Source organism: Miscanthus floridulus, chromosome 1 (assembly GCF_019320115.1).
Source record: "Miscanthus floridulus cultivar M001 chromosome 1, ASM1932011v1, whole genome shotgun sequence".
Lineage (NCBI taxonomy): Eukaryota > Viridiplantae > Streptophyta > Magnoliopsida > Poales > Poaceae > Miscanthus > Miscanthus floridulus.
Genome location: NC_089580.1, coordinates 175,705,001 through 175,847,983, shown reverse-complemented (window position 1 = coordinate 175,847,983; position 142,983 = coordinate 175,705,001). Strand labels below are relative to the sequence as shown.

General features: G+C 45.1%; 7 protein-coding genes, 1 long non-coding RNA gene and 2 pseudogenes across 13 annotated transcripts; 7 read left to right on the top strand and 3 right to left on the bottom strand.

The window, feature by feature from the left end:
- Positions 1 to 4,610: 4,610 nt before the first annotated feature.
- LOC136503197 (anaphase-promoting complex subunit 6-like) lies at positions 4,611 to 14,250 on the top strand. Its single transcript, XM_066498351.1, has 16 exons — positions 4,611 to 5,023; positions 5,766 to 5,900; positions 5,988 to 6,061; positions 7,028 to 7,067; positions 7,627 to 7,672; positions 8,073 to 8,152; positions 8,249 to 8,424; positions 8,511 to 8,636; positions 8,987 to 9,061; positions 9,939 to 10,064; positions 10,468 to 10,537; positions 11,222 to 11,304; positions 11,850 to 11,963; positions 12,442 to 12,541; positions 13,082 to 13,117; positions 13,955 to 14,250. Exons 1-16 carry the CDS (start codon positions 4,625 to 4,627, stop codon positions 14,051 to 14,053), a joined length of 1,779 nt encoding a protein of 592 aa, XP_066354448.1. The 5' UTR covers positions 4,611 to 4,624; the 3' UTR covers positions 14,054 to 14,250.
- Positions 14,251 to 33,864: 19,614 nt separating this feature from the next.
- On the top strand, positions 33,865 to 38,190 carry LOC136549026 (transmembrane 9 superfamily member 2-like). Its single transcript, XM_066540345.1, has 7 exons — positions 33,865 to 34,232; positions 34,724 to 34,764; positions 34,867 to 35,452; positions 36,216 to 36,353; positions 36,472 to 36,628; positions 36,721 to 37,205; positions 37,657 to 38,190. The coding sequence occupies exons 1-7, from the start codon at positions 34,078 to 34,080 to the stop codon at positions 37,874 to 37,876; spliced, it is 1,782 nt and encodes a 593-aa protein (XP_066396442.1). The 5' UTR covers positions 33,865 to 34,077; the 3' UTR covers positions 37,877 to 38,190.
- A 277-nt stretch (positions 38,191 to 38,467) lies between these two features.
- LOC136503182 (uncharacterized) lies at positions 38,468 to 42,177 on the top strand. 2 transcript variants are annotated; one of them, XM_066498343.1, is made up of 6 exons: positions 38,468 to 39,040; positions 40,240 to 40,978; positions 41,064 to 41,156; positions 41,244 to 41,575; positions 41,672 to 41,810; positions 41,906 to 42,177. In XM_066498343.1, the coding sequence occupies exons 2-3, from the start codon at positions 40,240 to 40,242 to the stop codon at positions 41,117 to 41,119; spliced, it is 795 nt and encodes a 264-aa protein (XP_066354440.1). In that variant the 5' UTR covers positions 38,468 to 39,040; the 3' UTR covers positions 41,120 to 41,156; positions 41,244 to 41,575; positions 41,672 to 41,810; positions 41,906 to 42,177. The 2 variants fall into 2 exon arrangements, with proteins under 2 accessions (XP_066354440.1, XP_066354438.1); XM_066498341.1 differs by having other exon boundaries at positions 41,244 to 41,579.
- A 15,267-nt stretch (positions 42,178 to 57,444) lies between these two features.
- On the top strand, positions 57,445 to 60,065 carry LOC136503172 (deoxymugineic acid synthase 1). Its single transcript, XM_066498334.1, has 4 exons — positions 57,445 to 57,817; positions 58,981 to 59,224; positions 59,356 to 59,535; positions 59,648 to 60,065. Exons 1-4 carry the CDS (start codon positions 57,522 to 57,524, stop codon positions 59,870 to 59,872), a joined length of 945 nt encoding a protein of 314 aa, XP_066354431.1. The 5' UTR covers positions 57,445 to 57,521; the 3' UTR covers positions 59,873 to 60,065.
- A 4,483-nt stretch (positions 60,066 to 64,548) lies between these two features.
- LOC136503157 (uncharacterized) lies at positions 64,549 to 67,212 on the top strand. 4 transcript variants are annotated; one of them, XR_010770748.1, is made up of 5 exons: positions 64,549 to 65,017; positions 65,110 to 65,326; positions 65,473 to 65,546; positions 66,000 to 66,073; positions 66,231 to 66,498. It is a non-coding gene; the product is annotated as an uncharacterized lncRNA (long non-coding RNA). The 4 variants fall into 4 exon arrangements; XR_010770749.1 differs by having other exon boundaries at positions 65,473 to 65,532; positions 66,231 to 66,497; XR_010770747.1 differs by having other exon boundaries at positions 65,094 to 65,326; positions 65,473 to 66,073; positions 66,231 to 67,212.
- Positions 67,213 to 70,037: 2,825 nt separating this feature from the next.
- LOC136549018 (protein indeterminate-domain 16-like) lies at positions 70,038 to 82,107 on the bottom strand. The gene is made up of 3 exons (XM_066540336.1): positions 81,503 to 82,107; positions 80,832 to 81,318; positions 70,038 to 70,962 (listed from the first exon to the last, which is right to left on the bottom strand). Exons 1-3 carry the CDS (start codon positions 81,678 to 81,680, stop codon positions 70,281 to 70,283), a joined length of 1,347 nt encoding a protein of 448 aa, XP_066396433.1. The 5' UTR covers positions 81,681 to 82,107; the 3' UTR covers positions 70,038 to 70,280.
- On the top strand, positions 72,953 to 80,820 carry LOC136549008 (uncharacterized). The gene is made up of 2 exons (XM_066540331.1): positions 72,953 to 76,192; positions 80,085 to 80,820. Exons 1-2 carry the CDS (start codon positions 73,246 to 73,248, stop codon positions 80,138 to 80,140), a joined length of 3,003 nt encoding a protein of 1,000 aa, XP_066396428.1. The 5' UTR covers positions 72,953 to 73,245; the 3' UTR covers positions 80,141 to 80,820.
- A 28,885-nt stretch (positions 82,108 to 110,992) lies between the features above and the next one.
- On the top strand, positions 110,993 to 115,090 carry LOC136548998 (uncharacterized; annotated as a pseudogene).
- Positions 115,091 to 116,154: 1,064 nt separating this feature from the next.
- On the bottom strand, positions 116,155 to 121,540 carry LOC136548987 (65-kDa microtubule-associated protein 6-like; annotated as a pseudogene).
- An 8,099-nt stretch (positions 121,541 to 129,639) lies between these two features.
- On the bottom strand, positions 129,640 to 132,723 carry LOC136503146 (cyclin-J18-like). 2 transcript variants are annotated; one of them, XM_066498323.1, is made up of 9 exons: positions 132,585 to 132,723; positions 132,412 to 132,488; positions 132,221 to 132,338; positions 132,021 to 132,119; positions 131,909 to 131,926; positions 131,747 to 131,817; positions 130,565 to 130,691; positions 130,415 to 130,475; positions 129,660 to 130,239 (listed from the first exon to the last, which is right to left on the bottom strand). In XM_066498323.1, the coding sequence occupies exons 1-9, from the start codon at positions 132,684 to 132,686 to the stop codon at positions 130,109 to 130,111; spliced, it is 804 nt and encodes a 267-aa protein (XP_066354420.1). In that variant the 5' UTR covers positions 132,687 to 132,723; the 3' UTR covers positions 129,660 to 130,108. The 2 variants fall into 2 exon arrangements, with proteins under 2 accessions (XP_066354415.1, XP_066354420.1); XM_066498318.1 differs by having other exon boundaries at positions 129,640 to 130,239; positions 132,221 to 132,488.
- Between the last annotated feature and the right edge of the window lie 10,260 nt (positions 132,724 to 142,983).

Genomic DNA, 142,983 nt, shown 5'->3' with positions numbered 1-142,983 from the left:
GACGCTCTAGGTTAAAGTAGTAATTGTAGGTGTAAGCGTGGTGCTTAGACCAGGTTATTTGTCGATGTACCCTACATTCCAGATCGGTGGTAGCTTACGAGGGTGACTCTTATAGCCTTGCTGAATCCTCTGTAGTCCACCTCCCATTTGTAGACCTATCAGGATTTAGTTACTATAGAAAACATACTCTGCTTGTGCTTCCCTTAGTAATATCCCTAGTTGAACAATAGAATACAAAGCTTACCGAAGTTAGAACTAGAAGACCTTATGATCTTCTCCATACTCCTATTATCTTAAGCCATGTTGCTACCCCTAGTTAAGTGAGACTGTAGTTAGTCTCATACGTTTTCCTATGGATACGATACTTGGAATACTTCCAGGTGAAAGCTACAACCGTATATGTGCGCTTGTGGATTTATCTATGTGCATTTCAAATATACCAACAGTGTCTCAAGGCATCGATTAGTTAGCAGGCTATGGGGCCAGCAACATACTAGCTAGCAAAGGCCCGAACGACCAAGGCCCAGCTAAGCTAAGCAAACCAAATCGGACGCTAAGGCCAGGGTCAGCTACGACCCCTTCCTCCTGCCTTAGCCACACAATGCTCGAAGGGCGCATGACCTCTCCCCCGTCATGATCCCTAGAAGGAACGGGGAGAGGTCGAGCCCAGCCAAGCGTGCCAGCTCTAACTAGAATAAGCACGCCGCACTGACCCCGCAAGGACCGAGGGGACAATAGTCATCTCGGACCGGTCAGACACCACCCTTGTGCCATGCTGCACTAAAAAGACAACATCGCTCGATGGTGACGACCAGTACGGAGCCCACCGTTCAAATACGGACCGATAAGATGTGGGTATGATCCCACCCACTATGGGATGGGATCCACGACGAGAGCCTTGATTTAGAGGCCATCCAGACTAGCGGGAACCACAACCTCGACGATTGGGATCGTGGCTCTTAGCTCCTCAAGCAACAATGTGAACGACGACCTGGGGGTGGCTACCTACTCTCGTACGATGCCCTAGGAAACCAGGAGACAGTGACGAAGACCATGGTGGAGACCACGTCGCACAGGACGGCTGGCGAACCACCACCATGCCTACAGTGCTGTCACGGCAGGCACTATAGCACCACGCCATACCATACCACGACGTGGACACAAGACCATGACGACAACCACGTCTAGACGTGTACCTCAAGACGACATAGGTTGCAAGCCAAGAGAACCAACTGCTTTGTATATGCCCTAGCCCTGAACTCTATATAAGGGCGGCTAGGGCACCCATCTCAAGGACATGATTCATATCCTCTACCAGTTTATTCATTCTCCATCGTAGCAGGGCTCCTAGAGCTTCTCTTCAGGGAGTCCATCTCCTAGCTCTAGCTCTTCTTTCTCTTCCACCATTCTTGCACCCCGCCATTGTAAGAATTTCAGAGCATTTAAGCGAGGAACACACACTCGATCATCTCTGAGACTGGACATAGGGCTCCGACCTAAACTAGTATAAATCCTCGTGTCTTTGGATGCTACCATCATTTTCCTAGAGCAGCGCGACAATCGTATAAATTTACTAGTCCAGTTTACAAAACACCGACAAAATTGCTTATCTCTAGTCATCAAAAGTGAAATTTCTCTAGTTATGATCAAATTTGCAGAAAAATATATTAATATCTACGATAGCATATGAACTATCAAGACCTATTTATTGTGGATTTACTAAAATATATTTGATGCTATAGATGTTGTTATATTTTGTTTATAAACTTGGTCAAAAATAAATAAGTCGTACTTAAGATAAATTGTAAATAAATATAATGTCGAGGGAGTATAATTAATTAGTATGTAGTGATTGCTAAATTTTAATTGGGTTCATCCATTTTCAATTAATTAATTAATCTTAAGGCCCAAAATGCTAGATGTTTTAAAGTTTTAATTCATCATATGATTTTTGACTAAATATTGACTCAATTAAATAAATGACTTGTGTGTGCACCTATTATGAAGTCGAGAAAGGTGAAGGATGTGCCACGCACCTGGCAAGCCATGCCATATCGTACCGTGAGGGTGACGTCATGATGTGGTACGTGGTTGGTCGGATTTTGCCACTTAGACCATAAAATGTGCAATTACCGAGAGCGGTAACAGCAGAAATGTCCCGAGAACGTCACCCATCTAGGTGCATTCGTCATCTCTCTGTCAACTCCATCGCTGGAACATAAGACTATCTCCCACAACAGCACCTAAAATATAAGATCTATTTGATATTTGGGTGGAGACCCATTTTTCGTCTTCTCCAACAACATGATCCAAAAAGAGAATCTTTTCTACAAAATGAGTCTCGAGAAGAGAGGATGTTGATATTTGGGTTGTACCTCTGTTATCTAAAATGGATCGTCTTCCATATAGATGCTATGTTAAAGACCGATATTGAAGACCTATTTTAGATTTAGGTGTTCTCGTGCACCATTTGTTGGAGGATCTAAGAGAGCCCCTGAGCCTTGTACGTACATCAACACTCAACACACTAGACACCAATACACCATCTCTCTGCTCATGCTGCTCACGAGCAGTGGCGAAGCTAGAGAAAAGGAAGGGGTCCGGTCATTAAGAAGTGAGAAAATGTATTTATCAAATTGAATACCCGCTAGTATAGGCAAAGAATATATGTAAATATGTTATTTGTCTTTAAGTCTTGAATAAGGTGAGCAGGGAGTCACGATGGCTGGCGGAGTTGCAAAGAAGCAGTGACCGATCCACAAAAATATGTCGGAGGGGCTGGACTAAATAGAGAGCTAGACTAGCAAAGCTTCCATATCAGAAACTTCTAAGTGAGGCTCAAAGGAGGCTCCGTGGACACAGCAGCAGTAGGGGGGCTTGAGCCCCACCCGCCCCACCACTGTCTCCGTCCCTACAAAGAAGTCATAGAAAGTGAGGCTCAAAGAGGGCTCCGTGGACACAACAGTAGTAGGGGGCTTGAGCCCCACCCGCCCCACCACCGTCTCCGTCCTGTAAAGAAGTCATAGAGACAGATCGATCTGTGGCGTTTTTGCAGCCACAACTACAGTCGCTGGCGGTCACCTCTCTCACATTCCACTGTATGCTAGTTGTAGCCAGCCCAACAATTGATAATGTCAATCTGGGCAGACATTCAGGCTGTGGAGGTGCAACATATTAGGCTGAGGGTGTGGGTGGGTGGGGGGCATACATGCCTGAGATGCGAGGGGCACATCTGCACCTATAGCAATGTATTGGGTTTTGCCCCTGCTCCCAAGTGTTTCTCTTCGGTCTTCACGCCTCATCTGCTGGCACATAAGAAGGGGTATGAACCTTCTGCGTATGTCAACACACTAGGGCCTGATTGGTTCATAGAAATTGGGAGCCTCGCTTGTATCAGCTGCAAAAACAAGAACGCACAAATTTAAGGTTAGGGAGACAGAGAAGCCACGGGAAGGGAGCAAACTCGAGCCCTACAGGGAAGGGGGCATAGAAACAGAAGCACCGGAGAGGGAGTGTGAGCGAGGAAGGAAGCATGAAGAAGAGGCAGAGCAGGGACTCACCGGGAGGGAGTGGCGACCGAAATGAGGCGGAGAGGGCGAGGCAGTGACGGCAGGGGCGTTTATCGCGGTGGGGAAAGAAAAAACGCACGAAGTGGAGAGGTAACCCTAACCCCTTCCCACCTAATGGAGCCTGCACGCGCGCGGTAGGGAAAAGCGAGCCAGGCTCGCCAGAAACGGAATCCCATCTCGTTTCCGGAGCCCGGCTGCGGGACATCCAGGCTACCAATCAGCGCACACATGCATCGCACGGCCAGCGGTCTGTTCGTTGGGTCGTATTTGGCTTATAAGTCATGGCTTATCAGCTAACGAACATTATTTTTCTCTCACACCAAACGAGGCAATAGTACTTTCAGCCATGACTTATAAGCTAAACCAGCCCAAACGAACAGGGCGTAGATTGGCTGAAAAGCTCGCAACCAATGACGCTCCTAGACACTTCTATATCTCTATGCTACCGAGTGTTCTTCTGCACATATAGCAAGGCTCTGCAATATATGCCCATCTACGACACCCGTTACTTTACTATTACTCTGTTTCGGTAACGTTGACCATCCAGGTGCATTCTATGTCTCCTCTGCTGACGCATAGAGAGCGTACATGCTTGAGTCATGCGTATGTTAACACACTAGGCCGTCTTTATCACCGGACTAAAGTTTTAGTCCGTGGTTGAATAATAGATTAAATGTGGACCGATTAAAAAATTCTTTTTTCTAATGTGTTCTACTCATCAATTAGGCCCCGTTCGCGTGCCCTTAAACCCGGCTTGATCCGCTTCTTTTTTTTATCCGGAACAATGTTTTTCTTTTACAAATTCCTCCAGCATTACTCCAAACCATCCGAATTCCTCCAGAATTAGTCTCTTATTAGTTTTTGTTAGACCATAATTAGTTTAGTCCATCCAAACGCCTTATAGACATTTTCGTCTCTTTAAAACTAATTTTTTTCTTTATTCTTAATAACGTTGCCATAATCTATTGAATACAGGTAAACTCGTATGAAACTTTCACGAGACTGATCTCATACAGCACACACCCTGACCAGCTGAGGTGACCCACACACGAGACATGACACAATCCGTTCCTTCGAAACAATCCCGAACCCTAAATCGAATGCGGAACTCAAATTTCGGTTTCCCTCGCATCCCGCCCACATCCTCCGCAGCCGCCGAGCCGAGCCCCAAGCGGAGGAGAATAGGAGAGGCCACCGATCCGCCGCCGGAGATGAGGGAGGAGGCGCTGGAGCGGCTGCGCGGGGTGGTGCGGGACTGCGCGGGGAAGCACCTCTACAGGTCGGCTATCTTCCTCGCCGACAAGGTGGCCGCGGCCACGGGGGACCCTTGCGACGTCTACATGCTCGCGCAGGCACTCTTCCTCGGCCGCCAATTCCGCCGCGCGCTCCACCTCCTCAACAATTCCCGCCTGCTCCGCGACCTCCGGTTCAGATTCCTGGCGGCCAAGTGCCTCGTAAGGCTGCTCTGAGCGCTCCCCCCCCCCCCCCCCCCCCCCCCCCCCCCACCGGCGTCGTTTCATTCCGTCGAGCACGTCGCATGCGTGTCAGTTTGGGGCGCGCGTTCTGCTTCTCGCTGTTTGGGTCGCGGGGCTTCCTTTGGCTTCCATTCATTCATTACCAGCAACTCTCGACATTTCGTCAGGCGTTCTGGGCTAGTACTCTGGCCGAACACCTTGCGGACGTTTTCAGCTGATGTTAAAATACTGAGATTCGCTTGATTCTATTTCGGGTGATGCTGTTGAGTGTGTCTGGGCATTTGCTCAGATACATTGCGCCCCTAGTGCCATCGACTTCGTTTTTGGCCTGTAGTGGAAAGCTTCTAAATGTCCACACGCTGCCTTGATCTATGTTTGCCACTAAACAAATTGATTGTGTATTTTTGTATTCTTTTTTGATCAGTCTCCTGCTACTTAGAGCTAGTTAGAACAATGTCAGGATCTCTTAGAGGGAAAATGGTCAATAGTGCCGCATGTTTCTGATGTATTTCTCCTAATCCTGGAAATTAAAGCAACGAGAAGAGCATGTGGGCATATCAGATGGCGTGACATATTATTTATATAAATGTATTTGTCATATATGGATTTTTAGCTGAAGGCTTCAGTTTTCCACTTCTAGGTTATTCTAGATTGTTAACTTAGTGAGAGCTCTGTGCTTCTGCTACAACTTCAACTTCACAGTTTTGTTTCTTTGTATTAGGAGGAGTTGAAAGAGTGGCATCAGTGTTTGTTGATGCTTGGGGATGCAAAAGTGGACGAGCATGGAAATGTCCTTGATCAGGATGATGGCAGTGATATTTATTTTGATAAGGACGCTGAAGTTCATGAGATCAATGTGTGATGATGCTCCTTCCCTCCCTGAACACCTTCCTCCTTTCTGGTTGTTAGATGCTTGCTTACTACTGTAATACTTGCTTGACAGATCAAATCAGCTCTATGTTTCTTACGTGGTAAGGCATATGAAGCACTGGATAACCGTGATCTTGCTTGCCAATGGTAAAAATAATTAGCTTCATTTGCTTTTCTTTTGGTTAAAGTTGATATTGTATTTCAAAATAGTACCATTATCATTAATATATTCAATTATTTTTTATGCACTTTTGCTAAAATATTTTTTCCTGTCAAGTAGTGCCTAGGAAGGATACCTTTCGATATTTAGGATCAATGCTACAGAGGGACGGGGATATTGATGAAGATGTTAGCCATAGAATCAAAGCAGGGTGGATGAAGTGGCGGCAAGCGTCTGGTGTCCTATGTGACAAAAGGGTACCACAGAAGCTAAAAGGCAAGTTTTATAGGACGGCGATTAGACCTGCTATGTTGTATGGTGCAGAATGTTGGCCTACGAAAAGACGACATATTCAACAGCTAAGTGTCGCGGAAATGCGTATGTTGCGTTGGATTTGCGGTCATACAAGAAGGGATCGAGTTCGGAACGATGATATACGTGAGAGATTAGGGGTAGCGCCAATTGAAGAAAAGCTTGTCCAACACCGGTTGAGATGGTTTGGACATGTGCAACGGAGACCTCCAGATGCACCGGTGCGTAGTGGAATCCTAAGTCAGGATAGTAACGTGAAGAGAGGCAGAGGAAGACCGAAGTTGACTTGGGTAGAGGCAATAAAAGGAGACTTGAAAGGATGGAATATACCCAAAGACTTAGCCTTAGATAGGAGTGCTTGGAAGACAGCTATTCACGTGCCTGAACCTTGATTGCTTCTGTTGGGTTTCAACTCTAGCCTACCCCAACTTGTTTGGGACTTAAAGGCTTTGTTGTTGTTGTTGTTGTTGTTGTATTTTTTCCTGTACACTTTAAAGTCAAATTAGTTCTACTTTATCCCTTCAAGTTTTTACCCTTAATTTAAAGTTACATAGTAAAATAAAGTTGAAAGTTTGATTATGCTGCTTCTTGCTAGTCTTCTGTTGTACCTGACCTTTATGATTTTCTTCCCTCTTGGTCAGGTACAAGGCAGCTGTTAAAGCCGATCCTCTGTGTTATGAGGTGAGAAGAACAGTGACTCGATGACAGTACTATTCTTTTTATGAGAAAAAAGAACATGCAGTGTCATGTTATTATTATCTTAGTGTCTAACTCCGTACATGTACAGTGCACACACCTTACATGCAATATCTGAATTGTTTTATGTGTTTCTTATTTACTATGACCTGTATATTTCTCACTTGGGTAGTCACTGTATGACATGCTGAGTCTGTCTATTATGACACTCATGATGCACATGCTGTTTTTGTTGAAGGTAAACAATACTTACGACCAATTAATATGCCTAACCTTTGAATATTGTGGACAGGTGTCTTATAAGTTAGAACTATAGTGCTATTACTTGTAATGTCAAATGAACAATGTGTCACACCCTGTTTACTACTGTTGTTTCCACAAATTCTGAAAATTGAAATGAGCTCATAGCATTGCATAAAAACCATTGTTTACTGGATATTTTGGCAATTACAATTCTTGTTGACAGTTTCTCGAGTTTATGTAATGCTATATGATATTCTAACTTTGTAGCCTCGTAAATGTGATTCATTTATATATGTTTCAGGCTCTCGAATGTCTTGTTGATAATTATATGTTGACATGTGAGGAAGGTAATTTCAAATTGGGCTTTTGCTTATCTTGAGGCTTTCTTATATCTTGAATTAGTTTTAAGTGTTGCATCGCTTTTAGAGTTAGAAGTTAGAACCACATTCATTCCCAATATGATCTACTGATATAGATTGTTCGGTTAACCTATGCATTCCAAATTTCCAATCATGTTTTAAGCAGATAACTTATAACTGGAAATGGCTAGACATTCTACTACCAGCTTGATAGGATTTTGATTAATCTGAGTGCACATCTGCAAAATGTATCTGTTGAGGGCATTTCCGTAAAATATTATAAGTTCTATTTTCTTCATTTAAATAATTTGTAGCACATGTTTTAATTGGAACCTTCTGTAGTTTTGAGCATTATAGAGCCTAAGATGGTGCAATGGTATTTTTTCAGAATCTGAGTTATTGTCGTCTCTGCAATTCGGGGGAGAGGATGGGTGGCTATCAGCATTCTACTCATGTTTGATCACGAAGGTACTTGAATTAGTATCTGAACTTTGGCACATGCAAATGATGGAAGTATAATGGTACTCGTTTCCTTTTTGCTGACGGTTTCTCTTCTGCCTTTAGCATGAAAAAGAATATTTAGTTGAAGCAAAATTCAAGGAACTTGAACAAGAAGCTTGTAGTATTTCGTCCTCGAGTTCTGGTGAAACAATGAAAAATAACATTGATGTTTTGGCTTGCAAAGCTGAATACTACCACCAGAGTGGAGAGTACCAAAAATGTTTTCAACTCACATCCTCGTAAGTTGGTAGCATTCATTACTATTTCACTTTTCATTTACTTGCAAATGTTTATCACATTCACATATGTTGCAAATTTGTCTCAGGTTACTTGAGAGAGACCCTTTCCATTTAAAGAGCACATTAGTTCATTTGGCAACTGCAATGGAGCTTGGTCATTCCAATGATCTTTATCTTTTGGCATGCAACTTAGTGAAGGATTATCCTCAAAAGTGAGTATGGATCTTATTCATTGATTGATTAATTAATTCATGATTTTATCTCCATGATCCAATATGGTCAGTATTATGACTTAATTTTTGACAAAAGTTGGGAATATTCCCCCTGATTGAAAGGTTTATCTGATTCTATAAAAAGACTATTACTGCTAGATGCCCTGATTCAGTGATTCCTCACTTCATTTGCATGTCAATAATTTGAGATATAGTAAGGCTTGGTTGTACTGTGCACTATATGCAACATTTCATTGCATGAACTGGGTAGAAGTTTTTTTTTGTCCTTGATAGTTTGCGGCCAATCATGATCATTGCATAATTCTCATTTCTACTCGTTTCATTTGCAGAGCTCTTTCATGGTTTGCTGTCGGCTGCTATTACTACTGTATTAAGAAGTATGATCAAGCGCGAAGATACTTCGGGTGATCATCTTGTCCTGTTTAAATGTCACAATTCACCACATTATCATTTTCATTTCTAGCTTCATTATTCTACCATTTTTTTTTTCTCTCTTGGAGAAAATCTTCTTAGTGCAGAAACTCTGGCACTACTTGCTATTTTGTTATGGTAATTGCTATTACAATATTATTTTTTTGTCGAACTTGTACCACTACCTTTCTTTGAGCCAGTGCACGTCTTGGACGACATGTAGTTAGTAGTTACAGGTCGTGAAAAACCTATGACTTCGAAAGTATTGTGTAAGCTTGCTTCCCAAGCAATTCTGCATTTAATCTATTAATTTTGACGCCATGCTATGGCGAACAGGATATTATTAAGCAGTAGTAAGCATGTGATAACTTGAGTGAACTCCAGGTTTCCTACCATGCTCTCAAAGTTATCTTCAATTGGATTGGACACCTTGCTTATTTAAGAGAACATGCATGCATGTGCTGCAAAACACGCCACACATGCCACGCCATATATTTTTTTTGTTATACTATCTCTCCATTGCAAAATGTAAGGCACAGTTTATAAGTTTGGAGGAAGTACTATTTCCCCTTGAACCTGCGGGAAAACTCATGTATCAATCATGCAGAATTGTAGTTTTAAACATGTAAACAGAAACAACCAACATTTTATCCCAAAGTTGTGTATCAACTAACTCTAACCAGTATGAACAATATGCTGAGCGCTGTTCTAAGACATGTACCTCTGGCATAAAGGCTGAGCAAGGGCTAAATAAGGTCTCACTTGAATTTTATTTCTCTGTTCTAACTTTTATGTTTCACTGGAATTATTTTAATTGATAAAACTTGGTAGGTACTGTGGTTTAATGTACGTTAATATGTTTTCTGTCAGCAAAGCTACAGGTTTAGACGGGACGTTTCCTCCTGCTTGGATTGGTACAGGCATTGCCTATGCTGCTCAAGAGGAGGGTGACCAAGCAATGGCTGCATTTCGAACGGCAGCTCGGTTATTTCCTGGGTGAGTAATCCATTTCCTTTATTTTTCTTGATTTCTTGAAGATCCAAAGTGGTTGTTGATGTCAACTTCATTTTCATGGCTTTGGCTAGAAAAAAAAACTCTGTACGTGTACTGAATGTTGACACATTTATCTTTTATTCTTGAAATTTTGCGCCTGAACTTTGTCTGGTATACTTTGGATGTTTTCGGGAAGTTAACTATGATACCTCTGGTGTTTCTTTTCTGAAACTTTGATGAGCTCTCTTAATGTATCTATTTCACAGTAAAAATTTTGGATTTATGCCTGCTCTCTAAGTTGGGTTATAAAATTCTTTCAAATGTTCTGTTGTGGCATAAGTATCTATATATATATTGTACCTGCCCTCAAGCTATCATCTAATTATTTTCAATAATGCATTTTCAGATGTCATCTGCCAACTTTATACATGGGCATGCAATATGTGCGAATGCACAATTTCAAACTTGCAGAGCAGGTAATATTAATTGACAACTGCTTATTGGTTCTGATTTTCTTGTAAGGAACTTCATACTGATACAGGAACTGTGACTAGAGCAATCTATCTTTCTGTGCCATATCCCCCTCATTTACCTCAGTACTATATGTTTTCGGCCGAACACAGGTTTGAAAACGGCATTGGTTGTTGTCCAAATGCATCTTGCAAATGAGCAGCCTGGCAATTGCTATCCAGAAATCAGCATGTTTCTTTTGGTATTTGTTGATCTCCTTCCAGGGGAGTGCTATTTATTGTATCTCATGATTAGAGCTATGCTAACTCGCATCCTGCAGTCACCTTACCTAGTATTTATCATTGGTAAACTTCCATACATGAGAATATTTCAAATACGCTGCAGAAGATGTTTGTGAATGTGATACACAGACCAGCTCTAGTTCAGCACTTTGGCTCCTCTGAATTTTGGCTGGAGCTTGGCTTTTGATCCAAGTGAGCCAAATCTGAGCTGGGTTCTCATGCTGTTTAACTATCAGAGTGGTTAAACTGCAATAAAGTTTTGCTTGCTAACATCTCCATTGTTTAAGTATTCTTGCATCTGCAGATTGTAGCACTACTAATAACCAGTCATCCTAAGCTTGTTGCATTACAGAAAAGTTCTTTCTCACGTGGTGTTGATACAATTTGTTTTTGGTTTCTGTGATGTAGTTCTTCACACAAGCAAAATCCATCTGCCCATCTGATCCACTTATTTACAATGAGTTGGGGGTCGTTGCGTATAATATGAAGGAGTAAGAAATTTCTTTGTTCTACTTTTGGTTCTAGATGCTTTGCTTTCATGAACAGCATCATTCTTAGATCTACTAGTTGCTCTAGAAGTGCCATTTTACATATATCTTATTATCTTTTGTTTTTTTTTTTGCGCAAGGACATATATCTTATTATCTGAAAGTAAAAAAAACTGGATGTACCATACAGAGCTCTGGAAACCATGAAATATGCCTGCAAAAGAACAGTAAAAAGCATTAATCAGTGCTCACGATGTACATACACTTGACTAGGTGGTTCTGAAAATTTGAACATAATCTTTAATAGATATGTGCACTCTTCAACTTGGTGGGGCAAGTTTGTTGTCTGCTTTTGTACAATATGGTTTTGCTTACTGATACTCATCCATTTTTCTGTTCAGCATCGAATTCCTTATGACATTCCATCCAATTATATGTGATAGTTTGTTGAATAGAATATCAATTTGATCAATATCCACTGCTAAATTCATATTTAATGTTTTTTTTGGCTCTGCCACACTTGATAGAGTTGTTTGTTCAACATTTAGGTACCGAAAGGCAGTTCAGTTGTTTGAGTTAACATTGGACCGTACTTCATCCTCTCTGAATGAAATGTGGGAACCAACATTGGTGAATCTTGGGCATGCACTTCGGAAACTCAAGTAATTGATAAATTATGCCATATTGCTATGTTTAGTTTTTACTGAGTTCTTTCTTTCTTTGAGCTTCTTTATTTAATACTAACTCAACTATAGATTTGCCTTTGCTGATCCAATAGCCTTCTCAGTTGATGAATTTTATGCATGAAAATGACAAATCAGTTTGTTGAATTAAGCTATCAAAGTTATCCTAGTATGCAACTATAGTTGTTTGCTCGGTCATTGTTTTGTATATATAAATTACAAGAACACATTACACTTATTTTGGGTCCCACACTCCATTTGAATTTGTAGGATTCTTTATGTCTTGACATTCAATGTAAAGTCGCCAGTCACAATATAACTTTACTAGTATATGTGTACAATAGTTTTTGTGCTTAAGATATTCTCAGATGAAGAGCTTTTTTTCCTCCCTAATTTCTATTCTTGTTAACTCTTGTTGAACTATTGTCCATGGTTTAACTATTTATTGTTTGAACAGAGAATATCAGAAAGCAGTATCATATTATGAAAAGGCACTAACTTTACCAACCAAAAGTTTGAGTGCATTTGCTGGTCTTGCTTATACTTACCATCTTATGGTATTTTTTCTCTGATCCTCTTCCATTTATTGTTTCATACAATGTTTGCTGCTGTTTTGCTGTCTTGTCATACTATAAATGTATTTATATAGGCTGAAAGTTGTGGTATGTTAAAGATCATTTAGCTTCTGTCGATTTTAGGTCCATTGATATTCGGAAAAGTTTTAGCCATAAGCCCACAGCCATATGCATCTCTATTCTTCAGTTACGGTGGCAATTATTTTATACTGGGTCATGCTTGAGGTATCCTGTTAACTAATGGTGCCATTGTTTAGAAGTTCTCTTAAAAATAAGAACCACGTAATAATGGGTCACTGTCTTGTTGCAAGCTTGCTAATTGTAGTGGCAGTTTGTTGAAATATAAGTTGCGTACACTGACAATTAAACAGAAGAAAGTTCAACTTGCATATAAATAAGTACTACGTACTACTGTAGAACATAGAAATGATTTTTTTATGTTCTAGGTTGACTAGTTGACTGATCTTCATATATGTCCAGAATAAATCTGAATTCTATGCATGCCTTCTTTTTGTTATGCAGGATAATTTTGAGGCTGCCATAAATTATTACCATAAGGTGTGTCCTTTTGATCATTTCAAATTTATCAATTCTAATTAAGCAAATTCATAGTACTGGTTATGCAAAAATAGTACCAAGTGAGATACATCTTTCCTTGAGTTCTCTGTGCTTTGACTTTGTTGTAAATACATGCCTGCAAGTCTGCAACCCATACCCCCAAAATTGTCTCTAACCAGACGTGTTGGGTAATGGGAACCAACTCCTTTTTGTTCAGTTGTGTCCGATGCATTCAGCAACAAATGCTTTATTGGCTCAGTCTGGGCGTTCGGTTATAACCGAAACCGATCGGTTCGGTTCTTCGGTTCTTTAGCTAATTCGGTTACCTGAGAAGAAGGGACCGATCGGTTACTTTGAAAATGCGGAACCGAGGAATTTCGGTTTCGGGTAATTCGGTTCGGTTTCGGTTCTAACCGATGGAACCGAAATTTTCAGGAACCAAGAAACAACCCATTCAATTGCAAATTTCGGCAGCATTTTGCCTGATTTTCATGCAGTCAAAAGGGACAATTTAAACAGCAATGCAGCATAAAACAACAGTACAACACATATATGTTACTGTTCTCTCAAATATTCAAGCATAGAGCAATATTCGAGCCTGCAGTAAAAAAATAAGAGGTCCAACAGCATAGCCTTTACATAGTTCGGTTATTTCAGGTCAATTTGGTTAACCAAGTGCTGGAACTGAATTAACCGTAATAATTTCAGTTCCTAGGAACCTGGAACCGAACCTGTGACCGAATATTTCGGTTTCGGTTACTTCGGTTCGGTTCTCAGTTTTTTGTGCCCAGATTGATTATTGGCCAGTGGTTTTCTCATGTGTCCTTTTTTGGCCAGGCTCTATGGTTGAAACCAGACGACCAGTTCTGCACAGACATGCTAACATATGCTCTTGAGTCCATCTGCCAAAGCACTGCTCGTAGAAGAATAGTTTAGGCCTAGTCGAGGTTTACTAATCGCAACAGGTGCTGTCACATGCTTAGGGTATTCTTTTCCTTACACACATAGTAGTAGCCAATTATATGTAAATTGTTGTTGTGCAATATGTAATTGCTCAAGTTCATTTCAGCCACTTGAGGCTGATCGCAGTGTAAAGCTAAAGTTTTTGACCTTTTAATTTATATATATTCCGATTCCATCATGGCAAGCAATTTTACTTTACTCTAAGGACCGGTTTGATCCTTGGAATTGAATTTATTTTAATAATTATAATTTAGACATAGATTAATTAAGCTAATATGGTTATATATGAAATATATTTGTATATTTATGGTTAGGCATATAAGAGACATACTTATATGTTGCACTTCTATTTTAGGGAAGTATAGAATTATAACATAATGATTTATAGAATCCATTTCTATCTCCCACCCTATGAATTTGAGATAGGTTTATTTGTGAGCTTGGGAAAGTTATGGAATGTCAAATTCTAAGTCAAATAGTCTAATTTATTAAGTAGAATTCAATTCCTCTAAAATAAGGGGATCCAAACGGGTTTGGCTACTACCGTTTGTATGGAGGGGTTTATCGAGAGGTTAAAGGTCTTGACATAACTATGAGTCTGATGGATTGCATGCTTAGCTTGAGTTTGTGCACAGTAGTTTGTACACATTTAGTTGCCTGTAAAGCTTCTTATGCAGGTTTGTACTGTGCTCAAAGCTGGCCAATGCAACATTAGCTAAGCAATTTTACTTTACTCTAAGAGTTTGGCTACTACTGTTTGTAGGGAGGGGTTTATCGAGAGGTTAAAGGTCTCGACATAACTACAAGTCTGATTGATTGCCTGCTTAGCTTGAGTTTGTGCACTGTAGTTTGTACACATTTAATTGCCTGTAAAGCTTCTTATGCAGGCATGTACAGTGCTCAATGCTGGCCAATGCAACATTAGCTAGTAAGGCACAATCCCACCGTGCACCTGCTTTGCAGCCCAAGGCACAATCTCGCACTTATGTAGGCAACTAATCACATGTATAACCGTGTATAGTATGCTATCCAAGCGATCAAACACCAATAAATTGTATAGCTTTGTCTAGTTTAAAACTGTATCCAAGTGGTGTAAAGGGTACTGATATTTTTTTGACTGACCAACCGACAAGCTTCAATATCCGTATGAAATGTACCATATCCGAATTCATAGATTTAGTATCCGTTTCTAAATCCTCAAATTTGAAATGTACCATACCTGAATTCATAGATTTAGTATCCGTATGTATATATATATATATATATATATATATATATATATATATATATATATATATATATATATATATATATATATAACCTCATATTTGGATTTAGTTACGGATATTTCAGAGATAAGTTATGAATAGATATTGGTATCATATATATATATATATAGATAGATAGATAGATATTGGTATCATATATATATATATAACTTATATGAAATATCCGTAACTAAATCCAAAACTGAGGTTTACTATTCGTAGTAGGCATCCTATCTGTTTCACCCCTTTGGTTCAATTTATAAGGCATAGTCTAATATGACGTAGTCTTATATATTATACTTTAACTATTCATTTATTTTTTATCATATTATTTATGGTTATGAACTTACGATTATTGGATATTGGATAATATATCTTATTACAAATCTAATAGTATCAAATTACTTCCTCCATCTCAAATTATAAGACGTTTTGGCATTTCTAGATTCATAGCTTTTATTATGTACGTAGATATAATATGTATCGAGGTGCGTAGCAAAAGTTATGAATCTAGAAAAGCCTTTAGAATGGAGGAAGTATACTACAATAGGTAAAAAATATTAGATAAATTATTGATCAAAGATTATAAAGTTTGACTCTTTAACATCAACAAAATAACATAAGAACTGGAGGGAGTATTATATAACCCCTAATACAAGGAACCAAACATATCTTATATAGGCTTGATTTGATTTTTCGTTGGTTGGTCTCAGATAATAAAATAGGATAATACTCCGCTGATTTAAATTATAATAAATTATTTGACTTTTCTAGGTACATAGTTTTTGCTACTTATAATTTGGACTAAAGAGGGAGTAACTAAGAGCAGTGTTGTCGTCAGGTTAGAATTCTACTCAGAGCTTACATGCTGAAGTGCTCACCCTAATGCAATACTCAGATCTTAGCATCTTATTACTGGTCTGGGAGTGGACCTTAGCTCAAATCTCAATGTACATTAACTCTGTTATTAATGGATCTAGAACTCCCAGTAAGGTAGCAAACCAGCCTTCTGATTAGACGACCTTCCGGGAATCATGACCAGAAATCTATGAATTCAGTTAAAATTTGCAAAAGTTTGACTTAAGATACGTACAGTAAGTGTAGCTTTTTTCGGCAATAATGGATGTGTGTCTGATTTTTTTTGTTCATCTCAGGACAACTAGCATCCATAGGATCTGAAACGGGAAAAAAGGCGCGCCGAATTTTTTATTATTTAGCTTTTTTTTAAAGATATTCACATTTAGATTTTTAGAGATTTTTTTTTTCATTTTCTAGATCCTGAGCTTGGCGCCATATCAATTGGCGCCGAGATTAAAAGTCTCAGCGCCAAGACATTGGTGTCGAGGTCCAAAGTTATTTTCTGCGTGACGTTAATGTGGCTGCTTGCGTGGCATCGACGTGGCACTCGGTGCAGTGGATATTGATGCCTCAGCGCCCTGCCAACTGCATGCATGATATGGCAAGATGGCGGACATACCCGTGTGACTATCTATTCAAAGGTGCGGAGTGTAAAAGAGGTTTTTTTTTAATTTTAACACTTTTTGAAAACTAATTTTAAATCTAACACGATCGGTTTTTTTTAAAAAAAACTAACAATTTTGGCCGCCCCTATTGCCATGGCGCGGCCCCTGGTGGCGTGGCAGAGGGTTGACGTGGCGGCGACCAGAATCGTTGACCGCTGACGGGGTAGGGCCTACCGCGCCACCGATCTAGGTGCGGTAGTGTCGCGCCTTGATGCATGGGGCGGCAGAGCCAAATAAATATCGCGAGCGAGCCCCCCGCCCGCACACACCCATGCCCGTCGCCAACCGCCGCGCATCGCCCGTCCCCCGCCGCACGCGCCCCGCCGCCGCGCATCACCCGCCGCCAGCGCCCGCACGCGGCCACGCCCGCCCGCGCCCGCGCTAGCCGCGCCACGAACGCCGGCGCATCAAGGCCGCCTGCTCCTAAGGTATCTCCCTCTTGATTTCATGTTATTTTGATTATTATTGTTTTAGAATAATTAGTGATTTAGGATAATTAGTAATATAGGATAGTTAAGGTTTTATGATTATTATTGATTTATGATAATCAGTGATTTATGATAGTTAGTGATTTAGAATAGTTAGGTTAGTGAATTTGTTTATGATTTATGTAGATAGTTTTTAGGTTTGAGGTTAGGATTTTGGGTTTAGGGATTGATTAGGTATTTATTATTTAGTTTATAGTTAGTTATTTAGTTAGAGATTTTAGATATAGATACTAGTTTACAAATGTCGGTACTTACTAGGGCGTGATATGTCGATTTTGATGACTTCATGAAGTTTCGTCAAATGCTTATATTCCTAATGAAGTTGTTTATGTTACTAGTGCGTGATATATCTATTAATTTTACTTTGAATATATACATGTGCTTTTATATTGCATAATAAGTAGTTCAAATTTTATAATACTACATAATATTAATTTGAATTTTGTTAATTTGAATACTCTAACGCTTTGTTTATCAATTTATAACAGGATGGCTCCTCCCACGCAGTACCCATTGCACCACATTCTTGAGGTGGAGTACGATGACCAGCACCGAGCACACATCTTGAGTGACAACGGCACAAATGTGGCCTTACCTACTTTGAGGCCCCGGACGCACACCAGGGCGCACCAGTAGGACGAGCGTTATGCGTCGTACATATGGCGTGCCGGCTTCCTCGAGCTTGTTCATGTTGTCAACCACGATCTTCTGCCGCTTGACCCAGCACTACTTACTACAGCTGTAGACAGGTGCGAGTGCATTCTTTGTATATAAACTTTCTTGTAACAAATTTAAAGCAACTAACAGTCGTTCTATTTTTATAACAGGTGGAGGCCTAAGACCCACACATTCTACCTATCTTGTGATGAGATGACCTTGACCATGTAGGACATGAATGCTATTTTAGGCCTTCGGTTGGGGGGACTTCCAGTGACAGAGATAGTTGACAACGATCACTGGAGGGATCTAGTGGCTTAGTTTACTGGCTTTTTTTCACCGGACAACGAGGCTTTTAAGAAAAATAAGTGAGTAATTCAAGTCTATTTAATATTTGCATTGCTTTTCTGCAGCCATCGGGTCTTATTTTCTTTGGTTAATTTTAGGAAAACTTCTGGTGTTTCATCGTCCTAGATCACGGAGCGCTTTGATTATTTGGACCAATGGGCTGAGGAGGCTCAGATCGATAGGTTCGCTCGAGTGTGGCTCTGGCACTTTCTTAGTGTTTTCCTCTTCCCAGACGCCTCGAGCAACACCATCAGCTAGATTTTTCTTGACATACTACGCCAGCCGTGAGAGAATATAGCGGCGTACAGCTGGGCAATGCAGTCCTGGTATGGATGTATTAACAACTATGCGTTGTCTGCCGTCGCACCTTAGGATATGCGAACCTTGGGGTTGCTCCTACCTACTCCAGGTTTGGTGTTGGGAACGATGGCTCATTGGGAGGCCTCTTAATAATAGTTTACTAGTAAGTACTTCGGTTCACTATATTCTTCGAGGCAGTTACATATGATGAGATTATTAATGGCTAATTCATTATCGTGTTCAATGTAGCGATAGAACGGGCAGGATATACTCCCTACAACTCTGTATATTTGGACGGAAGTAGAGTTAGTTAGAGGAAATGCGAGGTGTAAGTACAGGGAGTACACGAACGGTCTCGACGTCCTGACACAGCACCAGGTTACACTCTCTTTACTATCATACATGTGTCTTATTTGATATACACTATATCACAACCTAACTTAATTACGAATTTTTAGGTGCGTTGGTGTCCTTGGGATGCTCTAGAGCTCTAGTACTATCTCAGTCCTATCACTAGGGACGAGTCAGACGAGTATCATTGCGACGTCCCTCTTATTTTCTTCCATATGGTCGAGATTCACTTGCCCATCAGGGTCTATAGACAGTTTGGAAGAATGACAGGTTGTCCACCACCGCTTTACTCCACCAACCAAGAACTGCACGGGTGTGTTATCGATTAATAACAAAGCTATAATTTAGAGATGTGTGTTGTACAACTAACATCATTTTGTTGCAGGTATGACCGTAGGAAGAGGTACAAGATTAAGGATTGGTGCGTGGCACCGACAGCGCACACATCCATTTGTGGCAGAACAGGGTACGACATTCGGTCCATGCGGGTCCTCCACACGACCAGCACACCTTCGACGAGTACCTGTGATGGCTTCATAGGTCTACGAGGACACATATCAAGCCTCATACACTGATGAGGCGATTGATGAGGACTCGGAGGAAGATGTCATCGAAGATGTGTATGATATTACCACTAGGGAGGACACACAGCTACAGACAACCCCGCTTCAAAGATACGTGGTAAGATACTTGAATGGTACAATTTGTTATCCCTTTGGTATTAAGTATATGTACTAAAACTATCCAATCGCATTTCTGTACCCAAGCGATACAATTGTCAAGGCTGTCCAACGAAGCAGCGTTTTAGCTTCACGAGTCTAGAAGGCAGGGGCCAGATGTTCTCACGGCTTTTGTGGAGGTAAACATAAACTTGTCCGTTCCAAAAATGTTTCTTTAGTGTATATGCATTTGGGAAATGCACTAACTTTAACGTCTATTTATGTAGAAGGTAAAGAAGAGTTGTAGGAAGCTAGCTTAGAAGCTGAGCTGCATGAACACTACTTATGAGGAACCGCCACTCCCAGTGCGGTCGAGTTGCACGTCTTTGAAAGCTCTAGTTTAATTTTGGTGAATTGATGAAACCCTAAGTGCTAACCTAGTTTATCAAGTGATCATGAGATAGGTAGCACACTTCAAGTAAGAGAAGCCAATGAAGATCATAACATGACAATGGTGATGACATGGCGATGATCAAGAGCTTAAACTTGAAAAGAAGAAAGAGAAAAATAAAAAGCTCAAGGCAAAGGTATAATTTGTAGAAGCTATTTTATTTTGGTGATCAAGACACTTAGAGAGTATGATCACATTTAGGTTTGATAGCCGTACTATTAAGAGGGGTGAAACTCATGTCGAAATACGGTTATCAAAGTGCCACTAGATGCTCTAACTCATTGCAAATGCATTTAGGATCTAGTGGAGTGCTAACACCCTTGAAAATATTTGTGAAAATATGCTAACACATGTGCACAAGGCGATACACTTGGTGGTTGGCACATTGGAGCAAGGGTGAAGAAGTTAGAAGTGAAAACAGAGCTGATGCCAGCGTCGGTCAAGTGACTGGACGCTAGATCCAAAAGCGCCGGACGCTGACCTGCTGCGTCCGATCGCGTTGACTAGCGGTACAGAGGCTAGGGTTAACCATCGGACGCTGGGCTATGTCCGGTCAAGGTGGACTGGATGCATCCAGTCGAGGAAAACCAGGTTTCGACCCTTACTGTACTCGACCGGACGCTGAGGCTCCAGCGTCCGATCAGTTTCACCGGAGTGTCCGGTCAGCTTTATAGCCGTTGAAAACTGATGAACATCGTTTGAAGCTGGTAACACGTGGTGTCCATCAGTGGACCAGATGCTAAGTCTAGGGTTCGGTCAAGTGGACTGGAGCGTCCGGTCAGAGCATAGTGTGTCCAGTGAAGGGATATAACGACTCTATTTCATGCGGGCTTCTATTTAAGCCCCATGGCCGGCTGTGGCTCATATCTTTGGCCATTTTCATTGATATAGCAACCTTGTGAGCCTAGCCAAAGCCCTCCCACTCATCTCCATCATTGATTCATCATCATAGTGAGATTGAGAGTGATCCAAGTGCATTGCTTGAGTGATTGCATCTAGAGGCACTTGGTGTTCATGTTTCACTGCAGATTTCGCTTGTTACTCTTGGTGGTTGCCGCCACCTAGATGGCTTGGAGCAGCGAGGATCGTCGAGCGGAGGCGGTGATTGTCTCTGACTCCGATCGTGGCGATTGTGAGGGGTTCTTGACCTTTCCCCGGCGGAGCGCCAAAAGGTACTCTAGTGAATTGCTTGTGGCTTGTGTGGTCCTCATCTTGTGTTGGTTGTGCGGCACCCTATTGAGGGTTTGGCGTGTGAAGCCAATTAGCGCGTAAACCTCCAAGTGAGTGAATCGCCATAACAAGAAGTAGCTTGTCGGTAAGCAAGTGAACCTCGGTAAAAATCATTGTGTCCATCCTTTGATTCCGAGGTGATTGATCTTTATTATTATTCATCCTTGTGATTGATTGGTTCACTCCTCTATACGGTGGTATAACTATCTTGATCACTCTCTTTACATTATCGCAAACTAGTTGACAAGCTCTTTAGTGTAACTAGTTGTGAGAGCTTGCTTGCTTGGTTGGTGTGGCTCTTTAGTTAGTCTTTGAGAGCACACTAACATAGAGTAGTGTCATACCTCTTGTGTGAATCGACACTATCTAAACTAGAATTATGGGAGGTGGCTTGCATTTTTGAGTAGGCTAGCGCAATACTTACTTCGCCTCATAATTATCTAACCTTTTGTTAAGTGATGTTGTAGAAATTTTTATTAGGCTATTCACCCCCTCTCTAGCCATTAGGACCTTTCAAGTGGTATCGGAGCTGAGGTCACCGTTATTTGAGGCTTAACAACCTTCGGTGTTAAAATGGCTCAAATCAACAACACCAAGAAGCCACCCCAATTTGATGGCACAAATTATCCTTATTGGAAGTCAAAGATGACCACACACATCAAGTCAATCAATAGAAAGGTGTGGAAGGTGGTAGAAACCAAAATTGAAATAGGTGATCTGGAGAATCCCACCGCCGCCGAAGAAGTGCTTCTCCAAAATAATAACATTGCTCTAAGTGCTATTTATGATGCAATTGATGAAAGAACATTTAAGCAAATCAAGAATATTGAGATGGCATATGAAGCTTGGAAGAAGTTGAAAGAATCATTTGAGGGCACTCAAGCCATGAAGGGTGCAAAAGCATACATTCTCAAAGAGAAATTTGCAAGCTTCAAGATAAAGGATGATGAGAGTGTGCCGGATATATTCCATAGGCTTCAAGTGCTTATCAATGATCTCAAAGCACTTGGAGAAAAGGTGAAGGACAAGGACTTCTCCCATAAGTTCTTGAGATGCTTGCCTTCAAGATTTGGTACATTGATCACCATTCTAGTAAGAAGCGGTTTGGACACCATGACACCAAACCAAGTATTGGGAGATATAATAACCGATGATACCTATAGAGATGATGATGAGAAGGAAAAAAAGAAGGAGAAGAAAGATGAGAAGAAGAAGAGCGTAGCATTCAAAGCCACATCATCCAAGGGCAAAGCTAAGCAAGAAACATCAAGTGAAGAAGATGAATCATGGGATGATGATGATAATGAGAAGATGGCTCTATTTGTTAAGAGATTTGGCAAGTTCATGGTGAAGATGGGCTATTGTGCAAGAAGAAAGAAATCTTCATTCAAGAACAAAGAAGAGTCAAGAAGGTGCTTCAAGTGTGGAAGCAAAGATCATCTTGTTGCTCAATGCCCATACAATAGTGAAAATGATGATGACAACAAGAAGAACAAGAAGAAGGACAAGAAGGAAAAGAGAGAAAAGAAGGACAAGATGGCCTTCAAGAAGAAGAAGGGTGGTTCATTTGTAGTCACTTGGAATAGTGATGCTTTCTCAAGTGATGATGATGATGATGATAGTGATGATCACGAGACCACCAAGAAGAAGGTTCTTGCAAGCATTGCCATCAATGAGAAGCCTTCTCTCTTCGAATCTTCATCATGCTTCATGGCTAAGGCTACTAAGGTACAATCTTGCGATGATGAAAGTGATGAAGAACATGATGATGATAATGAACATAAAATTGAAAATGATAGATATAGTGATGATGATGAACCTACTAAAGATGAATTATTTGATATGCTAGAAGATGCTAGAGAACACTTTGATATCAAGAGAAGGGAATGCAAAAGCTTGCGTAAGGAACTAAAAGACCTTAAGCAAGCCTTTGATGAGCTCAATGCATCTCATGAGAGGCTAAAGGAAGCCAATGAGAAGCTTGGCAAAGCTCATAAAAAGCTTGAAAAGGCTCATTCCTCTTTGCTTGATGAGCAAAATAAAAAGAAGCATATTGAAACTTGCAATGTAGGTTTGACTTGTGATATAATTGATGAATCACTATCTATGCCTATCATTATTGCTTCTACTAACCCTTCTTGTAGCACTTCCATGTCTACATCATCTAGTAGTGAAGGTCTCACTTATGATGCCTCACTAGTGGTTGAGAATGAGAACCTCAAGAAGGAGGTCACTAAGCTCACTCACAACCTAGCTAAGGCTTATGGTGGTGAGGACCGCTTGCTTATGGCCTTGGGTAGCCAAAGAGCTTCTCTCTACAAAGAGGGATTGGGCTATACCCCCAAGAAAGACAAAGCGGCCTTTGCTCCTCACAAGACTAGTTTTGTGAAGAACAATGGTTGATTTTGTACTAGTTGCAAGCGAGTGGGTCACAAAGAGCAAGAATGCAAAAATAAGAACAAAAATGCTAATATATCCTTTATTAAGCTTGATTCATGATATATGCTTACTAAGGGTACAAATGGTGTAAAGGCTAAGTTCATTGGCAAACCATGGATGGGCTCAAAGAAGAAAGCCATTTAAGTGCCAAAGAGCCTAGTGACTAACCTTCAAGGACCCAAGCAAGCTTGGGTACCTAAAAAGAATTGATCTTCTTTTGTAGGTCAATTACAAAGCCAGAGGAAGGCATTAGGTTCTTGATAGTAGGTGCACTCAACATATGACTGGTGATGCAAGAATGTTCAACTCAATCAACACCAATGACAATGATGGTTATGATAGTATCACATTTGGTGACAATGGGAAAGGCAAGGTCAAAGGACTTGGTAAGATTGCAATATCTAATGACATGAGCATTTTCAATGTGTTGCTAGTAGAGAGCTTGAACTTTAATTTGCTATCTGTAGCTCAATTATGTGATCTTGGATTCAAATGCATATTTGGAATAGAGTATGTAAAGATCATAAGTGTAGATGGCTCTAACTTGATCTTCAAAGGTTTTAGATATGAGAATCTATACTTGGTTGATTTCAATGCTAGTGAAGCTAAATTATCTACATGCTTGTTCACTAAGTTTAGCATGGGTTGGTTATGGCATAGAAGGCTTGGTCATATTGGAATGAAACAATTGAATAGATTGATTAAGCATAACTTAGTTAAAGGCTTGAAAGATGTTGTGTTTGAAAAGGATAAGCTTTGTAGCTCTTGTCAAGCCAGCAAACAAGTTGGAAACACCCATCCTAAGAAAAGCTTGATGAGCACTAGTAAAGCATTTGAGTTATTGTACATAGATTTGTTTAGGCCAACACAATACACTAGTATCGATGGAAATAAATATGGATTTGTGATAGTGGATGACTACACTAGATACACATGGGTATTCTTTCTAGTGGACAAAAGTGATGTATTTGCAATATTCAAATCATTTATCAAAGGCATTCACAATAAGTTTAAAACAACCATCAAGAGAGTTAGAAGTGACAATGGTAGTGAGTTCAAGAATACTAGAATTGATGAGTTATGTGATGAATTTGGAGTTAGACATCAATTCTTGGCCAAATATACTCCACAATCAAATGGCCTTTTTGAGAGAAAGAATAGAACACTTATTGATATGGCAAGGTCTATGCTTAGTAAGTACAATGTGAGTCAATTCTTTTGGGCCGAAGCTATCAACATGGCTTGCTATTGTAGCAACCGCCTCTATTGTCACCGATTGAAAGAGAAGACACCATATAAACTCTTGAATGGTAGAAAGCCCAACATTGCATATTTTTGGGTCTTTGGTTGCAAATGCTATATCTTGAAGAAAGGCACAAGATTGGACAAGTTTGATAAGAAATGTGATAAAGGATTCCTACTTGGCTATTCTACCACAAGCAAAGGATATAGAGTTTGGAATTTGGATAGTGGTACTCTTGAGGAAGTCCATGATGTTGAATTTGATAAAACCAAGGGTTCACAAGAAGAGAATGAGAACTTGGAAGATGTTAGAGGCATTCAACTTTCAAATGCCATGAAGAATACGGATATTGGTGAATTGAGGCCTAGGCAAGTGAATGATGATGAAGATGATCAAGAGCAAGTGCTCTCCAACTCAAATGTGCAAGAAGATACAAGTCAAGCTAGTGCAAGTGAATTTCATGATATTGATCAAGATCAAGTGGCTAGTACATCATCTCAACCCAATGATCAAGCTAGTGCAAGCAATCAAGTTCCATTGCTCCAACCAACAAGTATTGCAAGAGATCATCCATTAGACACTATCATTGGTGATATTTCAAGAGGTGTACAAATAAGATTAAGATTGGTATCATTTTGTGAACACTTCTCATTTGTATCATCTATTAAACCGAAGAAGATAGATGAAGCTTTGAGGGATGTTGATTGGGTGAATGCTATGCATGAAGAATTGAATAACTTCACAAGAAATCAAGTATGGAAGTTGGTAGAAAGACCAAAGGGACACAATGTGATTGGAACCAAATGGGTCTTTAGAAATAAGCAAGATCAAGATGGGACAGTAGTAAGGAACAAAGCAAGATTGGTAGCACAAGGCTATACACAAGTTGAAGGTCTTGACTTTGGAGAAACATATGCCCTGATTATTAGATTGGAAGCAATAAGAATCTTGCTAGCCTATGCTTGTGCTCACAACATCAAGCTCTATCAAATGGATGTCAAGAGTGTATTTCTCAATGGCTATATCAATGAAGAAGTATATGTTGAGCAACCTCCAGATTTTAAAGATAATAAGAAGCCCAACCATGTGTATAAGTTGAAGAAGGCATTGTATGGCCTAAAACAAGCACCTAGAGCATGGTATAAGAGATTGAGAGACTTCCTACTTTCTAAAGAGTTCATAATGGGCAAAGTTGACACCACTCTTTTCATCAAGAAGATTGGAAAAGATCTATTTGTATTGCAAATCTATGTTGATGATATTATATTTGGATCAACAAATCAAGAATTTTGTGATGAATTTGGAAAGATAATGGCTAATGAGTTTGAAATGTCCATGATTGAAGAATTGAGTTACTTCCTTGGTCTTCAAATCAAGCAATTGAAGAATGGTACATTTATAAGTCAAGGCAAGTACATCAAGGACATGATCAAGAAGTTTGGAATGGTTGATAGCAAAGTCATTAGCACACCAATGCGAACCAATGGCAACTTGGATAGTGATGTAAGTGGAAATATGGAGGATCAAAAGTTATATCGGTCTATGATTAGAAGCCTACTCTATGTGACCGCATCAAGGCCGGATGTCATGTTTAGTGTATGCATATGTGCAAGATTTCAAGCCTCACCAAGAGAAAGTCATTTGAAGGCTACAAAGAGGATATTGAGGTACTTGAAGCATACACCAAATATTAGTTTGTGGTATCCCAAAGGAGTAAAGTTTAAGCTAGTTGGTTACTCCGACTCGGATTATGCGGGATGCAAGGTAGAAAAGAAGAGCACCTCAGGCATATATCAATTTTTGGGAAGATCACTTGTTTTATGGTCATCAAAGAAGCAAAATAGTGTTGCATTATCAATCGCCGAAGCTGAATACATATCCGCCGGTAGTTGTTGTGCACAAGTACTTTGGATGAAGGCCACTTTGAGTGACTTTGGAATCAAGTTCAAGAAAGTGCCATTGCTATATGACAATAAGAGTGCAATCAAGTTAACTAACAATACGGTGCAACATGCAAGAACAAAGCACATTGATGTCCGCCACCATTTCATAAGAGATCACCAACAAAAGGAGACATTTGCATTGAGAGTGTAGGCACCGAAGATCAACTTGCCGACATATTCACCAAGTCATTGGATGAGAAAAGGTTTTGCAAGCTAAGGAATGAGTTGAACATATTGGATTTTTCAAATATGTGTTGATGCACCCCCCATTCATATGACATGCCTCTCCTTCGAGCAATCCAAGGTAAAAGTTGATTGGCATGGCATACATCCTTGCTAAGGACATGTTTAGTGCATCTAGTCGTATTTTCAATCTTATTAGGACCGTTCAAATGGCTCTATTTTATTAGGCTCATTCATGAAAATCAAATAAATTTGATGTCTATATGATATCACTATTGCTTCTATGCTTGATTTGATCTAGTGATAGCATATGACATGTTTATGGGCTTGTAAATCTAGTGTTTAATCTAGAAAATAAACTATAAGTGTTTAACTCAACATGGTACAAGATAACCCTTATTTAGAGGTGTAAAAAAGCTTGTCCTTGGATCAAACTGAATTAAATATCTTTGGTAAATGATCTAGACTAGACCAAATTTGGGAAAATGATTCTCACTCTATTGATTGGCATTGATAATCTCGACCCTACAAGTAATTCTATTTAGAACCTTTTATGGTCATTGATGACAAAGGGGGAGAGAAACAAAGATAAGGGGGAGAGACAAACAAAGATAAGAGGAAAAGATAAGAGGGAGAGACAAACAAAGATAAGAGGGAAAGATAAGAGGGCGAGAAACAAACATAAATATATCTAGATATATGACACAGGGGGAGAGATATACCAAAGGAAAAGGGATCAACTAAAATTTTGAGCACACAAGTAGGGGGGAGCAAGCTCATGAACTTGTATGGTGCATTTGTATATGCATTTTATATGTTTGCTTGCATGGCATAAGTATTAAACTTATACATCCATGCTTGTGTGATAAATGTTAGTTGCAAGATTGAATGATGAAATAAAATCACTAGATAACTTTCATCTCCAAGTAAGTCTTTACAAGTGATATCTTTTCAAAGTATGTTTCCAAGTGATATTGAGCTAACTATGGTGCTAAGGATGGTATATTGGTGCACTCCGATTGGTATCACGCTTCAAAGGTCCATCTTTTGTACCTTATCATCATTTGGTAGATATTGTCTCCTATATTTCCTATCTAAGCATATGTGCAAGCTACAATCCAAATTCATAGCACATATGTAGGGGGAACAATTGCTACCACTTAGGGTTCATGAAACTTATCCATATCCTTTTACACATGGTAAATATGCTTGGGCAAGCAACATGGATTCAATTAAATTTTAATTCATATCTTTGTATAAGGGTTGTCATCAATTACCAAAAAGGGAGAGATTGAAAGCTCTAGTTTGGTTTTGGTGAATTGATAAAACCCTAAGTGCTAACCTAGTTTATCAAGTGATCATGAGATAGGTAGCACACTTCAAGTAAGAGAAGCCAATGAAGATCATAACATGACAATGGTGATGACATGGCGATGATAAAGGGCTTAAACTTGAAAAGAAGAAAGAGAAAAATAAAAAGCTCAAGACAAAGGTATAATTTGTAGGAGCTATTTTGTTTTGGTGATCAAGACACCTAAAGAGTGTGATCACATTTAGATTTGATAGCCGTACTATTAAGAGGGGTAAAACTCATGTCGAAATACGGTTATCAAAGTGCCACTAGATGCTCTAACTCATTGCATATGCATTTAGGATCTAGTGGAGTGCTAACACCCTTGAAAATATTTGTGAAAATATGCTAACACATGTGCACAAGGTGATACACTTGGTGGTTGGCACATTGGAGCAAGGGTGAAGAAGTTAGAAGTGAAAACAGAGCTGATGCCAGCGTCGGTCAAGTGACCGGACGCTGGATCCAAAAGCACCGGACGCTGACTGGCTATGTCCGGTCACGTTGATTAGCGGTACAGAGGCTAGGGTTAACCACTGGACGCTGGGCTATGTCCAGTCGAGGTGGACCGAACGTGTCCGGTCGAGGAAAACCAGGTTTCGACCCTTACTGTACTCGATCAGACGCTGAGGCTCCAGCGTCCGGTCAGTTTCACCGGAGTGTCCGGTCAGCTTTATAGCCGTTGAAAACTAACGAACAACGTTTGAAGCTAGTGACACGTGGCGTCCATCAGTGGACCGGACGCTGAGTCCAGGGTCCGGTCAAGTGGACCGGAGCGTTCGATCAGAGCGTAGTGTGCCCAATAAAGGGGTACAACGGCTCTATTTCGTGGGGGCTTCTATTTAAGCCCCATGGCCGGCTATGGCTCATATCTTTGGCCATTTTTATTGACATAGCAACCTTGTGAGCCTAGCCAAAGCCCTCCCACTCATCTCCATCATTGATTCATTATCATAGTGAGATTGGGAGTGATCCAAGTGCATTGCTTGAGTGATTGCATCTAGAGGCACTTGGTGTTCGTGTTTTGCTGTGGATTTTGCTTGTTACTCTTGGTGGTTGCCGCCACCTAGATGGCTTGGAGCAGCGAGGATCGTCGAGCGGAGGTGGTGATTGTCTCCGACTCCGATCGTGGTGATTGTGAGGGGTTCTTGACCTTTCCCTAACGGAGCACCAAAAGGTACTCTAGTGAATTGCTCGTGGCTTGTGTGGTCCTTATCTTGTATTGGTTGTGCGGCACCCTATTGAGGGTTTGGCGTGTGAACCTCCAAGTGAGTGAATCGCCACAACGAGGAGTAGCTTGCCGGCAAGCAAGTGAACCTCGGTAAAAATCATTGTATTCATCCTTTGATTCCGATGTGATTGGTCTTCATTGTTATTCATCCTTGTGATTGATTGGTTCACTCCTCTACACGACGGTATAACTATCTTGATCACTCTCTTTATATTATCGCAAACTAGTTGACAAGCTCTTTAATGTAACTAGTTGTGAGAGCTTGTTTGCTTGGTTGGTGTGGCTCTTTAGTTAGTCTTTGAGAGCACATTAACATAGAGTAGTGTCATACCTCTTGTGTGAATCGACACTATCTAAACTAGAATTGTGGGAGGTGGCTTGTATTTTTGAGTAGGCTAGCGCAATATTTGCTTCGCCTCATAATTGTCTAACCTTTTGTTAAGTGGTGTTGTAGAAATTTTTATTAGGCTATTCACTCCCTCTAACCATTAGGACCTTTTAGTCTTCAGCCTCTTTGAGGACACCAGCCGGCTCTTCTCTATCGATGACAGGTGCCACTTCCGCGGTGCGTATACCACCACATCATAGCGCTGGGAAGGACCCTGCAACCGAGGACGACGATGACGACGACGACGACCCCCCGGACTTCTGCAGACAGCACGACCAGTGGGACGATTAGGCGCAGGACGAGATCGACATATCTCAGCTAGGTGGTGCCCCGCTTGGTACCTAAGGAGCCTCACAGATACTAACAAAGGTAGTTTCTTTAAATACGTATGCTCCATGAACTAATGATCATAAAGAATTATAAGTAATCGTGGGTATCATATACTTGTAGGGTACGAGCCGTACGCACTGTCGACACGACCATACCGACGTTGGCTACACTCCCAATGTATTGCCAACAAATCCAAAAAGACAGAGGCGTCCGAGGGATCCTTACACTCATGGATCTTAGTTTGTTAGGTCAAACGAATATTTACGTCCGAAACTTGCGGGGTTATTTGGTTATGTTATGTCAAACTTATGTCAAACCAGTGAAAATGTTATGTGGCAGCTTGTCAACTTGCGCACGGACTTCATTTATTTGCTTCATATTCGTTGCTATGCATCGCGGCAGCACTGTCGACGAGATTAAGTAGCAACTAGTTTGGGAACCGGCAGTCCCGCCGTATCTCGACGCCGGTGGCCGGCGTCTTGTGCGAGAGGTCGAGGAAGCCGGGGTCCATGATCGCGTCGTCGCCGATCCTACAATATAGGGCCAAAAAACCCAAGAAATAAGTTCCCTTAAAAAAATATTCGTTTCAATACGATCTAATTTTTCGTAATCGATTAGTTAACATAGTGGTTAACCGTATTATAAAAGACGGAAAAAATCATTGCCTTATCAAATTCTCTATTCGTCCGTGAAACTAATTCAACGAAAGACAAACAAATCCGCTATTGATTTTACGTCAAGCAATACTTAGAATAACCCCCTATCGATGGGACGCGTTCCGATTAAACCGTCCAAGTACCGCTGGGCGGGTGGCGGGCACGGCGGCCAGGCGGGCTTGCTGCTCGGGCAGGTGGGACTAGCCGCGGGGTTTTATTCAGCTCTGCCGCGCCAAGGATCATGCTGTGGCACTGCCGCATCAAGATCGGTGGCGCGGCAGGCCCTGCCCCATCAGCGGTTAGTGATTCCGGTCGCCACCACGTCAGTCCTCTGCCACGCCACTATGCATAGCGTGGCACAGGCATTTGACCATGCCAGGACAATAGACGCGGCCAAAATTGTTAGTTTAAAACCCTAACCATATTAGATTTAAAATTAGTTTTTAAAAAATATTAAAATTAAAAAAAAATTCGAGAGCACGGCTTCACGAGCATGCATGCATGTAGCTAGTCCTGCTGCACAGGCACGTCTGAAGAGTGAAAGAGCATAGGAGTTTGTGCTTGCACGAGCCTCGAAAAAATAACATGCGGTGGAGTGGAAAATTTTGGGATGTTTGGATACAACTATTAAAATTTAGGAGATATGTATAGAAAATGTTGCAGGAAGTGTTTAGATACTAATAAAAAAATAAATTAGATAATCCGTCAGTACTCTACGAGACGAATTTTATAAGCCTAATTAATCTGTCATTAGCACATATTTACGGTAGCAAACATTGTCAAATCATAGACTAATTAGGCTCAAAAAAATTCATCTCGCAAGTTAGTTGCAAACTATGTAATCAATTTCATAATTAATCTATATTTAATACTCAATTTACGTGTGCAAACGTCCAAACACCCCATTCCTCTGGTGCACGCATATCGATGAGAGCTTACTGTTGTGCATGGTGGACCGCGCAGGCACGGCAGCCCCTGCCCACCTCCGGCTGTGAGCGTGAGCAGAGTTGAGCTGTCAGCACTTGACTAAAGTTTAATGAATATACGGCCGTTGTATGTGTTAAGTTAAATGGTTTGTATTTGTCTAAGTTTTTAGTGGATCGTATTTAAATTTATGATTCAAAATTAATTTATTATAAAAATATATTTAATAATAAATCTAATGATATTTATTCGAATCCACCATGGACAACTAGACCTTATCGACTAGAACATATCAAGACATAAATCAAAGAGTGCTACATGCACGAGCGAATGACGGCGGCCACCAAGACGCGGATACGGTGCAGCACGCGGAAAAATCAAGCTTGAGCCACCGTTGGGCGGCCGCGCGCAGAAAGTTACTGGGACAACCTGCTCCAGACAGGCGTGGGCGCGGTTACCGGTCGTAGAGAAGGAGCTGGAAAGACGGACGTGGGTGTGGCTGCCGGTTGCAGAGAAAGAGCCATCGGGGGTCACGTGCAGCCGCGTCCGTCGATGTCGGTTACGGAGAAGGAGCCGTGGGAAAAATCTTTCATTCTTTCTGGACCTTTCATTTTTTTAATTATGAGAAAAAAATTGTTTTACCAAATGTTTTTAAAAATATTGTGGTCATATATAATGTATATGAGCATTGCCCACGGAGCTTAGCATGAATTAAAATACGGCACATTGTTAGATAAATCTCCAATCTTTTGATATTTATACGAGTTAGAGCAAGATTTGAAGACGAATTGAAACACATGTCATTTTAGTTAAATATATAAATTTTGAGCCAAAATTTGTGTAAGTGACCATTCAATAAATTGTGTGTCCCATTGCAACGGACGGTAATTTTTATAGTAAAATACTAAAATATGACAATGTGCTAGAATTGCACTCTTTCTACTATGGAGGGAGTATTTAAGTATTTAAGTTAAACCATTCTATAGATCATTGAACCTACTTTATGAGAAACTTATTTAGAGATATAAATGATATTAATATTTTTCTTTAAACCTACTCAAATCCCTTTTTTTCAAGTTTTGCTTTCATATATTTTTTTATATAAAGTTGATTTAACTTAACATACTTTAATATAACACTGCTCTAAATTATGCATGTACATTATTGTTGGTAGAAACTAACAGAAAAATTGAAGTAAGCAGTAGAAAGGCCGAAGCATAACATGCATACCACATACCATCGTGCACAACGCACACAACACACAGGAACGGTGAAAAAGTTCTCCTTGATACACGTGCACGGGTGACACACGTGCACGAGAGGAAATTTTCCACACGTTTGCCGCAGATAAATGCATGTTTGTTTTTTTTTATGCTCGTGCTAGGACTCCTCTGTCGTCTCTCTCTGCAGTTGTTAGACGGCTGCACCTGTAAATCAGATTGGCCCCAACAGAATTGACGCCGAGCTCGGCCTCAAGATCCACGACGTCGAGCTGGCGTACGTCTACGCCATGCAAGCAGCCACATCAACGCCACGTAAAAATTAACTTTGGACCTCGGCGCGGCCCGACGTCAATTGCTATGGCGCCAAGCTCAGGGTACAGAGAATAATAATAAAAAAATCTCCGAGAGCCTAAACGTGAATATCTTCCGAAAAGAGGACTAAAAAAATAAAAAAAAATCGGAAAGGCGCGCAGAAACTTGAGTTGGACTCAACCGGCCGCTTGATGGTGTCAAAACCGACAGACGCACCCAGACGTGGGTTAGCTCGCGGACCAATACGCTCCGTTGCCACCTTCCACCACCCGACCTGAAAACGCCACTCGAGGAGTCCAGGCCAACCCGCCCCGACCCAGGCCAGTCCTCCAGATCTCCCCTCCCTCCTTCTCCCTGTCCGTCTCTATTAAGCAGCAAGCAAAGCGCCACTCGCAATCCACCCTCAGGCCTCGCTCAGATCTCTCCGCCCGCGTCCGCGTCCCTCCTCCCACCCCAAATCCTCGCCCGCCTCTCTCGCCAACGCCGCCCGACGAGAGCGATGTCGGCCTCGCCGGCCGCGGCCGCAGCGCTCCTCGTCCTCGTCGCCCTCGCGGCGGCCGGCGGCGTGGCGGCCGACGGCTCCGACCACCGGTACCAGATGAACGAGCCAGTCCCGCTCTACGCCAACAAGGTCGGCCCCTTTCACAATCCCAGGTGAGGCCTCGCCCTTCAGATCCCTGTCGTGACGAATGGTTCGTGGGTGCTGGGGAGGGATCGGATCCATTGGATTCGTGGGATGTGCGGATTGTTCCTGCCCGATCTCTTCGGGTGGGGTTTGTGCCACTTCGGTCAACGCCGACAGGTTTCCGAGATCTAGGAGACAAAACCGGAAACTATAATAGGGAGCGAGTGGAATTGCAATTGATTCAGTAAACTGTAATAGGGAGCGAGTGGAATTGCAATTGATTCAGTAACCTTATTAGGACCTTCTCGTAGGGTTTAATTTGCTTCTTATTGGGCCTGTATAGGTATAGTGCCAACTTATGAATTTTACAGCCTGTCTACATCGAATATAATTTCTCGAACTGTGAATCTGTTACTGTTAGGCGTTGGATCTGTGATAAAGGAGAACAATACTCGTACAGGCTAATATAGGTTATACAGTTGATGGGTTGCTGTTCTTACATTGTTGCTTTTCCTTGCAGTGAGACATATCGTTACTTCGACCTGCCTTTCTGCTCTCCTGGTCAGTTTGTGTTAATTTCAAGTCTTTTGCTCATTATTACCGAGCTAGCAATGATTAGTTTCTCAAAACCTGTAGTATGCTAATCAACTGTATCCACTGCAGAGAAAGTGAGGGAGAAGAGTGAGGCCCTTGGCGAGGTCCTCAATGGGGATCGGTTAGTTGATGCACCTTACAAGCTTGATTTCCGTTTTGAAGTTGAGTCCAAGGCGGTTTGCTCAAAGAAGCTTACCGTAGAGGATGTAGTGAAGTTCCGGAATGCAGTAGCCAAGGACTACTACTTCCAGATGTACTATGATGATCTCCCACTGTGGGGGTTCATTGGTAAAGTTGAGAAGGGAGGCAAGGCCGATCCGAGTGAGTGGAAATACTACCTGTACAGGCACATCATCTTCGATATCCTATACAACAACGATCGGGTGATCGAAATCAATGTGCACACTGATCAGAGTGCATTGGTCGACCTGACGGAGGATAAGGAAACCAATGTGGAATTCCTGTACTCAGTCAAGTGGAAGGAGACACCAACACCATTCGAGAAGAGGATGGAGAAGTATTCCAGCTCCTCCAACATGCCACACCACCTGGAGGTTCATTGGTTCTCAATTATAAACTCTTGTGTTACTGTCCTCCTCCTCACAGGGTTCCTTGCAACAATCCTCATGCGAGTATTGAAGAATGATTTTGTCAAGTAAGGGCCTCCCATATTCATTTGTCTGTGAATTACCATTTCTATCATAAACAGTGACACTAAAAATTTCCATTTCCGTTCAATCGTTGCCTTAAATAGAAAAAAAAACACAATTGCTCTATGATTTGTTTTCTCTTACCGGAAGTCAGGTCCAAGGGGTTCATGTTTTTGTGATATATTTGAATTACTACAGTATTTTTCGACATCTATTTCTTTCAATATATTCTGCTAACTTTATGGATAGCACATCCAACCAAATAATATTTCTACTCTATATGTTTTGGACTGGAGAAATTGTTTTCGATATATTATAGGCAATAAAAATTCCTTAATGCCTGTACTCATGTGTCTGTATATATGTTGGTGATTTATATTATGCATTAAGTAATTAGTAGTTTTTTTTGGGTGGAACTGATTTCATCTTAGTTCAACATTCTTCAACGAACTGGTATCTCCCATTTATCTTAATGAAGCGTTGTCCTAATTTAAGTTACTCTTAGGTCTTTTTGAATGATGTCCTCTAATCATGTCAATTCATATTACAATAAGAAAATGCTTGGTTTGAAACAAATGATGACCCACTAATAAAGCATGTTGAACCTATCCCTTGTGTCCTGTTTAAATCATGTTATTCAGCGATAGTGCACAAATGTGTTAGCAACTTAGCATGATATAATTCAGTTGCATATACATCTGTATGTTTATTTAAAGTCAGTTGCATATACATCTGTATGTTTACTTTAGACTACATTTGCACTTGAAGGTATGCTCATGATGAGGAAGCAGCTGATGACCAGGAAGAGTCTGGATGGAAGTATATCCATGGTGATGTCTTCCGGTTCCCAAAGAATAAGTCGCTATTTTCTGCTGCTCTTGGCACAGGAACTCAACTATTTGTCCTGTAAGTTACTTTGGCTATTTTTTCTCCCTTTATAATATTGGCAGGGCTGAAATTATTCCTCCAGCTCATTGTTTTGATAAGAAGATATCTAACAATCTTTTCTGTGGCACCTCTGCAGCACAACCTTTATATTCCTTCTTGCACTTGTCGGAGTATTCTACCCTTACAACCGTGGTGCACTATTTACTGCATTGGTTGTCATCTATGCACTCACTTCAGGAATTGCTGGATACATTGCTACCTCTTTCTATTGTCAGCTGGAGGGGACAAACTGGGTATGTACTGCCTTTACCTTATATGTATGTCACCAAATTGAAATACTATTTTCTTTAATGGTAGTAATGTTGCATTTTGCCTCTATCTTCAGGTGAGGAACTTGCTATTGACAGGATGCCTGTTCTGTGGACCTCTCTTCCTGACATTTTGCTTCTTGAACACTGTTGCTATTGCTTATAGTGCAACAGCAGCATTGCCCTTTGGCACTATCTGTGTCATTGTGCTCATCTGGACCTTGGTCACATTTCCTTTGCTTGTTTTGGGCGGTATAGCTGGTAAAAACAGCAAAAGTGAATTCCAAGCCCCTTGCCGTACCACAAAATACCCCAGGGAGATTCCTCCACTTCCCTGGTACCGGAGAACTATTCCACAGATGGCAATGGCTGGGTTTTTGCCTTTCAGTGCCATATACATCGAGCTATACTACATCTTTGCTAGTGTTTGGGGCCACAGGATTTACACAATCTACAGCATTCTGTTTATTGTCTTTATCATCCTCCTTATTGTCACTGCATTCATCACTGTTGCACTGACATACTTCCAGCTTGCTGCTGAAGACCATGAGTGGTGGTGGAGGTACACTATTTTCCTCTAAATCTTGCTTTCGAATGAATACTTACGTGAGTTTGCTGATGCTCTTAAAAAAAATAGTAACATGGAAAGGAATATTTATCAATTGAGTACCAAGTCTATTATATCACTAACCTACTTCAACTTGTTGAGAGCCTAGAAGCAATTCTTGTGGTCGGTTTATCTTTTTGCCACACTAATAGGCTTTCCTGATTAGTTCTCCCTTTAACAAATTTGTCACTGGAGGTAGTTAAGCAAAATGTCTCGCAGAGCATCTATTATCTGAATGACATAAGAAGTCAGCTGCTGAAATCTATTGTAGCATTGAATTTAATTGTGTGATATTATGTGTGTAGAGTGTAGACTGCTTTTAAAACGCAAAATGGTTGATCAAACAAGTATCCTGCCCCTTTTAGCATTGTGGGTCAAATGCAGCGCTGATTTGTTTGTGCTGCAGGTCATTCCTATGCGGAGGATCAACTGGATTTTTCGTGTACGGCTACTGCCTCTACTACTATTATGCGCGATCGGATATGTCTGGCTTCATGCAGACATCTTTCTTCTTTGGCTACATGGCCTGCATCTGCTATGCATTCTTCTTGATGCTTGGGATGGTGGGCTTCCGTGCGGCCTTGTTCTTTGTCCGCCACATATACAAATCTATCAAGTGTGAGTGAGCTGTTGTTGGAAGATGAAGAGCAGCAGAGTTGTACCCGTTTTTGGTGCCCACTGAGAAGTCTCAAATATAGAAAAGGTTAGCTCTCGCGTGCATCAGGAGCAGCTAGAGATTGCCATGTTTCAGATTAGGCCATTATTTATAGGAACAGGTAATGAACCTATAAATTTGTTCTGTTTTTGTGACTGCCGTGATAAAAATTGTCTTTTTCTTCGTGCTATGTATTATCTCCTAGCGACGTCAGACATTACTATAACTTTGTTGGAACCTTGACATGCCTGAATATCTGTGGAATACCCGTGTTATGTTGTGATATATATATTCTCTAAAGCATATAATAATAGAAGTGTAGAGACGATGCCTGAGGCAGGTTCATTTGTACCGTGTATCATTTTCTTTCTTGTTCATTGTGGAGTGTTGGAATTATACACCCCCATAGACTTTTGGTACTCCTGTCGCGTATTTGCATTATTATTACTTTCAGCGATGCTTGCTTAGGATTGTGGATCAAAGACCATATAAACGTTTTAAATGGTTCCCTTTTTTTTTACATGGTACCTACCGCCCGCTCATCCTCATCGTCTTCCATAAGCCGGCCCCTAAAAGCGAGAACCTGAGCGCGCAGTGGCCGATTCGCTTGGCTCGACTGAGCACGCTTTGGTCTGTGCTTACACACGTGAGAGGCTCGCGATTAAGGAGCTGAAATGATATGGCTCGGCGGTCAAGAAAATGGTGCAGCCCACACCGCAACCTTGCAAGTTGTAATGCAACTCTCGTTGGGGCTTCGCTAGTCGCTACTCGGTACTACGGAGTATGTACTACCGCTGAGGCTATGACAGGCTTGTAGCTTGTTTGTCCCTCTGTTGGACCCTCCAAGCCAGCAATTCAGGGGCTGTTTGATTGCAGCTCACCGAGAACGCACCCTGACAGACAGCTCGCCAACCAGGCAACAATCACAGCACAACCAAGGTTCCTATCGGATAGGGATGCCGGAGTGGCGAGTGTATGTCGCATGCGGTGCGGCGTGCTTACGAGATGCTGATATAGCCCTGACGCAGCGCGGGGGCGCGGGGACGGACGGCATGAACGTGCCCACTGTCCCTAGTCTCAGGTCTCAGCGATACAACAAAACCGCATGGTGGCATGATCTGCGCCTCTCCCGGTGGTGAGTGCTTGAGTGGTGACCATCGTTAATTTTTTTTAACATTTTTTTAAACTATTTTTAAATTTGTTATTTTTTTTTTCAAAACTAACACTTTTGGCCGCGCCTACTGTCAAACAACGCTGTCGCGCCATGCATGGCGGCGCGGCAAAGACGATGACGTGGCAGGGGCACGGCCCATGGCGCGCCAAGCCTAGTTACAGGCCCCTGACGCAGCTTCCTCTTCCCTCTCTCTCTCCATTCGTTTCCTTTCACCCGTGCCCGCCAGACGCCGCAGCCAGTTGCCCGCCCGCGCCTATCGTCCGTGCTCGCCGCCGGCCGCCGTCGTCGCGGGCCTACCTTGGCCGACTGACTTGGCAGGCGCTGCCGCGCCGCACATATTGGCGCAGCACTGCCGCGCCATCGCCCACGGCACAGCAGGCCCAGTTACAGGCCCGCGACGCGGCTTCCTCTTCCCTCTCTCTCCATTCATTTTCTTTCACCCGTGCCCACCAAACATCATCGCTAGTTGCCCGTGCTCGCCGCCACCATCGCCCCCTCCCTTGGCTCCTCCACCATCGGCCGCCTCTCCCTACCTGCCTCTCTCCCCATTCCCCTGCTGATTGGGTGGGGGTCAGCCCTTGGGTCGCCCGCGCCGCCTCTCTCGATGGCCGGTCGTTCGGCCACCGCCGCTGTCGGCGGCGGCCCTCTCCGTCGTCGGGGCTGACCCCCAGGAGGTCTCCTCCTTGTTGCTAAGATATTCCCCCCCTCCAAGACCCTCATTGGCCCTCTCCGTCGTTGGGGCTGACCCCTAGGAGGTCTCCCCCTTGTTGCTAAGGTATTCCCCCCTCCAAGACCCTCATTTTAGGGATTAATTTTTAAATCAATTGATTAGTATTAGTGACATGGTATAGTTAAGTAGTTAGGATTTAGGGTATGGTTAGGTAGTTAGCCTTTAGGTTTTTGTTAGTTAGGATATTGGGTTTAGGGTTTGGTTAGTAATTTAGGGTTCATGTTTTTGTTAGTTAGGATTAGGGGTTTAGGGTTTAGGCTATTGTTAGTTAGGACTTTGGGTTTAGGGATTGGTTAGGTAGTTATGGTTTAGTTAGTTTGTAGTAGTAATGGTAGTTAGTATAGATACTAGTTTTCATGTGTTGGTACTTAGTAGTGCGTGATACGACGATTTCAACGACTTGATGAAGTTTCCTCAAATGCTTTTGTAGATGGATTGTTGTCTCCGAGTTTTTTATGGAGGAAGTGTTAGGAAAGAAGATGATATGTTTGAGGATATGGAAGAAGAATTGGAATGGTTTGATAAACATCCTAGCTTCGATGGTCTTTGTGTCCGTTTGAATACAAAGTTTGGTGGTGATTTCATAGTGAATGGGAGGTTTGATAGTGGGAAGACTAGGGCACATTATGTCCTGATGCCCTTGTGCGACCTTGCTCACTGGTCCCGCTACAATAGGGTGCTCCAAGGTTCTAATGTGCCCATGGCTAAGGTGGTGGTGGAGAATGGGTACATGATGCAGAGTCTCCAGGATGGGCCGTCCAATGACGGTGTTGGAGGCAATGAACAAGAATTGGGGATCGAAGGGGAAGCAACTCAGGGTAACATGGATTTAGACGGTCAGTTGACGCATGGGCTGTTTCATTCAACTCCAGTAGGCTATATAAGCAATGACTTCGATGTGAACGAGTTCGAACGAGAAGATGAGGAGGAGGAGGAGGATAGGATCGGTGATGCAGTTAGCAGTGATTCAGACGATTCTGATAATGACCAAGGAGGTAGAGATGCTATGCCAACACTAATTGATACCATGCCAGTACCGGTTCATGCTATGTCATTATCAGTACCAACTGAGGTACTTCATACTATGCCAGCTCAGGGTAGACTAGTCACAGATTTGCTAGAGGATGATACGCCCTATGATTCATGGGGTAGAATTAGCGACTCGAATGGTAAGATACTCTAATGCTACAAAATGTTATTCATTTGCCATTTACTAAGTGTACTAAAATGGTTCAACCTTGTTTCTGTACCCAGGCCACACAATTGTCAAGGTTGTTCAACGAAGCAGCGTTTTGACTTCACGAGTCTAGAGGGCAGGGGCCAGGCGTTCTACAGGCTTTTGTGGAGGTACACAGAAAGTTGTCCATTATGAAAATGTTCATTTAGTCTCTACGCGCTTGGTGAATAATTTTTCTTTAACCTATGTTGATGCAGAAAGTGAAGAAGAGTTGCAGGAAGTTAGCTCAAAAGTTGAGCTACATGGATACTCCGTCGGAGGAACCCCACTACTCGGCGCGGTCGGGTGGCACGGCTTAGGCTTCTTTAAGGACACCAGCCGGTTCTTCTGAGCCGATGACAGGTGCGACTTTCGCTGTGCGTACACCACCCCACCATAGCGCTGCGAAGGGCCCTGCAGAAGAGGACAACGAAGATGACGACTACGCCCCGGGCTTCTACATACACCACCACCAGTGGAACCCTTGACACACGGATGAGATTAGCATGTCTCAACTAGGTGGTGCTCCGCTTGGTACCCAAGGAGACGAGTAGGTACTAACAAAGCTACATTTTTTGAATACCTAGCGTGTATGAACTAACAATGCTAAAGATTGTAACTAATCTTGCATGTCTTATAATTGTAGGGTCCTAGTGACGCGCAACAGTTACACCGATAGCCCCGCCAACACGACTGCACGGACATTGGATACACTCCTAATGTGTTGCCTACAAATCAGAAGAGACCGAGGCGTCCGAGGCAGCCGTTCACTCCTAGGACGTAAGGTCTAGCTTACCAAAGTCCATGTTTTTTTATAAGTTTCCTGAATTACAAAACTTGTTGTCTTGTCTCCTTACTTAACCTTGTGATGATAATGTAGGTATACCGGCAACAAGGCATTCAAATGCTCAAGATCTTGAAGAATCATTGTTGGTTTTTATTAACTTGTTACTTGTTTTAGTAGCCACCTATTAATTACCTACATCTCCTAACATTACTTTACTAGGTCGTCATCCCTAGTGATGGTGCCATAGATGCTTGTTGGTACTGCCTAGCATCACTACTAGAACGAAACTAAGTAGTTCTTTATTATTTTGTGACTAGAAAAAAATATAAAGATATATGAATGAAAAGGGATATGCAAGCGCACAGATAATTATACCATTGTAGCACTTCACCCGAGAGTATTCTAGGTATCGTTATTTATATTTTACCACAGGAAAGGTCTAGCATGGACATGTATTGATAACTTATACTATTGATGGAGAAATAAACCATAACCAATATTCTACTCATAACAGGGATAAGTCATAGGATAATATATATATATATATATATATATATATATATATATATATATATATATATATATATATATATATATATATATATATATATATATATATATATGATAAATATTGATCATCAATAATGATAAATTACTCAGAGTACTCCTTTCTATGGCATTAGCATGGTCAGGTAGAATATTGGAGGAATAATTCCTAAGTCATTCTTAATTACAAGTCAAAGCATACATTGATTAGTGTAATTACACCTAGTAATCATGGCTAAGATCATCATCATATCTACACATAACGGATATTACTAAGAAAGATTAAGGGCAAAGCTCATTCTACCTTCATAATCGGACCCTACGTGCACCTATATTCGGGGAGTGGACTATAAAGGACCCAACGAAAGTGTCACATCCGTGATCTACCACATGACCCAGAATATAGGGTGTATCCGCAGGTAAACAATGTATAAGCACCACGCTTACACAATATCAACCCCCACCCCGTGTACTTTGGAGCGAGCGCTTTGCGAACTTATGCATAAACATAATGATAAACTAGCTATAATAAGTATATAATCAAAGTAGACGATGAACATTATAACAAAGAACATGAATAAGATAAACAATGAGATTGTCATAACAATTGTAACTAGCGTATACAAATAATGGAGAAACAAGAGAGAGGGGGGGTACAAAGTTTATACCGAACCACACTCTTGATAAGATCGGGAATCCAAGCGAAGCCCTGCTTGCCTTCCTCTAGATCTATCCTAACTAGCTATGCTATGGAGGAGGAGCTCTAAGGAGATTAGGGTTTCTATCTTCTCAAATGACTTGATGACTTCTAATTCCTAGGGGAAACAGGGGCTAGATTATATAGCCCTGAGGGTCCAACGTGAGACCTTAGATCAAACCGACTTAAGCAACAGCCTAGATGCATCCTCAAAGGTGGTGGAAGACCACCATACGAAGCTGGCTGATAGGTGGGCCTAGAAGGGGTCGGGTGGCCCCACCTATCAGGGGGTGGCCCCCCTCTTCGGTGATGTGGCTTCTAGACCCTTCTACAGTCTTTCCACGTAGGTACCATGGTGGAACTCTGTATTTTTCTTTGACGATTAGGTCCTCCTTGGTGGTTTTCTGATTAATCTCTGCTAGAAACACAGATTCACCAAAACTTATGAAATTTATTAGTTTAAACCCCTAAACCTTTATTGGTGATTATATTTATGCCCTTATACATGTTTAATTGATACTTTATAATGGTTGTTAACTACCGTCAACAATCATGTCAGCAAGACGTTCATCTTTCATGCCTTTGCCTTATTTTGGAGTAACCCAAATTATGTACTAGTTGCACTTGTGGTTCAAGACTCCAAACCAATTTGTAACCTTAATTAAGTCGTTAACTTAATATATCGATGAACTTATGTATGCAAATCATGTCGAACTTATGTCAAACGCAGCTTATCATGTGCAAATCCATTGACTTTATGTATTCATCGATGAACTTAGTCCACTAAGTTGCCTCATGTCCAAATCTATTTAAACTGCATTGAGCTAGGCGCAGCTGCGTCAACTATGTATCGACCAAACAGTTCGAGGCTATTGCTCGGGCAAGTTCTACTCGAAAAGGCATCCAGGTGTTGCCACGCCGTGCCTGATGGCGCGTCAACTTGCCACGCCATAGCCCATGGCGCGCTAGCCTTGACACGCCATTGAAAGCATCTAGGCCCCTAGTTGGGTTTTGGTGATTAATGACAATAAATGATTACTGTGACTAACGTGTGTTTTGCAGAGACAATTAAGTTAGGTCACCGTAATGGAGATCGATTGGGCTATCATGGTGGTCATACCCCTACGATGGAAATCATTTTGGTTTTCAAAGGATGGACGACAAGGTTAAGGAGGACTAGTTCTAAGTGTCATTTGGTGTTGAAGAGACACTTAGAGTAGTTTAGAACTTTATTTTTCCTTTAGCCATACTATTAAGGGGGGTATGAATGGGTAACTTGACCTAGGTGAGTCTAGTGAGTTAGGTGTGGTGCACACTTGCTAAATCTAGCACTATGTAGCTCTAAAATAGCCCTTAGATCTATTGGAGTAAACTTCATTCACGTATGATCAAGAGTTGGAAGTGAATGGAGGGTCAAATACTGACCGGGCGCTGGCTTCGGTGTTACCAGACACTAGCGCAGAGTCCGGTTAGTTCATTTGATCAAGGAGAAGTCGTCTGGAAGTGACTGGACATTGAGAGGTGAGTGATCGGATGCTGAGGGCCAGCGTCCGGTCGACTCCAGTAAGGTTCCAGAGAGGGAAAATCACGACCGGACGCGTCCGGTCACCATTTGATCACTGGAATTTGGGGTGAACTGACCGGAGCGTCCGGTCACCCCGCAGAGGCACATAACGGTTCGTTTTTTAGCCGGTGTTATAAATACTTCCTCCATTCGTGTGTGGGGGTACTTTTGCTCATTCCAACAGCTGAAAAACACCTTTGTGAGTGCCAAGAAGAGCAAGGTCCTAGTGAAGTGATTGAGATTTGAGAATCCCAAAGAGAGCCCTTATTAGTGAGATCAAGAGTAGTAAAGTGTACATCCACCCTTCTCATTAGGCATCGTGGTCAAGTGAGAGTTCATGCTTGTTACTCTTGGTTATCGCCATCACCTAGATGGCTTGGTGGTGATTGGGAGCTTGGTGATCATCCGGCGGAGCTTGTGGATGACCCAACTCAAGTTGTGAGCAGTTGTGGGTGATTCACCACGACGGAGTGTCGAAGAATCAACCCGTAGAGAGCACTTGATCCTTGTGCGGATCAAGGGAGAGCTACACCCTTGCGTGGGTGCTCCAACGAGGACTAGTGGGGAGTGGCGACTCTTTGATACCTCAGCAAAACATCGCCGCGTTCCTCTTTCTTATTTTACTTTGAGCAATTCAATTCTTGTCTTTTACATTCATAGAATTGTCATGCTAGAGTAGGATTGGAACTTAGGTTGCTAAACTTTTGTGCGGTAGATCAATAGAAACACTTTCTAGGCACAAGGGGTTAATTGGGCTAACCATAGGACTTAATTATTACAAAGAAATTTAGAATTAGTCCAAGTCACCCCTACTCTTGGGCATCTTGATCCTTTCAGCCGTCCTCCGTGGCGCTGTAGAAGCGGGTACAAAACCGCAGCAAATGAGTAACTACAAGTCATCGTTTCTTTTTAACAAAGAACATATTATATAAAAACAAAGCTTATACAACTTGGTGTGGTCTTCAAGAATATATTTTGACCTATATTTTCTCTTACATTATATAATTTGTACGAATAAAAGTTTGATCATTAGAAATTATTCCTAAAAACAAATATAGGTTAACTACTTTCATAATTCAAACTTTTGATATAATTAGACTAATTATTAGTCAAACATAATAAAATTTGAATTTTAAAATACGTGCATGCCTTATTTTCAGGGACGAAGGAAGTAGCTATGTAAGGTTCAGCAAGGAACACCTTTACACCATATTTTTTTATGGCGAATGACAACACAAGACAACACAACAAAAATTACATGGGTATAATGTCCGTTATATGGGTACAATACATCAATAGTTCAAGTGAAACACAAGACATCACAATGAAAGTTCTAGTACAATGCAATATTGTTCATTACTAAGGCATGGAAATCCTCAGTCAGAAACATACTAAGTAAGCAACTCGTCGTCCCAGTACCAATCCTCTACCATAACCTTGTTGTTGTGGCTTGGATCACCTGCATTGCCCTAATCTGCCTGTCGCCTATAGTAAGCAGCCTCAGCTTCATTTAGCAACCTCTGCGGCTTGAGAGAAGAACGCGTCCTCATCCTCCTCTGCCTGTAAACCCGTCTTTGTTAGAGTGATGAGCTTGTTCAGTCTACCAGTGTCGTTCTCATCCTTCTCTACATGCAAGCCTGCCTCTGTTAGAGCGATGAGATCACTCAACGTGGCAGTGTCGTCCTCATCCTCGCCCCCTCATTGTCCAACACAATCGGAGATAGAACGCTACGACCAACTTGCTTTTCTATGCTCATGTAACTTCTTTTCCACATACCTTGTATGGGCCACCTCTACGGCATGCTCCCCACTGCATCTAATCCCTTCATGTATAAAATGCAACAAGTTAGCAACACGATTATATTACATATAAAAGCAGGCAACGAAAATAACAAGGTTTCCAATGACTCACTTGCACACAATGCAGCAACATGGTCGTTCAAGACCTACATATACACTCTTTCCTCCTCCATTGCAGCCTTCCTTGCCCTCTCCTCCTCTAACGCCCTCCGTCTCTCCAACCCCCATTTGTCAAGCTTGACACCTATTGGGTTACGAATACCGCTCTGTCTAGTAAACTCACGCTTGTCCTTCTTCCGCCGTTTAACGAACAGGTCAACGTAGTCAGGTCCATATCCCCTCTTTCGTGCAATTACTTGCCTCCCCTTCAACTCATCTAAGTCACTCTAGGCGCTTTTTCATCGAAAACTGAACACCAAACCGAATAGTCGGTAGTTCGGTTTTTCGGTTCGGTTTCGGTTTCCAGTTCTATGAAGTTCGGTGTTTGGTTTCGGTTTTGGTTTCTATGCCATACCAAACCGAAGTACCAAGAAACCGAACCGAACCTTGTTTTTTTTCCTGTTGTTTATCAAAACTGATGGAGTATTGTGGTTTATTATCAAGAATGAACTGCAAATTTGTAATATTTGATTTGAGCATTGAATTGTTAAGTTTGTAACAGTCTTGAGTCTTCAAATAATATACTATGATGTGCAAGTTTGTACTGTGTTGTACTGTCAGTTCTAAATCTTGTCTGATGTTTTCTTGCATCGGTTTATTCGGTTTTAACCGAAAAACTGAACTAAAAAACCAAACCGAAATTGGTCGGTTTTTGGAATTTTAGCAAACCGATCGGGGGTCATTTTCTGGAAACCGAAATTTTGGAAAACCGAAGTAACCGAACCGAACCATCGGTTAAAACCAAACGCCCAGGCTGACATCCAAGAACCTAGCTTGACCATCATAAGATTTCCACTTGCATTTCCTAGTTCTCCGTTGAAAACAAAAAAAATAGATCATAAGTCTTAGCAAAAGAAAAAAAATACGATTTCATGTTTTCCACAACAATAACCAACCTCATCATAGTTAACCATATGGCCGTAATAATGGCCTTTTCCAAGCTCCGAAGGGACTAGACCGTAGTTGAATTTAACACCACATTCGCACATGATAGGTGGTGCTTTGAAAATTCCTCTTTCTTTCTTCTTTTCCTTTTCCTTTTCCTTTGGCGGCTCCGGTCATTGATTCTTAGGACCATAGAGCCACTCCTTGAAACGACACTTCGCAAATGCAAACACCTAAAAGAGGTGACATTAGTACATGAACACCGATAGCTCAACATTTCAACAGATACACTGTCCACTTACTTCATGCTTGTTTGGACACACAAACTCTAATGTATTCTCAGGGTTTATCATAGCTCAATCTCCGCAATAGCACAGAGGAGGTTCCTTGAGTCGTCTAACTGTGGCTAAGTGCTTCTCCTTAGCCGTCATTGGCGGAGGTTTAGAGGGAGGTGGAACCCATCTCTCGAAGTTCTCACGTGGATGTCTCCCTCTCCAACAATTGTCGAAAAGGAGGTACCTTGGGTCAAACTTATCTGCACCGTTGATCCACTGAAAGAAAAAGCACCTCTCATGGGCCTACACAACAAGATTCTAATAAAATATTAGAACCTAGTGTCGGGTTCATAAACCCGGGGTCCCTCGGGGACCGGCTTCCACGCCAGGGCTCGGCCTAGGAAAATGGCCTTTCTTTCTTCTGGACCGGCCCGAAAGTCTAAAACCAACAGACCAGAGCACTCGCTTCAGGCCTAGGCCACCTTCGCCTCATCTCTCCGACCGGAGCACTAGCTTAGGCTTAGGCCAGCTCCGAATGGCCTCTTCGATCGGAGCGCCAGCATCAGGCATTGGCTGCCTTCGGCTCATCTCTTCGACCGGAGCACTAGCTTAGGCTCAGGCCAGCTCCGAATGGCCTCTCTGATTGGAGCGCTAGCGTCAGGCCTCGGCTACCTCCGCATGGCCTCCACTCGGAAAGCCTGACTCGAGGATCGCCACTGACTCCAACCCCGTGTCTCCGACCGAGATTCATGAAAAAACACCACCATCACTATTCTTCGACTGGCGTGCTAGAACCGACTGGGGACCATCTGACCGAGGACGCCCGCTCAGAAAAAACCAGAAGGCATGCAGAGAAAGGCAAGGCATGGCTCACAAGTCAACACCACTGTACCAGGGACCATACCCTACACGAGGCAGTGCTTTGTAGCCACCCTGACACAAAGTATTGTAGGGGCCGCTAGAAACTCCCATATGGTAAGCCCCCCACGTGTCTCTAGACATCGATTGCGGTATGGGCTCTAGGATTTTCCATACCGGGTGAACATAGCTCAGCTCCTCACATGCCACTAGGCATCTAGAAGTATTTTGCAGGTACCGGCGTCATCCTTCCTAAAGAAGATAGCTTGACCTTCCGTACACATCTGACATCCTACAACGACATCGATAGTATCGGGGGGCTTCCACCATTATTTAGTTTTCATCACCGTAGGCAGCAAGACTTAGAAATATCTGTACTCTCCTCTTACCTGTAAAGCCATCCCCTTCATCTATAAAAGGGGATGCGCCCCCTCTGATGAGGGGAGATCGACTTCTTCAAGCTCAGACTCACTAGATCGACACCAACCCCTTACAACCGTAGTACCACCGAGTTCCGACCGCAACCCTTCCGGTCGGAGCCTTCTGAACCTCTTGTATACCCCCTCCTTTCACCTTCTCGTTTGTAACCCCACTACAAACTTCGAGCACCTGGGCTCAGGAATAAAGTCGCCGATCGACCCCGACTAGACGTAGGGCATATTGCCTGAACCAGTATAAATCATGTGTCATTGAGTGCTAGGCCACCTCCGATCACAACGTACAGCAAAACTACAAATATTTACTAGTTGGTCACTTTCTGCACCGATAGTTGGCGCCGTCCGTGGGGAAGACATTGTACATTCAACACTCTTAGTCATCGGATGGCCCATTTTTCTGCCACCCCCACCGTGATGGGCTCGGGCGATACAATTCATTTCGGCTCGCTAAAGTTCCCCGCACTCTCGCCCGCCGGGATGCGGGTTCCACCTATCTTCGAGCCATTCTAGGTCTTCCGCTTTGGGAGCCTGGACTTCGTCATCGATCGGCTCGGCGTACTCCACCTCCACGAGGAGGCTTGTGACCTGGCACCCGTCGGAGGGACGTCCTCCATCGACTTCGGGACGCGCGACTTCGATGGCGCGGCATCTACGCTTCATTCCGAGCAAACTCTCTGCTCAAACCCCGTTGTGAGTAATATACATGCTGTTATTTAATTACTGCACTCTATTTTCCGCCAAATACCCGGTGGGTTACCGTTGTCCCCATCGCAGCCGCCATACGGCTGGTTCCCCTATGGCCTTGCGTCTTCTGCGGACGCATATGCCCGGGGACTCCAAAAGGTGCTGGCACCGCACCCCCTCACGTCTAAGTTCGTGGGGATGGTGAGCTATGCTCCCACCTGTTTCCTCGACATCATGGACGATGACATCAGGAGTGATGGCTTCAGCATCGGTGACGTGGTGCCTAGCCACCGTCGGTCCCAAGAGTATGCTACGGCGGACACCCCAAAACGTCCGCTAGGGGTAACGGAGTCCTTCTGGACCCCCACCCCGCTAGGTCCTCATGTGGAGACCCTCGTGCTCATGTGCGGAGACCCTCGAGCTCACACGTGAGCACGGGAAGGCTCTACGATGACAGTGGCTGCATTAGCCACCAACTGCACCAATGCGCCCAGCGCACCATGCTATGCCCTATGCGCACGGACCGGTGGGTGGTGATTAGGGTCACGCCCGTCAGCCCTAGCACAATGCTCTGGTTCGGGGGACCAACCCCCCATAGTTCGCTCGAGCCATCCAGAATGTTGCCGCCGCGACAATGCTCCTGCGTGACCTACCCAAGCCGAACGACCCTCGTGGATGAGCAATCCACCAGAACCTCCGGGCACTATTGGAGACCGCCGCCGTTCAGCAAGCGGAGTGCTCTGTATCACGACGCCGACCCACGACCTTGCTCCCCGTCCAGGGAATAGGGATGCAGCAGACGGGGCACTACACCCTGTCATCACCACAACCACCGATTACGACACAAGAAGCCGCAACCGCTCCTTGTCTTGACTTGACGACCGCCCCGTGCCAACCTCCCATCTACGCGTAGCTCAGGCCGAACCAAGACACACGCAGCATCGACCGGAGTCTCAGCTCTGAGAGCCTGGAACCACGGACCTTTGTCCAACACCCCCAGCAAGCGCCTTTTCCGCCGTGCTTCAACGGGGGCCATGACAAAGGTAAGGCTAGGCGCCAGGATCAAGACGAGAGCCCCTCCACGTAGAGGGGAAAAAAGAACAGAAATGATCGCCACTAACCGGCCAACTCCGCATTGGCCGCCATAGCAGATTACGCGGGCACTCAGCCCCAGCAAGACCCTTCGGGCCACTTCCACGATCTCATGGAGAGCGTGTGCACCAACCACAACTATCCCATCAACCATCTCTACAAGGACTGCCAGCTCCTCAGGCGCCTGCTGAGGTAGGCTGGTAGGCCAAGGGAAGAAAAAGGCAAGGAGGCAGCGACTGAAGAAGGGAGCGCAGTGGACAAGGATCTAGATGACTAGAGCATGAAGGGATCTGACCAGAAGCCTACCAACTAAAGGACAACGACGATGACGCTCTCTTCGATGACCTTGGAACAACTATGTCTCTTCTTCTCTTCCTAAGTTTCAGTCTTACCTTTACTTAGCGAACGCTCCCGTAAGAGCACCCCGGCCCGAACACTTTTTGGCTCGGGCGCTCGGGGGCTCCACTAGGGGGCTCTACTACCCCTTTGTTTTTGTTTTTACCTTAAGAACTCTTTTAATTTTGTATGAAGAAACTCCTTCCTACCTAAACAAAAGGGTAGTTTGTTCCTTTGTTTTACCTTACGTAACTTTGCTTTAGAACATTCTGACTGATCGCACCCCGCCTTTTCCTACGGTTACGACCGACTAAGCCTCGTGGGCCATGCCCTGGGCTCGCAAAGTTGTGACCTACGAAACAAATGGGTAGGTACGAGATAGAAGGAAATTTAAAAAAAATTATGCTAAGGGAAAACTAAGGAACGAAAGAGAACAAGCTTCCCCGAACGGAGCGACTCCATCACAAGAACAAAAACCGATTGTAGTCATTAAAACACACACGAAATGTCTTACACGGGGGCTTCCCCACGAACTTAAAACTTCCTACATTTGCTAACTACTATTATATTTTTATATGCTACTAGGCTGACCCGACGACATCCGACGATGGTGCAACAGACGAAGGCTCGAGATGCTCACTTCCCGACGACGCGACATCTGGCTCGGCCAAGACTAGGGCGACATTCACCTCCAATCCGACATCACGCTCTGGGTTTGCAAAAGGATCCATAAGTCCTCCCCCTCGCTCACTATTCCTCTCACTAAGGAACCGCCGCAGCGTACAGGCACTCTCGGTGAGAAAGAAGAAGGAAGGAAGAGCGAGGAATCTCCACTAGAAGAGACCACCAGACCTCCCTAAGTCAATCGAGTCACCCAGGAGAGATCAACTAGCCTCCTGAGTCGATCGATTCACTCAGGATAAGCACCTGAGATACAGGTAGGAAGCGAAGGGGCGCCCCATACGGGCCATGCCAACTCCATCTCGAACGATGAGCATGGGTCCCGGTCGGATATTTCTGACTGAAGCCCTCTTAACCCTATCTCTCATGTCATCAAGGTAAGCTTGTGTTCATTAAATATAAAACTGTTCACACGAGAGCTAACCCACGATTGACAAGCGCAGGTCTCAGACGGGCGTTTTCGACTAGAGCTCTTCGAACCCTGTCGCTCCAGTCTTCAAGGTAAAATACCATCAAAGCCCCTCTATTTCATTACAAATCATTCATACATCCATACACGCATTCATCTCATACGCCTGAACCCCCTCGGACGGTTAGGGCATGAACCGCCCCGGGGCTCGGGAACTAAGCATCGCACGTGCAGCGAAATGCACCAAAACGCTCCGTGTTGCACCACGAAGCGATGGCTTGCCTCATTCGACATGAGCAACCAAACAGAGCTAGGGGAGAAAACCATAGATGAGCACCATGCGGCCTTCGCCCGGTCTAGCAAACCAGGTCATCTCAACCTTCTCGTTCAATCCTGAACCTCTCGCCGAGCCCACAGAATCTCCATCGAGGGGAGGCCATTAGGCCACATGGGTCGATCTATGGAACAACCTAGGCATCTATCAGCCTGTAGGTAAAGGAGTAGTGGAATGTCACAAGAGGGCTATGCTAACCCCATCATGAACGATGGACCCGGATTCCACTCGATCACACCCGTTAGCGAGCTCACCGAGCTAGTCTTTGAGCCCGAGCAATCGGGATAGGCGATGAAACTCAGCCCCTCTGGTTGTAAGGAACCAGATGGGGTAGCGCAAAAATGACTCACAGCCCCCACGAAGGCCCGACAGGGCTCGAGGGTTTAAACGCCATGGGACCGCAACTCCAAATTCGCGTCGATGGGATAGGCAACATCCGACTATGGCTTGGGACCATGACTCCTTAACTCGCATCGATGGGATAGGCGACATCCGGCTACGGCTTGGGTCCATGACTCCTTAATTCTCATCGATGGGATAGGCGACATTCGGCTATGGCTTGGGACCGTGACTCCTTAACTCGCGTAACGGCTTCAGACGGCTTCACTAACTAAAACTAACTCTTTCGATCCACGGCGAGCACCGACGCCTGGGTCTACTCGCCACTCCACCTTACCCAATCCCACGGCGCGCACTGACACCAAAGATCGAACTCTGTTGCATCCAAAACTAAGTTATTTCCATTCACAGCATGCACCGACGCTAGGGCTTGTTTCAAAAACTAAAAACTTCCTCGTCCGATCCCCGGCGCGCACTGAGACCAGGATCATTAAGTTCTGTCTCAATCCAATCCCCGCGCTTAAAAACACCTCGGCTGCACAACGACGCTATAGTTAAATAAAATTCCGTCTCAAACTAAAAAACATGCGTACATGCCTGTTGAGACAACACCCCCAACCGGTTCGGCCCAAACCGCCTGGGGCTCGGGGGCTACACCCGCAGGTGCGCTCGTGCGCACCCGCCAGCAAGACAAAAATCCCCCGGATGATCCTGCCCGAATCGCTCGAGGGCTCGGGGGCTCCTGTTAGGTTCATAAACTTGGGATCCCTTGGGGACCAGCTTCCACGCCAGGGCTCGGCCCAGCAAAATGGCCTTTGTTTCTTCTGGACCGGCCCGAAAGTCTAAAACCAACAGACTGGAGCACTTGCTTTAGGCCCAGGCCGCCTTCGGCTCATCTCTCTGATCGGAGCACTAGCTCAGGCTCAGGTCAGCTCCGAACGACCTCTCCGATCGGAGCGCTAGCGTTAGGCCCCGGCTACCTTCGGCTCATCTCTCCGACCGGAGCACTAGCTTAGGCTCAGGCCAGCTCCAAACGGCCTCTCCAATTAGAGCGCTAGTGTCAGGCCCTGGCTGCCTCCGCACGGCCTCCACTTAGAAAGCCTGACCCGAGGACCGCCTCCGACTCCAACCCTGTGTCTCCGATCGGGATTCATGGAAAACACCGCCATCACTATTCTCCAACTGGCACGCCAGAATCGACTGGGGACCATCCGACTGGGGACGCCCGCTCAGAAAGAACCAGAAGGCATGCGGAGAAAGGAAAGGCATGGCTCACAAGTCAACACCACTGTACCAGGGACCATACCCTACACGAGGCAGTGCCCTGCAGCCACCTTGACACAAAGTATTGTAGGGGCCGCTAGAAACTCCCATATGGTAAGCCCCCCGCGTGTCTTTGGACATCGATTGCGGTATGGGCTCCAGGATTTGCCATACCGGGTGAACATAACACAGCTCCTCACATGCCACTAGGCATCCAGAAGTATTTTGTAGGTACCGATGTCATTCTTCCTGAAGAAGATAGCTCGACCTTTCGTACACATCTGACATCCTACAGCGACATCGACAGTATCGGGGGGCTTCCACCATTATTAAGTTTTCATCACCGTAGGAAGCAAGACTTAGAAATATTTGTACTCTCCTCCTCTCACCTATAAAGCCATCCCCTTCATCTATAAAAGGAGATGCGCCCCCTCCGACGAGGGGAGATCGACTTCTTCAAGCTCAGACTCACTAGATCGACACCAACCCCTTACAACCGTAGTACCACCGAGTTCCGACCGCAACCCTTCTGATCGGAGCCTTCCGAACCTCTTGTATACCCCCTCCTTTCTCTTTCTCGTTTGTAACCCCACTATAGACTTCGAGCACCTAGGCTCAGGAATAAAGTCGTTGACCGACCCCGACTGGACGTAGGGCACGTTGCCTGAATCAGTATAAATCCTGTGTCATTGGGTGCTAGGCCACCTCCGATCACAACGTATAGCAAAACTACAAATATTTACTAGTTGGTCACTTTCTGCACCGACAGCTAGTAACACAAATGAAGAAAAAACATATGGAAAGAATTACTTACATTAAAACGACTGTATGTGTAGAAATAACGAGCCGCTGTATCCGTATGTCTCGATTGAAACACGTCGACCGGACGACCACATTCACAGTTAGGATAGGGAGGTCAGGAGGGATGGAGACATCTTTGCTAGACGCGTCGGGGTACAATTCTCTAGGACGACCCCGTTTTCACCACAACTGCTCCCGATACATGTCTTGCATCTAATAAAACGGTTGTAATTTAACATCAATCAAAACATCACAAATTAATATAAAGGAGAACCATTTGCATTACAACTAAAATAATACCTCACACTAAACATGGTAACATGCTTCTAACTAACTAATTAACCTTAAGAATGACAAAATTGAACTAATATTTTCCTCCAAACCCTAGCCTAAATATACTTATCCTCCAAACCCTAGCTACCATTCATAATCTTTGAATCCACCATTCAAACAACAAATAAGAGCATCGTTACCATGACCGAGGCTGAGGAGAAGCTTGGGGAAGGGAGGGAGGGCCGGGCGGCGACAGGCTTCTATGAGGTGGGAGGGGGCGGTGCGGGCGCCCTCACCTTTGTTCGACGTAAGGCAGAGAGAGGGAGGGAGGCTCGCGGCGCGACATTAAGTCAGCCCTACCGCGTCATGGGCGATGGCGCGCTAAGATGGGCGGCGCGACAGTGTCGGTGTTTCGAGTAAACACCAACGAGTAAATTTGTATTATTGCGCGTCTGGCTCAGATGGTGTGCTAAAAGGACACGAAGTTTATACTAGTTCGGACGGAATGTCCCTACGTCTAATTCGTTGCTGCTACTCGTGTTACTAGCACTGAAAAGTTCGTAGTAGATGTTATAAACGGGCGAGAGAGGGACAGGTCCCAAGTCTCTGGTGAAAAGAATGAATGGGTACCGATAGCTCGGTCGTTGCTCAGCTGTGTTTGAAGTTTGATGCTAGTGGTCTTGATCTGATGCGATGCGATATGCGATGCCCTTTAATGGGACGCCCTGCTTTCCCTTTTATAGGCTCAGAGAAAGCACGGGTTACAATGGAAGAAAAGAGAAGAACAAGAGGTAGAGAAAATCCTTCAGGGTCGCCGGGCCTTTCTTTTCCTCTGTGCAGGCCTCGCTGACACAGCAGGTGGTGACAGGGATAGCTCCATGCCGGAGGCCTGTCCACTGACAATGCCATGCCCTAGCATTGTCAGCAGGTCGTCACGTCCCGCTTCGCCTCGACGGGCGGCGCGACGAACCAACATGCTGATCATCGGCCGTGCATGGAGTAGGCAGCATAGTGATCACGCGTCCATCACTATGAGCGATGTGAGTTCCCTAGAATAAAATGTCGTAGGGACGGGTCGTGTTTAAATGTGACCGCTCCCTACACGATCCCAGAAGTTTAACCTAGGGTTGTACTTTCTGGCCCGTAGTGGTTGGCGGCGGCGTGAGCTTCCGTTAGGAACCGTGTCTGAGGGATCAGGCGAAGCGGAGCTAGCCCTCAGACGTCGGACCAGGCGGAGCCAACCCTCATGGGTCGGCCGAGGCGGAGCCTACCCTCGGGGGTCAGCCGAAGTAGAGCCAGCCTTCGGACGTCGAACGAGGCGGAGCTAGCCCTCAGACGTCGGCTGAGGCGGAGCCAACCCTCGGGGGTCGGCCGAGGCGGAGCCAGCCCTTGGACGTCGGGCGAGGCGGAACCAGCCCTCAGACGTCGAGCGAGGCGGAGCCAACCCTCGGGAGTCAACCGAGGCGGAGCCAACCCTCGGAGGTCGGGCGAGACAAAGCCCGCGGCCTCAGTGTCCATCGAGGCGGAGCCAACCCTCGGGGGTTGGACGAGACGGAGCCCATGGCCTCGGTGGTTGGACGAGGCGAGGCCCAACAAGAGGTGTAGTCGCGCTCTTGACCGTTCGGATGAATCAACGTTGATGGTTATTAGCTCCTCCTATTCGGGTACCCTAGTATTGACCCCCGACAGGCAGCTCCTGCCACGTCAACCGGTCAGGGCCCGTGCCCCTGCCACGTCATCGTCTTTGCCGCGCCGCCATACATGACGTGGCAGGTTGTTTGGCCACGCCGTGGTAATAGACGTGGCCAAAAGTGTTAGATTTAAAAATAAAAAAATAGTGTTAAATTTAGAAATAATTTAAAAAAATATTAAAAATAAATAAAATCACCATCGCGGTCTCTTTTCCCTTCTGCACCCAACTTGCGAGGAGTTTTTTTTGTACTGATCCGTCATGGCTTCCATGAAGGTCCAGCGAGGTGGACGGAGGTCGCGTGACCGAGTGGCCGTTGTCGGCGACGCCAGCTCAAAACCACCGGCTTCGCTGGAAAAAACGAGCCGAAATACTGTTCCTACTAATTTATTATTTATTTATGAGAGAAAAACGCTAAAAAAAAAACGGATTGGCCCCCAAGTCCCCACTCCCCAGCCGTGTCCCTGAGTATATAGCTGCCGTGCCCGCATATGTGGTAGCCCAACACAACAGAAGTCAAGTCCGAGCCCGTCGGTGTCGACACCGCGCCGTGCGCCGCGAGGGTGGTGGACGGGAACTGGGGACCATGAGCGCGGGCGGGCGAGCCCCGTGCGGCCTGCCGCGCATCGGCCTGGGCACGGCGGTGCAGGGCCCGCGGCCGGACCCCGTCCGCGCCGCGGTGCTCCGCGCCATCCAGCTCGGCTACCGCCACTTCGACACGGCCGCGCACTACGCCACCGAGGCGCCCATCGGGGAGGCCGCCGCCGAGGCCGTGCGGACGGGCGCCGTCGCCTCCCGCGAGGAGCTCTTCATCACGTCCAAGGTCTGGTGCGCCGACGCGCACCCGGACAGGGTGCTCCCGGCCCTCCGCCGGACGCTCAGGTGCGTGCGCTGGTTCCTCTTTCTTACTCTGCCGCGGCTTGGGTTTCGCTGCCGCGATTGCTGCGTCTGAGATTTACACGCTCTTTGATTCGTGCACGGATGGACATGGATCGTGGATGGTATGCTTGGTTTGATTCAGATTTGGGATAGGAAGTGGGACTCTCTTTCAAGTTTAGACGTTGTCCTCGATAACTCGTTTACACTAAACTAGCACTCCTACACTACATCATACACTAGTACACTACATCATACGCGACAGTCCTTTATTTATCATAGGGACAAGACGGGGATACTATTTTTTGAGAAGTGTAGTTGGTGATTTTTAAGTGCAGTCAGTGATTAGGCCCTGTTTAGATCCCCAAATCCAAAATTTTTTAAGATTTCACGTCACATCAAATCTTGGAGCATTAAATGTGGGTAAAATGAATAACTAATTGTACAATTTGTCCGTAATTAGTGAGACGAATCTTTTAAGCCTAAATAGTCCATAATTGGACAGTTTTGTTAAATACAAACGAAAGTGCTACAGTAACCAAAAGCTAAAAATTTTCGTATCTAAACGGGGCCTTAGTACTCCCAAAAATTTGTAAGGAAAATACTACTAGTATAATACATACTCCCAGTTCAAATTAAGGTTCTAGTGTCGATGTGTACTTTCAGGCTTTCAGCGCACAACACAGAATCAAATTAGTCGGCTGCCTGACATGAATCTCTACTGGTTGTAGTTGGTAGTGGTTCCTTTGCTTGCTGCTTTTAGTGCCTTCCTGCTTGAACTGTAGTACTATGTTAGCAGTAACCCAAGAATTGATTTCAGTACAGTTGGGTGGAACAGTTAGATTGTAAACGTGTCTGCCAGCCTATATTGTGATACTCGATGGTGCAGCATCATCGGCTAATTGCGCCAAAATAAAATTTGGAGGATCTGACATTCTGACTGAGGTCGCAACCATCAATAATTGGGCGTGTTCGGCTGGCTGGATCGCTGGCTGGGGCGGGCTTTGACACTCACGTGGGCACTGTTCATATGAGCGGTGTCTTTTAGCCGGAACAGTATTTTCTTTTGCAATAAACCAGCCAGAACAATTTTTTTTTTCTTGTTTTTCAGTCCTGCCGAACTATGCCGATTGGGCTAATTGCGCCAAACTGCAACCATCCATATGCAGCAATCTCCAGATGGAGTACGTGGACCTGTACATGGTCCACTGGCCCGTGACCATGAAGGCCGGGAGGTTCACGGCCCCCTTCACGCCCGAGGACTTCGAGCCGTTCGACATGCGGGCCGTGTGGGAGGCCATGGAGGAGTGCCACCGCCTGGGCCTCGCCAAGGCCATCGGCGTCTGCAACTTCTCCTGCAAGAAGCTCGAGACCCTGCTCTCCTTCGCCACCATCCCTCCCCTTGTCAATCAGGTCCGCCTGGTCCTCCACTTACTTTCAGCCAACTCTCTCGCCATCTATTTTCGTTGTAAATTAAACATGGATCGATGGAGACCATTGGCAAGTTTATCTTTGGGGTAATAATATATAAATATATAATGCAGGTTGAGATCAACCCATTGTGGCAGCAGCATAAGCTGAGGGAGTTCTGCAGGGAGAAGGGCATCCAGCTATGTGCCTACTCGCCCCTGGGCGCCAAGGGCACGCACTGGGGCAGCGACTCGGTGATGGACTCCGGTGTCCTGCACGAGATCGCCAAGTCCAAGGGCAAAACCGTGGCACAGGCACGCATATATAGCATCCTCTCGCCAACCTAATATGTACGCACTGAAAGAAATGCCTGCCCTGGACACTCTCTAACTGATGCTTGCGCGATGGATGGATGGATGCAAACAGGTGTGCCTGAGGTGGGTGTACGAGCAGGGCGACTGCCTGATCGTGAAGAGCTTCGACGAGGGGCGGATGAAGGAGAACCTGGACATCGTGGACTGGGAGCTGACGGAGGAGGAGAGGCAGCGCATCAGCAAGATCCCCCAGCGGAAGATCAACCAGGGCCGCCGCTACGTCTCCGACCAGGGGCCGTACAAGTCCCTCGAGGAGCTCTGGGACGGCGAGATATAAAGTAAACGTCCGCCCTGCCAGGCTGCCGCCATGCATGACGGATCGATCGACAAGCTCCCCGTCGTGACAAGGAGTGGCTCGTTCGTGCTCAACAATGGTTCTTTTTATGTTGTTTCCATCTGCGACAAAAATGATGATGCTTTAGTGTGCAGCTGTGCGTGAAATAAATTAAAGGATTTACCGGTTAGTATAATCACCGTGACATTTATGGTACCGATCCGACGGAGATGCTGGATTATGTACGTGTACGTCCTTGCGCGGCAGAAGCGACGAGTGCATCAGACCTAGGCGCCAGCAAAACCGGCCGAAGTAGCAATAGCTAAGCACAAGGCACACGAAAACCGCGACCATTTGCGCGCATGGCACCTAGCGCCAGCATAATTAAACCGACCGAACTAGCAATAGCTAGCATAAGGCCGGCACACGAAAACATGTAGTCCCTCTCGAAGAACCGAATGTAGAAGAAGTACACGCGGCATCAGGGGGCGGAGCTAGAGAAATAGGGAGGGGTGCGGCCAGAGAGGAAGCCAGAAAAAAACTTAGGAGCTAAATAAAAAAATAGAGGTTTTTTTATCTTCTCTTAACCTTAGCTCCTTCTACCTAATACATATATGCATAAAATTTGAAGGGAAAGCTTAGAGGGGCTCCACGTGCCCAGAATCGGTAGAAGGGGCTAGAGCCCCCCAGCCTCACCGCTGGCTCAATTGTCGGGTGCGGCCTGTATCTTAATAGCGCCACGGACAAGATTTTAGCTCAATAATTGACACCAGCAATATTGATATATACCAACACTGAAATAGCAGTAATAGTGCTTAACGGTTACCAAAATATAGTTAGAGAATGCCACAATTATTAAAAAGAAAGCTTGTTGGCATATTGAATTAAAAAAAGAACGAATCAAAGAGTTAATAGAATGATGAGTTAATAGAATGATTCGTTGAAAAAATAAGATCACATCTGAAATGTAGAGGGAAAATTGGTGGCTAGAATCTCTCAAATCTCTAGAGCTAGACTGTCTTCCTAGAATTTTTGGAGCAATATATATCCATCTTCCGTTTCTAACCATGCAATACCTTTGCACTAAGACTGTATGATGCTTTCCTTCGGAAAACCTTTGCATATTTTTCCTAACATTCACAAAAATATCTATATTTCAGTTGATTTAGTTGCTTTCATATCAATTACCAAATATGAGAGAAAGAATAAAAAAGCATGACCCTAGAATCTGGACAAACTACCAACAAGAAGCTAGGAACTACAAAATTGCCGATTGCTGGAAGTTGAAAAAAATAAAGAATCAAGTTTGCGGTCAAGATTGAATAGAAAATAGTGCAGGAGGTGGGCGCACTGCATTCCTGGACTCCTGGTGCCCGTGCTCAGAGCCCCGCGGCCTGTTCGCTGGTTGGTTTCTGGGCTGGTTTGGGCTGGCTGGTACTGGTTTATTGTGAGAGGAAAACGCTGTTGGTTGGCTGTTTTGGATTAGCTGAAACCAACAAACGAACCGGGAGAGAATAGAGGCCTGGCGAGTAGCCGCCTGGCCAGCTGTGCAGCAGCGCCGCTGCCGTCGTCCAGCCGATCATCTGCCACCGGACTTCGCGCCACTAAGCCTCAAGGGGAGAGAATAGAGGCGGGACTGCGGGAGGGGAGACGACGCGTGACGGCGTGAGTCGAAGCGCCGCCCGATGGTTCCGTGCGGAGGTGTGGCGGCTGATATTTGGCTGCATATTGGGCCATTGTTGGGCAGCTGTGGGCTCCATCTCTCTGGCTGGGCTGGGCTGTGGGTGCAGATGATTGTGCGAGAGGGTGCGAATACGGTAGGAACCTGTATCGTACAGCATATTTTGCGTATTGGTCTGGGTGCGGCCGCACCCAGTCGAACCTATATGGATCCGCCCGTGCGCGGCATATCGAACAAGGCAACAACCACATGCTGCAAAAACGCGCGCTCGCACTTTGACCTGCGGCCACTCGGCCTCCCCGTTGACGGCCCCGCTTTCCCGGCGTCTCCGCGACCCGCTCGATCCTCTCGCAAGCACTGATCAGTCACGTCTCATCACGATTCAAAAAAAAAGAAGAAGCCATGGCTCATCTACCATATATACTTCCTTAATGCTGTATACCAAACCAGCAAACTCCTGCTTCCACGTCACACACAATTTCTGTCCATCCGATCAGCTCGCCTCTTCTCTACTCCAACCGTCCGATCAGCATGCCCATTTGACCTCTCCGTCACCCTCCTCTCGATCCTTCCCAGTAACACATGCGTCGCCCCGCTCGGCCCTTCCCAGACCTTCGCGACCCTTCCACACCGCACCCACCAAAAAAATTGAGGCTTTTCTTTTGTACCATTAAAAAAGATGACCTTTTTTCTACGGGCCACTAAAAAGTTCGGACTTACCTAGATGCCATGACACTTTATTTCTTTACCCCTCAAGCCATTTCGTCCATTTTCACTGGTAACGGTGTGTAACGGCGAGGAGAAAAGACCGAAGTGCCCTCAGTCAAGGGAGGATGAGTGAAATTGCCGTTTGCCCTGTGTGCCACTCCCTGACCACGCAGCGTCAAATTTCCTTATATCATGAAATATACCTTTATAATAAAGTTATTTAAAGCTATAAATATCTATATAACTAGTCAAATTTAAAAGAGTTTAACTATTTGATGCACATAATGTGAATTTATCTTCAATGAGCGGGAAAACAAAAACAAAGGATGGAAGTATTTAAAAATTTTGTTGAAAAAAATTATTGGCGGGATCTGTTTTCCTCAAAAAAAATATATGTTTCTACCAATACGAAAATATATAACAAGGTTTTTGGAGTTCCTCGAACATCATGAAACGTCTGTTTAGACCTGATCAAACGCCAGGTAAGGTCGACTTGAGTTAAAATATTTGATGTAAGCCCGACCTAACCTATGGGTAGGTCTAGTGGTATCAGGCTATTTCTCAGGTTTTTAGGGCAGTCCCAACAAAAGCAACTAGTAGTTTTTATAATATAGGATATCGCACAAAAAAGTACTGTTTTTCAACTCATAGTTTCTATGAGTAATAACTATTTTCTCTTTCTCTCTCCAACTCTATCTTTTGCTCCAATGGGAGTGCGACACGAGCTCCCTAGAAACTGGTGATTTCTCCCCAATGGCGATTTCATGGTTTCTTGGTGCATTGGGTCAAGAGTAGACCTGGTTTCTTCGTGAAGAAACCATTTCTATGATTTTTGCTCTCTTTCTTCATTAATTACGTTGTCATGTCAGCATTTTGCATACGTGGCAAGTCATTTAATGAGGATAAAAACCATCATCAATACATCATTGGGATTGCCCTTATACTTTATAGGTTGAGGTTTTTTAGTTGGATTGGTAAATTGGTTGAAAATAATGACCTGAACTCAACTCGATGTACCGGCAAATCGGATTGGGTCGAGTTTTTATCCGACAAGTTGGGTTGGCCGGATTGATTCGAGTTTTTATGAGATGGGTTGAGTTGACCGGTCGAGTGACCCATAACCAGGTCTAATTTCATTGGTTGTAGGTACGGTAATGTGGTACCTGTTGCACGGGAAGGCAAACCGAGATTTGTTTGGTTCAGTTTTTTAGTGCCTTGCAGCCGGGCGGGAAGCGATAACGTCGTGATCGGTTACAGGCCGTCATCTGATAACGTCGTGATCGGTTACAGGCCGAAGCAACCAAACAAGAAGCAACGAGACCCATTACCGTTGTTAACTGATTACAGGCCATGAAGGCCGAACCAAACAGCACCTTAAATCAAATGATCGTGTAACAGTGTTCATGAGAAGCGTGACCTGTTTCCCGAATGTACTAGTGTTTTTCTATATATTTAAATAAATTTAAAAATATTTGACTCATGAACGAGTGAGATACTACTCCGCAGTGGCGGATGCACGATGCGGGATAAGGGGGGCTAAAACAATGAAGATGTTGATTTGCATGAAGATTTAATGATGAAATCAAGTTTTCGCTAAAAAAACAAGTCGAAATACTGTTCCGGCTGATTTGTTGGAAGAGAAAAACATTGTTTCGGCTGAAAAAGATGGATTAGAAGAGAAGCGAACATGGCCTATATAGAAAGTAAGTGATCTATTTTCAATTTTACTCTAAGCTATAAGATGTTTTTATAAATGGTACTGTATATTTATTTATTTAGGTTTCTTTCGGTATCAAGATGGCAAGACCCATCGTTCCCTGAATCCCCTGTATGGCTGTACTCTCACACTCATCATCACAGGGAAAAAGAAAGAAAAGGCAGAATAGAAGAGAAAGAAAACCATCCGGTTTGTCTTCTCCAGCTTCCACTGTCCACTCCACTGCAGTGCAGCACTTCTACAAAAAAAACACTGTCAAGCATAGGGCTGCACAGCATATTCCCCCAGCCGGCCAGCCCCCACACGGCCCCAGCATCAGATATCAGATTAAAAAAAGCGTCTTGACCTGCGTGATCAGGGAGCGGCACTTCACTCATCCTGCCTTGACCGAGGACACTTCGGTCTTTTCTCCTCGCTGTTACACATCGTTACCAGTGAAAATGGACGGAATGGCTTTGGGACAAAGAAATAAAGTGTCATGGCACCTAGGTAAGTCCGAATTTTTTAGTGACCTATAGGAAAAGGCCATCTTTTTTAATGGTTCAAAGGGAAAAGCCTAAAAAAAAAAAAAAAAATTCTTCGTCTCCCGCCTTCTCCTCCCACCTCCACCGCTCCCACCTCCCCCGACCGCCACCCCTGTCTCCGACACCGCCACCAGCGAGTCCGCGCTGCCGAGCGTCGTCCGCGCCCTCCTCCTCCCTCCACTCTCCCCGGAGTCGCGCCGCCGCCGGACGCCGAGTCCACGCCGTCGCAGCGATGGCGCAGGTCCGCCCTCTCCGCCTGGCCTTCGCGACGCCCTCCTCCTCTCCCAGCAACGACGCTCCACTCCTCTCTGGCGGCCCGACGTTGCGCCACGACAGCACAGGAGCCCCGGCGCGGCCAAACCCTAGCGGCGCAGCCCGGCTCCGTCACGCCGCCTCCGCTGCCGCCCACCTCGATGCCGCACCTCGACGAACCGCACGGCTTCCCTCCCCACCCCTGCTGCCAAACTCTGCACCCCAACAAACTCTGCAGCATTGTTGGCGGACTCCAGTTAAAGAAGGTACATGAATTCCTGATACGCACATCAGCTGTTTGTCAAAATGTTGTACTAATTCATCTCATCCTAATTTTTTGAGGGTGCCATAAATTTAGGTGGAGGCCATATCAGTGCCAGCAGGAATGCAGTCTTCAGATTTTTCCAGGAACATAATCCTACTAATAATGTAAGTGATGAAACATCTCGGACCGCGGTTGTGACTCTAATCAGACCTCTCCTACATGAAGGTAATGACGGTATGCTCCAACGACAATGGGGGGCTGGCAGTGTGCTCCAACGAATTAACGAAGCTTAATGTGCCATTAACAAAGGGTAAGGCTTCCTGATGCTTAACCAAATGCAATGCTGCACCGGCTTTGGACTAACCTTATATGTTGATCATTGGATTTTCCCGTATTGAACATGTGAACTAAGGACTTCACTTCTTTCCTTCCATGTCTAAATTTTTCGCCTTTCAGTACACATTTGGAGCCTTGGCTGCACCATTCTTCGTATGGCAACAGCAAAGCCTCCTTGGAGTAAGTATGAAGGGGTGGGTTATTCACTGAATGGATGCAATTACTTTGACATACTTATCAATTATATGATGCAGATTCTTCCATCTGGTAAAGGCTCCCTTTGAAGGATTTCATACATATGCTGATATATATGTAAATATAACAGATTATTGATTAAAAGTATAAGATAAGACAGGCAGTCGAGTATAAAATTATGAGATGCTTCATAGAGTTTACCACTTGCATGCTTGCCTTCCTGTCGCCATTACCATCAACAAGTGTGCTTGCCCCTTTGATATCCCTGTCAGAAAAGCAAATTTTCATTAATAATTAAAGACACTAAGACTGACATGCAGTTCTACAAAGAGTAAAAGACAACCATATCTTATATATTGATTCTTTGATTCTCCCATCGTGAACATATTAACTAAAGGCTTTAATTCTTTCTTTTCATTCCAAAATTAATAGCAATGCTCGCATCCTTTCAGTAGACAATTGAAGTCTTGGCTACACCATTCTACTTATGGCAACAGCAAACTCTCCTTGGAGTCGGTATGAAGGGGTGAGTTATTGACCGAATGGATGCGACTACTTTTACATGCTTATCAATTATATAATGCAGATTCTTCCATTCTGCATCTCCTATACAATATGACACACCGATCATATTTCAAGGTATCCTTCATGATTTCTTAATGGTATGTCTTTTTTTTGGCCAGGTGAAGACTGCAATTTCATCATACAGAAGCTCCAATGTTGGCATGAACATTTCCCTGCCTGTCTCTCCCTTCTGCAGCCCGCTACGGCAGTACAGGCAGTCCAACTGAAGTTACTTGCCATCCCCTCCCCACCCAACCCATTCAGCTGAGTACACCCCTCTCATCGTCTCTACATCTATTGTTTTCTGTATGTGTTGTCAGCTTCAAATTTATTTTCAGAGGATCGTGTTAGCAATTGCATGTTGTACATCATGCCATTTTGTTTGTTTCTGAAGCAGTGTAAAGACATAGAATACCCACTGTTATGGTACTCATGAAATTGGGAAAAAATACACCTGCCGACCTACATGCGAACCATGGCTATGCATGTGTCTTACTTCTGAATTTCAGATTTCATGCCAATAGGTCTGTCTCGGTTGTATAATTATCACAATGGTGCCGGAAAGACTCTTGGGGCCTTGGTTGAAAAAAATGCATAATTTAGAATTCTAAGATTTGTTATTGTTATTATATATACATGTTTCCATATGTCTCTTTTCAAGAATAAAATTTCCTCTAATACATGTTTCTATTCATTAATGCTGCCATATTCTTCTAAATGGGCAGAACTGGTGAGTCCCAGTTGGTGCCTATGTCTCCTCCGCCTACGTTGCTTACCTCCTCATACCATTTCAAGATCACTTACTCTTGAATCTGGATCACTTATAGACTCAATGTACTCAGGTACTGCACTATTTAGACTGTACGTGCTGCTATTTTGGCAAATGGAAGTACCTTAGTCTGTGAAGCTTTTGGAAGACTCGAAGTGGATGTCTCAGTGGCTACGACACTGAATACTTAGAGTGAACGTCTTTGTATAGGCTGTAGCATGCCAGTCTATCCATCTCTGCCTAAGGTGTGCTTAATACATGTTTGCTATATGCTTATCTCTAAACGTTTGCCATACCTTAAAATGACAACGCTTCCCAGGGAGATATATTTTCCTTCTATGAAACTTGCCAAAATTACAATTGAATGATACCAGATGAGAAAGGTCTAATCATGAGAAAGGTAGACAATGTGATCGAATCTCACGGGTGCCGGTATTTATGCCTAAAGTCTTCAAATATATTGTTATAGTGTCACAAACACCAAATATCTAGAACAAAATCGTGTGCTCAACCAGTCACTACCTTTGCTTGACCCGCGGCAACGCCCGGGGTACTGGCTAGTCATGATTCATGAGTAGCGACCTCACGGCCGGGAAGCCGCCGTGGGCCGGCCCAGGACAGAGGACACAGGGCCGAGCTTTCATCGTTGGCTCGCCAAGCAAGGAGCCGGGGTCGCTGCTCCTGCTCGTTGCAGGACCAGATGTCTGTTCTTCAGGGTTCAGACTTGCGTGCCTGCTTACGTTGGTGCAACCAAAGGAACAACATAAAAAAAAATCCGAGAAAAACAAAAGCAAGTTTGCAAGGCCGCGACGGTATCATTGCGCCATCACAGCTTTATGGAGTTGCTACTATATATCCCCGAGCATCGCCAAGCATGTCTAGATGCCTGCCGTGGTAGGACGTTGTCTAGCGAAGAATATTTGCTTTCTAGCTTGGTCAAACAGCATTGTCAATCTTATCAGGGTAACATCATTTTCCCTGGATTATGATCAAGGAGAAAAATGCTGCCATTTTAATTTGTTTATTATGGCAAGGGAAAAACGTAAGTATGCGAATTTGTGTTGTGGTAACCATGGTAGTAAAGCTTAAGCGAGCAGGTCCCCAGGCGAGAAAGAGAGAGCATATTCTCTGCAGTAAAAAGGGTCATGGCCAGTGTGTTTTTTCACAGAGCATTCAGCGCCGGATGAAATGGATGGCCCTGGCAATGCGGGCGTGACCGTGCGGTAAAAGCTGTCACACGTGAAGAACGCAGGCCAGGAGTAAAGGCGTTTTTTGGTTCCTTTTGCTAAAGGGAGGCGGGAGCGGGAGCCATCCTGCTGTTGCAATGCCCACTTTTGCAGGGTCGGAAGCACAAGCATTGATGCCTCATGCCAAGCCGACGAGTACCAAGCAGTGCAACCTGCTTACCGTATCGGGGGCCTAGCTATCCAATCTGAGGTTCTTTTCTCCTCGCATAGTAGTACTTCTAATTCTCGAAAATTCTAGGTAGATTATTCTCTGAGCTTTGCCATAAAACAATGCATGTCATTTCATCTAACAAAACTACAAAAGTTTAGATTATTATTCTGTGAAATCATTCGTTTTTTGGTCTCTTCTTTCTCGAGAACAAATCCTGGGACATTGGACCATTATACTTACAAATAGCTAGTTTGTTCTTTATAAAAAGATCGATTCCGGAAGGGAACAAACAACAACATGGGACGGCTTGGAAGAGTGGTCAACAAGGTCTAACATACACATGGATGTATAGGCAACAAGATCTAATGATGATTGTATAACTTTAAGAGTAAAATCATGGGTAGTAAATTACATTTTTTAGGTCCTTGAAATGTCCTAGAATATCATCCAGCAGGTCCCAAACATTAAAAATGCCAATTTTGGGCCTTGACTTACTTTGTGCCTTGATGTATCAAGTCACGTTGGATGCCCCATGACTCGACTTTGACCAGTGAGTCCACATGCGGGTTGGGGTAGAGCCCACATGTAGATCTCGCCGAGAATCTGGATTTCAGGACGGCATCGTTATTACCTTCATTATCCTCCACCTTGAAAGCTATGACATCCCTAGTTGTGGAGGTAGCGAGCCTGAAACTAGTGCTCCCTAGGCGAAAGAGGAAGGTGGATGACTACTTTGCTCAGGAGTTCCTGCCCAAGTCAAGAATGACTCATGTATTAGACCACCTCCAAGCATATCTCGCAATCAAGAACCTTCCAGCCAGGTATTGCTCTATCGTCGTGAGTGGGGTCTTGTAAGTTCACACGTTCTATCCAAGTGACATTTTACAATGAATCAACTCTAGTAGTCACATATGAACTATGACTCGGCGATGATCTCCCACGATGGTTTGACGGGGAAGTCCATGTTGTCGACCTACTCGGAGTAGGAGGAGAGAGTGGTAGCAGGTCACATAGACATGGAGCGTAGAGGCTGATATGTGGTCCTACCCTTGCGTGGGACCCATTGGTCAAGATCACAACCATTAGAAATCTACCATGGTATACAATTAACAATGTCGAGGAACATAGAAGATTAGGACACTAGTCCCGAATGACACCCTATGTCATGTTTGGGGACCTGGAAGACATGTTGGGACAAGTCTACAATTTGAAATTGGTCTATTTGAGAGTTTTGGGACCTGGATGATATACAAGACAAGTTTGGTAACTTAAAAATGCAATTTGAGAGTTTGCAGACCTAAATATCAGGTCATAATAAGTTCAGAGACCGCTCATGTATTGTACTCTAAATTCACTGCGATGTGTGATGTACTCCCTCCATTCCAAATTATCAATCAATTTGGATTTTCTAGATGCATAGTTGTTTACTCACTCATTTTAAACTGTAAGTCGTTCTACCCTTTCTAGGTAATACATAACTTTTTGCTATGCAACTATATATATGCTATGTTTTAGGTCCCTCCGTGCCAAATTTTATGTTGAGGGAAACCCTGCTATGGTGGGATCAGTTTAGTGCTTAAGTCACCGGAATCCTCGAGCATATAGCCGACCGACGGTGGTGTAGTGTGGGGAGGCAAAGAAGTGCAATGGATGGCAATTGGCAACAACATGCAAGGAAGTGTTGTCAAAAAAAAAAAAACATGCAAGGAAGAGATGTAATGAAGCCCTTGCTTTCTCAAGATGACAAATTGGAGTGGAATCTCGTAGACACTTGAGTCTTTGACGTGCATGATCTCATTCATACCTTTTACGAGGCCAAAGTTGCAAGTTGTAGCACCCTAAAAACCAAGCGGGTGCGTGGTTGCATTCCATGCAGTAATATAATCGCCACACGACCCGATCGACAAGGCCGGTCTACATACGAATTAGCTTAGCTAGCTCTACATACACAAACTCCAGCTAGCTGCGTGCTGCCTGTGCATGGCATGCACGAGTGGTGGAGCTAGATGCCAGCAGCTCCAAAGCCGCCACCACCTCTGATCGAGTCACAGGCCACCGCGGGGCCGGCGTGTCCCTCGCCGCCGCCCCTGGAGACGGCCACGGCGAGCGAGCTCTGGCGGCACGCGTGGCAGGTGACCTGCGCGAGCAGGCGCGCGGCGTGGTCCCGCAGCGCGCACGCCTTCTCGAGGTCGGCCCGGGCGCGCTGCCTGGCGCGGCGGGCCTCGTCCAGCGCGCGCTCCGCCGCCGCAGCCTCCCCGCGCGCCCGCTCCCGCGCCGCGTCCGCCGCGGCCTTCTCCTCCATCGCGCGCCGCAGCTCCTCCGCCTCGGAGTGGTCCTCCTCCTTCTCCTCGCCGACGGCGGCCACAGCCGCAGCAGCGTCGGCGCCCGCCGCCGTGAGGATGGGGCCGATGGAGAGCTGCAGCTTCGTCGTCGCCGCCGCCGCCGCGTGGGGTTCTTGCCGCAGGGACGCGGTTGTGGTGGTGGTGCTAGTCAGCGGCGCTGATGCCGCCGCGGAAGCCGGGAGGAGCTGGAGCTCCGGCGGCGGCGGCGGTGGCACCTTGGGCGGATGCCGCGGCACGGCGGGACGGATGACGGGGAGCGCCGACGGCGGTACGGCCACCACCTCCTCGCCGCGCATCCGGCTGGAGTTGCACGCGTCCTGGTGCTCGATGAAGCTCTCCACCCTGCAAGAAAACACAATTGATCCATCGTTCATTATCAGTTCCTCACTAACCACCCTCTTAATCTCTCCCGCAGGCCGCAGACGGTGATCAGATCAGTAGAGGCTGCATGTCGCTGCCACGAGCAGGCAGGGATCGGCACATGCGTGCGTGCGCGAGATGGCAACAAAGCCCCTTTGCACCGCCACCGCGACACTAGGTGCCTTCCTGGGCGGGCGCCGGGCGGGAGGGCGCGCGTGAGAGGAAAGAGACCGCACGGCGTGCATGCATAATTGGCTGATCTCGCATGCATGCTGACTCGCGCGAGCGAGCCTACACGCCCGGGAAAGCAACAAATGATCAATCGAAGGACCACTAATATGTATACTTAGGGCTCGTTCGTTTGGTTCGGTTCGGTTCGTGTCCCTGAACCGTGTTCCAGGCCAGGATATAAGTGGTTCCAGGTATGTCACACCAACCTGATTGGTTGCATGCGGTTTGGTTCCGGAGGTAGAGGATAAGTCTCCATTTCGGGCCGTGGAAGGAGGAACACATCTTCGTTCCGGCCATTTTTCATTCCAGGACGCATGCAACCAAACACGCATTTAGTCCAATCTGACTTCAAACCAGACCGTATCAATCTGGGTGGAACAGGCCATGTTCCGGCCGAAACGAACGAGCCCTTGGGTGGATATGTTGTAATGGAAGCCACATAATAAGGATGATATCAGCTAGATGAGCGATATATATGGAGACATGCATGTATGAGGTCCCATATGCATCGAGATCGAAAGAGGCATGTCCGGGTGTGGTATATCTATGCGCTGGTCAGTGACAAGAGAGTGTGGCTGCCATGCCAATTATTAAAGGTGTTAGGCCATGCCGGTGTTGTTGTTGTTGTTTTGTAGGAAAAAGGAGGTGGACGGAGCAGAGCACATGGGCGCAGCGCGGCGCGGCACGGCGGCCGTGGTGCGCGGTGCGTGTGTGTGGGTGTGGCGCCTGTACTTTGGTGGATCAGGCCCAGGGGGTCCGAGGAATGGAGCAGCTTGTCTCTACCTAGAGAGTAGAGAGGCTTTGACGACCACTCGCTGAATGCTCAGCTGGTGGCTAGTCTGGTCAGTTCCTAACCCCATCAGAAGCTAGTAACATGCTCACATGCAGCATGGTCAAACCGTCAAAGTCTCTGCATGCTAGCTACTTCTCACTTCATTTCAAATTATAAGTGATTTTTATATATATATATTTTATTATATATCTAAACATATATTATATATAGATACATAACAAAAAATAATATATCAAAAAAATAAAAACGACTTATAATTTAGAACGGAGGGCATAGCTTCTCATACATGCATATTTATGTATGTACACGGTACATGTAAGTTTGCATCTATACAACCTATAATGAGCAAATATATTGTTACCTGGTTTTGTTTGCAAAGTTACCAACAGTAATATAGCATTAGTACTACTACTATTAAGGACGACACAGTGAAACTAAATAGCATGCATGGATTGATGGATGCATGTCAGATTCTCTCTTGAGTTTCCGTGAGCACAGCACAGTGGGGAGAAGGAAAAACGCATGCGCCAAGACAGTTGCTGGTGGATGCGGCATCGCTGTCGCCCGTCGCGTTGGAATTTTCGGTCCTACCGCAACCCGCCACCGAAACGATCATATCCCACTGCACTGTGTGCATGTGCCACCATCGATATGATATGATCTGCCTTTTTTTTTGTTCTTGGCAAAAGAAAAAATAAAGATGTCATTTCTTCCCTCCTCACTAATAGTAGTGGATATTTAGATTCTCATACTGTTCGCTGGTTGGTTTCTGGGCTGATAAGTTCGGCTGGTGCTGGTTTGTTGTGAGAGGAAAATACTATTGGCTGGCTGATAAGTTCTGGCTGAAACCAACAAGCGATGGTTTGGTGTGAGAGGAAAACACTGTTGACTGGCTGATAAGTCCTGGCTAAAACCAAGGTTTCGCTTGTTGGTTTCAGCCAGGACTTATCAGCCAGTCAACAATATTTTCCTCTCACAATAAACCAGCACCAACCGAACTTATCAACCCAGAAACCAACCAACGGCCTACTGCGCATCGTCATCAGCTATATATTCGGTAGCTGAGCTCGATAGATGGATAGGTATCATGATTATGATTAGCTAGCAATAGCATGAAAGAAAACAATTTGTGCTAGCCATATGTGCAACCTTCCTGGCGCTCCGCCGGAGGGTCTTCTCCAGTGATCACCGGCACCTTGCCGGTAGGTCCTCTCCATCGATCACCTGCGAATCCATGGAGGATGACCTTCAAAGTTGCTCCGACGACCCGTCAAGCGCTGCTGCGTGTCACGGCGCGGGAGCCGCCCAACCGTGACCCTCCCTGCTTCGGCAAATTTTGGGTGGCCGGCGACGAAGACTCGGACTCCGACTGTGAGGATCTGGGCGTTGTGGAACCTTACTCACGCCCTACTCACCCAATTTTGGCGTCGGCCTCGGTGGTGCCAGAGCAAGCTCCGGCGACCTCTTCATCTACGAAGGCTATTCCAGCTACGTCGTCCACTTCACAGCGACGCCCACGTGCGCCGAACCCATGGAAGGGACCGCTCCCTCGCCCACGCATCACGCCGGCGACCACCCTGGGAGACTTCCTCCGTCCAGCGATGAGAAGAGGACAACGGAGGTACGACGGCGGCGAAATCTCATCGGATCGGAGGATTCAAATTTTGAATCGCGATCTGGATCGCGTGCCGATCGCTGAGCCAGTCCGACTCGGTCCGCTACCGATCGCTGAGCCGAACCAGACTGGACCGGTCCCATCTCATCTTACCGGGCAAGGACAACTACGCCTGGAGACCGAGAATTCCTCTCGCTTGCGAGGCCCGACTCGACGCCTGGTTCGACCCCTACTCACCGCCGCCACCGCGCGACTCAGCACCGCCACCGCGCGTCTCACCTATCGGGAGGTGCTCATGGCGGGAAGGGGAGGCGACATCGGGAGAAGGTGGAGTAGGGGAGTCCCCTATCGCGGCGCGGCTTCTGACCGTCGTGGACGCGGTCGCGGGGATGTCGCCGGCAGGAACGCAGACGCTGGTCGTGGAGATCAGGGACGGCGCGACAGAGGGAACCGTGGTGGCCATGCAGCGACTGGACAACCGGGAGGACCACCACTGCGCGGAGGGCGTGGTCGCGGAACTGAAACCCGGGGGCGAGGCCAAAACCCTAGGACGGCCACCGGGGCTACTGCTGGGTCCAAGGTAACTGGTGGAGGAACTACATCAGGTACCGGAGGAGGATCTACTTCTGGTACAGGAGGTGATGTCGAGCCTACTCAGCCTCCTACTGAACAGATCAATGCTGATGATGGTGTGGGCAATAAGCGAAAGCGAAATTTGAAGAGGGAATGCACCATTTGTTTGGAAGAACATTTCACTAACCAATGCCCACTCCTCCGAGGTCCAAAACCTGCTGTGGCCTTCTGTGGTGCCGCGGAGGATGGGTGTGGTTTCTTCCAGATACAGACTGCCAAGAACAGCCAGATTGTGGAGTGTACTCAGTCTACTGCTACAGCTCTGGTAAAGGTGGAGGTTGGTGTTGTTTCAGCCCAGTTACTGCAGTCTGAACTTGCAAGGCTTGTCCCAGTCAAGTGGAAGTGGGAAGTTCAGCAGGAAGGGGAAAGGTCTTATGTTGTTCCCTTTCCAAACACAGAGGAACTTGACCGCATGATCAACATTCGCTACATCAACACAAAGAATAAAGAGGGCACTTTACTCTTCGAGAAGTTTGTTGATGATGTGCAACCGACCCGGATGCTTGATCAGGTTTGGGTGACAGTGACAAAGGTCCCCAGAGCACTCCGTGCTTTTATTCCTTTGTGGGCAGTAGGATCTATCATTGGGACCACTCAAAAGGTGGATATGATCCATCTCCGTGCTACAGGACAGGTCCGCATCTTGGTGGCGGTGCTTGATGCAAAAAAGATTCCGGAACTGGCAGATGTGTGTGTAGGTGCGGCCATCTACCGCCTTTTTTTTAAACCAGATGATACACCACAGGTTGTCGCCTCTGATCCGGATGATGATGACCTTTTGAGTGATCAAGATAAGCAGCCTGAGGGAGATAAAGAGATGGAGGACGCAGATGATAATGTCCATCCAAACCCGCAACAAAATTCGAATGCTCCAGAGAATTCTCAGCAACCCCCTCAGCAACCTCTCCACAAGCATGCGGCTTTGGTGAACGAGGTACTAGATCTAGCATGTGAAGAACTTTTGCAAGAAATCAGTTTGAAAGCAATGCTAGATAATGACAGTGACCTCACATGGAAGAAGTACTCACCACCGAAGGAAGTGGCTGATTTTGTTTCTCATAAAAACATTCACGACTCTTCTTCTTTGTTGACCGGGGTGAACGGGACAACGGCCGTTGCTGTCCCCAACGCCATTCACGGTGGGGGCAAGGAGTTGGGGGGCTCTACTTCACCAATGCCCCCTAGCTCGGTACCTTCCACGCCACCATACCATTCCAGGAGCGCAGGACCGGTTCCTACACCGGTAACGGCAGCAAGGGTGGAGGACGCTGAAGCAATGATGGAGGGCGCCGATACGACGGAGGAGGGTGGCGCTGCAGCTGGGGACGGTGTGAGCTGCACCCCGCACTCTCAGCGTCTCCCGCCTTTGAGCTCCACATCGACATCTTCACCCCCTGCCCCGACAAACATTGAGCCTGTTGGAGTGGAGGGAAGCGGCCTCTCTGTGCTGCCCTCCGCTGTGTACGTTGAAGCACTGGTGGAGAGCGTAGCCACGGTGAAAGCGGGGCCAGCAGCTGACACTAATACTGGTGGGTGTGTGGAATGCACCACGCCCAACACGACGACGACTTCACCTCCTGTCCCGGCAGCCACTGAGCTTCCTGTCGGGGTGGGGGGAGTTGACACGGCCCCGACGACCGAGGTGAAAGGTACCAGGGCCAACACGCCGCTTGCTGCAGAACCGGAGGGAGGCTCTCCTACCTCTCCACCGGTGTCTCCTGCAGAACCGGTGCTCACACAGGTGACTGAGCCGCCGGCGTCCAGCACTACTGTAGCATGCGCTACTATTACTGCTACCCCTACAGCGGTTCGGCAACCTACAGCACCGACAGCACCAAAGAAAGAACTCCGCCGGAGTACCAGAAACGCAGCGGGAGCGGATATCAACACCCTACAAAAGGCCGAGTGGTTAGCGGCAAAGAAAAACCTTGAGTTTCCAGGTAATTCCTTTACTAGCTTTACAGATTCCAAAATTACTTCAAACCTTGGTAGGGTAGGCATCAACCTAGAACCTTTAGCTGTTCTTTCTCTTAAAAACATAGAGGTTGATAGGTTAAGTCTTTGTGCTATTAAAAAAAAAAAGAGTAATCCTAATTCTAAATACTCTAGTTTGCACATAGATGATGAGCAGGAGAACCGACTTGACTCAATTCTCAGCCACGCTTGTGGTGATTCAAGAGAGGATATTTTAGAGTCAGAGAAGGATCAAATCATAGATCTTTCTCCGATACGTCGGAAAGACAAATATCATAATGTCAAAAATACCAAAAAAGGTAGACTGCTCAAAAAACCAAAGACTCCCTCCAAACTTACTGTAAAATGAAAGGAGTCTTTTGGAATAGCAGAGGTCTAGCGGACTTGGCTAAACATAGATTTTTGGCGGAACTAGTTAAGGAAGAGCAAATTAATTTTATCGCTCTTTCCGAGACTGGACGAGACTCCTTCCCAGATCATTTTCTTAAAAATATTTGTGGAGGAAATGATTTTATTTGGCACACCATGGCACCACATGGTAGGTCAGGGGGTATTCTATTAGGGGTTGACCTAAAGGTTTTTGACATTGGAGCCATTGATGAGGGAGATTTTTATGTTAAGTTCACCCTTAGATGCAAAGCAAATGATTTCAAATTTGCACTTTACACAGTCTATGGTCCAGCACAATTAATTAACAAGAGTGCTTTCCTAGCAGAGCTTGCGAATACATGCTCCAAAGAAACTCTTCCATATATAATAGGAGGGGATTTTAATATTATGCGAAGGCCTGAGGATAAAAGCTCGGGAGACTTTGACCATAAGTGGCCTAACCTTTTTAATGCTGTCATTGAATCTCTGGATCTTAAAGAGATTGAAATGTCAGGTCGACAATTCACATGGGCAGGGCCAGGAGAGAATCCGACCTTCGAAAAGTTGGATAGAGTTCTAGTAACCACTGAATGGGAGAATCAATTCCCATTAACTACAATTGAATCTAGAGATAGGAACATTTCTGATCATGCTCTCCTTTTGCTAAATACTGGATCTTCTACCCATCACGCTAGTATCCGTCCCTTTAAATTTGAGAGGGGATGGTTATTACGTGATGGTTTCCATGACATGGTAGCACATATCTGGCAAGCTCCATGTTTGGAAACGACCCCGCTTGAACGCTGGCAGTTCAAGATCCGTAGACTAAGACAATACTTAAGGGGTTGGGCTAAACATACAGCAGGGTCTTATAAAAAAGAGAAGAAGACCCTCCTAGCTCAGTTAGATACTCTCGATAAGAAAGCTGAGAGTGTCCAGCTAACTGATCAAGAAATTGATCTAAAGCACTATCTAAAAGATCGTTTGGTCAGCCTACTGAGAGAAGAAGAACAAAAATGGTATGAGCGTGCTAAAGTTAAGATGCTCATGGAGGGTGATGCTAATACCCGGTTCTTCCACCTCGTGGCAAACGGTAAACACCGTAACCAACACATATACAAACTTGAGGATGATCAAGGTACTATAGTTGGTGACGATCGTCTTAAAAGCCACATCACGAATTATTATAAAGGACTCTTTGGGCAACCGGAAAATACTGAAATCACATTGGCGGAAGATCATATCATTGATATTCCACAAGTATCTCCGGAGGAAAATGATATACTAATTAGTCCATTCACCGAATCTGAGGTGAGAGATGCGGTTTTTCAAATGGAGCACAACAAAGCTCCAGGTCCGGATGGTTTTCCGGCTGAATTCTATCAAGTGTTTTGGGGAATAATCAAAGAGGACCTTTTGCTACTCTTTGAAGATCTACACAGAGAAGCACTTGATCTTTACAGTTTGAACTTTGGCATTATTACCCTAATCCCAAAAGTAAATAATGCCTTAAGCATTCAACAATACCGTCCAATCTGTGTCCTCAATGTGAGTTTCAAAATATTCACGAAGGTAGGCACAAATAGACTCAACCTAGTGGCAAAGACTGTTGTCAGCCCAACACAAACTGCTTTTATGCAAGGCAGAAATATAATGGAAGGGGTCGTGATCCTACATGAAACTATCCATGAGTTACACACCAAGAAAAGAGATGGAATCATTTTCAAGATTGACTTCGAAAAGGCTTATGATAAAGTCAAGTGGTCCTTTCTACAACAAACCTTACGTATGAAAGGTTTTTCACCTAAATGGTGTAGGTGGATTCAAAGCATGGTTTCAGGGGGAAGTGTGGGGATCAAAGTCAATGATGATGTTGGTCCATATTTCCAAACCAAACGCGGTCTCAGGCAGGGGGATCCTATGTCACCCATCTTATTCAACATCGTTGCTGATATGCTAGCTCTTTTAATTAATAGAGCAAAAGACGATGGACAAATAAGAGGAGTTATCCCCCACCTAATTGATAATGGTCTCTCTATACTACAATATGCAGATGACACCATTATCTTCTTAGATCACGACCCAGAGCAGGCGAAAAATCTAAAGCTATTATTATGTGCTTTCGAACAATTGTCTGGGCTGAAGATCAATTTCCACAAGAGTGAAATCTTCTGTTATGGGGCAGCCAAAGAGATGGATCAATATTATACAGACCTCTTTGGTTGTAACATAGGTGAATACCCATTCAGATATTTAGGAATCCCTATGCACCACAGACAACTCCTAAACTCTGAGTGGAAAAAAGTGGAAGAACGGTTTCAGCAAAAACTTTCATGCTGGAAAGCGAAACACCTATCTTATGGTGGTCGTTTGGTTCTGCTAAACTCTGTTTTAAGCAGCCTACCCATGTTTATGATGTCCTTCTTTGAGATTCCAAAAGGGGTCCTTAAGAACCTAGATCAGTTTAGATCTAGATTTTTCTGGCAAGGTTCTACTGGAAAACACAAATATAGACTTGCCAAATGGGATATCTTATGTCGCCCCAGGGACCAAGGAGGATTAGGTATCCTAGATTTACAAATTCAAAATAAATGTTTATTAGCAAAGTGGTTGATAAACCTTATGAACACAGAGGGTATTTGGCAAACACTTTTATCGAACAAGTATCTTAGTTCGAAAACACTTACCCAAGTAACTGCCAAACCTAATGACTCACACTTTTGGAGAGGCCTCATGCGTATTAAAGATGAGGTACTCGGGAAAGGTTCTTTTCATATCAAAGATGGAAACAAACCGAGATTCTGGGAAGACACATGGGTAGGAGATAAGCCTCTAAACGTGATTTACCCTTCTCTTTATAATATAGTAAGAGATCGTCATGCGACAGTAGCAAAGGTGATGAATGCTACACCACTGAATATCTCATTCAGAAGAGCTTTGGTGGGTAACAAGCATTTAGAGTGGCTTAATTTAGTAGCAAGAGTGTCAAATGTCGATCTGGTGGCTGGTTCAGATTATTTTAAATGGAACCTAACCAAGTCAGGGCTCTTTTCGGTCCGCTCAATGTATCTTGATCTGATAGATACTGAACCACCTTTTCGACATAAGAAACTTTGGAAAATTAGAATCCCACTTAAGATAAAAATTTTCCTTTGGTTCCTCCAGAAAGGTGTTGTACTAACAAAAGACAACTTAGCCAAAAGAAACTGGAAAGGAAGTCATAAATGTATCTGCTGTAACATGAACGAGACTATTCAACACTTGTTCATTGACTGTCCTTTGGCCAAAACAATCTGGAGAGTAATTTTCTTTGCTACTAACCTATCCCCACCTAAGTCTATCTCACACATGTTCGGTACTTGGTTAATGAATCAAAACAAGGACCTGAAAGGGCTGATATGGGTTGGGGTAGCAGCCGTCTGTTGGGCTATTTGGAGATGCCGGAATGATGTTATTTTTAACAAACTCAAAACTAATTCGCTTATGCAGATGATTTTCAGAGGCGCATTCTGGCTTCGCTCCTGGGCGCAACTGCAGCGGGGTGAACATGCTAAAGACATCCTCTCAGGAATCAGCAAGAAATTAGAAATGATTGCTTTAGAAATTTCGAATAAAGGATGGAAACACTTATACTATTTGCTTTAGCATGTTTTGTTTGTTTTTTGGACTTTCCTGGAGATTTTTTACTCCAGCACTTTGTAACAATTGGCTGTGTACATCTTCGGATGTAGAGGCCGGATTTTATATCCTTTATCTAAAAAAAAAAAAGCAATAGCATGAAAGCAGCGCCAAATGCAAGGAAAGCATAGCCCCACCCCCATGTCCGTACGCATGGACGCATGCAACTGCTAGTATATGATGTGGTCAGCTTGCTATCGCTAATTAAACAAGGGATCAGACCCTAATTAATTGGTGTCGGCTGCTGCCCTGCTCATCACACAGGCAGCCAGGCAGGGCCCTACTCGCGCGCAAGCCGGCCGGCCGGCACCAAGCTTTTGTCTTATCTCCATGCAAGCCTGTCCATCTCCGATCCCACCGGAACGACCAACCGATCGAAGCGGCAGGTCATTTGGACCACGTACCGGGTGGCCGGATCGCGCGTGTGTGTTCATGCGTGCGTGGTTTCGTACGTGCGCATGCACTTATGTATACGCGTGTGCGCGATCGAGTACTAATCTTCTGCTACATACTAGCTAGGAGTATATACGTAGATGTGGCATGTGGGGGTGGGGGTACCGTGAGAAGACGCGGCCGCAGTCGCAGGAGTGGCCGCGGGTGCCGCAGGTCTTGAGGTGGGCCTTGTAGTCGGACTGCACGGCGTAGCCCTTGGCGCAGCGGGCGCACACCCACTGCCGCCGCCCGCCGTGCTTGCGCCGGAAGTGCTTCTTGATGCCCACTAGGTCGCCCAGCGCGTGGGCGGGGTCGTGGTGGAGGCAGCTCGGCTCGGGGCACACGAACACGCGCTTCCGGGGCGCGCCGCCGCCGCCCGCCGTGCTGCTGCTGTTAGCACCGCCACCACCTGTACTGTTATTAGCACCGCCGTCCTCGCCGCCAGCAGCAGGCGGCGGCGCCCGCTTCACGAGCCGCCACGGCACCTTGTGCCGGCGCCGGTGCATCTGCAGGTTCTGCTCGCGCTGGAACCCCTGCCCGCAGATCTCGCACACGTACCGGTCCGACTCCAGCAGCGTCCGCGGCGACAGCGCCACCACCTCCGCATCGGGGTCTGCACGTCGTATACATAGCAAACAGCACAGGGGTACACACATATATATCTCATCAGCCATACGTACATGGGGGCACACGGTGCACGCATTAGCAAAGTGCGCCTTGATGATAGATACATCATGCATGCAAGATCGATCAACAAACGCGTCTATATCTAATAGCGAACGAACGAACGTACGTACCCGGCGTGCCGGGAGGGCGCCTCTTGCGCTTGGCGGGGGACGGCTGCTGGTCGGTGAGGCAGGAGGAGGAGGGAGGAGGTGGCGGCGGCTGCCGCTGCTGCTGGGACGCCGAACGGGACGACGAGGAGGTGGAGGAGGAGACCAACATTTGGTGGTGGCTCTTGACCAGTAGTGCCATGAGCGTTAGGGAGTTTGCCTTCTTTTATGGGGGTGCTAGCTGATGAGATGGTGAAGAATGCCCTGGCCAAGCAAGCCAAGGTCACACACACTTGACACTACCAGGCCTTGCTTGGCTCCTTTCCCTCTCTGCTTCTCTTTTTGCTCCTTAGTGGGATAGAGGTGCCAAGGGAGGCTTTATGGGGTGGAAAGCTCAAGGTGCGTATATCGTTGTGTTTGTGTGGAAAGGCTTTGGGGGCATGGGGGGATCATATATAGCTAGCTTGAGATAGAGGGGTGGTGAAAGAGAGAAAGAAAGGCCTTTGTCTATATCTCTTTGCTTTTGTGCCCTGCTGCATCGGTGTGTGGGTGTGCCCCCTTTTTTGAAGGGGGAATGTGTCTCATATACTCATTGGATGGGCAGCTTTTATCAAGCCTTTGTTTGCTTGTTTTAATGAGGGCTTCTTTGCTCTGAGATCATATCGATGGATGGGATCATGAGATCGAGTACTATTCTCCCTATCTCGTCACACCAATTGATTATGGTGGTTAGCTTAATCTACTAGTAGAACATTTTGTTTTCCCCTTTTTAGTTTCCTTCTTTCTTCTTGGGCAGACATGATTTAGGCACTGAGATAATGCAAACTTCTCTTCATGCTTGCATTGCATGTGGTCTTTATTTAGTGTTGTGTCGTTATATATACATATATGCAGATAATGCAAAAAGGTTATGTTTTAAATATGTATGCTACATAATAGGAAAAATAATGAATATATATATATATATATATATATATATATATATATAGGGAGAGGCTATTCAGTAGCCGGCTACAAAATAAGTTATTCTGTAGCCACCTCCATTTACTATAATTTTATATACTAATTTACTATAATGTCAATACATATTTACGATAGTTGGGTTACTATAACACATGGAGATATTTACCATAACGTTATATTAAACCACTTAGTAAGGAGTTACTATAATCTCGTAAATTAACATAGTAATTATCATAACTCAAAGTGGCTACAGAATAAGTTATTCTGTAGCCAGCTACAGGATAGTAGTTCTATATATATATATATATATATATATATATATATATATATATATATATATATATATGTGTGTGTGTGTGTGTGTGTGTGTGTGTGTGTGTGTGTGTGTGTGTGTGTGTGTTCAACCTTTATTTGATTGCCTTGACCAAATGGTAGAAAGCTAATTTTGCTAATGGATCACATGCATACTGTATAAACTATGCGCACGAACAGCTCAACCCTTACGACTTGTAGTGATTGCTTTGCTGAAAAAACATGGCAGACTATATACTAGTAGTAGTGACGAAGGAAGATTCTTCACACATGCATGCGATCATTTCGCCCAAGTGCCGGCCCCTCGTTAGCTTGATCCCTAACCCTTTTCCCTTCACGACTAAACAAAGGCACAATGCAATGAGATGGCATTGACATCTTTCTATACTCCCTACATCGCACAAATGAAAGTTTATTTGCCGATCTCTTGGCTTTTCGTTCCTCGCTCCTTTCGACTTTCTGCTAAGATGGCTGCATGTGTGTAGCTCATTAATCAACAACTTGGAATAAGTTGCTCACACATGTCTTTTCTAATCGATCCGGCTAGCTGGGTCTTTACAATATTCATAAGCAGATGCCCTTTTGGAGAAGCTGTGTATAGTACGCATAGATTCGAAGAGGGGAAAAGTGAGCTTCTTTTCCCGGAGGTACTAAACCATGGGGCGCCGGCGAACAGTCCATCTTCTTTTGAGCAGAATTTTACTTGCTTTTAGACTTTGAACTGATCCTTCTCATCACAAAAGAGTGATATTTTGGACATTAAAACGATTCCTCCAAGACACAAGTTTGATCAATAACTTCTAGAAATATAATACGTTGGCAAATCATATATATAACAAAATTCCACTATTATGATAATGCTACGTGACAACCTAGCTTGGAAAAATTGTAGGGCAGCAGGGCTAGCTTACGCTTTCTATTGTAAGCCGGAAACAATTCATCATCGGTTTTTGAATGTCATTATGCTTCTTTGGCGTGCCATTATTTTTAGTATTCCGCCACATTTAAATATAGGACAGAAGGGGATTATATTAAAGCTCGGCACAACACATCACCAAATTATACATGAAAAATCTAAAATAAAAAAATACATAATATGCTATCCAAATTCTTCCATCGTCTTCTTCCTCGATGGCTTCCCTCGAATGTTGGAGCTAAAGTGTAGTCCTTATGACGAATCCAACGACCAACCAAAAACATTGGACATACCACAAGATCCACACTTTGAAACCAGTCTAAAACACATCTGAATCGATGAAAGAATATCGGCATTTACAGCGTCGGGTACAACATAGGGTGATGCAGATTCATCATCGCTAAACATTGATTTCCTCTCTACGACCATCGACGATGAGATCGATGACACGGAGTAGCTGTCCTCGTTGGGGGCGCCCAGAAGCACCCCTCACCTTGTAGATAAAGGCCATAAAGACTGATGCTTGCAATGGCGATCTCGTCGTGAGAATTATCAAAGTCATCGTAGGAAATACGACCCCGACCAAAAATCATCTGATTTCACTGGAAGATTTATTTAAACTAGACCCTAAGCAAATAGATATAAAAACTACGAAAAAAGGATGGGTCCCTCCTAATAAGGTCGAACTAACTGAGTGACGACTCTCTAACTAACGAACTATTGCTAGTGCAGAAATGCATATAACGCTTCCTGCTACCGCCTTATTAGATGGCTGACCTAGTGTCCGAAGGTGAAACAATTGGCCCAAACTTGTATCTTTTATTCTTTCCAACAGGGTACAATCAAATTTGCACATGTTACTTTATTTTCTAAAAATTGTATTTATTTCTCTTTCATTTATTTTTTGTCTACCTTTTTGAGAAGTATCTATAGAACCAATCATGGCTAGGACTTGGCTGATGGCTGAATAGGAAAGGAGGGATTAAGGGAGAAGTTTAGTAGATTGGTTTTATTATGGAAGTGCACTTGGACTATAAAGGGGCACCTTAGGAGATTGTAATAGGCATCGAAGAAGGAATAAACCTCCTTGTGCATCGAGGTGGGGTTTTACCCTTCGACGGTAGCGTCTGGCGTTTCAGCCGCCGTCACCGGAGAAGCTCCCACCGTCGAGGTTCCTCGCCACCCTCTGCGTTCCAATTGTCAGTCCAGCCTCCTCCTCCACTCTCCTCGTCGCTCACCTCACCGTCGGCGCCGTAACAACCAAGCAGAACTATCTCTTGATTTGCCGACCCTTTGAGTTAAATGTTCTCCTTATCGAGCTGCATATAAATCCTTTTCACTAAACAGCCTTTCACTAAACTCATTTGTAAAACATGATAATATATAGCTTTGTTTGCCTTGATAGAATTGCAAGCGCCAAGTGTTTGCCTTGATCTAATGCAAGGTAATGTTTTTTAGCAAAGTATTTAGTGCAGACCCCTCTTGGTTTAAACATGAAATCCCTCTAGAAAAACATATCTTGGTGTTTCAAAAAATGGAATTCATGTGTGCTCCAGGATCACCCTTATTCACCGTTTGCACATGTCACTTTTCTAAGAACTGTATTTATCTTTTTTTAAAAGGACGGCAAAAGCTTTGCCGCTATTTATATTAGACGACGAAAATAAAAACAAGTGTTGGCCTAGTTTTTTGAGTGGAAACCAGGCCCAAAAACCACACAACCAAGCCCTGTTTGCACATGTTACTTTTCTAAGAACTGTATTTATCTCTCTTTCATTTATTTTTCGTCTACCTTTTTGAGAAGTTCTCTACGTAACAAAGCAGAACTATCTCTTGATTTGCCGACCCTCCAAGTTGAAATGTTTTACTATACATTCTTTTCCCTTATTGAGCTGCATATAAAGCGTTTCATTAAGCAGCCTTTCACTAGACTCATTTGTAAAGCATGATATAATATATAGCTTTGTTTGCCTTGATAGACTTGAAAGCAGAGTGTTTGCCTTGATCTGATGCATGAGAGTGTTTTTTGGCAAAATATTCAGTGCAAACCCCTCTTCGATGGAAACGTGAAAGCCCTCTAGAAAAATATATTTGTGTTTTAAAAGATTTGAAAAGGATACACATACATTCGTATGAAAATGATAAATTTTTTGTGCGTATACTTGTTACTTGCATTGGTTAGTACTACCTCTGGTCCTGTGTTTAGGCATTTCGTGTATGGGCGAACTTTATAAACTTACCAATAATTTAACCAATATTTTTTTAACTATTATAAAACAAACTTTATATTATTAGATTTGTAATCAAACATACTATCCAAAAACAGTAAGTTTATAATCAATATAATATAACATAAATAACTGGCCCAAGTATAATTTAGAAAATCGTGTCATATCGGACCTATGCCTTATAAACTGGTCCCGAGGGAGTAATTGGTAGGAGTAGGTACTTAGGTTTATCATATCCACTCGCTAAAAGTGCATCTTTTTTGGTCAATGCTAAGATGCTGATGTACTAGTAGTCTACTATTATTCTTTTTTTTCTAAAGTAAATGGCCCCGTTTGCTTGGCTGAAAAACACTGTTCCTGCTGAATTGTTGTGGGAGAAAAATATTGTTTCGGCTGAAAAAAGAAGCCGAATAAGTCGGAATATAAGGTAAGCCGAACGGGGCCAGACATTTACTATTATATTATCCCACATGCAAAACAAAATTGTCGAAAGATAAAGAAGGCTATAATTTCATTAATTATGTGGCTGCCTTATTAATATTATCTCATTATTTCTCTTCTGATGAACACATGACCAAATAAAACAACTGTACACGCATGATGATGATGGCATGTAGCTTGTCCTGTCAATGGTTAATCAGAACTATGATGAATTGTCAAGCATACCATCATCGATTAGTACTCAATACCATATATTTAACACGGTACTTCTTCATGCCGTACAGGGGAGAAGGTGCAGCACACTTCACCATCTTCCACACACACAAAAAATAGGCAACTATTGACACACACACATAAATATATATATATATATATATATATATATATATATATATATATATATATATATATATATATATATATATATATATGAGTATATATATTTTTTGAGAGCAGACCCTTTCTCCCTCCTCGTTCTCCTGTTTCATCATTTGGGTCTATACAAACGCAGCACGCACGCCAAACCAAAGTATGCAAAGGCCAGCAAGTACTTTTATCTCTGGGTACGTTGCTCCCAGCAGTTCTCGCACCATCATCATGCCATGGAGTTGTTGCAAGCTCGTGCCAGCAGAGAGCAGACGTATGCAGATCGATGCATGGATGATGCTGTATGTACATGCCTCGTGCTCTCGAATCCCAACCAGCTCAGGTTGGCATCCAACATGAACTAGTGCCTACGGCCATGTGTGTCGACCTATTATTACTCTTTACCCGTGTGCTTTACGCCGCCGTACACATTGGCAGGCGTATATGCATAGACCAGCTGAAACTAAAGATGAATGGATGGATTTCACTGTAATTGCAGAGAAACACACTTGTTCATTGGAAAAATTTGTTAGCTCATTTCATATCATAAGTGAGTTTATCTTCCGTTGAGCAATCATTTCAGTGTTTCTTTCGGCCAAGGAACTCAAGACGAAGATGCTTACGTGGAAAGCCGGGAGACAAGCTTACTAATTGAGGAATGCTCTACGATGTTTCATAGGCCGGTCGCATGAGAACACTCATATAAAACTGAAGTGGTTGCCTGTTGTCGTCTGAATAACAAGGCTCCATCCATAACCAGCTTAACAACCGACGTTCCTGACGACGGTCTATCCTTTTGGAAAGGGATCTTTTTTGAGAGAGAAAACCAGAAAAATGATTCCTTTTCTCCCTTTTGGCTACAACAAACTACTCCTAATTGTAGGAACATTCCGGTTACGAATTGGGGTGATATTTACCGCACGGTCAGCGGCAGCATGATTTGGTAAAACTCAAATCGAAACGAAAGCCCAGCCTCCATCAAGCACAATTAGTCTTGCAGGCGGGCTCGCTCGCGGCCGGCCGCTAATCCGCATCGCTCGCCGCAAAAGTTTATTAGCGGGTTTGTGGCTAGCCACTAAGCTGCGGACCTTGTGGACAAACGCTCCGCGGACACAACAAACTTGACTGCAAAACCCGCAAGATCTGCAACAGCTCTCTGCAAATACGTTCTTCCTGGGTAAACAAGAATTTTTTTAGCCACTGCAAAATTATACCAGACTAATTGAGTGTTCTTAACTTCTGTTTTGTCCTTGCCAATTGGCCGCGCCCACGCAGGCACCGCGGCAGGCTGCTGCTGTCTTCCGTTAGTGTAGTTTATGTTTCTCCCACACAAAAAAAACTGTTTCTCCCACTTGGTCCTCGTCCTGTATGAAATGAACACAAGGATAGCGGTCTCAAGCAGAGTTCCGAGTGTCATGCCCAACCAAATCCCCTCCAGATTTCATTTGATCAGAATGTCATGTAATTATGTACAGAGGTTACACACATTGATCAGAATGAACTTTCGAATTCCATTTCTTTTTTTGTTTTTATCATTGCATCCATGCTTACTAGCTTGAAGCCGAAGAGCGCTGCCAGCGGGATGCCGACGAAGCAGTAGCTGCCTATGTTAACGAAGGCGACGAGCGCCTGCCAGCTGGCTCCGATGGCCACGCCTGAGAGCACCGGCTGGATGCTGTTGAGGAAGATAGAGCCGGCGAGGAGGCAGCCTAGCCTGCAGGCCTCCCTCAGCACGTCGTCGTCAATAACGACAGGTTTCAGGAGAGGAGCATGACATCGATAGCCGCGGAGACGGTACTTGCAGATTTTTGCGGGTCTGTAGCAGTCTTTCGCTTTGGTTGCGGGCTCGGCAGGCTCCAAGGATAATAGTCCACGAACAATTAGCAGCTTAACCGCAACAGCCACAAACAATTCTTTTGCGGAGCGAGCAGGCGGGTAATGTTAAGAACCCGCCCCGCCTGCATTTCTAAGCACAATTTTGAACCTCTTGATCATATCATATCCACTGGTACCTACGTACAGTACGTACTCCATGCCATGGCAATATGGCATGCCAGCAGTTTGACCTTTTTTATCTGACGCCGCTGTAACTTTTCTTTTTTCTCTCCTGTGCCTGTGAGTATTCAGAGTTTCAGAGGGAGCAGCAGCTGCGCAGACGAGACGACCATCCCTCTCTCCGTCTTTCTCCCGGAGGGCGATGTGGAGCCGGCCACGCACATTTTCACTCAGTCTGCCACCACTCGCCTTTCACTCTGGCCGATGCAATCATCCAGCTCCCTTGAAATGGCCCATCAGCCCGGCGCGCGATGCTCCACAGGGAAAAACATCAGGCCTGCTCCCCCTCTGAAAAACATTCTCCACTCTGCGGGCTGCTGCTGCTCGGTATCCTCCCCTCCCTGCGCATTTCTCGGGCGCCGGAGCCAATTGAAACCCCCTAGCTAGCTTGTTCTCGATCAGTTAGCAATGGAGATCGACACCGAGAGGGAGGCAGGGAGCTGGCGGTGGGCAATAAAAAGCCGACTGGAAGGACGCAATGCAATGCGGTTGCAATCAGGCGGGCCTGCGCGGCTACACCACCTCTGATCTCTGCGCGGAGCAAGGCTGCCGCTGCCTGTGGGACGGAGGCGGAAGAAAGGAAAAAGATGCGTGTCATGCATGCCAGTGAGTCCTAGGTAATGTGTATCGCCGCTGCCGGATGCGGAGAGGAGACGAGACGAAGGCCAGCTTTTGGTCAGGGACGGAAATGCGGGAGGGCGAGCCTTGCCACGCTCGTGATGATTATACCAGCTAGGAGCGAGCACTCGCCTGGTGCAGGTGCAGTGACCGGAGGAAAAAAGAGAGACGAGCTGCTGGCCTGCTCATCCATCAGAACCGGTGGTGCCGGCCGGGCAGAGAGAGGGCCAGCGAGCTCCACTCCACACACGTTACGTTTCGTTGCTGCGGCACGTACTCCATGATTCTGCCTTTCGGATCTTTTTCATTGTTGTAGTAGCTCTATCTTTTCATGCTGCCCTGTTGCTTTTTTCAGGTGTGGGACTGTGGGAGTCGATCGAGCTAGTAGTACCCCTACATATGGTCAAAGCCTCAAAGGCACTCTTTGAGCCGTGCTTGCTACTATTGATAGGTGGAAAAAGAGAAGGGCAATTGGTATCTGTGTAGCTGGAAACTGCAGCTCCCATGGTGAGGAACAGTCCCCTGATGCAGTGATGCAGCTGCATGGTTGCCGTCGCTGTTGCCGCTGTCTTTTCCAAGGAGAAATTACGCAGCTCCACAGTGCCGCCATTGCCACGCGACGGTCACCGCACGTCAGTCTTCACACCCATCACCTGAATGAGCGCCATCACTCCACATCGACTGCTATTCCATAGCCGCTCGTGTTCTTCGCCCCCGCATCTTTCTTCTTCCTTTTATTTTTTCACTCGTCGACCTCGATGCATGATAGGACTACCTGCACTTACTGTGCACATCTCCTGTCATGGCATTCAGCATCACCAGTAACTTCCATGCTACTGTACTGCCCTCTCCGTCACTAATCTAATCTTTGTTTAATAACAGCACTAAAAAACAGTGGTAACTTCAACTTCACTGCTCTAGTACCAACGTGTCCTGTCATCTGTGGAGTGTGAGCAGTGGGACTGGGACGGTGGCAGCGTCAGCCGTCAAGTATGCCAAGGCACTATTGGGCCCTGGCCTACAGGGGCTGTCTTTTCGGCCCGTTTGAACTTGGCGGAGACGGGGTCCACGAATCCGATAGTTGAGATCTGGGGACGGCACGACGGGCCCGCGCTGGCTGCGCTCTCCCCGTGGAAACGTACATGGGCCTTTTTGCCCATGGGCCCTCCAGTGCCGAGCTGCGTAATCCTCTCTCCCTCAATGATGGCTACGCGGCACGAATACGTGGCCCGCCAAACCCATCATCATGTCCCGCGCCTAATCATGGCTGGCGCCTCTCCCTTCTCTTTCACTGCCTGCACTGCACTCTCTGCTACTGCACTCAACAGGTGCGACCGTTTCCTATCAGTTTGTATCTGTACTTGTGTTTGTGGACTTTATATTTGAGATTGGAAGAAGAAATTGATAACAAAATTGAAGTTGATTTACACACACAGTTTTACTTTCAGCGAGCCCACCTGACCTTGCATTGGTGTAAGTAAACTGATGCAAGGCAGCAGGCCACCACACTGTGGCGCATAAACAACATCGGTCATGACAAGCACTTAAGCTAGTTTTCCAGCGAGCCAACGTCCCTGTCTGCCGGGTGGCCACTTTGTTTAAGATAAGATCGATATTATAATTAATGCAGCTTTAGTTGCTGATCCAGCCTACCGCTAGACCAGTTGGTCAAGCCTCCGAGTGACGTCTGCCGTGACCAGTGTGCGAATCCTTGGTCAGACGAATTTCTAGTCGGCAGTGTAGAAAAAAAAAACTCTCATCTTTCCCGCGTTCTCAAAGCACAGGCAAAATAGATCGACCCTCTCTCACCGGGTAAGGGACCCTTTATGGGGGTGGAATATGAGGTTCGGAGGTTTTCTCGGACTTGATGATAAACTTTCTACCTTAAGCTAAAATAGCTCGGAGTGGCTATCCCGCAGCTTGAGTTTTTTTTTTTTGTTGCTGATCCACGTATATGCGCTTAGACTCATATGCATGATTGGTTGTACAAGAGCTAATATATGGTTTGCTTGGGACCTTTGACGACTAGTCATTCATGCACGCTGGACGCAGGTTGGGTTGCGGCTAGCGATCGATCGCGGGAGTAATCATGCACCTAGTTGTCGGTACGACTGACTAGAAGAATGTATATGTTCATCTGTCAAGACAAACAGCTGGGACGATAGCTACGTGTGCACACTCCTCTCCAGTCATTGCACACTGCTGCAACCTGTAGAGATTATTTGATAATAAATTATAAATATGAGTTCCAATCAAATTCTAGCAACTGTTATTGACGTTATCACTATTACAACTATGATTTCTAGAGACGGCTCCTCTTTGAATAGAGACAGGTCAATCAACAACCACAGCTAAAAATCATCTAGCCGTCTTTAGAAATGCATTTGTAGGGATAGTTGTTATTTTTAGTCGTCTCTACAAATGCCTCTATCTTCAGAGGCCGCTTTAGATGTACCCGTCTATCAGGTTCATAAACCGGGGGTCCCTCATAGACCGGCTTCCCAACACAGGCTCGGCCCAAACAGACAACGTTGCGAGCAACGCGCAACTCATGGGCCGGCCTAAAATACCTAGACGACAGGCCAGAAGGACGATCCAATCTTCGCTCGGAAGGCCTGGTCGAGGAGGAACGACGTCCGCTTCCGACTCCGGCCCGCCTTCGACTGGAGCGTTCGCTTCGGTCTCCAGCCTGCCTTCGGACGGACTCTCCGACCGAAAGGCCTGGCCAAACACCGCTTTCTGGCTCCGACCCACGTCTCCGACCAGGGATACGCCGAACCCCTGCTTACAGCTCATCTCCGACTGGTGCAATCCGAGCCGACTGGAACCAACCGACTAGGGACGCCCGCTCGGTAAGGACCAGGAAACAAGCGAAGAAAGTAAGGCAGGGCACACAAGTCAAACCGTAATACCAGGGACCGTACCCTATGCACCTGCCAGACAGTACCCTGCGACCTGCCTGGCATGGCAGAACCAAAGCAGTATTATAGGCACCGACATTTTCCCCTACAGTGTTGTGGGCGCCATCAACTCCCATACCAGACAAATACGGTAAGGCTCCCACCACGTGCCTCTGGGGCATCAACAGTGTTGTGGGTGCCGGCATTTACCGTGCCAGGCGAACATGGTAAGACCCTTGTATGCCTTTGGGTATCGACAGTGTGACAGGCACCGACATCTGCCATACCTGAAGAAGACGACGCAACCTCCCACATGCATCTGACATTCAACAGTGACATCCGATCACAACGTACGGCAAAACTATAAATATTTATGTGTTGGTCACTTTCTGCACCGACAGTTGGCGCCGTCCGTGGGGAGGAAGTTGTATGTTCAACACCTTTTGGTCATTGGATGACCCATTTTTCTGCCACCTTCGCCATGGCAGGATCAAGCGATACGACTCGCTTCGGCTCACTGGAGTTTTCCGCACTCCCACCTGTTGGGATGTGGATTCCACCAGTCTTCGATCCATCCTAGGCCTTCCTCTTCAGAAGCCTAGACTTCATCGCCGACCGGTTCAGCGTACTACACCTCCGCGAGGAGGCACTTGTTCTGGCGCCCATCGGAGGGGCGCTCTCCATCGGCTCCGGAACGCATGACGACTTCAACGACGAGGCGCCTGTGCTTCATTCCGAGCAAACTCTCTGCTCAAACCCCGTTGTGAGTAATATGCATATTGTTATTTACTCTCTTTTCACTATTTTCCGCCGATTATCCAGGGGGACCCCGTTGTCCCCGCCGCGACCGCCATGCGACCGGTTCCCCTACGATCTCGCGTCCCCCGTGGATGCGTACCCCCGGGGGCTCCGAAGGATGCTGGCGCCGCCCCCTCTCATGTCCGAATTCGTGGGGATGGCGAGCTATGCTCCTACCTATTTCCTCGACCTCATGGACGACGATTTTGAGAGTGATGGCTCCAACATCGGCGATGTGGCACCTAGCCACCGTCCGTCCCGGGAGTGCGCTATGGCGGACGCTCTAGGACAGCAACCGATGGAAGTGGAGTCCTTGCAGACTCGCACCCCTCTGGACCCTCATGCGGGAACCCTCGTGCTCACACGAGAGCACGGCGAGGAGCTACAACAACGGTGGCAAAACCAGCCACCACCTGCGTCGGCACGCTCGGCGCACCACGCTGCGCCCCGTGCGCATAAACCGGCGAGCGGCGTCCGAGGTCACGCCCGCCAGGTCCAGCGCAACGTCATGGACGGGGGGAATGATCCCCCACAGTTTGCTCGGGCTGACCAGAACATCACCGCTGCGGCGATACTTCTGCGTGGCCTTCCTGAGCCGAACGACCCTCAGGAACAGGCGATCCACCGGAACCTCCGGGGACTAGTGGAAATTGCCGCCATTCAACAGGCGGAGAGCTTTGCATTGCGACACCGACTCGTGGCCTCTCTCCCCACTAGGGGAGTGGGGACGCACCGGATGAATCGCTCCACCCGCTCACCGCTACAGCTGCCGAGTGTGGCACAGGAGGCCGCATCTACGCCTCGGCTTGACTTGGCGCCCGCTACGCACCGACCGCCTGTATGTGAGCGGCTCGAGCCAAACCAAGACACTCGCTTCAACGGAGGCCAAGGCAAAGGTAAGGCCAAGCGCGAGGATCAGGACGAGGGCCCCTCCATGTAGAGGGGCAAAAAGAACAGAAAAGATCGTCGTCGATCGGCCAACTCTGTGTTGGTCGCCACGGCTAATCACACAGACAAGCAGCCCCAACAGGGCCTTCCGGACCACTTCCACGAGCTCATGGAGAGCCCATGCACCAACCACGCCTGCCCTGTCAAACACCTCTACAAGGACTGCGAGCTCTTCAAGCGCCTTCTGCGACAGGCCGACGGGCCGAAGGAAGAAAAAGGCGAAGAAGCAGCGGCCAAGAAAGGGGGCGTAGCGGTCAAGGATCTGGACGACTGAAAGTTGAGGTGTTCCGACCGGACGCCTACTGACTGAGGGACGACAATGACAATGCTCTCACCAACGCTTGGAATAGCTATGTCGTCTCTTCCTCTAAAATTCGGTCTTATCATTTTTTACTTAAATGTTCGCTCCTGTAAAAGCGTCCTGACCTAAACACTTTTGGCCCGGGTCGCTTGGGGGCCCCATGGGGATGCAATGTCACCCCTCTTTTTACTTTCACATGATAAATGCATTTTCCCTGAATGAAAGGGTAGTCCATTCCTTCAATTTCCTTATGTAACTTTGCTTATAATATTCCGACCGATCGCGCCCCGCCTTTACCTACGGTTATGAGCGACTTAGCCTCGTGGGCCACGCCTGGGCTCTTAAGGTTGCAGCCTACGGTGCGAATGGGCAGGTGCGAAAAAGAAGAGAATAAAAAACAAAGTTATGCTAAGGTAAGAATAAGGAACGGACGGAACAAGCTTCCCTGAATGGAGTAGTTCCATCACAAAACAAAGTTACTATATTCATAAATACACAAAAATGCTTTACACAGGGGGCTCCCCCACGGCATTATCTTCTAACAATTGCTAAAGTATTTCTACTACTTCTACTATGGCTCCACGGTGGCATCGATCATCGGCTCGACTGGCAAGGGAAGGGGCTGCTCGTCCACCGACTGGGCAACATTCAGCTCAGATGAAGGGGGGCGACGTCCACTTTCGACCCAGGCTCCACACCATCCACAGGCTGGGCGACGTCCTCCTGACGCACGCTTCCGGCCATGTCCTCACGGCGAGCATCCATCACCCACTGCGCAGAGACTTGCTCGGCCAACAACCTTGCATGTGGCAGCAAGCTCTCTCCGAGTGACTAGATGTCCTCCGTGCTACAGCCGTCGACATACCCACTACAGATGGTGGCGAAGTCCAGGTCCGGGTGGAACGTCACCACCGAAGTCAACACCCTCGACGCTCTGTAGAAAAGCCTATGGGTGATGAGGGCCCGAACCTCATCCGGAACCTCCCCTAGAAGGATGGCGGGCACGCTGGTACTTGGCACCGATCCGAAGACCTCCGAGATGACAAGTTAGGCAATGTTGCGGATCTAGTCAAGTTCCCCCTCGAGAGCACGTCGCTATTCAAGGGACTTGGCCAGCGCCTCCGCATTTTGGCCAAATGTCGCCTTGGCCGTCTCTAGGTCCCACTCCAATGACTCCACCTTTCTGCCCAGCTCTAGAAGAAGGGCGACAAGCTTAGAAGCAAGCTAAAGGAAGAAACCAACACGACAAAAAATAGAAAAGGTACGTACCGAGGTGGGAGCTCTTGAGGACGGAGAGTCTCTCCACCTACCAGGTCACCTACTCACGCAGCCGGCGTTCGCCTCCTCCATCCCCATCACTTGGCCCTGAAGCGCGAGCACTTCCTAGTTAGCCTCCGACCGGGCCTTCCGCTCTGACGCCAGGGCACTCTGCTCCACCTCCAAGGTCTCTAGGGTACCTCAGAGTGTTGCCTCGGTGTCCACCAAGGACTTCCATAGCATCGCCTTGGTCTCCGCCTAGCGGGCCTTCGCCGCCTGAAGCCCCCGCTCAACGGCAGTCGCCCGCTCTACCGCGCGCTGCTCCTCCGCCCGCACCGCGGTCACCTCAGCCGCCTGGTCTTGGGACTCACGGTGGGCGAACTCCAGCTCGCGCTCGAGCTCGGCCATCTAGGCGTGCTTCATCCGAAGGAAATGGGACTTGCGGCATGACATCTCCTCCAGACCCTGCAAAAAACGAGAAGCAAGTATGCTGAGGCAACCGACGAAAAACCAACGGGTCAAGGTCAAGCGCGAGAAACTCACCACCACAGCACGGCGTAGGTCAACCTTGACCAACCGCTTAATGGACTCAACCCGCTCATGGGCCTCCTCAAGCTTCATCGATAGCTTGGTGAGATCGGACTCCATGGCAACTCCTCTCCCCCAAGGATGTCCCAGAGCAGACACTCATGCGAATCCCGAAGGATGAACCGAACCTTGGTCGGGTCCTCGGGGCAGGGCCACTCCAGGTTAGTCTCCTCCAGCCTGCTGGTGGGGCCCAGCCTCCGACCGGACCACTGCCAGCTCCCGCGACAGCACCGGTGGCTCCACCTCGTTGTCTGCTTCGTCGTCGGAGGGGATCTCCACCACCTCGGTTTCATGGGCCACCGACAGACGTTATGACTCTGTCCCGGCCACATCTCCCTCCGGTGCCTTCAGCACTGACCAGGAAGGTGAGCCGTGTAGCCCTCCGCCTGGCGAGGCAGGAAGCCCGGTCTCCCTCTCTTCCTCCGCCACAGCCGGTGGAGGAGGGGCCGTGAGGGACACCTCCGACGTAGCCTCCGCCATCGCCACCGGGATCGCCGCTAGCACCATCATCGCCGCTGCCGCCATACTAGTAACCGACCCAAGGAGCACCACCCCCGGAAGGGAAGGACTCGCCGCCACCACCATGCTCTCCCCGTCGCTCGCCGCGGCGCACAGCAAGGTGGGCCTCCAAACCTCCTGCATGGGAGTTGGGGCGATGCTCAACCCCATCAGCATCCGGCTGCTGTGAAAAAGTCTAGGCAGTCATACTCCAAAAAGACTTAACAACAAGATTGAAAAGAAACAAAGAAAGACATACTAGGATGTAAGCGGTATGACTCTAAAACCAAGACCCGGCGTCGACGGGCCCACAAGGAGAGGATTGCTCCCGGGCAACGACCTGCGCCCCCTCACTTTAGTCAGGGGTGGAGTCGATCCTACCGGCTCATGCCCGCCCCATGAGTCACCACGACCTTTGGCTCAGGGCATGCCGACCGGAGTAGCAGGTGGGGCATCCTCCCACTGTGAGTCATGCCCTGGCACTGGCCCCGATGACGCGTGGGTGCAAGCCCGCTCCTCCGACCGCTGGGCTTGTCCCGTCGCATCCACAGCAGGTAGGGACGAGGCCAACGATGCCGACAAAGGGACCACGTCCGCTTCGCCTCCCGTTCACCAACAGCGTCCGCGCTCGCACCATGCTTCCTTGGCATGGGGACATCATTGTGCCTCTCTGCCTCCTGCTCACCGCTAGTAGACACGGCCACGGGATCACAACGCTCCGCCAAGGTCGCAATGACCTCCTGGCTTTCCTCCTCCTCAGAGAAAATCAAGTCATCCCCCACATCTGTGGGGTCCTTCGACTCAAGCTCTGACTCAATGTCGCTCCTATTTTCCTCGGTCTTCACGCGCCGAGTGATCTCCTTCTCCTTCTCATGCTTCCTCCGAGCCTCCTCGACTTTCTTCTTCTTCCTGGCATCCACCACCTCCTTCTGGGTGGCCTGCCAAGCCGCACCCTCTGGCCCCTTCGGAAGGTGCAACCGGGACTTGTAAGCTTCAAGTCCCTACAAAGCAGGCGACTCAAAATCAAAAAAGCAAGAAAGCAAAGGGGAAAAGAACATGGAGTAAAGAGAGGGGAGCATACCAGTTTGGACACCACTGAGGCATTGAGAGGTCCGGGCATTCCATCGACCTTCTCTTTGGGCTTCAGCTGCAACACCCGGTCGAGGCGACTCTAGACCTCGTCGTTCGGTAGCTCCTCTGGTGATGCACAATCAGGGTCTGTCGAGCCACTGTACTTTGACATCGGCCGCGCCCTCTCTGCCAATGGGGCAACCCGACGGCGGTAGAGGGTGTGGAACACCTGCACCCCGTCGAGGCCACGCCGCACGAGCTTCTAGAGCTCCGCCTAGATGATCTCCACCTTCTTCTTCTCCCAACGAGAAGGGCCCCATGACCAACTTTCCCGCCTCTCTGGCCTTCTACCGGTGAACACCGGGAACGATGCCTCCACCGGGTTCCTGATATAGAACCACTCCCTGTGCCACCCCCATTGGAGTCACAGGGGATGTACGTGGGATACGAGCCTCTGTGCTCGATTTCTTCTATAGGGCGAAGCCCCACACCGGTGCGGCCTTGGGCGGATCCCCCACCGACAAAGTTTGCCTAGAGAACAGTCGTCGGAAGAAATCCGCGTGCAGCTCCATCCCGCGTAAGGCCTCATAGACGGTGACAAAGCCAGTGATATGTAGCACCCTAGTCGGATTAAGGTGCTACAGCTCTAGACCCTACTCATTGAGAAGCCCGTGCGGGACCAGTGCGCGGGGTATCCTAGCCCGCGCTCATGGAAAGCGAGAAGGAAACCACCTCGCCGGGCCATGGTTGTGGAAAATCCTCCCTCCCGAGAGCCCTCCAGCGCGCCACCTCCTTCGATGGAAGAAACCCCTTCATGGTGAAGGCCTCCAGCACCGACTCCCTCACAGTGGACGACCTCCAGCCTAACATTTCGCTCTGGGTTCGCGGATGGATTTATGAGTTTTCTCCTCTCCCTCACTCTCCCCCTTTTCTTTTCTCTCCTAGGAACCGCCGCGGCACTCAGATGCTCTTGGCGAGAAGGAAGAAAGAGAAGAGACGATAGATGAGGAATAGGTGAAGGAACAGGGCGAAAGCCCTCTCCCTTCTCCTACTTAAAGAAAAGGGCACAACAGTTGGGGAAGGCGCGGCGATCAGGGAAAGGTGAAACGATGGGGGCGAAAAACCCTCTCCCTTCCCCATTTAATGCAGATGGGATACAATGGGACGTGCCCTGATCGATTTAACACACCCTGCCCGATGGAACGGCGCTTGATCAGACGGGACATGGCCTAGGTCTGGCCCACCACTACCGCATGATCGGGCGTGAAAAACAAAGCGACACCACGCGCAAGCAGCTCTCCGCCTCCCCAGGTGGGACTTTGAAAAACCTAAACAAATGGGATCTCCACCAGGAGAGACCATCGGGCTTCCTAAATCAATCGAACGGCTCAGGAAAACATCGAGAGACAGGTAAGGAGCAAAGGGACGCCCCATGTAGGCCATGCTGACTCTGTCACGAATGTCGAGCGCGGGTCCTGGTCAGACATTTTCCGATTGGAGCTCTCCAAACCCCGTCACTCGAGTGATCAAGGTAACATTACCAACCCCCGCTATTTCTTTATATATATAATCATTCATACATTCATACACGCATTCATTCTATACGCCCATGCCCCCCAGACGATTCAGGCCCGAATCGCCTAGGAGCTCGGGAACTAAGGCATAGCACATGTGGCTAAATGCATCACAACGCTCCGTGTTGCGTCATGAAGCGGCAGTTGCCTCAATCGACATGAGCAACGACCGACCAGGGTTTGAAGGCTGGCCCATGAAGGGCTCGAGGCCGCCTCGCGTCAAATAGAGCCAGGGGAGAAAACGCAGATGAGCCCCGTGCGGCCCTAGCCCAGTCTACCCCAAAGCGGACAGGGTCATCTCAACCTTCTCATTTGATCCTAAGCCTCTGCTAAACCCACAAAATCTCCATCGAGGGGAGGCCAGCAGGCCACCCGGGTCGGTCTCTGGAATGACCCAGACAACTGCCGGGTTGCAGGTAAAGGAGTAGTGGAATGTTACAAGAGGGCTATGCCGACCCCATCATGAATGATGGACCCAAATTCCACTCGATCATACCCGTTAGCGAGCTCACCGAGCGCGTCACTCAAGCCCGAGCGATCGAGGCAAGCGACAAAACTCAGCCCTTCCGATTGTGAGAAACCGAGGATGGGGTAACGCACAAAACTCAAACCGACCCCTACCAAGCCCAACAAGGCTCGAGGGGCTCAAGACACACCAATGCCTGGGTCTGCGACGCCGAACTCGCCCTATCCCTCGGCTACGCCTCGACTGCACACCAACGCCTGGGTCTGTGACCCCAAACTCGCCCCATCCGTCGGCTATGCCTCGACTACACACCAATGGCTAGGTCTACGACCTCAAACTCGCCCCATCAGGATCCGCGAGCTCCGTCCGATCCCTAAACTAACTGCCTCGGCTACGCGGGCTACACCGACGCCAGGATCCATGACTCTGACTCGCTTGATCCCTCAACGCGCACCGACGTCAGGATCCACAAGCTCCGTCTCGCCTGATCCCTAAAAATAACTACCTCGGCTACGCGGGCTGCACCGACGCCAGGATCCGCGAGCTCCGTCTCGCCCAATCCATAAACTAACCGCCTCGGCTGCGCTACGACGCCTTGGTTAAACAACTCCGTCTCGACTAAAAACACGCACACACGCACGCTGACAAAAAAACCCCTAGACGATTCTACCCGAATCGTCCAAGGGCTACACCCGTAGGTGCGCTCACGTGCACCCACTGACGAAACGAAACTTCCCCCGCTGGCAAACACGAAAAAACCCCAGACAATTCTGCCCGAATCACCCGGGAGCTCGGGGGCTACACCCGAGGGTGCGCTTGCGCGCACCCGCCGTCGAGACAAAAATCCCTCAAATGATTCTACCCAAATCGCCCGGGGGCTCGAGGGCTCCTATTGGGTTCATAAACCCGGGGTCCCTCATGGATCGGCTTCCCAACACAGGCTCAGCCCAAACAGACAACGTTGTGAGCAACGCGCAACTCATGGGCCAGCCCAAAATACCTAGACGACAGGCCAGAAGGACGATCCAATCTTCAACCGGAAGGCCTGGCCGAGGAGGAACGGCGCCCGCTTCTGACTTCGGCCCGCCTCTGACTGGAGCGTTCGCTTTGGTCTCCAACCCGCCTCCGGACGGACTCTCCGACCAGAAGGCCTAGCCAAACACCGCTTTTCGGCTCTGACCAGCGTCTCCGACCAGGGGTACGTCGAACCCCTGGTTACAGCTCCTCTCCGAGTGATGCAATCCGAATCGACTGGGACCAATCGACCGGGGACGTCCGCTCGGTAAGGACCAGGAAACGGGCGGAGAAAGTAAGGCAGGGCACACAAGTCAAACCGCAATACCAGGGACTGTACCCTGTGCACCTGCCAGACAATACCCTGCGACCTGCCTGGCATGGCAAAACCAAAGCAGTGTTGTAGGCGCCGACATTTTCCCCTACAGTGTTGTGGGCGCCATCAACTCCCATACCAGACGAATACGGTAAGGCTACCACCATGTGCCTCTGGGGCATCAACAGTGTTGTTGGTGCCGGCATTTATCGTGACAGGCGAATATGGTAAGACCCCTTGTATGCCTCTGGGTATCGACAGTGTGACAGGCACTGACATCTACCATACTTGAAGAAGACGACGCAACCTCCCACATGCATCTGACATTCAACAGTGACATCAACAGTATTGTGGGCGTCTACCATCATCTTGTACCCGCCGGCATGGGCCACAAGGCTTAGTAGCACACGCACTCTCTCCCTCTCACTTGTAAGGTCATCCCCTTCATCTAGAAAAGGGGATGCGCTCTCTCCAACAAGGATAAGTTCATTTAGATCGACCAGTTCACTAGGACACAACAACAGAACCACCAGGTTTAAACCACGAGCACACACTCGAACACTTAGCACATAGCGGATCTCCTGTCACTTTTGTCCTCTCTGACCAGAGCCCGACTAGACCTCTTGTATCCCCATCTTTTTCCTTCTAGTTTGTAACCCCATTGCAAACTTCGAGCACCTGGGCTCAGGAATAAAGTCACCGACCGACTCAAACTGGACGTAGGGCACGTTGTCTGAACCAGTATAAACCCTGTGTCATTGAGTGCTAGGCCACATCCGATCACAACGTACGGTAAAACTACAAATATTTATGTGTTGGTCACTTTCTGCACCGACAACGCCTCTGCATTTTCTTTGCTATTTTAAGCCCGAATTTATAATTTCTGGACAATGATTTGCAGAGGTGGTTGTATTTCGAGCCGTCTCTCTACAAACTCGATTTCTAGGGGCGGCTTCTATTCTTAGCCGTCCCTAGAAATTTGATTTTTAGAGACAGTTGAAAAACCACTTCTACATATCGATGATTTGTAGGAACACAAAAGTATACACTAAGTATTATTGTATAGCTTTATTAATTTGTTTGTCATGTGGTGACTAGCTTCGTCAATCTCATTTCGAGGATTTACCGACCTAGTCTTCGAAGGTGTTCATAGGGGTAGGATTTGTGTGCATACGTTTATAGTGTGAGAGTGCGTGCGTTGTGAGCGTCTGCATTGTGTAGTTTAGCTGTATTACTCTCATTGTATATTACCTGGAGAACTCGATTAGCAATTCTTCTTGATCATTGATATCACACAGGCCGGCATCAATTTTAAGTTGAACCGATTGTTAGTGTGACCTTTTGTATGGATAAAATAATAATAGTCGGAAGATTAGCTAGATAAGATGCTAGTGGCGGGTAATGCTAGCGGCTAGCGCTAATAGCTACTCTGCAAAAGTACCAGCGCAGCCTGCGCACAACGGAGTCAAGAATAAGCACGCAAGCGTTACCATCGAGTCGCACGGAGCTTGGATTGCTCCATGCATGGCCGGTGTCGGTCCGATCCAGCTACCAATGTGTACGTGCCTGAGAGAAAGATGATATTATAATATAAAACGGGCGAAAACGCATGGACAGAGATGCCCGAAGCCCTCAACGTTCAAAGAGAGTCCGCCAAAAGCAAAATAGGAGAGAGAGAGAGAGAGGGTGCTCATTGCATATTTCTCGGGTTGCACACTTGCACGTACGCACATTATTCAGTTTAATTTGCATGCATAAGTTATAAGCTTGGCGAAACGATGATATCGGTACGCTAGTTCTTGTAGTCGCGTCGGCAAGGCAAGCACCTGGATGTAGCTAGATCCATGCAAAGTGCATGCATGAGCAGCCCTGCGTACGTTACCGTTTGTCATTGCACCAATTGGCAGCGCAGGGCTTCCTATCAGCAGGGTTGTACCGGTGTCGGACGTCGCGCAAAATCCGTCACTTGAAGCACACACGATCGATACGATCGAAAAGGCTCTGCATGCTATAGAGATTAGCTAGCAGCTAGCTAGCTTGGTTGAGACGACACCATCTATCCATGCACCTGTACGTGCTTCGGTCCGTGCATGCTTGCGGTAGCATGCACCGCGAGCATCCGCATGCATATGTATGTGGGATGCTGATCGGGCTGGCCGGCCGGGCCGGGGGAATAAGACGGTGGCGGGTGGCGTACAAACGCAACGGAACGCGAGGTCGACCCCTCCGCTGCCCCGGCCGTGCCCGGCGACAAGGGGATGCGCCCAGCGCCCGCGCCCGCCCGACGCGCGCCCCTGTCCGCCGCGCCGGAAACGTCGCGCACCCACGCGCTCGCACGTGGGCCTGGCAGGTCGTGGGCAACCAAGTGTTGTTGTAGGAGCAGTCATCGTCATCGTCCCACTCCGATCCCACATGCATGCCGGCTCGATCGATCGGGCCGCATGCGTGTAGAGGAGAGGACAGGACAGAGACAGACAGACAGACAGATCGATCGCGACGGTACGTACACGTACTTGCACTGACGTCGTACTGTGCTTTTCGTGGATAGGAACGACCGTGGAGTCGATCGACGCGCATCGCACATGCACACTGCCGATTTTGATCGACCGGCGACTCTAGAACCGGATCGAGAGAGACGTGTACGACGGACGCGGTAGCTACGCATGCCTCTCAGGGGAGCCTCGATCGCATGCAGTTCGATCACGCCGCCATGGCGCCATAGCTGCATTCCACCTCGGCGTACATCGTCGTATAGACATGCTGTATATAGTAATACGACTTGTGCGACGATCGAGCTATCGAGAGAGTGGCCATGTGGTACGGTGGCCAGGTGTCTCGGCCTAGCTCGATCGATCGCCAAGTTGCACGCACACTTGCACTAGAAACACCGCAGTACCTGCAGAACGGACGACGGGGATATGGATCGTTCGTTGTCACGGCACACAGTACAGGGGGCCGGCCGGCCGGGACGACGCATCATTGCGCACGAGACATACCAAAGGTGTACAAACAAAAAGCGTCCATGAAGGCTAACCAGCACGAGTCACACCCAACCGGAGAAGGGTTTGGATGCAGGGGCTTGTCAGCTAGTAGCCACAGCCGTGAGGCAGCAGGGGGTGAGCGATAGGGACAAACTCGATCAGTTTGTACCGCCCAGAGCGCCTTCGGGGAGCCGGGTGCCAAGTGCCATCCAATCCCCGGCCGGACATGGCTAATCCGAATCATTGAGCCGCCCTGGAGCTCAACAGAGGAATAAAACATCACCCCGCTTGCAAAGCCTATGTGTGGGAATAGTATGCAAACACGCAGTGTGGAATTAATTGGCATTTGCGTATGGTCGTCATGTATGTGACACACACGGGTAACTACTGCCAAAAGAATTTTCTACGGAAACTCTACTACGCGATGGCGACCCGTCACCCTCCTCGCGCTCGCCTCCTCCCCGTGTCCTTATCCTCCCCCGAGCTCCTCTCCCTCCCTCCCCTCCTCCAGCGGCGGCGGCGGCGGCGGCACCGGTGAGGTAGGCCTCCTCCTCCTCCTCCACGCGACCACGCCCACGCCCTAGCCTTCTTCCCCAACTCCGGCTAGGGTCTAGGGTTCCGGTGGCCACGGCCCACCCTTCTTCCCCAAATCCAACGAGCTTAGAAGGAGGTTGGGGGGCTTAGGAACCCTGGTGGTGGCAGTGGTGTCCGGGCCAGGGAGGGGCGGGCCCGCCATGGCCGGAGGGGAAGGGGAAGAAGGCGACCGCCGTAGACGTTAGGGTTTGCCGGAGCTCCGACGAACCCTAGCGCCCGTGGCAGGGCGGTGGTCGGCGACGGGGGCGAGGAAGATGAGGAGGGCGGGGTCAGGAGGTGGGCGGCGTATCCGCTGGCTGGGAATGGCGGGTGAGGAAAGCGGAGACGGGGGTAGGAGATGAACAGGGGTCGCAGGGTTGTGCGATCTACGAGTGCACAACGGGTCACGCTTTAACCTCCCCCAATTTTCTAAGGCACGGGTATTGGATTTCAAGAGGGAGCTAACCCGTCTATCTCTATGAAGCGGTCTATGTTATATTAATTGGCCATTTTCAAAGGGTACTCGGGCATATCCCGCCTCGCCATTTCTTTAGGCAGCACCCTAATTAAGTGTCTGTCTTTGTTAATAATCCAGGGGTTCTCTCTTAAAATCTTTTTTGTCATAATGGTTATTAATGACATATTCTGTGCAGTGAAAGCTGAGGTGTCTACCTATGCTATATATGGGCTATGGAAATAACCAATTCCGAATGAGTGAATGACACACTCGCTTAGGAACAGTAGATCGTGTGCATTCGAGATTGTGTCCAGGTAGACAAGCAAATCAGATTGGGAACAATAACGCAGAACTAACGAAATGCATGACCCACCCTGCACGCGTCCTGTTTGTTTGTTTGTTTGTTTGTTTGTTTTGATAAGCGTCCTGTTAATTCACAAGCCGAAGCTAACATGATTACTCGATCGCATTGTTAGCTACAGTACATAAGTTCCATGCAAGAGATGAATCGAATGGTCTATGTGCTGTTCACCCCTTGATTATTACCAAAAATCAAGCATGCATTCCCAATGTCGTTCCCATCGTTTGTTCCATCATCGATCGTGGGTCGTCCCTCTCACAGGATGCTCAAACATCGGTCGAGGGGAAATGGCAAATGGCAATCTACCGGAGACTTGATCGTGATTCGTGACAAGGATGCCTGCTTACGAGTTACGAGGTTCCCTGTTCCTCTTCATCAAACTCTGCTTCCTCTCCTCTCCTTTTCGCCGTTTTCCCCGCGCTTCGGTCAGTGACTGGGGGTGAGGGCTTGATGGCTGCGGGTGAGGTGAGGTCCAATCTTGAGGCCTGACCATCCACCAACCCTGAATTCTGAACTCTCGCCAAAGGCCTAAGAGTTCCAATCTGGTTCTTGGCGCTTGGCAGTGCAGTTCTGAATGATCGTGAGGCTGGAAAAACAATACTACTAAGATGTTGTGTCGGTTTTGATTGTTTTTTCATTTATGTAATACCGAAACTAGAGGTCCTTTTCTAGGATGGTCTAGCTACGGCTATTTTAGGTTGACCTCCTTCGGCGCTCGATAGAAACGCATTGTCTGTATGTTTAAACTCTTTTTCTTAATACAATGATACGCAAAAGGTTTGCTTATTCGAGAAGAAGAAAAAAACGCAGCCGAACCGTCGTCTATTTTCTGCTAGGGGATGGCAAAATTTAGGTATCCTCTACCTCTAGTATCTAGTCCTTGATCTCAGAATCCGACCTCGTTTAGCACGGCTCTGGTTTTCATCGGCTATGTGTAAATTGTAACTAAAAATACTGATTTCATCAGCTCGTTTTAGTAGGGAAAAGGAAAATAGCTCATGAACCAATCCCCTCGCAGTATAAGCTGCAAAGCGGTGTCCAGGAATCAGGAAACCTCCGACTCAGACAACGGCCCACGCTCTGTTTTGGCCAGTAGGCAGCAGCCAAGCGCCTAGCCTCCCGCTTGTTGCAGTTTTCTAGCTAGGAGTGTTGGTGTCCAAAGTGATCCGGGGGCCTTTTCTTTCGGCGCCGCCCGCCGCATGCATGCAGCGCCAAATCTAATTCCGCTAGACCCGTGGCTTTCTGCTCAAACGCAACCGGCTGACCCTGTAGATTTCTCTACGGATCCATTGTCCACATGCATATGCAGCAGATCAATGCTGGCTGAGGAGATCAATGCTGGGCTACCGAGGCCCAGCTAAACAAGTCTAGGAAAAAACACCGACTCGGCTCCCAAATTGAGCACTTCGTTGGCAGTTGGCACACAGGAACTAGAATCGCAAACTTGGCGGGGCCAAGAACAAAATTTAGGTATTTGGTGCACAAAAGGAAAACGATAATAGGTTCAGGGCGTCTGATGAATGGATGGACCGACCCCACGTGGCACGTGCATGACGCCCAGCAAAAAAAAAGAGGGCGTGCAATTACAGTACGGGGCAGCACATGAGAGCGTGCGTGGCCACTCGGGGTGCATGTGGCGCTTGGTGAACCGTGCATATATGTGACCATGGAGAGAGTCTCTCTGCTGCGTCCGCTGCTGGCTGGACAGCTGGCTAGGCCCTTAGCCACACACGCCTAGGGCCGCAGGCCACCCTGTGGTGTCTGCCCTCTGCTGCTTAGCGCCTAGGCTTGCTGTAGCATGTTGTCCTACTCTTTTCTCTCTATGTCTTGTCTGCGCCTAGCTACCTCCAGCGTTGCTGCTTTGGCCAACCAGACTAGCTGATTGTAGGGCCGGCCAGGCCGCTTGCCTGTGAAAGCATCTAGGCCCCAAGTTGGGTTTCGGTGATTAATAACGACACGAGATTACTATGACTAACGTGTGTTTTACAGAGACAATTTGAGTTAGGTCATGGTAATGAAAATTGATTAGGCAATCATGGTTGTCATGCCCCTGTCGATAGAAATCGTTTTGGTTTTCAAAGGATGGAGGACAATGTTAAGGACAGACTAGTTCTAAGTGTCGTTTGGTGTTGGAGAGACACTTAGAGTAGTTTAGGATTTTATTTTTCCTTTGGTTATACTATTAAGGAGGGTATGAACTAGTAGCTTAACCTAGGTGAGTCTAATGGATTAGGTGTGGTGCACACTTATCAAACTTAGCACTAGGTAGCTCAGGAATAGCCCTAAGATCGATAGAAGTCAACTTCATTCATAAAGAATTTTGAATTGGAAGTGAATGGAGAGTCAAATGACTGACTGGACGCTGGTTTGGTTGTGACCGGACGTATCTTGGAGAGTCCGGTCAGTTCATTTGATCGGCAACAGCTGTCAGAGTGCGACCAGACGCTGGACACCAGTGCTCATCGGACGCGACGCTAGCCGTATCTGTAGCAGCGTGGACAGGCTGTTGACCACGGACCGGACGCTGAACAGAGAAGTGACTGGACTCTGGGTGCCAGCGTCCGGTCAACATCAGTAAGATTCCAGAGAGGGTTTTTGATGATCGGACGTGTCTAGTGGGTGCTGACCGGACGCAGGCTAGAGTCCGGTCAGAGCAAACGGCTCTTTCTGACACGCTGACGTATTACACTGACCGGTGCATCCGGTCACCTTTACCGGAGCGTCCGGTCATCCCGATATTTGCTGAGTTGGACATCAACCATTATGTTTTGAATGGAGGTATAAATACATATCCCACTCGTCCATTTGAGGTCTCTTGCCCATTTGTTCAGCTTAGAAACACATTTGGAGTGCAAGGGAGAGCAAGAGCCTAGTGGAGTGATTGAGATTTTATAATACAAGATTAAGGACCTCATTAGTGCATAGGGAGTAGCAAGTGCGTATCCACTTTACTCATTAGGCTTGTCTTGGTCAAGTAAGAGTTTGTGCTTGTTACTCTTGGTGATCGCCATCACCTAGACAGCTTAGTGGTGATTGGGAGTTTGGTGATCATCCGACGGAGCGTGTGGATGACCCAAGTCACTTTGTGAGTGGTTGTGGGCGATTTACTACGACGAAGTACCAAAAAATCTGCCCGTAGAGAGCACTTGATCCTTGCGTGGATCAAGGAGGAGCTACACCCTTGCGCGGGTGCTCCAACGAGGACTAGTGGGGAGTGACGACTCTCCGATACCTCGGAAAAACATCGCCGTGTTTCTTTCTCTCTCTCTACTTTGAGCATTTATATTTTAGCAATTCATTTCATGTCTTTACATTCTTAGAATTGCCATTGGAACCTAGAGTGCAAAACTTTTGTACGGGAGAACAATAAAAACACATTTTAGATACAAGAGGTGAAATGGGCTAAGTGTAGGTTTTAATTATTGCAAAAATTTAGAATTAACCTAATTCACCATCCTCTTGGGCATATTGATCCTTTCAGCCTATTTGTGAGAGGAGCGCGGGCCCACATCCACATGCGCCGTTTGCTGCTTCCGTGACGGTTGACCGTTGGCAGCTGAGTGTTGGCCTAAAAATTTTCATCACTCCATGGTATCGAGCTCCATATGTTTTCAAGCATTTCAAATGAATGTTTTATCTGGTTTTGCATGTGTTTTATCTGGATATCGCATATGTTGCATTGGCTATAAATGTATATTGTAAGTGTATGTTTCAAATATTTTATCTGTTTTAGACGTATGTTGCAAGTGTTTTATCTATATGTTTTATATGTTGCAATGACTATACACGTATGTTGCAAATGTGTGTTTCATCTGTTTCAAACGTATTCCCTCCGTCCCTAAAAAAGAGTCGCTATGGGAATTGTACTAGTCAAAGTTTCTCAACTTTGACTAGGATTATAGAAAATACGTGCAACGTTTATATCTCCAAATAAGTTTATTATGAAAGTATATTTAACGATCTACCTGATGATACTAAGTATGTACCATAAATATTAATATTTTGTTAAATATATTTGGTCAAAGTTAAAAGTTATTGACTTTTTTTGAAGCGAGGATGACTCTTTTTCAGGGACAGAGAGAGTATGTTGCAAGTGTTTTATTTGGATGTTGCATATGTTGTAGTGGCTATACACATATGTTGCACCGTATGTTTCAAATGTTTACATGTTTCAGACGTATGCTGCAGCAAGTGCTTCAATGTTGCCAAGTGTTTTCATTAGCAGTCGGCAATATTTCATGCTGTTTTTCAGCTGTATGTTCCATACATTTTCATCTGAATGTTTGCTTGTGTGTTTTTATCTGAATGTTGCAAAGTAAATCCGGTATTCCAAATATAGACCTGGTCCCCACCTGCATGCATGTCCACAGGCGCGCAACATAGAAGTGAAGCGAGGAGGGCAACAACATGCGGCGGCGCGGGCGTGTGTAGTCCCCACCTGCATGCGGAGTGGGTGCACAGCAGGCGGGGTAGGCATGCAGAGTAGGCGCAACAGGCGGGGCATGCGCGAACGTCCAGACAGAGGCTAGCGTTGGAAAGTGCTAGCCACGCTCAAAGCAAAAGCACAGCAAGCGACCATCACCCCAGGTTACTGCAATCACCGAGAGGCTGTGTGTTTGTACCGAGAGTGGCATCTTTGAACTGTAACACACTTTGGTGATTAAATGGTTCTGAATAAAAATGATGGATAAGGGTACCATCTCTGGGAAAAGAGTAAAATTTACCGTCGGTCCCTAAATTTGGCGGCGATGTCATCTCGGTCCTGAACTTTTAAAGTGATATACGTGGGTCTCTAAATTTGGCCAACCGTATCATCTTAGTTCATGAACTTTCAAGATAATTATCACCGGTCCTTAAACTTGGACAATGGTGTCATTTCAGACTCTAAACTTTTTCATATAAATTCGGATTAGGATAAACTTTATATCAAAATTGTAGCCCTCGACACGATCTATAACTTTGTAGTTGAAAAGTTTTTGAATTGAAATTGTTTAGGGTCCCAAAATATTATCGTAAATTTATAATAAATTTTGAAATTTGAAATTTAAAATCATAAAAAAAAAATCTCTGGAAACTAAACGGAGCCTTACTATGAAAATTTATTTTATTATTTTTTTTTAATTTCACCAATGAAGTTGCTCTTAATAAAATCAAAGAAAAAGAATTAGGGCCTGATTGATTTACGATCAAAATTTGTCATGCCAAAAATTTGACAAGCCAAAGCTAGATAAAAAATTATCATAGATTTGGCAAGCTAAATATGAGAGGGTTGGCAAGTTTTGGTAACCAACCAAATGATTGCCAAAACCATGGCTCACCAAATTTTTGGTTTGACAAATTTTAGAAGCCAACCAATCGAGCTCTTAATGGCTGTCAAAAATTTGGCATGCCTAAGTTTTGGTAAGATTTTTTTTTTTTTTTTTTTTTTTTTTTTTTTTTTTTTTCTATCGACCGAATCTCGATCCATCCAGCGAACCTCTGTAACCTTCTAGAACCCTTCCCCATGTCCCTTCCCTCCATGTCCCCAGGACTGAGCCGAAGGTCCCTTCCCCTCCATGTCCGATGCCCCTCATCACCAGACAAAGAGCTTCCCGGTACGACGCCACCGCGCCACGGAACTAACGCGAGTACCTTAGCGGCATCAGAGAATCTGCAAGACCGCCCGTCAGCCGCCACCGCCATGTTCGGTATCGTCTTCCCGGACCACACCTTCCCCCTCGACGCCACCGCTTTCGCGCAGGTGGCGCCCAATTCCTGGCTCCTCGATCTCTCCACTCTCGCACTCGCCACCAGCGCCGCGCTCCGCAGTCGTCTTCCTGCTCCCCGCCGCCGTGGCAGCGCTGCCGCCCGGCAAGGCCGTCGCCGTCTACTTCCAGGCCGCCACCAACCGCCCCTTCGCATTCTTAGGCGCGCTCGGGCCCACGCGCCCCTCGGCCAGCTTCCCGCTTCCGGAGGCCGGCGACGAGCCGGAGCCTGCTGTGGGCCCCGCTAAGCTGGGCGTCGCCGTGGAGGACGCGGCCGCGTTGCCGCCGCCCCCTGACGAGCAGCGCGCCGAGCGTGTCGCGCTCCGTGTCGGCGAGAACCTGTTCAACTTCATGCAATCGTTCTGCGGTGCCGACGGCGGCAAGCTGGTAGTGCCCACGGACATCCTGGACCGGTGGTTCCGCAAGTTCCAGGAGCGAGCAAAGAAAGATCCAGCATACCTCAAGAGCTTCGACTTTTGAGAGCAAAGGTACTACCGTCCTGGGATGCACTGATTATCTGCACTATTGGGTTCTGGATGGGAACCAAGAAGTCATCTTGTTGTGTTATCCTGAATTCCCTGATAGACTATACAGTGCAGTCTCGTTTCACGGCAGTAGGATTCAGAAAGCTGTCACCTAGCAGTTTCAGATGGTGATCTCACAGGTTTTTTTTGGTGAAGGTGATAAATACTAGTGTATGTAATTGTGAACATGGTTTACCTGTATCAGCAACAAACCAACTAGATTCAACCTGGTCTATTGATTATTAAATGGCAATGGCCTGTTATCTTGGATTCTTAGTCTGCCAGCACATATGATCCAATGTGAATGTTAGGATCAATGCGAGTTGATGTTGTTTGGAGCATTACATGAACCTGTTGTAGTGTTGTACTGAGAGCAAGCACACTTACGATTTCGTCACATGGAAGGTTATAACTTGTTCTCATTATAAACATCAAGTGCTTTATGTATGAAGTTGGATCTACCATTATTTCTAGCCCTGAGTAATCATTTTGAAGTCACTTAGAGCAATATATATTGGGGCAATGTGTTCAATGTTCATGCATTTGCAGACTTCTTGGACTATGCATTTTTTACTTCTTTTATTTGGTTATAATACCAATGTCCAGATATAATTCCCTTCATCACTGCTAGCCTTACCAGCAAGTTATTCACCTTTCATGGCCTTTGCTATGTTCTTGGATTTTTTAGTAGCGGTACTTTGATCTGATCTTTGTTAGATCTTTTACTTACCAGGCTTACCTTCATCACCGGTTCACCACTAGCCTTCCCAGCATGTTATTAACCTATTCAGAGTCTTTGCTAAGTTCCAGATTTGTTCAGATGTAGAATTTTGCCTCAACTTATGTGCAGTGGACCAGTACTGTGATGAAGTTTCTTTTTTCTATAAGTAAAATAGAACTTGTCTTGTCTTAATAATAAGGGACCATTTACTGAATGCTGCAAAAGCCAGATTGGTTGAGAATCTAAAGTTTGCTGGTTGAGCTAGAAAGGCATCATAGCCAAAAAAAAAAAAAAGAGTATATTATCCTCACGTAGGTAATCTATAGGGTATTCACACCCCATTTGAAATGAAGAATTCTAACTAACTGAGAGTCTGGGACACATATGGATTTATTAATTAATACGATGAATCTAAAATTACTTTGGTATATTAATTAATATGATGATTCTAGAATTACTTCGGTACTTTAGGGCTCATTTGGCTTTTGACCCTGAAGTGCCGAGCCAAACTTTGGCCTTGCCCCGGTAATCTGGCCAGCACTTGGATCGAAGCCAAAATTTAGCAAGGCCAATGAAATTTTGGCTGGCGAATCTACAGCTAACAGGGAAGCACAGACCATGCCGGGCTGGCAAATTTGGCAGCCGGAATTTGGCAGGGCATCAATGAAGAAAAGTAGCTGATGCATCAACTAAGTGTGGTTGTAGTAAATGTGTTTCTTTTGTTATTGCTGAGCTTCAAAGCGTAATATTTGCTAAACTCTCTGTCTTTTTTTGCGATTATGCTAAACTCTCTGTCTGATTACAAATCCTTTTTATGTTTTCAAAAAAAGATTACAAATCCTTTTATAACTTTGCATTCCTCATCACAATTAAATCTACAAACCAAGACCCATATTAACTCTATTTGATACTTTTAGAAATAATGATATATGGTTTCTACATGTAACTATAATATATTTTGTCATGTTTTATAATTTTGGCTTGACCACTATCCAAACACATGTAACCTGACCAAATTTTGGTCATGACCTGATTTGGCAATGGCCAAAATTTGGCTTGGCCAGCTAGTGTCAAAATCCAAACATGCCCTTAGTGTGGTTCTCACCACTAGCATGACCTAAAATGAAACAGCTGGAGTTCTGAACCGTTCATGGATATTGGTGTTCCTGATATATGCTTGCCATACAGTTTGTCATCCTAATGGCTTGGAGCATCTGCACTGTTTGTAATGGCTGCATCTTTACTGATGTGGACCTTGATACATGCAAAGCAAGGTTCTGCCATGAGTTCACCATGATTGTCCTTACGGAAAGGCATAGTATTTCCCTAGAATTGAGGAATGGCTAGACTAAAGTTCTGTTTCTTCTTTTCTTTTTGATTTTTTTATCTGTTGTTTGTAGTCAAACTTCTTTCTTTAATATATAGTCAATAGGGGCTTGCCCCTCCTGTTGTTCTTTTAAAAAAAAAAAATATGCCTGCCATAGCTGTCAGTTGTAAACAGAGTATTATGGTGTTGTACTATGATATAATACTCGTCTTTATTTTTTTAGTAATGCAAGACCACAATAAAATTGGGGCTCTTTGCAAACTAACAGATTCTTAGCAATTCTTGTGATGAGTACTATAGTGGTTCGCTGGTTTGTTACAAGCGGTGCTTGTCTTTGGAACAACTATTTTCTTAGTAATTCTTGTTTAGAAAATTTCATAAAGAAAGGATAGAAATTTGACTAGCTCAATCATAAAACTCCCATTGTGAATTATCATGGCACACACCAGTCCATACCTCCTTTCTACTTAATTGATTATGAATTACTATTTGTTTTAGTATCGCGTACTGAATGATTGACTTCTTTATCGGCTATCGCTGGTTGTTTTGCAGATACCATGTGGGAAGAATGTGTTGGATAGCAGTGTTTGGGGCTTCAGCTAGTCTCCAATGTTGCACCGAAAGCGACCATATAGATTAGATGGTGGTGCTTTAAGTCCTTACACCCGAATGAGAAGTCTTCTTATCAACTTCTACAAAAATACTTCGGATGGTTCTGCTTCGAATGTCAGTAGTTTGGATAATATCTGGGAACCTCAGGACAAGGTGAATGCGAGAAGCATACTTTCTTGGGTAAAGTCCAATTTACAACCTTGAACTCTCGCCAAAGTCTGGATTTCAACCTCGAACTCCAAAACCGGATAACTTTGGCCCTCAAACTCTTGAAATCGTTCAACTTTCAACCCTGGGCTGGCTTCTGGGCGGTTTTGGCGTATGAACAGTAACTTTTGGTATTTTTGGGAGGCGTCGAAATTTTATATTATTTTTTGAGCATCTTAACGTCCTCAAATGAAAAAACTCAAAACTACAAAGTTGTAGATCTTATTGAGCTACAACTTTGGTATAAAAAGTATTTCCATTTAACTCCATACAAATAATATATTAGTGCTCTAATACGGCCAGCGCTAGTAGGCGATTATTATGGTGCTGAAATTTTATATTATTTTTTCGAGCATCTTACTGTTCTCAAATAAAAAAAATTAAAACTATAAAGTTGTAGATCTCATCGAGGTCTACAATTTACATATAAAAATTATCTTCATCCGACATCGTATTGAAGGGTTTTCTATTTTGTCGCGAGACTCAAAAAATAGAAAAACCCTTCAATACGATGTCGGATGAAGATAATTTTTATATGTAAATTGTAGACCTCGATGAGATCTACAACTTTATAGTTTTAATTTTTTCATTTGAGGACAGTAAGATGCTCGAAAAAATAATATAAAATTTCAGCACCATAATAATCGCCTACTAGCGCTTGCCGCATTAGAGCACTAATATATTATTTGTATGGAGTTAAATGAAAATACTTGTTATACCAAAGTTGTAGCTCTCAACGAGATCTACAACTTTGTAGTTTTGAGTTTTTTATTTGAGGACGTTAAGATGCTCAAAAAAATAATATAAAATTTCGGCGCCTCCCGAAAATATCAAAAGTTACTGTTCATACGCCAAAACCGCCCATAAACCTGCCCAGGGTTTGAAAGTTAACGGTTTCAAGAGTTTGAGGGCCAAAGTTATCCGGTTTTGGAGTTCGATGTTGAAATCCGGACTTTGACGAGAGTTCAAAATTGTAAATTGGACTTTATCCTACTTTCTTTCCCTTGGGTCTCTCTTTTTTTTTTACCCCGAAGCCATGCACTTCTCTCGCCATTGGTACTGACTGATGTTGATCGTAACAAAATGCCGGATAGTAATCTCTTCTGAACTCTAATTGCAGCAACTCATCCTGCTACTGAAGATCTTGGCACTCAAGTATCAGATGAAATTTAAAGAGTAGCCTGGACTGGATATCCCTTCTTTTGCGATTGGTATTGACCAATGTTGGTTATAACAAAATGCTGACTGTTACGGATAGTAATATCATTTGAACTCCAATTGCAGCAACCAGCAACTCATCATGCTACTGAAGACCTGGGCACTAAGTGTCAAATGAAGAGTAACCTGGATATCCATGTGACGCTTTCAAAGCATCTCGATTGACAGCATGTGTGAACTGAGATCCAACATGCAAAGACTCTTTGCTCTGACAAAAGATGGGTGTTAGATTCCCATATAGCACACGCTAGCTGTGATCCAAACGACAAGTACAAGACAAGATGCTGTAGCTGTAGCCTTTAAGGCTGAGCTGCTACATCATTGACAAAAATCACCCTTTCTTCACATGCAAAACATACACGGCCTGTAGTACAGAACCCCGAAAAGGGGAAAGGAAGAAAGAGTACACACTTAGCACGAAACAAATACATTGCACACTTAGGCATTGCATGCTTCCTAACCAAACGGCTTACGACTTAAATTTGGAAGTACAGCAGAACCATGAATGTCCCTAGATATTATATCTACAAGCAATCTCATCTAAATTTGTCACAACCTGTTGTTACCCATCAGCAATGTTAATAGCTACCACACAATGGTCCAATCTTGAGGCTATCCATCCTTCTCACCCGAAAGTCTCCTCCCTAACCAACCTGAAACAGTCACAGTTGAAAACCAGGATCAGCAGAGCTTCAAGCAACAAACTCTGAGATCTTGGAAACCACTGCAACGAAACTCTTGGAAATCTCACACTTAGTGCAAAAACAATGGCGAATCAGGTTCCGAGCCACTAATGGATGCAAAGGATGACATGCTATCCTCCTTGGAGCCGACTGAGAAGTTTAGCGGTGCGGTTGTCAGACGCCTGTTCTCCTTGAAGTAGTTTGTACCGGCCAGAATATGAGCGTGGGGTTAGAAGCTCTGGGGTGGCACTGCCAGCTGAAACTCGGCGTGGCACCGGAGTCATGAATCCAGCGCCATTTGAATTTGGATGGTGGTTGCTTGTCCTCTTATTGAAGTTGCTTGTCTTTTTAGGACTAGGTTTGGACCCAAAAATCAACTCCTTCTCCTTAAGCAATAAACTCTGCAGCTTCTTCTGGTCCTGTAATGAAGATTTAGTCAGTAATTATAGGTGCAAGGGATCTTTTCTTGAGGTTGCAGTACCAAAAAGAGTACTGGTATTAATTTATACCCGGTAGCGTCTCTTGTCTTCCTCCCTTTGTGCCCTTCTGAGTTTTTGCTCTTCCAAAATGGCAACCAAACGGACCTTCACAAGCAAATTCAATATTCCTCATTATATAGAACAGAACTACTCAGCCTGATTTATGATAAATATGGTCAATTAGCTCTGCGACTTACTCCATCATATAAAAATGGCACATTTCTTTCATCCTCCCATGCAAAAGTTTTGGCTATCAAGTTGTCAATCATAGCTGCAAAAAAGGAGTTTATATTGCAAAAGGCAAGCAGGCTGAGTTAGGAGTACATCAGCTGATTTACACTAATAACGTTATATGTCAATTTGCTAGATTTGGATCCCATTGGCACTGATTAGTAGCACCAGCATGCTCAACTGAAGTTGATATTGTTAGCATCTGGGGAAATGAAGACTCACTTGGAATCTTTTGGACAGTTATCCTTGCCTTTTCTGCACGCTTGAGATTCAAGTGGGCACCCCTGCCAGCACTGTACCTATTATCATCCTGCAGAAGGATCCAAGTAAACATTTAAGATGTCATTAACAATATAAATTACGAGATGCACATTATATGCTGTTAGGCAGTATGAATGCTCAATACTAACATGCCAATGAAGGAAAAGGCTGGAACCATATTCAATCAATGCACCCTGAGATATAATCTTTTAGTGAAGGAAAGAATATTACTTGGTTATATTCCTCAAGCCAAGTCTCTTCATCACAAGCTGATAGCCATTTATCCACTCTCTCCATGATATCTTTCCTCGTTAAGGACTCTTCATTTGCTTTTGTTATTTGTACTTCAATGCTGGAAAGGAGTTCGCAAGGATCCACTAAACCTGAATGTGGAGTATTCTTAGATTACTCAAAAAATGACCCATTAGCAATTTTCAATTTTATGTCATCTCAACACACATACCGGAATCAATCAGCACAATGATCTTCTCTGGTGCTGTGCTCATATCAGGCTCCATGTGTGCATTTTTGCAGATGTCTTCTAGTTCTAACCTTTTCTTGAGAACAAGCTCCTTCATTCTACTAGCTTTTTGTATAGTTAGCCTTTCGACTTCCTCTTCAGTCTGAAGAATTCAATACATATAATGCTACTGAGAATTAAATCATCTTGTCAATAGACAATTAAAGTAACAAATAGTTGCCGTACCTCCTGAATTGTCTCCAATAACAGAATGCCTGGAGAATTGATCTCTTCCTCAGTAGATCCAAGAACAGCAGCTACTTCAGAGAAGTTAATCCTCTCTTGTTCAGTTGACTCCATCAGATTCCATAACTTGTGAAGTTTTTCTACAATCTCTTGCAACTGAACACATTCACCAAATTGTTAGAGAAGCTAACAAAACAAAAATGAGCTACCAACGCCAGTTCTAGTACAAGGAATCACCTTTAAAACTCTTGTCTTCTTTTCTGCTTTGAGCTTCAGGATAGTCTGAGTAAGACCTTCAAGAGTTCTATCACTAATATTTGTTGAATTTTCAGAGTTGGCTCCATGCAAACTTGGGTGGACCTCTTTTACAGTCTTTGCAAAATCCATCCCAAGCACTGCACATAGGCAGTGCACTTCATCCACATATATAAAAACCTTTTGAAGACGATCAGACTGAAAAAAAGGAAAGGAGAGAATTATTTTTCTTTGACGAATATAGCATAGCAAGAAATATATTGGCTACAGTTGAACAATTTTGATGGTTCAACCTATATCTATCTGAAATATTGAATCAAAGCAAGTTCCACAAATAAACATTTTAAGCTAAGATCATCATTACCTTCTCCTTCTGTAGATTACGCAGTTGCATTTGAAGATCAGAAATTCTTCTGGTAGACAAGTCATGATCATCATTAAGTTGTTTGATGGAACCATCACTGTCCTGATAATTGTGATCAGAAATTTGTGCTTTTATCTTCTCGATTTGAGATTGCACATTTGAGATTTGTTTGATTCTGTCTTGTTTCTTTACTCTAAGATCTTCCAAGAGAGGTGTCACTGCAGCAAGTTGATCTTTCAACGATGTGTGCTTTTCATCCACCTACAAATGAATATCTCATGAAAAAAAAAGAAAATGGAACATGCTGATTTACTTTAGTCTATACAATGATCTCAGCTGCCTGATTTTTGACTCGGGCACTTACATATATTACATTAGTAACTAGGATACATAAAAACGTAATAATATTTTAGCTTCTTTAGTATATTTTATAATGGTATTGTTATGCTAACATTCCATAAGAAAATTACTTCTTTTAGCAGTATCTAATGCATGTGGCAGTTGTGAGTCAGAAGATCCCACAGCATTGTTTCATAGTACACCTTTTGGGCCCGAATGAAATAATCCACATGCACCATCTAGGTAGGTTTAAATTATACGAAAACATCATGTTCAGTAATTCTTCAACTGACAGCACGCTTTACAATTGTAATCTACAAAAAATTGGTTCCACGAGCCAATTTTCGTACTATTTTCTACTGTACCCATCTGACATGACTATGCAACAACTGAATGATTCAGCTGCGGATGTTACTACTCACTATGCTGTCTATTCATCATTAACTAAAAAAGACAGCCGACCAGCAGAATATCAAATATTCTACACAAGGTGCTGCATGACATCAACGAATGATTTCATTACTCGGTGTAAACAACGCACCTTCCAATATACCCAGCTTGATAGGCAAACCAAAACTGAGAATTACATGATACACGATAACATATTAAGGTCGAAAGGCTAAATATAAATTATGACAAAATATACCGTAAATCGTGGGCCATTTTCCCCGATAGAAGCAACTAGAGCTTTAAGTTCTGCTTCTTTGGCCATCAATGACTGACGGAGGTTGGCTTTCTCAGCATTGGCACTATCAACCTTCGACGGTACACACGCATGCACTCTGTTTCCAGTTCAAGGAACATGCGATCTTTATCTTGTTCACGCTCCCCAATCTCTGTCCATATTTGCTGAAACAAAGTTCACTTGTCAGATGATCACATGACAAAGAAATGTACAAAATTAAGTTACAAACTTTACTAACTAGAAAATCTTTGTAAACACCTGAACACTATTTTTAATCACTACATGCAACTAAAAGAAAGATGAACATGTCTAAACTCATATGGAATGTATTCATCTGATCAATACAAACTAGGGTGATTGTTCATGGGAAAGTCGTGGCTTATTGTTAGAAACAATATTAGCAAGTAACTCAAGAAATGGGACACAGCAAGCAAGCAAGCAAATGACGTGCCTACTTGTGGATCAATGAACAAACAGACTGATCACATGCACCCAAAAGAGAATAATTGAAGCAGTTAAGGCTAGAGTATACAACAAACATCCACGAGACAACATGAAAATGTGACTTGGCATACTCTAACAAGCCCCTCTTCTCTGGATAGCATTGCTTTAATAAAACTAGTTTGTAAAGAGAGAGGGTAAATATTCAGTTCCCCCGAACTTCCGAAAAAGGGGAACATTACATTATTTCCCCCTCATTATGAGGCACCAGAGAGCTACATTATCAGAACTACTAGCTGGTTCGTTACAAATCCAATTTTGAGCATGCTGCTATGTTATTTATGAAAATAAACATCAGCATAATATCGTATATTCTTCTTTCTCGTGCTATGTGAGCCAGTGCATACTACCTAACGCTCCTAATTATACCATTAAAGGGTTACAGCATTGATGCTATTTCAAGCCTTCTTGTCCTCCAAATCCATTCGTCCTTCGAACAATTATAATCAGCAGGAAGAAGTAAACACATGTATCCCTTTGCTTCTTTAAAAAAGATAGAAATCAAGACGACAGTCAATCGAAGGTTGTGCCATTAAAGCTCAAATGATGAAAGCTGCAAGCAGCAGAATCAACAGATTTCCAACTGTCCCTTCAAAAACCGTAGCATCCCTTCGAAGGCACGTGTCTTGAAAAATGATGAAGATGTCAGAATCTCGAAATGACGGAAAAAATCTGCAACTTTGTTCGTTTTTTTGAAAGAAAAAAGAAGCCGCAAATTCCTCTGAAACAAGGAAGCACCTCATTCCTGAATCCTTTGATTCAGACCACTGCCAAATGATTCGAAGGAACAAGAAAATCAAGGCCGCGGCGAACAAACAACCAAAAGTACATTCGCTTCTCGGGGAGAAACGCACCTCAAGCTCGCGCAGCAGCGCACCGCATGGCGTGTCGAAGCTGACGCTGGCCCGCAGAGCCTTGTCCATGCCATACCCGGCCACGACCATCTCGCCCATCTACTCTCCCGCTTCTCTCTCCCCAGCCCAAGGAGAGAGAAGAAGCGACTGGAAGCAAAGCAAGCACCTTTCTAGTGCCCCTCGCTCCCCTCTTTCTTCATCCTCTCTCCCCTCCTTGTCCTTGCTTCTTGCACTTGTACCAATGGCAAGGATTCCCAACTCCAACACCGCTTGACAACCACCCTGGTTCTAGAGAGAGAAGGGAAGAGAGAGGCAGAGAGACCGGCAGCGGTGGTTGCCTGGTTATATATGGATCTCACTAGAGTGAGTACTGAGTAAAATTGGGCAACGGAAGTGGGGAGAAAACGGGGAGGTGGAAAGGGCGAGAGGTAGGAGATGAGGAGAGGACCTGTCTGTGAATAGCGAACAATTACGAGGCTTTTACATGTATGTCATTAAAAAAATTTATGATTACATATAAGTCATTAAAAAAATTGGAGTGTCATCGTTCTGAACTTCTTTGCTCTCCAAGCCCTTCCGTCTGCTTTTCTACTTAACGGTGTCAAACAGACAGGTGAAATGACCATTTTACCCTATGATGGGCTTCGTTTGTTAGCCACGCGCTCGGACGAGGTGCAGCTGCGCCTCCCGTGCCGCCGCGGCCAAGAAGAAGGAGATGGCGGGGAGCTACAGTGGCGGCACGAGCCCCGACAGCGACGTCGAGGGCCCCAGCGTGCAGGGAGGCGGCCTCGTCCCCAACGGCGGCGGCGAGAGCCAGGAGGCGGCGCACGTGGAGCTGCCGCAGCCGGTCCTCGCCGTGGATCTGACGCAGCGCGCGTGGAGGTCCGCCCCGGCCATCTCGGCCCCGGACAACCGGTCCTCGGGCGCGCGTGGGCGAGCTCGGCCCCGGACAGCCGCCGCGGGCGCGGGCGAGCTCCGCCCCGGGCGCCGCCTCTGGCCAGCCGCCCGCATCCGCATCAGAACACTTGAGCCGCCGAAGCCGCCCAGCTCTGCGCGCTCTCGCACTTTCCATCCCCGAATGGCGCATCCTGCTCTACTCCGCCCTGCAACTCAGTCAGCTCCCCGCCGGCGCCGAGGCTGCCGCACGCCACCGCCACCCGTCGTCTCGCTGTTGCTCCCCAACGCCCTCTGCGCGCTCTCTCTCTCCTTTGCTGGTACGCGAATGACGAGGAAAAGCCGAAGATGCCGACTCCGTGCCAAATGCCATCGAGGACGCACGAGGTACGACCTAGCCCTCGCCCCAAAGCCACGGACGCGCCGGTGCCCCTCCGTCTCCTCCTCGCCTGCCCCCTCGTCATCCCGTTCGCCCTCGCCGCCGCCGCGGACGCGAGGAGCGAGGACGCTCCGGTGCCCGCATCTCCTCCTCCTCGCCTGCTCCCTCACCCTCCTGCTCGCTGCCGCAGCCACGGATGCGAGGAACGAGGACGCGCGTCCCTGCCCCTCCCACACAGCGACGCCCCGCCGCTGCCCCGCCACGGGCGCGGGCGAGCTCCGCCGGGGGCGCGCACGGAGCAGAGAGATGAGGTCGAGTTTGATAGAGAGAGGGGATAGGGATGAGAGGGGTATTATGGACGTTTTAACTGACTGGACCCACTTGTCAGAACTCTCAAACGGTGAAAAACGAACAGAACACCGACGGAAAATGGCTTGGAGAGCAAAGAAGTTTAGAACGATGGCACTCGTGTGCGGTCAATTTTTTTAATGACTTGTGTATAATTATAAACTTTTTTAATGGTATACATGTAAAAGCCTCAACAATTATTGGGTTGCTTTTGGCTGCAATGAGAGGTACGGACGGAGTGGCCAACAAAACTGGTTGTTCTCTTGATGCGGTTTTGGAACTGGTTGCCACAAGATTTGCCTTTTTCTGCTTGGGTTTTCAGAAGTGTTTTGTCATCAGGATGTGGTGATAAGATCTGAAGTTTTGTGAGTATATATATAGGCGGGGCACTGTACTATGTTTTTTTTGTGCTTTTACCGCTCACCGCTCTACTGTCTAGCATATACGGTGTACTCACGTAGTTAAGATTCTGTTTGGCAGATCTGTAGCTCTAAAAAAATTATAGATTTTCTAGGGGTGGTCTCATATAGCTCTAAAACAATATCCGTTTTAAATTATAAGTCGCTTTGACTTTTTTTTTTTAGCAAAATGGATGTACCAAAAAAGACAAAGCGACTTATAATTTAGAACGGAGTGAGTATAAATCTAGAACTGATATGTTAAAGATTTTGTTCGGCAAAGCTCTGGCTCTAGGAAATCTATGGATTTATTAGAGCTGGTCACTCGTAGCTCAAGAAAATTAGAGATCAAATAATTCATTTTATTTATATTCTAGATTAAATACAAATATTTAAATCACTTTAATTTAATCTATAAACTATAGATCCAATATAGTTCTTGGAGCTAGAGTTGTGCCATACAGGTTATAAGTGTAGTTACATGACTTATTTTATATATATATATTTTAGATTAAATAAAAATAGTTAAATCACTTTAATTAATCTAAAAACTAGATAACCAGCATAGATCTCGAAGTTACAGATGTGCCAAACGGATCATAAGGTTTCACAAATTTTGAAGTAATTCGAGCTAGAGATAAGACCCATCCTTCCTTCGATTAGTCATCCAAACTTAAAATCCATTTGGAATGAGGGAATTTCTTCCGCTTCTTGCTAGCGTTGATTGTTTCCTGTAAAATATCCACGCTTCAAATGGACAAATAAATTCCAAAATTTATGTAGAAATGAATTATAGTTTTGGAAGAATATCGATAGGTAGATAAGCAATGCTAAAATTATTGTTCAGTTTTAAATGAGACTATGACTTGTGTATGGATTTGGCGAGACAGAAATGCGCGCATAATTGCAAAGGGTGACCTGGGAGAGGTCCGAGAAGCGACTGTCTACATGTTACAATATACCATCAATTCCAAGGAGGTAAGGCATCTACCTCTCGATGAGATAAGTGAAATTTTCGTGGGGCTTCAACTTACACCAAACAGTGTCCAACCAAACACAGCTAGTAGTTTAGATGGACCACTATGTTGCATCTTACACTTGAAGCTACACTAGGATCCAGTGGTCCAGCATTGCATCTCGTGTGTGCAATCTGAACCGTCCAAGTTTATCGACCTAATCATCTCACTTGATCGTAAACCAGATCTACAATGTGAATAACAACAATTACAGTGAGTGCTAAATGAAGGGTGCTCTTGGTTCCAACCCCCCCTCAGGTTCTGCCGACCGTTAGGCAGTAATCACACACATATATATGCAGATAAAGAGTTGACTGGAAAACTGTTTGTGTTCTTGAGAGTTTACTGCTCCATGTGAGGCTGTGACTACGGGGAATGATTCTGAACCTATGAGATCCACATGCACAGTACTGTTGGGGCTGGTTGGAAAAACGGCTGATGCTGATTTATTGTGAGAGAACAATACTGTTATTTCGCTGAAACGGTACGGCTGATAAGTTCAAACGAATAGGGCCTAAGCAGCCATGCCCTGATGCCCATGTGATGCTGAGGTCAACCTCAATAGATTAGGAAAAGCCACTGAGATCGAAAAGTTTAAAGGTGGCTTAAATAATGCAGTACTGGATCCAGATTCCTGAGCATTTGTCCTTCCATTCCTTCCTCTTTTCAGGCTTCTCACAGTGAAGTGCACATAAGCTGCCAAGTCTTACTTTGAATGTTCCTCAATTTACGCAGTTTCTGCACTGCACACATGATGATCTATTGGTCTCCAACATTCGTACAATAAGCTGAAGCATCTTCAGTTTTATTTTCTCTCACGTAAATTTCTCATTTTTATTTTCTACGTGCCTTATTTCTTCATCAGGAAGCATCGAAACAAGCACTGCATGGTGTCTTTCTGCCAAAACGACTGCTGAAGCTGATCTCTCATGTGTTGGTGCCATGCCAAGATTGCTATTAATTCCGTCACAGTGACATCTCCGGGGCAGTGCTACGCCATTGCCTCCTTGTTTGGTCAAAACAAACACAACTGAATCGTCATAGAAATTTAGACACTTGATGTATGCAAGTACTGAACACTGAAGTAGGAGCACATGTTTATTTTTTTTTATTTTTTTTTTGAAAGGAGAGCACATGTTTATTTCATGCATGCTATTCTTATGTTTCCTTTCTTTCTTTTGGAGTTAAGTGTCTTTTTTTTTTTTAATATTGCTGTTTTTTTACTTGCAACTAGCCACGACAGATTTAAAGTCAGCACTGCAAGTATATTTGTGGTGAATGAGTCCACGAAATCCCCATTCTTTTGACGTACTAATTGATCAGTTCTACACTGAAGCTTTGTTATGATTTGTGTAATCTTCATGGTAGTTGCACTGGGGGACAAAGAATGAAAGGACAAACGTATGTGCTGATATGCACACTTCCATACTTTGTTGCCTGGACAGTACCTCCAGAAAATACAACTAATGCACTCCAATGATGAATTAATATGGGGCGTGTCTGGACAAATCTTGTTGATCACTATCTTCCTACAATCCTACATATCATTCTTTTTATATTTTAGCATTGTTATGTACATCTCTGATGTTCCTTTTCAATTATATGCATCTTTCAGTTCACTTATAATCGTTCTGTTTCAATTTTATAAGTTGTTTTTGGCTTTTCTAAATATAGTTTTTATTACATATATAGACGCAACATATATCTAGATGCATAGCAAATGCCATATACCTAGAAAAACAAAACGACTTACAATTTAAAACGAAGGGAGTACTTGCTAGCATTGGTCTACAAAAAATAAGTGATTTTTCAAGTAGTAAGTACTACCATGTCAGTGCATGTATATAACTTTCAAATTCATGTCGTAACTCATATAAAATTTTCACATCTCAACTTTGGCTATCTCAAATTTTTGCGATGTTAGCAAATTAAATTTCAGTAATTTTGTGCACATGTTGCTAATTTATATTTGTATTTGTCCGTGAGAATTACTCCCTCCAGTAAATAATACTACTTGACTTTTTACATTTTTCGAGGAGGGTCTTTTGACCAGGATTTTTTCTACTATAGTATATTTCATGAAATGTAAAAAATTTTGATATTGTTAAAATAGTTCAAAGGCAAATCTGCACATTCTACACATATGAGTTTTATGTTTTCAAACTTAGTATATTATAAAATTTATTGGCAGTTAAAGTTTTAAAACTTTGACTAGGTATTTTCCAGAACGTCGAGTGTTTATGACCGAATGTATCTTTTCCTTTCTAACAGAAATGACTGCCAGTATATAAATATAAATACAATCTTACTTTCCCTGCCTTTTCTTCCATGCTGGGGCAAGGTTGCCACCACCTAAATTGGTTGCTGCAAAAGGAAGAAGAAACAAATGGCGTGTATGTTTCCTATATCGAAGTATGGCTACATGCAGTGCTGCAGATGAAGTGTAGGGCAAGGCAATGTCGACCTCGAAAGGATATCCTGCACCAAATCCCCATCATTGGGAGGTTGATCTGGCTACAAATTTGTGCTCAACAACTCGCCTTTGTATGCCCAAATTTTCTCCCTGTTCCATCCATGATAAGCTCAAGGAAAACCGTCATTATTGGTGTTAGGGATGGGACCCCTCCGATCCGAAGCAATCAGCTGCAATTCAGATGCTACAATCCCAGCCCCAATCATTTGATTTGGTTGCTTAACAAATGATCTTTTCAAGGGCCCTGAGTCTCGTCCTTAATTCAAACCTAATTTGCTCAAAGATAATTTTTCCTCTCGGTTGGGCAAAACTTTCTTGCAGCTTTCAAATCCATTATCTTCATACTGTAGCTGTCAATTTGGTTACTGGTACATCATATCACTAGCAGAAGCAGACCTAAGGTCACTGTCAGCTACTTGCCACGCTGCTACTAATACACTGGTAGATAGGTTTGTTGCGTATACACATGTATATGCATGCAATTTACACTTGGGGAAGAGAAAATAGAAAATACAGATTAATGAAGGAGAAAAGGAAAGAAATGTGACTGCCTAACTGCTTCAGATAAACCCTCTTTGCCAGCTGTAGGTGGTTCATGGAATTATCCGCATGATAACGAGAAAGCTCTGAACCCAAAAAACAAATATGTCTGCGAATGTATCTATCTGCTCCCTTTTGCAATGATTAGTACATAATTCAGACAGTTCAGAGCTTGGGATCAATTCGTTGGATATTGTAGCTACATTTCTTCTGCAGCGGTCAATCATTAGACGATCATTCGTTCGTGGATAGGAGGAGGTGAGCAATTAGTTTTCTTTTACAGGAGGTTTAAAGAATGAAGCTGCAGCAAGCTAACACATGCAGAGGCAGTTCAGTTCAGACCAACCAGTGGAGGCTTTTCTTTTCTTTTATCATACACAAGCATGGAATGGAATGGGAAGTTAGTTACAGGCTACACCTGTCAGCTGAGTTTCTTGCAGTGTAATACATGCAGGAAGTGAAGCATCTCAACACCTTACTTCCAGAATACTTCCAAACTTTCAGTTGTAAGCACTTTGCCTGAAACGATTGAAGTTGCATTTGCTTTAACAAAAGAAAGTTCATGATGTACTCTAAATTTTCTTTTTTTTTGTATCATTTGTTAGATCTCATACTCAGCTACGGACACTCAGAAATCAGCGCTCGAATTCCAGGGACAATCTACAATAGCATAACAAATTGGCTGTATCAATATTCAGAGAATGTGAAGGATATATAATTATAGACATGGAAAGGAGATCCTGGCAAGTAGGACAATCATGTGTCTGCTCAGAGACAAACCGCACAAACACTACAGTATCTAGCAGAATCCATCAAAATCATGGGCTTAAGCCCTAGGTGCTTAACACTATGCTAGTGTAATAGTATTTTTTCAAGATAAGAAAAAAGAACATACTATTCAATGCATAATTCAGAGGTTATACAATTCATCAACATAAAGATGGATTATCCTGGGTTTTACTTTACTTGACTGGCAGTAAGTACCTTCCAAGCTAACAAGAACCTGATTCCGGATATCATTAAGGTAGCCTACAAAAGACCAAATCCTAAGGTTAGGTTAGGGCATTAGTCCGCTAGGTCATGATGGTTTATTCCTCCTGTAAACACAAAGCATACGCTAGAGATTAGAGAATCTAAGCAACAAAATGGGCCAGAAAAAGATTACACATGGCAAGCGTTCTATTTGATTGAAACCCTTTGCTAAAAAAAAATTGACTGAAACCCTAAGGTTAGGCCACTAGGTCGTGACGGTGTTTAATTTGACTAAAAGACTAAAACCGAAACTCGTTTAACATGAAAATTGCATGTCTGAAGCCGCTCAGCTCAAGCGTTTTTGCCCTGTAAAAGGAATAAAAGATTTTTTTTAAAAGAAAAGCGCAAAGCCAAGAGAAGGACTCCGGAGCTGCAAAGGCGTACACGTGTGGCCCTTGCTGCCGGTCTCCCGGCTCCAGCTTCAGGTGCTCCGTCCCCATCTCGCAACAAGAAATCGTCGCTTTGGAAGCTGCTTTGTGCTTTCTCTTTCTCCTCCTGCGAACCAAGTGCTCTGGTTGGTGGCTCTGTTTTTTTTAAAGAGTTTTACCTCAGCTTTTAAGAAAGCAAATGTCAGATAATGGTGGCTCTGGTTTAAGGATGGTGAACCAGACGATTTAAGGATGGTGAACCGGACGCCATCGCGGGAGCTCCTGCGCAGCGATCGGACAGCTCGAGGCGACGCTGATGAGTGATGGGAAAACTCTTAAGAGAACCCATACCCATGGCCATGGGTCCTGGTTGGTTGCAAATTTTAAAATCATTTCAGTTTGATGCAGTATTTCTAAATCTAACAGCAAGAGAATCAGGGGAGATAGAGAAAGACATATAGCTATGAAGCAGTTGATCGATCCCATTTTTAAAGCTTTTTCTAGGGTTCAGATTGTACTTGGAATTCTCGAGCAAACGCTCCACGTATGGTATCAGCTAACCAATTGCAAGTTGCATTCTTGGACAGAGACTTGACACCAGATGTTCTTGGATGGCCTTCTCGCGACCTATAGGTTAGTTAGGGACTTGAGGCTTGGATTGCACTGGTCAATAAACTCGAAGACATGTTAGCTTCTGGAATTCATTTGTTTGAGAATATCTGGCTGTTGTACACTGTGGGGGGAATACTATGAACCTCAGTCATCAACCACTCCTTGGACCCCATGCATGGCCTTGACTCTTGGTGCACCACTCTTTCCTTTCGACTAGGAAAACAAACAGAAGTCTTGGACATCGCAGAAAATCTCAACGAGAGTTGATAGACCATCTGTATCTTGATATGCTATCTACTTTAGAAAATTGAATACGGTACATCAGCATATTCCATTACTTCGACGAATCATCATTATACCATGCCACTTCACACGTGTTGAGTTGTCTTGCACATTAAATAAAAAGAAAGGGAAAAAACCCAAGAATTTGAAGAGAAAGTTCTCAGAGTGCACCTAGGCATATGGCAAGGCAACATCCTTCCATTGGAGAACTCAAGGAGCTTAATTGCCATTACATAATTTACATTGATGTATCATAATTATGCCTAACTTGAATTGCAACGTCAAAGGCGTTACTATTGCAAATGTTTATGATTACTTTAGCAGGCATCTTCTTCAACATACATCCAATACAGAATTCCATTGCAAGGCACCTATGCGCACTCCCTTAATCATCATATGGTTTAGTTCACAGGAGTATTCTGGGCATCTCAAACTCAAAACCACCTATCAAAAACTAGCTACAGTGTCTTCTAAAAGCATGTATCTGCTGAACTCAGTTAGTCAGTTAGATGGTTAATACTTCAGAACTCAAAAGCAAAATTGGGGCACAATCTCGTGCTCTACATATCACATACTCACGACAAACATCTGGCATCAAAACCTCCCTTGTCCTTCTCTTTGATCTCATCCGGTTTGAGCACATGCAGGAGAATTGTCAGAACAATCTTTATGATTTCCTCTTCATCGTACGATGTAGCAAACCTGACTGCAAAATGTAATTGTTTTAATGTGTCACCTCATGAGTTAACTTGATACTCCTTGTTGTGGTAGATACCAAGATAATCTAAACCTAAGCTACAATAAGGGCTGTTTGTGTTATTTCAAATGGATAGAAAGTATTCAATTATATGTAAATAATCTGGACTATTCTAATTGCTTACCCCAAGGAAGGATTGGAAACTCCCATGTTTGCTTAGGAACTGATATAGCATATGCAGCAACCTGAAAATGATTGAAACTACTTGTGTCAGGCATTGCTTTGGTGCAAACCATTTTCCAAAATATGTGCAGTTAGAATGCAGCATACATACAAGAGTGGAAGCAGCAAGTGAGCAGGGAGAATTGAAAAGTAATGAGGTATCTTCTGTTTCATACAGAATGTCCAAAATTTCCATGCACACTTCCAGATCCAAAAGTTCACCTAATTTTGATATTTCCCTGGCAGTGACGAAGAAAATAAGGAGTGAATTAATTGAAAAATATAAAGCTATGTTTATTTATATCAAGAAGTCAATAACTAGCAACTAGTAGTAATTCACACAGCTGTCCAACTATGGTAAAATACTAGCAATAGTAATAGCAATACTAATAATGATTCATTTGCTTAGTACTTACTGATAATAATTCCAGTGGTCATTAGTTTGTACTTTGTAGGATTGGTGAAACTGTACAAACATGGGAATCAAACAAGTCGTTCAATAGGGGGGTTTAGGAGATTTTCTTTTTATCAAACACGCGGGAGAGCTGTACATCTTTCTATTAAGAAGGATATCTAGAGGAATTTTCTGATTATCCAATATGAAATTTCTTTTCTTATTTTTTCGTATCGCCAGATTCACTTGTGAAAACAAGAGAAGATATATTGTAGATAGGAGACATGTTATGAGATTATTTTCGCTAATGTGCCCCCATTTTAGCATTTCTCAGAAAGATATTTGGTGCTAAAAGCTGCTATAAAGAGCTACACAGTCTGCTTCCTAAGAGTGAGAAAACAGAATGTGACACAGTTAACATTTTAGTTGTGATTAGTTACTACTTGCTACTCCCTCCGCCCCAAAATAATTGCACATCTCGCACTTCGAGGAGTCAACAAATCTCTAGTTTGACTGTATTTATAGGAAATAGTATTAGCATTTGGACCTCTAAATAGGTTTACTATGAAAATATATGGTGTGATTAATCTAATGATATTTATTTGATATCATAAGTATTAGTACTTATATATATTTAGTTAAACATAAATTAGTTGACTCCTCGATGTGCGAGATGTGCACTTATTTTAAGACGGACGGAGTACACATGTTTGTGATAAAATAAAAACGAGGACTAGATGAGAGAGATTTCATTACTATAATAATGGTAATTCACAACAACAAAAAAAGAATATTTTGTATAAGCTCCCATCATTCACACTTTCAGGTTTCATAGTTTGCCTTGAACAGGGTTAACTACTGTTTACAGATCAGAAAAAGGTTGAAAGCAATCCAAATAACCTGAAGTGGATGAGAAGCTCCTCCAGGTATATGAAAGCAATGCTTGAAGATCCAATGTTGTGATCCACTACCTAAAATCCCACAAAAAAACAAAAAGAATATAACATAGTTGACCCTATCAACTTAACCTATTGTCCAGTAATAATCTTAGCCAGGAGTTACCTCCAAGAACACCAATTCCTGCAGCATTACAGATTAGAGAAAACACCTTCAGTGATTCAGTCACGACAAGTAAGCATTCAGAAAAGGAATAGACAGTTTATCATGAACTCACAGCAGTGGCGAAATCACGGCACATGAAATGCTGGTCGGCAATGATGCGATCACCCAGGGCTTTGAGGCTCTTCACTGACATCGGCCTCCGATCGTGGATCTGAAGGAAGAATTGCACAGAGAAGGCAAGGTAGTACTACCCGCCCGCGACATGAAAGCACACAGCGTTAGCTCAAAGGAAAGGCTTACAGTGTCTCTAACCTTGCTGGCAATCCACACCGCGACGAGCGCGAATAGCTCGAGGTTGCTGTCCCTCAGGGGCTCGAGGAGCCAGGACCTGACGACTCGGCCGCTTCGCGCGCCGCAGAACCCCATCTTCCTGCAGCAACCGGGGGCAAGGGATGAGAACCTTCGTTCCCCCAGACAAGCAGAAGGAGTGAATGATGGATCACCTCGGGAGCGCCGGGAGGAAGCGGCCGGCGAAGAAGGTAAGCGCGGCGTACTTGACGATGGGCCGGAGGTCGAGCCGCTGCGAGGAAATCGTGGGATGTTGCAGCTCAGGTCTATCAGGGTTTTGAAGTTGGGCTTGGCCGCTTGGGAACAGAAGGCACAGAATAGTGCTCACCTTGGAGGCGTGGAGAAGGAACTGGAGGAGGTGGCGGCGCTTGAATGAACTCGGCCACCTCGCCGCCACCGCCGCCGCATCGTCGTCGTCCTCGATTTCCATTGTGACGCGCGAGACAGGAAGGCGAGCAGCAGCAGGGGGCCAGGGGCCCGGCCAGCCAGCAAGTCGAGAGCGCAAGAGAAGCGGAGACGAAGGCCGAGCAAGCCGTCCGCGTCCAGAAGCGGCCCAAGTGGAAGAGGGAGGCCCACTCGTCCATCAGGCTGGAGCAGTTCTCTCCCCTGCACTTTGGCCCAATGAATGTTTTCGGGATGGGAAAAAGTCCATTTTATCTTGCTGAACCATCTTCAAAATCAAGTTTTCCTTCCTAAACTCAAAAACCGAGTAAACTACCTCCCTCAACTTTTAAAACCATTCATTTTACCTCCTGACCCAGTTATAGGTGGATTTCAAAGGCGGTTTTGTCTTTTTATTTTTTATTTATTTTGCCTGATTTTTTTAAAAAATCATAGTAAATCACAGAAAATCATAAAATGAAAAATTCAATTTTCTTAGACTCCACATGAGTAGATCTACACACTGAATATATAATATGGTACGTATTAGTATAAAGTTTTTGATGTAGCTTTAGATCTATGCTTTTCTATAATTAATTCAAAACTGCAGTTCCTATGGTCCAATTATGATGAAATTTTTATGGTGGGTTAATTATTATATTATTGAACTATAGTAAAACTTTTATGCTCATTGGATCATGTATAACTGAGTTATAAATTTATTTATTTTTATGCTTGTTAAATAGTTTTAAAATAGTTAAAAGTGTGTAAAAATAGAAATAAGTATGAAATTTTTACAACAGTTAAAGCATAAAATTATTAGACTACCATAAAATTTTATCACAATTGGACCATAGAAACTGCAGCTATGAATTAATTACAAAAAAACATAGATCTAAAGCTATAGCAAAAACTTTTTACTAAGGAATACCATATTATATGTTTATTGCTTATGTGGAGTCCAACAAAAGTGGATTTTCCATTTTATGATTTTTTCTGTGATTTACTATGATTTTTTAAATATTTAGCCAAAATAAATAAAAAAAGAAAAGATAAAACCGCCTTTGAAAACCACCTATAACCGGGTGAGGGAGGTAAAATAAACGGTTTTAAAAGCTGAGGGAGGTGGTTTACCCGGTTTTCGAGTTTAGCGAGGAAAACTTAACTTCGAGGATAGTTGAGGGAGGTAAAATGGACTTTTTCCTTCCGAATGGGATGAGGTGAGAGTGCGAGACTGTTTTGATTTCTTGATCGATAATTGAAAGTGTAATCAAGTTATAGTTGTGGGTTTTGGTGATAATGACCGCTTAATTAGAGGACTAATGAGATTTATCAAGATTACAAGTAGGGAATTTAGAATCGAGGATGTTATACAAAACGGAGGAACCCCCAATTATAAATGTTGATGGCTTCAAACTCAAAGGAGGTTTATATTCTTTTATATTTCAAATTTAAGTGTAGAAAAAGTCATACTATAAAGGGGGACACAATGATTAAGCCAACTTGTGTTACCAAGTGCTCAATCTTACACTCAAGCATCCTCAAAAGTTCAGCCATGACAGCTTGCTCAACACTCTTTTATCTCTGTTGTCAGGCTTGTTGCGGTAGTGCCGCACCTAAGGCACAGCTATGCCATAGAGTGGCACTACCGCGGGTAAGACATGGCACTGCCATGACTTATCTAACCGTTGGGATCTAGGGAGGTATTTATACCTCTTTCCTTCCCTCACAATGGTCTTCTTCCTCGCCCAACCTTTCAGACTGATGCCTTTTGTCTCAGCTCTTGTTCTTTCTCTCCTCTATTGGTGCCCAAAAGCTCTCAAGCTTTCCCTTGTGTTTTCTCCATCAATCCTTGAGAGAAAAAGGTGTCAATCTTGATTAGAGAGCAGATCCACTGATTTCCCAACTCAAAAGAGCACTTGGTTCATGTTTTGGCTGGTGGTTGTGTTTGTTACTCTTGGAGCTTGCTCCTAGCCGGCTAGAGCATCGCCCGTGGAGTTTGTCAACTTGTATGGTAGCCCCAGGAGGTTTGTAACTATCTCTAGAAGCTAGTAAACTCAGCCCTCATCTTAAGAGTTAACTCTCTTGACTTGAGAAAGAGAAAGGTTGCAAAGCTCTAAGCCTTAGTGGCTAACCTCAACAATGTGGACTTAGGCAAGCCTTTATGGCGAGCTAAACCACGAGATAAATACTAGTGTCACCTTGTGCTTGATTTACTCCACTTGCATTTCAAATTGTAGTTGAGGTGATTTCTAGGGTTTGTGGGTGGTCTACTTGTGTATGGTGTTCCTACCACTTTTAGCTGTCGATCTATGAACTATATACCTGTAGTAACCTTAGTGATTTCTCTGATCTAAGTTTCCATACATAGATTTTGAATTGTGCCTTGAAGTTGTTTACAGGTGTGGCAATACCGCTGTTCTGGCCTGATAGTGCCATAGAGTAATAGTACCATGGGCTCAAAGTGGTAGTGCTGTGGAGTGGAATTTAACATTTGCTTAAGTTTGTTTTAACAGGCCTATTCACCCCCCTCTAGGTTAACCAGAGATCCTACAAGTGGTATTAGAGCAGGTTACCTCATGAGGGCTTTACTGCATGAGGTATGGAGTCTGGAGGTGGTACTAGTGGTGTGAAGCCCATTGATGTCGATCCAGAGGATGTGGAGTTGTATGACACCGACAACAGTGAGCTAAGTGCTTCTACAACAAGCAATACCACACTCCCACAGATTGAGGCTACCGATGCCGAGAAAGCTCTAAATGATGAAAAAAGAAGAAAAAGGAAGGCAGCTAGAAAGGTAAAAAGAGAAGCAAGAGAAAAGAAGAAGAAGGAGCACAAAGGTTAGAGGACAAGAAGCAAAGAAAAGAAGAAATAAAGCTCAAGAGAGAAGCAAGAAGAAAAAGAAGATAAGCTAGAAAGAAGAAGGAAGAAGAAGAGAAGACAACCAATGCATCATCAAGTGACATTTCAAGTAGTTCCAAAGATGGAGATGATGATGAGTCCTACCAAGTGTCTAACGGAGGCAAGAAGGAGAAGAAAGGAAAAGGCAAAGCAGACTCCAACAACAAATATGCCACCGTATCCTTTAACTATTCTTCTATGCCTATGACTAACCATGATCGGAGGTCTTTCATCAATGTGCCCGTGGACAAGTTACCTTATTTCGATGGGACTAACTTTGCCAAGTGAAAGCACTTGATGAGAGCCTATCTTATAGGTCTTCACCCCGGCATTTGGGAAGTTGTCTATAATGGATTTGAGCCACCGGTTGATACCAAGAATCCAACTCTAGATGAAATGAGAATTATTCATCTCAATGGTCAAGCCACAAGTGTGTTGCTTAGTGCTTTGGATGGTGATGAGTACAATAGGGTGATTGGTATTGATGTTGCCAAGCAAATATGGGATACCTTGCACCTTGCACATAAAGGGGTTGACAAAGTGAGGAAGGCAAGAATTGATTTGTTGATGGCCAAGCTCAACCGGTTCATGATCTTGGATGGAGAAGGGCCACAAGAGATGTTTGATAGATTGATGACCATGGTGGGCAAGATTAGAGGCTATGGTGGTGATTAGCTAGATGATCACAAGATAGTGAAGATTATGTTGGAAGCTTATTCACCTAGAAATGAGACCGTGGTGACTCTAATTAGAGACAAGAAGAAGTTTGAATACTTCACACTAAATGATATACTTGGGAGAATCTTGACCTTTGACATGCAAAGAAAAGAAGCAAATGAGAGGAAGAAGCTTGGTGAGTTGCTAGAAAAATTATATGGCATAAAGATCAAGGATGTAGCTCTCAAGGCCAACAAATCAAGCAAGCAAGGCTCTACTAGCAATTTCAACATTAACAAGCAAGCTTCAACAAGCAAGCCTAAAGCAAGCAAGCAAATCCAAGAGCAAGTAGAGACTACATCATCCTCAAGTGAAGATGAAAATGATGATGAACATTATGAGAATGTTGATGATGTTGCTCTGTTTATGAAGAGATTTCAAAAAGGTCTAAAGAAGCAAGGATACAAGGTAGTGAAGAGAAAGTTTCCAAACAAGAAGAAGAAAACATGCTACAATTGTGATAGTACCGATCACTTTATTACCAAGTGTCCATATGAGATCAAAGATAACAAGTACAAGAAGGACAAGAAAGAGGACAAGGCCGATCATAAAAAGATCAAGAAGTACATGGGAAAAGCTCACATTGGGCATGAATGGGACTCAACTAGTGAGAGCACAAGTGAAGAAGATGAGAAAATTGCAACCGTTGCTATCCACAAGTCATCCCCTACACCAAGACTTTGAAGAAACATATGCACTAGTGGTAAGGCTTGAAGCAATCTAAATGCTTCTAGCTTATGCTGCTCATCATAAATTCATGCTATATCAAATGGATGTGAAGAATGCATTCCTCAATGGCACTATTTAGGAACTTGTCTATGTTGAGCAACCACTGGGCTTTAAAGATTCCAAGTTTCCCAACCATGTCTACAAACTCCAAAAGGTGCTCTATGGGCTTAAGTAAGCACCAAGAGCATGGTATGAATACCTTAAGAAATTCTTCCTTAAACAAGGCTTTGAAATAGGCAAAGCTGATCCTACCCTTTTTACTCGCAAAGTTGGTAAAGATATCTTTGTGTGCCAAATATATGTCGATGACAGAATATTTGGTAGTACTAATCACACTTTTTATGAGGAGTTTAGTAGGATTATGACCAAGAGATTTGAGATATTCATGATGGGTGAATTGAAGTTCTTTCTCGGATTTCAAATCAAGCAAGTGAAGGATGAAACTTTTATTAGCCAAATGAAGTACACCCATGATATGCTCAAGAAGTTTGACATGGTGAATGCCAAGACTATCAAAACTCCCATGCCAACCAATGGACATCTAAATCTCAATGATGAAGGAAAAGCCATGGATACCAAGGTATATCGCTCCATGATCGGCTCTCTACTTTATTTATGCGCATCTAGGCCCAATATTATGCTTAGTGTGTGAATGTGTGCTAGATTTCAAGCTAACCCAAAAGAGTGTCACTTGGTGGCCATTAAGAGAATCTTGAGATATTTAGTACACACTCCTAACCTTGGCTTATGATATCCTAAAGGCTCTAAGTTCGATCTACTTGGATATTTAGATTCCGATTACACCAGTTACAAAGTAGATTGAAAAAGCACTTTGGGGATATGTCAATTCCTTGGATGGTCCCTAGTGTCTTAGAGTTCTAAGAAGCAAAATTGTGTAGCCCTTTCCACCGTGGAGGCCGTGTATGTTGTAGCCGGTGCATGTTGTGCTCAACTACTTTGGATGAGGCAAACCCTTCATGATTTTGGATGTCGCTATACCAAAATCCCATTATTGTGTGACAATGAAAGTGCCATAAAGCTAGCAAACAATCCCGTAAGCCACTCAAGAACTAAGCACATAGACTTCCGACATCATTTCTTGAGAGACCATGAAACCAAAGGAGATATAGAAATTCACCATGTGAGCACGGAAAAGCAACTAGCCGACATCTTCACTAAGCCTCTCGATGAGTCAAGGTTTTGTGCTCTGCGTAGTGAGCTAAATATACTTGATTCTCATAATGTGGTTTGAATTGTAGCACACCTTTGTTTGATCAACTAGTATGCATAGGTAAAAAGAATTTCAAAGGTTTAATTCTTGCGCTTCAAAATGTTTTATCAAAAGCAGCAGGTATATTATGATCATGGTGTGTATTGATTATCTGTTGCTGATCATAATATGCTTGAGATATGTGTCCATATCCTATATATGTAGAGCTATTTGGTTAGTAGCTTATTCCCACTATTCTAGGGTGTGTGGCTATGCCGTGCCCACCTCGCGGCTATGCTGCTTTGTGGCAGTGCCACGTGTGGCATGCGGCAGTGCTGCACTTTGAATTCCAGGTGAAATTCAGCCCACAACGGCTAGTTACCGTAGGGCCCATTTTTCCTTTCTTATCCAAACCAGCCCTGGGTAACTCTCTCTCCCATTCACTCAACACGACGCTCTCTCTCTCTATCACGCGTTCGCATCGCCCTACCATCGCCGTGCTTTCTCACTAATGCTCTAGCGATGCTGCACCGACTGCTGGCCTTCTTCTACGATGCCAACGGTCACTAAGACTCTTGGGCGGAGTCACTTCTTCCCTTTCCTCCCCAAATCCATGAGAACTAAGATGGCTTTCGGCGGAGACAATGATCGGAGAGGGAAGAGGAAGATGATCAAACCTCGTGACAAGCCAACTCCTCACCGTGGTCGTGGACGTACAACAGCTGGCAGTAGCTAAAAGCTCTAGTTTGGTTTTGGTGAATTGATGAAATCCTAAGTGCTAACCTAGTTTATCAAAGTGATCATGAGATAGGTAGCACTATTCCAAGTGGTGGAGCAATGATGAAGATCATGATGATGGTGTGGTGACCATGGTGATTAGGTGCTCAGCTTGGAAAAGAAGAAAGAGAAAAACAAAAAGCTTAAGGCAAAGGTGAAACTTAATAGGAGCTTTTGGGTTTGGTGACCGAGACACTTAGCGAGTATGATCACATTTAGGATCGATAGCCATACTATTAAGAGAGGTGAAACTCATATCGAAATGCGGTTATCAAAGTGTGACTAGATGCTCTAACTCATTGCATATGCATTTAGATCTAGTGGAGTGCTAACATCCTTGAAAATGTTTATGAAAATATGCTAACACACAAGCACAAGGTGATACACTTGGTGGTTAGCATATTTGAGCAAGGGTAGAGAAGTTATGCTTGAGGAGAAGTGAAACAGGGGCATCAGACCCTTGATCCTCAGAGCATCGGACCGGCCTCTGGCTAGGTCTGATGGCTGACCCTAACTTAGCGCACTAACGCTAGAGCATCGGACCTAGGCACGTAGGTGCATCGGACGGGTTGCGTGCCCTATTCACTTGCACGGGAAAAGAGAGGTTTGACATGGTGCTAACATGTGGCAGCATCGGACTGAGGGCTGGGTCCAACAGTGTGCATCAAACTCGAGTTCAATGGATTTTACCCTCTCTGGTTCCCGGAGTGCATCGGACTGACACTATGCCTAGTCTAACGCTACGTCTGTAGCTTGAGTCCAATGGTGGTGTCAGTGATCGTTTGTGTGGCAATGGTTACTTTAGTTTAAATGGGACACATGGCAGCTCGGTGTTGGCTCTAGCTGGCATCGAACCCAGGCGTCGGATGGTTCGATGGCCCGTGTCTGCGGGTTTGATGGTCACTTATGTGACCTAATGAATCTATTTCGAGGGGGACTCTATTTAAGCCTCATGGTTGACTCAATCTCACTTTCTTGGCTATTTGCATTGACATAGCAACCTTGTGAGCTTAGCCAAAGCCCTCCCACTCATCTCTATCATTGATTCATTATCTTTGTGAGATTGTGAGTGAATCCAAATGCATTGCTTGAGTGATTGCATCTAGAGGCACTTGGTGATTGTATTTTGCTGTGAGATTCGCTTATTTCTCTTGGTAGTTGCCACCACCTAGATGGCTTGGTGCAGTGAGGATAGTCGAGCAGAGGAAGGTGATTGTCTCTGGTTCCGATCATGGTGATTGTGAGGGGTTCTTGACCTTTCCCTGATAGAGAGCCAAAAGGTACTCTAGTGGATTGCTCATGGCTTGGGTGATCCTCATCTTGTGTTGGTTGTGCGCACCCAGTTGCGGGTTTGGTGTGTGATGCCAATTAGTGCGTGAATGTCCGAGTGAGTGAATCACCACAATAAGGACTAGCTTGCCGGCAAGCAAGTGAACCTCAGTAAAAAATCTTGTATCATCATTGTCTGAGGATTTTATTGGTTATCTTATGATTGATTGTGATCATCTTGTGATTGGCTCACTCATCGACACGTCAGTATAATCATCACCACCATCTCTTGCATTACATTCTTAGTGTCGCTACGCTCTTTAGTGTAATTAGTTGTGAGAGCTAGCTTGTATCAGGTCTAGTGGTTAGTGAGGCTCTTTAGTTAGCCTTTGAGAGCTCACTAACTTAGTGTAGTAACATAGCCTTTGTGTGGATAGAGACTATAAATACTAGAATTGTGGTAGGTGGCTTGCACTTTTAGTAGGCTGGTACAACACTTACTTCACCGTTTAATTTTCTAACATCTTTGCTAAGTGTTGTTATAGAATTTTTTTAATAGGCCATTCACCCCTCCTATAGCCATTAGGACCTTTCAAGTGGTATCAGAGCCGTGGTCACCTTGATTTGAAGCTTAACAACCTTCGGTGTCAAAATAGCTTAAATCAACAATACGAAGAAGCCGCCCAATTTTATGGCTCCAACTATCCCTATTGAAAGGCTAAGATAACAACATATATCAAGTTAATCAATAGTAAGGTTTGGAAGGTGGTGGAGACCAAGATTGAGATTGCCAATGAGGAGTCTCCCACCGCTGTCGAAGAAGTATTGCTCCAAAACAATGACATTGCTCTTAGTGCCATTCATGATGCATTGGATGAGAGAATATTTGAGCAAATCAAGAACATTAAGATGGCTCATGAGGCATGGAAGAAGTTGGAGGAATCCTTTGAGGGCACTCAAGCGGTGAAGGGTGCAAAGGCATACATTCTGAAGGAGAAGTTTGCAAGCTTCAAGATAGAGGATGAGAGTATGGCAGAGATGTTCCATAGGCTTTAAGTGCTTGTCAATGATCGCAAAGCACTTGGAGAAGAAGTAAAGGACAAAGATTTCTCCCACAAGTTTTTGAGATGCTTACCTTCGAGATTTGGCACATTGGTCACTATTCTAGTGAGGAGTGGTTTGGACACCATGATACCAAACCAAGTGTTGGGAGATGTGATGATCGATGACACTTATAGAGATGATGATAAGAAGGAAGAAAAGAAGGAGAAGAAAGATGAGAAGAAGGATGACAGGACGAAGAGTGTGACATTCAAGGCCACATCATCCAAGGGCAAGGCAAAGCAAGAATCATCAAGTGAAGATAAAGACTTGAGCTTTGATGAGATGGATGATGAGAAGATAGCACTCTTTGTCAAGAGATTTAGCAAGTTCATGGTGAAGAAGGGCTACCGTGCTAGAAGAAAGAAGTCTTCATCCAAGAACAAGGGAGAGTGAAGAAGGTGCTTCAAGTGTGGAAGCAAGGATCATCTTGTTGCTCAATGCCCATACAATAGTGACAATGATGATGATGACAAGAAGAGCAAGAAGAAGGACAAGATGACCTTCAAGAAGAAGAAGAAGAAGGGGGGTTCATATATAGTCACTTGGGATAGTGATGCTTCCTCAAGTGATGATGATAAGACCATAAAGAAGAAGGCACTTGCAAACATTGTTATCAATGAGAAGCCTTCTCTCTTCAACACTCCATCATGCTTCATGGCTAAGGCCACTAAGATATAAACTTGTGATGATGGATGTGATGAGAAACATGATAATGAAAGTGAAAGTGACAATGATGATGAACCCACTAAAAATGAACTAATTGTCATGTTAGAAGATGCTAAAGAATATTTTGATATTAAAAGAAGGGAATGCAAAGACTTGTGAAAGGAACTAAAAGCCCTTAAGCAAGCATTTAATGAGCTCAATGCATCTCATGAGAGGCTAGAGGAAGCCCATGAGAAACTTGGCAAGGCTCACAAGAAGCTTGAAAAAGCTCATCCCTCTCTACTTGATAAGCAAAATGAGAAGGAGCATGTTGTAACATGTGACAAAGGCTTAACATGTGACATAATTGATGAATCTTTCTATAAGCCTATCATTATTGCTCCCACTAACTCTTCTTGTAGGACTTCCACTTCTACCTCATCTAGTAGTGATGGTTTCACTTGTGATGCCTCACTAATAATTGAGAATGAGACCCTCAAGAAGGAGGTTAATGAGCTCACTCGCACCTTAGGCAAAGCCTATGGTGGTGAGAACCGCTTGCTTATGTGCTTAGGTAGCCAAAGAGCTTCTCTCTATAAAGAGGGATTGGGCTATACCCCCAAGAAAGGCAAGGCGGCCTTTACTCCTTACAAGACTAGTTTTATAAAGAACGATGGTCTGTTTTGCACTAGTTACAAGAAAGTTGGTTAGGTAGAGTAAAAGTGCACGAACAAGAAGTTTAAAGCCAATGTATCCTCAATTAAGCTTGATTCTTTCTATGTGCTTATCAAGGATACTAATGGTGTGAAGGCTAAGTTCATTGGTGCACCATGGCTGGGCTCAAAGAAAAAAGCCATTTGGGTACCAAAGAGCTTAATGACTAACCTTCAAGGACCTAAGCAAGTTTGGGTACCTAAAAATAATTGATCTTCTTTTGTAGGTTAATTACAAAGCCAGAGGAAGGCATTGGGTTCTTGATAGTGGGCGCACTCAA

Bases quoted from the DNA above. Each gene is read 5' to 3' on its own strand.
- LOC136549018 (XM_066540336.1), bottom strand. From the start codon at position 81,680: ATGGCACTACTGGTCAAGAGCCACCACCAAATGTTGGTCTCCTCCTCC. The intron at 81,319-81,502 runs GTACGTACGTTC...TACGACGTGCAG, and splicing joins GCGCCCTCCCGGCACGCCGG to ACCCCGATGCGGAGGTGGTG. The intron at 70,963-80,831 runs GTACCCCCACCC...GTTTTCTTGCAG, and splicing joins TGCGGCCGCGTCTTCTCACG to GGTGGAGAGCTTCATCGAGC.
- LOC136503197 (XM_066498351.1), top strand. From the start codon at position 4,625: ATGACACAATCCGTTCCTTCGAAACAATCCCGAACCCTAAATCGAATG. The intron at 6,062-7,027 runs GTAAAAATAATT...CCTCTTGGTCAG, and splicing joins CGTGATCTTGCTTGCCAATG to GTACAAGGCAGCTGTTAAAG. The intron at 11,964-12,441 runs GTAATTGATAAA...TTGTTTGAACAG, and splicing joins CATGCACTTCGGAAACTCAA to AGAATATCAGAAAGCAGTAT.
- LOC136503182 (XM_066498343.1), top strand. From the start codon at position 40,240: ATGGATTGTTGTCTCCGAGTTTTTTATGGAGGAAGTGTTAGGAAAGAA. The intron at 40,979-41,063 runs GTAAGATACTCT...TTCTGTACCCAG, and splicing joins TAGAATTAGCGACTCGAATG to GCCACACAATTGTCAAGGTT.
- LOC136549026 (XM_066540345.1), top strand. From the start codon at position 34,078: ATGTCGGCCTCGCCGGCCGCGGCCGCAGCGCTCCTCGTCCTCGTCGCC. The intron at 34,233-34,723 runs GTGAGGCCTCGC...TTTTCCTTGCAG, and splicing joins GGCCCCTTTCACAATCCCAG to TGAGACATATCGTTACTTCG. The intron at 34,765-34,866 runs GTCAGTTTGTGT...TATCCACTGCAG, and splicing joins CCTGCCTTTCTGCTCTCCTG to AGAAAGTGAGGGAGAAGAGT.
- LOC136503172 (XM_066498334.1), top strand. From the start codon at position 57,522: ATGAGCGCGGGCGGGCGAGCCCCGTGCGGCCTGCCGCGCATCGGCCTG. The intron at 57,818-58,980 runs GTGCGTGCGCTG...ATCCATATGCAG, and splicing joins GCCCTCCGCCGGACGCTCAG to CAATCTCCAGATGGAGTACG. The intron at 59,225-59,355 runs GTCCGCCTGGTC...TATATAATGCAG, and splicing joins TCCCTCCCCTTGTCAATCAG to GTTGAGATCAACCCATTGTG.
- LOC136549008 (XM_066540331.1), top strand. From the start codon at position 73,246: ATGACCTTCAAAGTTGCTCCGACGACCCGTCAAGCGCTGCTGCGTGTC. The intron at 76,193-80,084 runs GTAATTCCTTTA...TCGCTTATGCAG, and splicing joins GAAAAACCTTGAGTTTCCAG to ATGATTTTCAGAGGCGCATT.
- LOC136503146 (XM_066498318.1), bottom strand. From the start codon at position 132,664: ATGCGGCGGCGGTGGCGGCGAGGTGGCCGAGTTCATTCAAGCGCCGCC. The intron at 132,120-132,220 runs GTTAGAGACACT...TTCTTCCTTCAG, and splicing joins CGGTGTGGATTGCCAGCAAG to ATCCACGATCGGAGGCCGAT. The intron at 130,692-131,746 runs GTTATTTGGATT...CGTCACTGCCAG, and splicing joins GAGCTTCTCATCCACTTCAG to GGAAATATCAAAATTAGGTG.